The sequence below is a fragment of the Balaenoptera musculus genome, chromosome 9 (genome assembly GCF_009873245.2).
Source record: "Balaenoptera musculus isolate JJ_BM4_2016_0621 chromosome 9, mBalMus1.pri.v3, whole genome shotgun sequence".
NCBI lineage: Eukaryota > Metazoa > Chordata > Mammalia > Artiodactyla > Balaenopteridae > Balaenoptera > Balaenoptera musculus.
The window spans coordinates 105,446,031-105,590,209 of NC_045793.1; the positions used below are offsets into that span (position 1 = coordinate 105,446,031).

At 47.4% G+C, this 144,179-nt stretch overlaps 1 protein-coding gene across 5 annotated transcripts; it reads right to left on the reverse strand.

Moving 5' to 3' along the window:
• Window positions 1–20,577: 20,577 nt before the first annotated feature.
• Window positions 20,578–108,687, reverse strand: IKZF1 (IKAROS family zinc finger 1). 5 transcript variants are annotated; one of them, XM_036864568.1, is made up of 8 exons: window positions 108,531–108,687; window positions 95,334–95,387; window positions 87,008–87,127; window positions 41,879–42,139; window positions 36,150–36,317; window positions 31,821–31,946; window positions 28,942–29,046; window positions 20,578–21,857 (listed from the first exon to the last, which is right to left on the reverse strand). In XM_036864568.1, exons 2-8 carry the CDS (start codon window positions 95,371–95,373, stop codon window positions 21,148–21,150), a joined length of 1,530 nt encoding a protein of 509 aa, XP_036720463.1. In that variant the 5' UTR covers window positions 95,374–95,387; window positions 108,531–108,687; the 3' UTR covers window positions 20,578–21,147. The 5 variants fall into 5 exon arrangements, with proteins under 5 accessions (XP_036720463.1, XP_036720461.1, XP_036720462.1 ...); XM_036864566.1 differs by having other exon boundaries at window positions 28,912–29,046; XM_036864567.1 differs by lacking the exon at window positions 108,531–108,687 and adding an exon at window positions 107,709–107,749 and having other exon boundaries at window positions 28,912–29,046.
• Window positions 108,688–144,179: the final 35,492 nt, after the last annotated feature.

The following is a 144,179-nucleotide window of genomic DNA, read 5'->3' on the forward strand; positions in this document are numbered from 1 at the left end:
TTTGTGGCCTGAAATTCAAACATATTATAGTATGCATAATTTCACTGCTAACCATATATGTTTATCCCTAAAACGCTTGCAGTAAAAGGAAGACTTATGATTTGCTTTCATAGATTCTGTGGTGTCTTTCCCATAGCTACTATTTATTTAAAAACTCAGGGATCCCACTCCTTATTTGAAACTTGCTAGCTCACCCACTTTATTTTGTTCTGATTAAAACATCTCCTATTTTATTCATTTAAAAATACTTCCTATTTAAAAATTTCAGACTTACAAGAAGTTGCAAAAATAGTACAGGTTTTGTACCCTCTCCCAGTTTCCCCTGTGATAACATCATACATAGCTGTAATTCATCATAAACATCATCTGCTCTATTTTTTGAATAGAAGAATAAGTCTATCTGGCAGGTTTATAAGTAGGAGTTCACCCTCCATGAAAAGTCTCTCTGTCACTGGAGACTTCCCCCAAATGTGGCTTCGGATCGTCATTTTTCTCTTGTTTAACAGAAATTATTCCAAAGATTGATGGGAACCAATACCTCTGTGCAGGCCTTACACTAGGCTGAATCCCACAAAATTGCCCACCTTGGACCACTTTTTACCTAAACCGTGGAACTTCACAGGGTACAAGCTGATAGGAAGATGATTCTACTACTTCCCAGGCCTCGGGTCATCACTGGTCAGTGGTGCTAGATATGCCCTTCCTCAGCCTCCAACCCGCTCTCGGGTCTCCCCCGCCCCCGTGACCCTCACAACCAGGATGCTTCTTGGAGGAAACCGGGCATGGGTGGTGTTTCCAGCAGGTTCTCCATCTTGGGGTCTCTGGTTTATGCGCCCAGTGAAAGGAGCACTTCCTGGCACTGTGTCCTTCCAGGCTGAAGGGAGAACGACTTTGCTGCTCCAGGTCAGTGTTTATGCTGAGGCTCTAGAGCAGAGTTCTCGGGTTCTTCACAATTTTACTGACTTTCAGTCCTCTGTCAGCCTTGGCTTTCCAGCCGTAGATCCAGGCTCAGTGTGTCTCTTATTCGGCATCCTGATTGCTTTGGGTGCTTTTGTACAGGGAGCAGAGTTGTGTGAAGATTTTACATAGTTAAATGAGAGAGACAGAGACAGAGACAGGAGAGAGAGAGAGCTGGGGAGGAGGAGAGAGACAGAGACAGAGACAGGGAGAGACAGGAGAGACAGCTGGGGAGGGAGAGAGAGACAGAGATACAGAGACAGAGAGAGACAGGAGAGAGCTGGGGAGGGGGAGAGAGACAGAGAGACAGAGGCAGAGAGAGACAGGAGAGAGAGAGCTGGGGAGGGGGAGAGAGACAGAGAGACAGAGACAGGGAGATAGGAGAGAGCTGGGGAGGGGGTGAGGGACAAGAGACAGAGACAGGAGAGAGAGTTGGGGAAAGGGTGAGAGATAGACAGAGACAGAGAGAGACAAGACAGAGAGCTAGGGAGGGGGTGAGAGACAGAGAGAGACAGGAGAGAGAGCTGGGGAGGGGGTGAGAGACAGAGACAGAGAGACAGAGACAGGGAGACACAGAGAGAGACTCCTACGTGTCCACCTTACAAGGAAAACCTGTTCCCAGATGCCCAGCAAATGGGTCTCCTTGCCCTCTTCCTCTCCAGTCTTGGTTCCTATCTGTTTATTTACCAGACCGTGCAAACTTCGGTGTTTTAATGGACTTTTCTCTTGTTTCACTATATAACAACTCTTTCCTGTAAACTAAGGGTTAGACCTGCTGCTCTCAGATCACTCTGGCGCTCATGCACATGGAGGGAAATGACCTAGGAGTGAGTCTTTGCACCGGATTGCAAGTTCTGAAATTGCACAACCGAATTTCACCACCACATTTTGTGCGGCAAAATGTTGCACTTTGTTTGGGGAAGATCTGCATCTTAATGAACTAAAATTTTGCCTTTTTAAAGATAAAGTTTTAAAGTGGCAACTTGCATCTCAGTGGGGCTTTGGAATGAGTCTTGGGCTTTAACCCCGACTCAGTCCCAATGATGACTTTGGATGTGACCTAACTGCACTGAACCAAGTCTCCTTATCTGTAAAATGGGTCTGATTGTACCTACTGTGTGTGCCTCACTTGTAGCACTGTGATAAAAACAACTGAAATGACATATTTAAAAGTACACAGTACCAGTTACATGTGAAACACTAGAAAAAATTCTATAACTGAATTTCACTTATTAATATAAATTATAATGCAGTATATGAAATAGTATATTGTTGTTTAAACTTGATGAAGTAATATTTGTAATGGGCTGGTGAAAGGAAATGATTGTAAAGGTTTATAAAGTATTTTGCTATGGTGAAATGAAACGCTTTGCCATCAAGACAGATGATGGAGTAGAAGTATATTCACTGCTGTGGGGAGGGTCTCAGTATGGGCAGGGGCGGAGTGAGGGGGTCCTCAGGCTTCCTGGTTCCACCCAGAGGGACGTCACGGGGCAGGAGCAGGAAGAAACACTCTCTGTCCTCAGAGAGCAGGACGGAAAAGTGAAGACCATCTCATGCTTTTTATTTTATCTTGCTTTATCTTATCTTATTTTATCTTTATTCTATTCTATTCTGTTCTATTCTTGCTATACAGAGAGTGCTTCTTGTGAAGATAAGGACCCAAGCTCTCAGGGCCATGCTTTCCTAGGGCAGCTTTCCAAGTCCATCTTTTCTTCAAAGAAGAAAGGCGTTCCCATGGTGAATGGCCAAGAGTCCACTTGCCCAAAGTCCCCTGAGACTGGAAAAGGAGGAATTAGAAATATCAGTGGGGAAGAAATATTACTCAAAAATTTTGCAGAGATACTTGGTGAGTTATTTGGAAACATCCATCTAAATACTCTATGACATTTAACAGCATCAAAGGACCATGCTGCAGTTCACGTGCCACGTCATATCTGGTCTCACATCCCCTGTTCTCTTTCCTTCCAGATCCTTGCATTGTCTAGACCAGCTGTCCCAAAGAACTTTCTGTGATGCTGGAAATGTTCTGTGTCTACACTGTCCCAGACAAAATCCATTGGCCACATGTGCTACTGAGCACTTGAAATGTGTCCAGTGTAACTAAGGACCTGAATGTTTCATTTCATTTCATTTTAATTAATTTAAAGTTAAAGACACATGTGGATGGTGGCTACTGTTTGAGACAGCACAGGTCTACATGCCGCTGGAAAAACTGTTTATTATCCTATGTCTCCTGAGCAGATCATTTCCTAAATGGTCTCTACTTATTTAATGGCTTTGCCACATTAATGTTCTGAGTTTTTGCTGGGGATTGCACTGGGAGGTTGATTCCACACTTCCTCTTAAATGAAACACCTACAGCGGTGTTGTTTTTTTTTTTTTTTGGCACATATTTGACCCTTTATTTTATTTTTTATTTTTTTTAACATCTTTATTGCAGTATAATTGCTTTACAACGGTGTGTTAGTTTCTGCTTTATAACAAAGTGAATCAGTTATACATATACATATGTTCCCATATCTCTTCCCTCTTGCATCTCCCTCCCTCCCACCCTCCCTATCCCACCCCTCTAGGTGGTCACAAACCACCGAGCTGATCTCCCTGTGCTATGCGGCTGCTACCCACTAGCTATCTATTTTACGTTTGGTAGTGTATATATGTCCATGCCACTCTCTCACTTTGTCACATCAAAAAATCTAGAAACAATAAATGCTGGAGAGGGTGTGGAGAAAAGGGAACACTCTTGCACTGTTAGTGGGAATGTAAATTGATACAGCCACTATGGAGAACAGTATGGAGGTTCCTTAAAAAACTAAAAATAGAACTACCTTACAACCCAGCAATCCCACTACTGGGCATATACCCTGAGAAAACCATAATTCAAAAAGAGTCATGTACCAAAATGTTCACTGCACCTCTATTTACAATATCCAAGACATGGAAGCAACCTAAGCGTCCATCAACAGATGAATGGATAAAGAAGATGTGGCACATATATACAATGGAATATTACTCAGCCATAAAAAGAAACAAAATTGAGTTATTTGTAGTGAGGTGGATGGACCTAGAGTCTGTCCTACAGGGTTTTAAACTTGGAAATTGTTGACAAGAGCCCTTGCCTATACTGAGAGGTGTGAATCAAGAACATGTCTGTCATTTAGCTGAAAGGATCTTGTGAAGTCCCACGCTTAGGTGCCCAGAGCCACGATTGAAGTGATGCTTGCTCTTGCCTGAATCCAAATAGCAGTGCCCCCTTCCTCCTGGAATCTATTGTGTATATCACCATGCTGCTGCTGCTGTTATTTTGGTGGTGTGCCTCTCCCCTGAAGCCTAGGGCTGCTGGGCCCCTCTCAGGAGCTCTCCTGAGAGCCCAGCGCCTTCGGTGGGGCGGGTTCATCAGGGCTGCAATGGGTAGGCCAGGTTGATGCTGCTCTACCTTTGCTGGCGAGCACAGATCCCCACAGAGATGCTGTGGGGCTTGGGCTCTGCTCCCTGTACAAAGGTACCGAACGCAATCGGAGGCTGGACAAGATGCACAAGTGGACAAACAACTTCCCAGAAGCTGGGCGGAATCCACAGCAAGAGCATAAATAGTAAGTTACACACAGGTAGTCTCTCCTAGAGAATTAGGTGATCCCTGGTGGATCTGTGCGCCTGGGCCCCGGTGTGATCCTCGAAAGACACACCACCCTTTGCTTTTCCCCACGTTTTGGATCACTTTCCTGAATCGTCACTGTCACCGTCTTACACATGAGGAAGCACGCTTAGCGAGATGGGGTTGCCTCACTGCCGTGATCACACCAGCGACTCAGCCAGCAAATCCAAGCCCACTTCAAGGTGAGTCTGAATTTAGAGCCAGCGTCTTGGCTAAATACCTTCCTTCAGTCCTTCAGTTTTCAGACGTCTCACAATAGCGGTTTATTATTTATTGTTGCCTGTGCCATTAACAGAGTGAGGCAGAATGAATTAAATAAGTTGAAGGGCTATCATTTCCCTTTTACCTTTAGAATGACCACTAAATACAGGGAATGCGACCCTGTTTCCAGCAAATCCTACATATGGGGTTAAATATTTGTGATTTTGACAATTTGCAAGGGCCCCAGATGCCAGGACGGGCGGTGATGTTATCTGCACTGGATCCTAACGGATGCGTTGTGTACGGAGGCCGGTCTCCCGGCCCCAAGGTGAGCCTGGGGTGAAGGACACCACGGGCTTGTCAGTCTTCCCTCCTCATTCCTCACGCATGTTGGGAGGACCCTTGTGAAGCTGGGGACCCACGAGTCTCCTGAGGCAAAGTTGCTTGTGAACGCCAAGGATCCGATCTGCTCTAGGACACGGCTGCCCGCCAGGCATCAGAGGTCACTGGTTTGCTCCGACGTTCACACTTTCCCAAATAGACCATCCTAGCACAGACCAAGAATCCGTGAACGTCAGGGAGCCTCCCGGTTTCCAGGGCTCTGGGGATCCCCGATAGTCTCCAAGGACCAGAATGCAGTCAGTTCTCAGGCAATCCGGCACAACCCTCAGCAATGAATCTCCCACTGTTGGCAGGTTTTCTCCCACCCTTGGGTTCCCGTGCATTGTTGCAGCCTCCTGTCTGGCCTCAGCCCTTCTTCACAGACATTGATTCAATAAACACATAGGGACAATTGCTGGTGACAGTGGGGTTACAAGGATGAACGGGACGTGAGGCCTGACCTAAAGGAGCCCACCGTCTGGAGGCCAACAGACCTCATGTATGAGGGCTAGAGCTCCAGGGCCGGGATCTCCCGAGCACTTTCTCCCATCCCTCCTCACATGGTGGGATTGCCCTTTCTTAAGCACGTGGGCGCCTGCATAAAGACCCTGGACCCAGCTCCAACGTGTGTGGGGCGGGGGAATTCCCACAGCACCAGGCACTTCTTGGACACCAGCTGGGGGTCCTACGGTTTAACTCAGTTCTGACACTGTCTACCTGGAGGCAGGATCAGATGCCACAGGTGAAGGGCTCAGTCCCACAAGACCACCCTCCACTTGAGGGGCCAGTCCCAAGCCCAGACTATTACCTGCGCTTCTAACCAACTGGCTATAAATCAGAGGTGCCCACAACCCCTCCTTGGGCTTGATTCATTGGTTAGAAGAGCTCACAAAACTCAGAGACGTTTTACTGACTGAGTTACTGACTTATTATAAAAGGATATACGGGATACAGATGGACATCCAGATGGAGGAGATGCATAGGACAAGGTTGGGGAAAGGTTGTGAGGCTCCCATTCTTTTTCTGGGTGCTGCCATCCCCTCAGCCTCCACGTGGTCACCAACCCAGAAGCTCTCTGAACCCCGTTTTCTTGGGATTTTATGGAGGCTTCATGGCACAGGCAGAATGGAGTCAATCGTTGGCTATTGTGATAGATTCAACCTCCAGCCCCTCTTTCCTCCTGGGAAATCGGGGGGGAGAGGGGTGGGACTGAAAGTTCCAACTGTCTAATCACATGGTTGGTTCTCCTGGCAACCAGCCCCATCCTTAGGTGGGACCCCAAAAGTCACCTTCCCTGAAGGGTTTTCTGGAGCTGATCCCATTGCTTTTATCGCTCAGGACAGCCCAAGGGTTTCGGGATCTGTGAGCCAGGGATGGTGCATGAAGACCAATCATATATGAGAAACGTGCGTGGTCATTCAGGTGAATGAGCAAAAGTATATATGTGTTTCTTATGAATCACAATATCACAGTATCTGCACCAGCCTTACTAGCCAACCCTTATGTACCGTTGCCTTCCCACAAACTGCCAGCCCCGGACATTGACTCCCTTTCCTAGGTCTTGGCCCTTCTCATTAAATTGATCTTTCTTTGTCTGGATGGTTCAACAGCCCCCAAGCCTCACTGTTTCTTGGGAGGTGGGGTGGTTCTCTCCTTTCTATGAAGTCCCTTGTGCCACGTAAAACTTTTAACACCAAATAAAATTGTGTGCCTTTTCTCCTGTTGACCTATTGTTAGCTTATTTCACAGACTCAGCCACTGAACTTACGTGGGTAGAGGCCAATTTTTCCTTCCCTACAGACATCAGGCATCTTGGTTCCAGGGACCCGGAGGCCCTGGGTGAAGGGCCAGTGGAAAGATGAATCACTCCTGAGCAGGTGAGCTCCCGAGACCCCTTGCTCAGGCCAGGGGGAAGCTCCACAGAGGTCGAGGTGGGATCCCAGGTAGGGGTCGGATAGGAGCACCCATCAAGTTAGAAGAGTTTTGGGCTAGAGTGAGGACCCCCCTCTGGGTGGGGGAGGTCCCTGCACTTGGTGTTGACAGAGTTTATGCCAGAACTGATTTCAGGGAGCATAACCTCTGAATAACAGATTTTAAGGGTATTGAACATCAAACTATAAGCTAATGATACTTAGAGAACACATTTCCAGCCTTAACATGCTAAGTGACCAGTTCAGTCTTCACTGCCTCAGGGCTCTGTTTGTCCTTGTCGCAGTGGCCAGCTGGGCTCAGGGGGCAGAAACGCTCTCCCCTGGCAGGTGCTGTGAGACCCGGTCCTGCAAGCAGGGGGTTGGCGGCTGCACTCTCTGCCTTCACCACTAGGGGGCGCGCATCTCCCGCTTTCCCTGGGGCTCTGGGTGGGCTCTGGAGTTGGCTGTATCCAGCCCTTTGCCTGTTTTTTTTGTTTGTTTTAAATTTCATTTGTGAGCTCATTTTTGTTTTATTTTATTTTTAAATTTTTATTGGAGTATAGTTGATTTACAATGTTGTGTTAGTTTCAGGTGTACAGCATAGTACTTCAGTTATAGGTATACAACGTATCTATTCTTTTTCAGATTCTTTTCCCATATAAGTTGTTACAGAGTATTGAGCAGAGCTCCCTGTGCTCTACAGCAGGTCCTTATTAGGTATCTATTTTACACATAGCAGTGTGTGTACGTGTCAACCCCAGTCTCCTAAGTTATCACTTCCCCCCCCTCCTACGTTTCCCTTTTGGTAACCATCAATTTGATTTTGAGATCTGTGAGTCCATTTCTGTTTTGTAAATAAGTTCATTGGTATCATTTTTTAAATTAGATTCCACATATAAGCGATATCATATGGTATTTGTCTTTCCATTTGAAGTTTGATACAATTTTAAGGAATTCCAACTCAGATGTTAGAGAATGTTCAGCTAGTTTGCCACAAAACTCAAATATTGAGCTTCTTCCCTTTTGTATTTAAATTAAAAACAAACTATGCTTACTGAATTGGCTTTTAAAAATGCTCTGGCCTATAGTGTTACTGGGAGATTTCCAGCTGGATTGCTTTACTGATGCTGGCTTCTGTGTACACAGAAAGGGCCTCGAGTCCCTTCCAAGGGACCTGTTCTTTCCTAGGCCAAGCAGACGTGTGAACCGGTGGAGATGGGGGAAGGCGGGCAGTCGGTTCCTTCCGACCTTCCAGCCTCTGTGCTTTCCCAGCTCTGTCGCCTGCCAGAGTGTCCCCATGTCCTCAGCCCAGACACTGAACACACACACACACACATGGAATGGCTCCCTGGGAGGGCAGTGCACAGGTACTCTCTTGACATCTAGCGTCTCCCTGAACCCCTCCCTCTGCTCTCAGGACGAGTATTTTCAATCTTGATTGTTACAGAGGAGGCAGGCTAGAGTGGGTTGCTAACCAAGGGGTCCCCCCAGCCCCCCGGCACACACAGAGGCCTTGACTTTGTCCATCTGCAGCAGGGCCACAGAGAGGCCTGGGCCTTCGGGAGGTTGCTGCTGGCTGACGTGGCCGCGGTCCACCCTGGGAGGCCCCCAGTTCTCGGGTGAAACCTTCCAGAGCTCCCAGAGCTGCGTCCCGTCCCACCCTGGAGTCCAGCGGAGATGAGCACGCACCATCAAAGGAAGAGCTGGATGGTTCGAGCTGGCGTTTGTCTTCCAACAGAGATGCAAGGACTTTAGCCAAAGTCCAGGGACGGAGGAGCCAGGCCCGGGGAGGAAACTGCCATGCAAATCCCTCCTGGAGGCCTGGGTGGCACAGCGTGTGGATGTGTGGAAATCGCTTTCACGAGGAACATTTCTCTAACTGCAAAGGAAATGAGACAAGCAGTTTACTGAGGAGAAGCAGAAGCAAGAGGAAAGTGATTTGCCTTTTTTTCCTCTTTTTCTCCTGAGAGGAGAATGGTCCTGCAAGAATCTACCAGCAGGGCGTCAGAGTCCTTCCCTATTTGCTGGAAATCCCACCCTCCCGCGGCTGCTCAGCAGGTCGCCGCTGCCAGGAGGGGACTGGGGGTCACCGGAGGAGCCGCCGGGGCACAGACCCAGGGGAAGCAGGGCGAAAGTCTGGGAGATACCCGTGGGGCATCGGGGAAGAGCAGCCCTACCCCAGAGACACCTTGAAGGGCCTGGGAGCCTGCTTTATTAAAGGCACATGGTCTCGGGCAAATGCGGCGTCCCTGCCGGCAGAGTGGGAGGCCTGGTTCCCCAAGGGGAAGTGAAAGTTGCTGCATAATTTGGATATTGATGGCAGCCTTCAGGATTCGGTACCCCAGGGCAGGCTTCCTCAGGAACAAGCTGGGAGCCCATGGTTTTTTGGGGGGAGGGAGTTAAGGTGTCCCCCTCCAGGCGCTGGACGCTGAGGGGCTGCTCGGCACCCTGGGACAGAGGTGCCCCTGCGATGGAGAGCTTCCTATCTGCTCTGTCCAGCATGGCAGCCACAAGCCCCACGTGGCTTATGGAGCACTTAGGATGAGGCTATTGCAACGGACAGGCTGAATTTTCTAATTTATATAGTTCTGATGATTTTAAGTTTAAATCGCCGGGGGTGGCTGGCGGCTAACTTGTGGAACGGCGTCGTTCTGCGTAAAACCTCTCTTTGGGGAAGGATATCAATCCTCTGTTCTGGCATTTCCATGCTGCAGGTGTGGAAAAGGATGCCCTGCTTCTCGAAGCAAACAGGCAAGAAGCAGAATAGCTCTTTGTTTCTGCGCGCCTTTGTTTCCGTGCGCCTTTTCGGCTGCTCTGTGTTTAATCTCTCAGTACACAGCCTGCATGGGGCTGGGCGTGCACCACCCAGAGTGTGTGGCAGTGACCAAGTAATCCTCAGGGTAAGACACTGTTACCTGTGCTCCTTTCTGGTGGTTTAACACGATCCTGTTGTACACGAGTTCCAGCCCAGGTCACCAGGAGTCTGAGCTGCCCCACGGCCTCGTGGTGGGGTGACAGCTCCCCCCAGCCGGGGGACCCCAGGCCAGGTGGGGACCCTCTAAGCCTCTTGCACATCGTCTCTAGGGCACGGGGATAGCGACACCTTTGTTTCAGGATTACTATCCGCATTGCCCTGCAGTATTATTCTTTTTCCTCTGTGTCTGACCCGGAGAAATAGTCATTCAGGGACTGTGTGTTTGGGCGTAAGGGGCGTCGGGAAGTGTGGTTCAGGGGTGACTCTGTCACCTTGAAGAAGTCTCTCTGCTTCCCTGGCCTTAGTTGCACTACCTGAAGCTGCTGCCCATCCCCACTCCCGCCCTTCCTCCAAAGTCCCTTGACAGCTGGGCAGTTCCAGGACCAGGACGGGGGCTCGTTTCCTGCTTCTTTCCCCAAGCCTCTGCTTAGCATTGAGAAGACCCTTCTCAGGCTCAGTGTGGATGCCCCACTTCCTGCTGGACCCCCCAGTGGGCTGGCCCCTCAGCACCACGGAGGCTGCAGACCCCAAAAGGCATTCCGGGTCCCTCTGGCCAAACTCAATGGCATGGCCGTCCCCAAACACATGGCCATGTTCTGGCCTCTAGACCTGTGCTCACCTGTCCCTCTGCCCCAAGTTCCTTCACACCTTTCTTCACCCAAACACCTTCTGTCTTTCCGATCAGCCCCGGCCTTCTTGGTTTTCTGTCTGCTGGATCTATCTGTTTCCGACGGAGGGTGTTGACGTCTCCAACCGTGAGTGGATTTGTCTATTTCTCCTTGTGGTTCTACGGCATATTTGGATGCTCTGCTTTTAGGTGCGTACACGTTAAGAATTGTTATGTCCTCCCAGAGAACTGACCCCTTTATCATGACACAAGGCCCCTCTTTACCCCTGGTAATTTCCCTGGCCCTGAAGTCCACTGTGTCTGAACATAATATAGGCTGCTCCTGCTTTCTTCCGACCGGTGTTAGCAGGGTGTGTCCTTCTTCATCCCTTCACTTCAATCTATGTGTCTTATATTTAAAGTGAATTTCTCATGGATGACGTGTAGTTGGGTCTTGTCTGTGGATCCACCCTGACAGTCGCTGTGTTTTCACTGGTGCATTTAGATCAACGACATTTAAGACGAGGATTGATACAGTTGGATTAGTATCCACCACATTTGTTACTGTGCTCTGTTTGTTGCCCTTGTTCCTCTTCTTTTTTAAAACTTTAACTGTCTTCCACTCCTTCTGCCGTCTCTGGTTTTTATCGAGTGTTTCTGTTTCTTCTCTTTCTGCCTCTGTCTCTCCTGACTCAGCTGAGATGCACGTGGTCCGTGGAAACTGGCTGCCCTGCCTCCAGTCCTTCCTGCTCCCTGACAGCAGCGTCCCCCCAGGGCTGCTCAGCCTGCCCCCTGGACCAGACCCCCCTGCCAGGGCCTGAACACCAGCACCCACGAGAGAGGACCCTCCTGGAGACCCCAGGAGCTTGGGCCCTGCGTCCCATTGCCTCCTGCCTTTCTCTGGGGAGATGACGCTGGCCTTGAAGCAAGTGGAAAGATGGGAGGGGGCTTCAGAAGGAAGAGCCGTGGGCTGGGGTCCAGGCCATCATCGTGGGTGAGATAAGACTTCACAGACTTCCAGGAGCAGGGGAGGAGAGTCCATCCTACATGCCACACACCACTCCTGGGGCCACAGGGGCATGACCCCAGCTTGGATTGGAGGTTTGGGGGTGATGAGGTAAGACCCCCGACTCATAGTCCGACGGGGGAGGTTGGCACTTAACACGGCACCGTGAGGGCCCTGACACAGACTTAAACGTGCTGCTCCAGGAGCCCAGAGAACTGGCCTTGAGAAAACTCCAAAAGTTAGCCAGGGACAAGGGTTCAGCCTTGTCACACACCTAGTTCGGCAGCCGGCAAGGCTTGGGGGGCATCCCAGGGCCAGCGGGCCCGTGGTGAGAGGGAGCCTGGGTACCAGGCTGCCTTGAAGGTTGGAAGGAGCCTGGAGAGATGCCGGGGGTCAGGTCTTGATCAGGCTGGATGCCATTCTGGAGGGAGTGGACTTGAACCCCAGACCCGTCTCCCTGACCTCCAGGCCCTCGGCGATGGCAACAGACCCCTGAGCTCATACCCATGCCTATTTTATTTTTGTAGCAGTGGATATACACATATGATTGCTTTCTTGTAAGATGGTACAAAGGCAACTTAAAAAAGGAATTGTGATGCCTTAAGGGGTGGGGTCTGGGTGTGGGCAGGGGGAGCCACGGCGGGTTTTGTGGAGGGCAGTGCCCAAAAGGGAGGAGGGCCCTGAAAGGGGAATCGAACTGAGGGCCTGAAACCGCACGCCCGCCTTGCTGTGGGGCCTCGCCTGCCCTTGCCCACAGGAAGCGGGAGGGATGATGCAGCCGCAGGTGTGGGGATGGGGTGAGGTGTCCGGGAGGAGCTGCTGCCAGGAACCTGGGGCCCTGCCACGGGGTCCCTCTGAGAGGGAGCGAGGTTCTGGGTGGGCAGGGGGCACTGCTGGGTTGCCCGCGGGGGCCGTGGGCCAGCCGGGGAGGGGACCCTGGGGGAGTAAGCGGGGGAGAGGGAGGAGGCCTGACTCACGCAGGGAGAAAGAAGACATCTTTGGACAATTCACACACTGAATGTCGTATCTAGTTGGCTTGACAAAACATGGGAAAGAAGAAGTGAAATTTGTTAACTGTACCGAGATCCAGGCAGTTCACTTCAGGGGACAGCTTTGGTACCAAATTATCCTTATGCAAATGTCCTCCCCAAGCGGCTGGGTCCCAGTTGTGCACAGGGGACCACGGTGGCCGCATCTGCTTCCGGTCCTGCGATCCCCCGGGCACCCACAGCCCATCTGCTCTGCCGGGGCGGCACCCCGCTGCCAGGGAAGGGGGGCACGGGCTGCTTGAGTTGGGGAGGGATGTGGGGCCGGCTCCCCACGGGTGCCCAGGGCCCCAGAATAGGGTGGCCACAGGAGACATGGCACAGGGATGGTGCCTTGTTCCTGTCCTTGGCTTTGCCAGAAAGCAGAAAAAGTGAGGGGACTTCACACTGAGGTTTTCGCCTTCCTCCTTAGGAAAGTTCAGCCCAGTACTTGGCATTTTTGAAGCATCAGGTCCCAGCTGAGGCCTGAGGCCCGTGCTGCAGGGAGTCCCCATTTCCCCTCTGCCAGCATCTCGGGTCCCAGCCGTCCTCCGCCCATCCTTGCCTCTTGAACCCACCTGCCCGACCTGCCACACGTCACTGCCAGAGTCCTGGACACGCAGCCTCCTCCTCATCTCAGCTGCTTTATTGCACCTGCTTTTTGGCCTCTCCTTCATAGAGGAGACCCAGGTGCTGGACTCAGTGGGCTTTCCTTCTGTCTGGAACGATCGCCCTCTTCCCTCTGCAGTTCCAAAGCGTCTCCCACCCACCCACCTGGCTCTCCCCTCAGGCACCTTCCTGTGTCCGTCCCGCTTTCCTCGCTGTTGTCCACATGACTCTCAAACTCTGACCTGTCTTCACAGCTGACCTACTCTTGTCATCCAATGGCTTCAATTAAACAAAACCGAGCTTCCTTCCCCAATCCCTCTGCCCAGCCCCCCTACTAACTGTTCATATAGGACTGAAGACTTGGGGTCAATGCCTCATGATTCCTTCATGTGCAGTCGCTTTAATCATCTTCAGTAGATGATTATGCACACGTTTATTGACCTCCGTCTCAGTCTGTGAGCTGCTATAACAAAATGCCAAAGACTGAATGGTTTATAAACAACAGCAATTTATTTCCCCCAGTTCTGGAAGCTGGACGTCTGAGATCAGGGTCGGGTGAGGACCCCCTCCCGGGTGGCAGACTTCTCACTGTGTCCTCACATTCGAAAGGATGAGGGAGCTCCTTGAAGCCTCTTTATAAGGGTGCTAATCCCATCACAAGGGCATCACCCATATGACCTCATCACCCGCCAAAGGTCCACATTCAAATACCATCACCTTCGGGGGCATAGGATTTCTGCATCTGAATTCTGGGGGGACACAAACATTCAGACAATAGCAAGCACCTACTATGTGCCAGGTACTCTTCTTGACACCGAGGATATGACAGTAAATTACAAAAAATTGTCCCTGTTCCTGGAGATTGCATTCCAGTGGCAGAGATTCATGTCCTCCCCTCTCTGCTCTGCTCCAGCCCCGCTGCTGTACAGGTTACAGCCGTGTCTCTCCTGCCAGGACTGCTGCCTGGCCCTCCCATCGCTCTCCCTGGTTCCCACTACATCACTCTCATCTCTGTCTCCAGTGGCTCACCTGCACCTGCTTCTCTACCTTTCCACACTTGTCTGGCTGCAGGAACTGAGCTTGCTTTCTGCTGCTTTCCTGGGGTCTGCTGCCTGCAGGATGTGGGCTCTGGTCCCCCTCCCCTTTCTTGCAGGGTAGGGGCTGAGCCTCTTCAGGGTGTGCCAGAGTTTAAATCCTGCCTGCATCCAGAAGAGCAAGTCGGCCTGAGGTTTGCAAGCCCGCTGTGGTCCCTGCACTGAAGCCGTGTCCTCTAATCTAGGTTTTTATGGGTAGCACGGATAGGGTTTTGACTTCCTACTCTCTGACTCTCTTGTCTATATCTGAGTTGTTTCAAACATAAGAGGGGGAAGAGAGAGACATTATTAATTTTTAATAATTATTAATTTTTATTAATAATTATTAATTTTCTTCCTCTGTCAAAAAAGAGGGGGGTGGTTGAGCTGGAGGAGAGGGTTAAGGCTGTACCTGCCTTGAGCGGGGAGAGGGCTGGGGGGAGTCAGCTTATCCGGACTTGGGGAGCTGGTCCCACACCTGGTGGGTGGGCTCCACGCAGACCTCCAGCTCCAGAATGGTCAGGAGTGGGTCTCTGGAAACTGCATTTTAAAGAACCAGCCAGGTGATTCTGAGCTGCCTTTGAGAACCAGGGTCATGGGGGATTTTTGGAAGCCCTGGGGCCTGGGGAAGGTGGCGTGGTTTAGGGAGTCCAGAGGCAGCCTTGAGCCAGGAACTGGGAATTTGGGTTAATGATGGAAGAGGCCAATGGGAGGACGGCAGCCTGGCTGTGAGGCAGAATTGTTATTCCAGGAGCCAAGGGAATCCATTTCCCCCTCGTTCCTGGGTTCTCTGGGGAAAGGCAGAGAAGATCGATGCTACATAGGCAGCACTCGGGCTCCACCCCTGCTCAACAGCTGTGCCAGGGTTGCTGCTCTGGGTTCTGGTGGCAGAGAAAGGCCAGCGGGGTTCAGAGCGATGCCCTGGGATTTGGAGGAATATTGAACTCCTGTGTCAGTGGTCTGAGAACTTCTTCCGAATGTTCAACAGATTGCCCAGCTCCTAGATGTCTGTTTGGAGCTCTGCTCTGTGTTTGGAGTTGAGAGGTGGCCATATGAAAAAAACAAGACTTCTGGCAGTGTCCAAGGGATCCTGTTCCTTGAGAATGCACGTGCTTTTAATGAGAATGCACAACCTCACCAAGGAGTCACAGAACCACCAAGACGTTTTATTTTGATAGCAAATCGGACCAATTAATTGGAAATGGGATCAGAAATCTTTGGCATCTGAACCCCGAATTCTGAGGTTTAGCTCCCCAGATTTCACACTAATATTTAAAATATAGCACAGCACTCATCAGGGCTAGAACTGGACTGCAGACGAGCAGCTGTTTCCAGGGGGTGGGGGTGGGATGATAAACCGCGTGCAGGAGACCTCCAGGGCTGCCCCAGGGGGATCGTCAGAGAGGGAGCTGTCCAGCACGCGCCGGGCTGTTCCAGGTGCGCTGGGAACAGTGTCAGGTGTGAGAGCTGCGTCCATACCTTGCTTCCTCCACTCAGCTTCTTCCGGGCCCTCCGTGCCAGCCACCGGCTCTTCGAACCTTGCTGCGTCCACCTGGAATCAGGTGCGGTCCTCCTGGGGCCAAGCAGGCAGACCGAGGCTGACTCCGCTCCCTCCCAGGTGTGGAGGTGAAACGCTCTGGTCCTCACCGTCACCCCAAGAAGGGGACACCCTCCAGGTCAGGCTCCCCAGAGCGGGGCCCACCGGGTTGGGCGCATGGAGTGGATATACCACTGACTCATCACAAGTTCTCAGGGGCCCGGAGGAAGGTTAATGGGAACGATGGTTTAGAGCATCAGAAAGACATGCTGAGAATAATCATTCTTAGGAGGACTCAAATAGAATAAAAGGTAGTGAAAACCAAGAAATGAAGTCTCGTCTTGCTAGTGGCTCTTGAAGTGGGTGTTTGAAAGCTCACCCTCACTCGTCACCACGTCCCGGGATCCAGGACAGATGCCCCACCCCCACCCCCCATGCTCAGTTGACGGGCACCAGGGAGGCTGGAGAGAGGAGGGCAGGCATCTGCTCTCCTCAGATCCCTTCCGCACACACTCGTTAAGCTTTGTAAGATGTACACAAACTCGCCCAGGGTCCTCACTCTCACTGTCAAACCCCACACTTTTGAGTCACTTTTTCTCCTTAGGTTGAGCCTAGGTCACTTCTGAGTTAATGCAGGCATTCTTTATTTTTTGGACCTGTGATCACTGAGGAATGACAGGACATAGCTGTGAAACGGTGGGATGGATCTGGCAATGGGTGTGTCATCACGTCTCTGTAAGCCACACGCTCTTTCAGAACTCACGCGCTCTTTCAGTGCTGTAACCTAAGGAGGCATTCACCATGGGAGCTTCCTTTGAAGGATGCTGCCTCAGCCAACACCACTTATGAAAAGCCCCTGATGCCAGAGCCTGATGTGAAACAGTACAGTCTATGGATTTCATTAAAGTTTCGCCCCATTTGGGTCAAACGTTGGACCATGGAAACTTGGTCACTTCACCTTGTTTAGTAGATCTGAACCCATAGGATCTCTGGCTAGTTGTCCAAAAGGGCCAGAGGGTTTTCACCACCGAGAGTGTCTGCAGCAGTGCGGGTCTGCGGCAGAGCTGGAGCGCCCCTGCCCTAAGTGTGCAGCTCTGCAGGGAGAGTGCCACCGGGCGGTCACTGCGGTCGGTCACTGCCTCTGGGCTCCCCGGGCCACGGGCCTGCTGCTCGCGGCATTAAGCACTGCACTACGAAGAGCCAGGGATGTATGTCTTGTTGCTCACGACTTCTACCTACCCTCAGACCCACAAGTGCCCTAAGTCCAGCACAGCTGGGCCCGGGGGGCAGAGGGTGTCAGTCTGCTGAAGTGAACTGATGCACCGGCAGCAACGTCGTATGCAGATGCTCACATATGATCCCAACTGGTATTGAACCCGCCCCCAAGCCCACCTCTGTCTCCTCCGACCCGGAGCGGGTCTGCAGCCGGCGGCAGCTCTGCAGGACCTTCTCTCAGACTAGCGTGGGCTTCACAGGATAGGGCAGACAGAGTATTGGTTGCATTTATTTGTTCTATCACTACAGAGGAAGCATTTCAAAATGTGTACAAAAGGATACTCTATTCCTCCAGGGGTACACCCCTTGTTCACAGCAAAACAGAAATAATTTAACATCGTCATAGAGGCAGATTGGAAATACAACTGCATTTTCCCATTTACAATCCTGTACATGTAACTGCCAGAATGGCAGCCGAACACCTAAAGCTGCGTTAGATACAAACAAATTGAACCCTGAACAGTCATCACACACAACATTGTAAAAAAGTATATTAGAAAGTATTGGAAACAAGATTGCATATTCATATCTGGTTACATGGGTTCACAGTGAATGCTATGGCACCAACAGCCTGTGTGCTTTTTTTTTTCTTCTGATGTCTGTATATCTTAAATAACTCTAATTTTGGTTCATTTTAAAGTAAAACACACACACACACACACACACACACATACACACACACACACACTGAACTGAAGGAGCGGGATCTGGGTTTTGAGTAGTGGTGACCCTTCATTATTGCTGGAACTTAAGAAGTGCAAGAGAGAGAAATACATTTGCTTCATGACTTGTCTACAGCAGTTCATTCCATCTCGCTTTTGTTTCGGCAAGAAGATGACACTCTAAGAGTCACAATCAAAACAAAACAAGAAAAAAGCACAAAAATAGAAAAGAAAGAAAAAGAACTCACATCTCCATAACAGGTAGCTGTCTTTCTCAGTGAAGATTCTGAGATTTCATTCTGCGGTTGATTCTGAATTGGAAGTGAAACGTGCGGGTATCTGAAGCACTGGGTGCTGGGACATGCCCTTGGGCAATAAAGCAATGGTAACACAATTCTTTTTAGTGACACTTCAACTAGGACAAGCCCATGCTTTAAGGTACGTGATGCAGGAGGACCTGGGTAAGGAGCAGGCATCCAGGTGTTTCGCGTGGAGGGAAGCTGGGTGACAGGGAGGGGCAGGAACGCCAAACAGGGATTTCTCCTTGTGATCAACGAATCCTCCTGCTACTGGTGCCCCTCCTTTGGTTGATATTTATTTGCAATGCAACGAGAGTGCACGAAACCTAGTGCGTCCATGACGGTCCCCGAGACACACACTCACACCATCAAACAGCAGAACAAACCACAGAACAAAAGGGAGTGAGATCATGCAAAATCCTACTTTTACCAGCTAGGAGGAAAACGTTAACAGCTTTCGGTACAGAACATGGCCGCTTTTCAAACATAATTTAATTATTCGTTGACATTATATGAAACCTTACTTTAAATACAATAGTTTGAAAGAAAAATGGTGTTACAATAGAAAACCACAACAAAAGGTGTGTAAATAAACAGTTATATTGGCTATAAAAGGCAGAGAGAGGGAGGGGAAAGCCCTGGAGAAAAGAACTCCTGTAGCCACTATTTACAGTGGTGGGTCCAGCTCTGTTTGAAGTCACAGGGAAAAATAACTCCGTTCAGCCAATGGACCCTGTGGGGCTGGATGGGAAAGAACAGGGCAGGTGAACTTGGCCTACAAACTGGACATCTAAGCAGTCTCTCACCTTGAATACATATGTTCTTGGGGATGAGGTGGATCTGTCTCTGTATCTGCAGATGGAACTAACACTGCCCACAGCCCAGAGTCTCCCTCTGCCCCCTCACCCAGCGCATCAGTGTGTCACTGCCCAAATTATTACAGCTTTGTCTACGTTCAGGTTCAAGATGTCATGCGGTTCTGTAAGCAAAGAACCCCACGCCTCAAGGATGCTGGGACGCCATCCTCTCCAGAAAACTCAAATGCACCTGAGAGGGTATGTTTCTGAAGACTGAAGAGGGATAATTCGTTGATAGAATTTATCATGAATCCAAAGGAACAGGAGTCAGGCTCCAGACTGCTGACGGGGAACATTCTTGCAGGGCCTCCAGACCCTTGAAGGCCCTTCCAGACCCTTTGGAAGGCCTCCAGACCCTTGACTGGTTTAGAATTCGTTTAGAGCAGTGTTCTTCACTAGGGGCAACTCTTGTTCCCCAGGGAACATTTCTGGTAGTCAACTCGGGGTCTTACGGGCATCTATCGGGTAGTGACCAGGGATTCTGTTAGCCTATGATGCCCAGGGGAATCCCCTGCAACAGAGTATCCAGCCCCAAATGTCAAGAGAGCTGAGCCCAAGAACTCAGGATTTAGAGGAAATGCAGAGGTGCTTGTGCACAATTTTTCCTGTTTCTTCATGGTCACCTTGGACATTTTTGGCGATGACAAACACTGGAGACATTTGAAACTGTACGCCCTTCCTGCTAGATGGTTGAGATGGGTGTCCTTAATGATAGCATTACCTTCCTGGTTGGGATTAGAACCCATGGACACCTTCGTGGAGCTTCACAGAGCACCTCTGGGGCCACCTGCCTCTGTCCTGTTGGACCTCGAGTTCTGGTCACGAGATGGTCCCCAGTCAGACGGGTGCGTCCTGCCTACGTGGATGCAGGGTGCAGCTCTGTCCTTACAGGAGAGAGTTTCAGATGGTTGGAGAGTTTAGTTTCAAACAAATAGGTGTTGTGTGTAAGCAGCATCTCCCGGACTTCACCTGTCAAACTTCCTTGAACTAAAAATGAAGGGTCATTCTGAATCCTTCTTTTACGGATTTTAAAATGAGAATAATATACACAGCGAGCAGGGTAAGAAATGTACTGACGGTAAGAAATCCAGGCCTGGGGCTGCAAACAAAACATTAAATGAGGTCTAGGACGGGCCTTCTGCAGGGAAAATAGCCTTCTGGTCATTGGTAGAACCCAGCAGGGAAGGAGTACAGAACCAAAGAAATGAGTGTGGAATTTAGAATAAAATTTTGGTTTCTGGGGGATTTTATTATCTGAACGTTTCAAAAGGAATTAAGGTTCAAATTTCAGGACTGGTGTTAAAAATGTAGTGATAGATTTTGGGGGGGGGCCTTAAAAGTACCGGTATGAGGGAGCAGAGGACAGTAGTCCCAGGTGCCCCAGGGGAATAGGAGGACAGTAGTCCCAGGTGCCCCAGGGGAATAGGAGTTCATCCCATGTACCAACAGGCCTCGGAAGGCTTAGCTGTGGGCTGAGCAATCTCACGGTCTGGAAATCGAGAATGAATCCAAAGGCTCTCCCATCCCTCCCTCCCTCCGCCCAATGGTCACTTTTCCCCAACAACGTGCAGAACTTGACTTAGAATCATATCTTTGTTTAGAACCTGTGGCCTGTCTGCCCTGGATGCACGCAGCTTCCGGCCCTGCTGTAGCGGCACCTCACCCCCAGGGTCAGCTCACGACCGCAGCTCAGGGGCTGCGCCCACGGCTCCTGGCACCTCGGAAACCCCATCTGGGGCATGAATCCCGTGCTTAGCACGGAACCAGCTCATTCCTTCCGGGGCTTCTGCCTGTTTTTATAAAATTCTCTCCGAAAATGACCCATCATTTGGAGGACAGCAATTTCTAGGAAGCAACAGGGGAGGGGACTTCAGCCAGCGGTCTACAGAATTGTCTAGTAAGGGAGCATTTCGGGGGCTCCGAATGGAACCCAGCATCTAACAAGAAAAACTTCTTGTTTTCAAAAGCCAACCAACTCAGAACAAAACGAAACACGACCTAGAGGTCAAAGCACAGCAGTCGGTCCATCCCGGCTGCCCGCGCAGGGGCTGGCGCGGGTCCTGGAGGCTCTTCCTGGGGGCGGGGCGCGGTCCGCGGGCGGGGGTCGGGGGGTGCTTTAGCTCATGTGGAAGCGGTGCTCCCCCCGTGTGATGTGGGACGAGAACTCGTAGCGGTCCTGGCTGTGGTAGCCGCACATGTTACACTCGAAGGGATCTCGGAAGCCGTGGCAGCCCATGTGGATGGTGTACATGACGTGGTCCAGGAAGAGCACGCGACAGTGTTCGCACCTGTACACCTTGAGGGGCTCCCCGCTCGTGCCGATCACGCGCAGCGCGTCCGCGGGGCCCTCGGAGGCCGCGCGCAGCACGTCGTAGGCCGCGTGCTCCTCCTTGATGGACAGGCCGTTGCGCGCGTGAGGGTTGAAGTGGTTGGTCAGGTAGATGAGGCCGCCCCGCTGCTCCTCCGTGTTGCTTTCGGTGTCCGTGGAGTCTTGGCAGCTGTTGCTCGGCGACGCCTCGCGCTCGGAGGACGCGGACTTGGCCTTGGAGAGCAGCAGCAGGTTCTCCACGGCGCCGTCCTGGGCCGAGTGGTTGGAGCGCGCGGGGCCCTCGGCGTGGGGCTTGTGGAGGTGGTACATGGGGCTGAGCACCGGGACCACCTCGGAGCTGCCCGGGGGCGTCTGCACCAGGGGGCGCAGCGACTCGGCCCCCAGGTAGCTGATGGCGTTGTTGATGGCCTGGTCCATCACGTGCGTCTGCATCATCTCGTTCTCCTTCTCGTAGCCGGCGCTGCCGTCGTAGGGCAGGTCCGACAGGCACTTGTCCCCTGTGGGAAGCGGGGGACAGTCAGAGAGGCCCGGGTTCCCTCCGCACCCGGCGGCAAGAGCTGACATCTACACCTGCGGGGGCACCTCCAACATAGGGGAGAGCTGACACATCTCTGCCTGCGGGGCACCTGGCACGGGGCTCTGCCCCGGGTCGGCGTTTAAACCAACTTGTCTGGACAGATCAGTAAATGAGTAGGGCAACCAAGGATGGTGTGCCAATTTAAACAGCATATATTCAAACGGAGGAAACCAACACTTGTGTCTTTTACTCCGGATGTTATAAACGTTTTTATATTTAACATTAATATTTAAATGATGAATTTTCAATATACTGTTCTAAGAAATTTACCATGGCTGCTTAATTTATCAAATTTATTTAATTAAAACATAATTATATGATTACAACAATATGCAATGTACTTATTTAAAATAATATTCTCTCATATGTTTTAAATTCCTATCTTTAATACTCTAGAATAAGGCTTAATCAAAAATACGAAAACTGTATATTCTTTACAGTGAAATGGTATCAGTCTTGTCAGTAGCACAAAGCTGGCTCTGACTTGCGTGAGAGTGAAAAGCATCATCAGACGGCCGGCCTCCACATCCTGCCTGGCCTCCAATTCCACTCTCGCCTCTCAGCTCTTAACAGCACCGAGCCTGTGCTGCAGAGTCACGTGGTGGAGAGCCGGGAGCAAAGCGAGGAGGCCCCAGGGGTGACATTTACTTGTCCTTTCAAACAATTACTGAGCATGAACGATGCCCGAGGAATTGGTGTCAAGGACTTGTCAGCAAGCTTAGCCTCAAGAAACTTAAGATCTAATACCACGGTTTGTAGAAGGCGGCGAGCTCGCTTCCCCTGGAAAGGGGAAATTTGAGAAAAGATCTGACTTCTTGTAATTAACTTTCGAGTATAAATTTTCACAATGAAATAAAATGAATATACTTGAAGATACACCTTCTCGATATACTGGTTCTAAGCTCAGTAGGAAACCATGGCTTCATTAGCAAATTCATTAATGAACTGTCTGCCCTCATTGTCAGGGCTATTGATTCACTTGACTTTCAGCGGTGGTTAATTAGTTAATAAGTCACAGGACGAGAGGCCATCCACAGGCAGGTCTGAATTGTTTACGTTTCGCCCCTCGCTCTGTTTCCTTCCTTCTCGCAACACATTTCCACCAAGCGTCCACCCTGGAGCAGACAGGAGGGATGGAATGGCGAACAAGTAACAGTGGTCCCCATCCTCAGCAGCCCACGGGGGAGGCAGACGTTAACACGTGATCACATGCAGTGCATCCCTGTCCGAGAAGTTGCATGAAAGAAAAGGAAGGCTTGCTACGGGGACCTCATGACGCTTTCTAGTATGATGAGGCATATTCCTGACAGTTATCAATGGTCACAGATTTTTTTAAGGATTATTAATAAGTCTAGGAAGTACGGAGCAGTTTATCCTTCTGTTGCTAAGAGCTAGCTGCAGACCATGAAGTGTGTCCCACAGGGGGAGCAGCAAGAGGATACTGAGAGGAGAGGGAGACTGGAGCCTTGAAGGGATGGGTGAAGGTGGCCGGAGCCCTGGGCGGATCAGTAGGCTGGGTAAACCCCGCAGAGACTGTGTCTGAAGGAAGACAGAAAGGTCTGAAGGAAGGAAGCACCCTTCTCGGTCACTGGCAGGAGGCAAAGGTGAGGAGTGCCTTCCGGCTGCCCAAGGGTCCAGGTTACAGCTGATGGTGGCTGGTGAGGCTGGTGACAGCAAGGATCCCCACACCTCCCACACGGATACCTGACATCACGGTCTGCAGCTAGTTCTTAGCAACGAAAGGATAAACTGCTCCACAGTTCGTAGACTTATTAATAATCCTTAAAAAGGTCTGTAACCTTCGATAACTGTCCAGGAGTGTGCCCCATCATACTAGAAAACATCATTAGGTCCCACTTCTTGCTTTGTTAGGGATGTGTATCATACAGCAGTCTGGCTCTCATTCATTCAAATCTGCTGGTGGTCAGGAGTGACACATGCCCTGACAACAGTACAATGTGACCCTTGGATGACACAAAGAAACTTGTCAGTGGACTGCCACGCCCTCTGCAGAACTGGAACAGAATGGAATTTCTACGTAAGTTGGGTGGCAGGGATCACAGAAGTGGTGTTTCTCCCCATTTAAGGTTAGAAGTAATTGAGTAGCATTACAGAAACTACGTGATTTTTTTTTCCTGTTTTTTGTGTCGAGGTGCCAAGTGTCTGGTTACATTAACCTCAGAGGAGAAGGAGTCCCTTCTGGCTGGTATCTCAGTCTATCCCTCCACCAAACCCCAGCAGGGAGGGGAGGGGAGTGGACTTCACGGACAATTCTGATACATATAAAAGTGCTTACAGCTCCACCAAAAATGGTGCTTTCCCACCTAATCATCCTGTTTCTCCCAAAGTCATGGTTCTGTGGTTTCCTAAGCAACCATTGAAATCTGTTGTTTTTAAAACTGGGAATCAACAACAAAAGGATGTAGGAAAAAAAAACCCCAACATATATTTCAGACTCACGTGGCATATTGAAACCACCCACAGAATTTCTCTTCCCTAATATTCCACAAAGTGAGAAAATCCCACAACATTCACTTTGGCAATATGCTAAAGAAAGGTACATAGTCTAATGAAATACATGTTTATAAAAAATCAAGGACCAAGGAAAGAAAATTCTGGCATGAGATACATGGCAAAGCTTGGCTGTTGATCTCACTTACAAAAACCTTAAGTATGAATCAACAAAATCTTCAGCATTTTCCCTAATATCCTCATATCCATAGAGAATCAATTCAAATAGGTGTCTTTTTCCACTTCTGATCAAAAAGCAGTTAAAACCTCTGCTAATGAGACCAGGTGACCCTGGCCAAGTGAGCAGTGAGGCTGGTTCTCTGGAAGGGAGACAGGAGTTAAGTCCTCAATGCTGTACACTGGGAGGAAACAACCCAAAGGACCAGGGCAGCCCCCTGTGGGAAATACTCCCCAACCAGGTACAGTACAGTGATAACTGGTTTAGGGCATTTAACCAGGTCTCAGAATGAGGGAGAGAGGGCAGAGAGGAGCTCTTTTAACAAAGACTGCACTTTGCCTCACCTGAACTCCCCCAACCCCATCCTTGGCATTCTTTCAGGATTGAGAAAAGTCAATAGCTCTCACAGGAAAAAAAAAAAAAAAATCTCAGATACAATAGGAAGAATGTAGACATGTCAATCAAACTCTATCAGCCCAAGCTGAATAAGCAAGATGAAAAGAAAAGGTCATGGTTACTGTAAAGATATTTTCTAGCAAGACAAGGGAAGAAAGGAAGTAAAACACAGACCACTAAGCCCATCCTAGGGAAAAGCTTAATTCAAGGAAGAGAAGTAATGTCTCATAATTGCTTTGTGACACGGATTCAATTAAAAAAGATACTGAAACATGGCAGGCTAAAACAACAGAATAAGATGAAAACAGAGATTTTAGATCTCAGGAAACAAAATGAGGTCCAAATAGTATTATTACAGAATTAATACATGGATTAGAAACATCAAGTAATAGAACATAAACCACTAAAAATGGAATTACTGACACAGTGGAAAAACACAAGATAATAACAGTGAATAAATGTGAAAAAGCCAAAAAAATAAACTTAGAGAAATGCTAACAGATATGGAAGACAAACTCTCTAACATAAGGACACCTGGTATCTCTGAATAGAGATCACAGCAGATGAAACAAAATGTATATTTATAAAAAAGAGTATTTCCAAGAAATAAAAGAGAAAAGAAGGGAATCCCCAGATTAAAATGTCAGGAAATTTTTATTCAGAATGCAAAAACACCAAGACATATCCCAGCTAGGGTATTTAACTTTTAGGTTAAAGAAAAAACACTTCAGGCATTCAGAGAGAAAATGGAAATCTTGCCTTCAGTCATGATGGCAAGATCTAAAAAGTTCTCAGGGGAAAAAAATGAGCGACCAACATCACATACTCGTCAGCATGCTCTTCAAGTAGAAAGGCAGCAGGCAGACCTCCTCAAACACAAAACAATTATGAAAACAGAATACCTACAGAAGCTTCTTGAAAAGAGTGGCATGTAAAGTTCAATCAATTAAGAGATCACTCTAAATAAATAGAAATAGTAGTAGAAGGGCTGGGTCTGAGGCTCTCTTGAGTGCAAACTCGGAGCTCTTTCAACCCCACCAATACCCTGCCAGCTTGTACGGTAACAGCTGCATTCCTACACACTCTTTCTGAATTTATGTACAAGATAGACCACTTCTAGAGGTTAGAGGTCCATCTCCTTTTTAATTTTAGAGATGGAGAAACCACAAGTTAGGAGTGGTTGATGAAAACCCCATCAAGTTGACATGAGGGTAAGGTAGTCACCTGGGGGCCAGAAAAGGCATTATTTTAGAAATAAATTGCCAATCACCAAACTCTTGGGGAAACACCTGACAGAACACACAGCCAGTTCTGAGCCCTTTTTTCCAATCTCCACTCTGCCATCCTTGTCCTACTGTCTACTGTCGTTCCCCCCCGGACCCTGCCACTTCTCCTGTGCTGTCCACCTCTCCCCAGGGACTTCTTTTTACCTTAGCTTTGCTTGATCAGACAGAGGGGTTCTGGTTTTGTTTGTTTATTTATTTATTTATTTATTTTAATGCAAAAGCATCTAAATCTCAATACAACACCTAAATTGTGGTCTCACCTGCGATGGCTACTGCGGAGTTTCACAGATAGTTATTTGAAGTCTCCGTAAGCTGCAGGGGCTGAAACGCCCATTTATAAAGCCCTTGGCATCCCTCACTTTCCTCACCTGAAGGAGGAAGTGGTACCCAGCTCCCCAGGGCCCGTGACTGTCAACAGTTCTCGGGCACACTTGCTGCTCCATCTCTCCTGGTCACCGCCCCCAAGACCCCTCCACATGAGGCCTCCAGGGAGGAGCCGAGGGACCCCAGGCTCACCTCCACCCGGTGCTACCTGAAATCTCACCCCCAGCAGTCAGTCCTCCGCGTCACGTCACCCCCCCTCTGCTCAGGAAACATGAGGCCTCCCCCGCGCAACAGTCTAAAGGCTCAGGTTTGTGTGGGCGACTCCCCAGACCGCGTCTCCAGCGGGTGGTTTGCAAAAGTGTTTTTTAACTGAATCCTTCCTCCCCCCACCCCTCCCAACCCCCAGCCTATGACAAGCCTCTACTTAAAACCCGATCAAAATGGAGCCTGTTTTAAGTGTCAGAGAGAGGATGGAGCCCAAGAACTTGGCCTCCTGTTGGTCCTGCCCTCCTCCTGCAGGACAGCAGCTGCCCCAGGTCTCACTGACCACTAACCCCGTGCTGGACCCACGCCCTCTCCCAACACACGTTTCCCAGGCTCCCACGGGACGTCACTCAGAAAGTCCTTGAAAACGAGCAGATCAAACCCAGACTCTATCTTTTCCCAGAACCTGTCAATGGCACATGTGTCACCATGACTCATGATTTCCATCCCCCAGTCCAGGCACAGCCTCCATACCTCCCTCCTTCCACCACAGCCCCACCGTCCTCGCATTTCCAGTCAATCTTTGGCACTCGAGCTCTCTATTTTCCAAGATGTGGTTCCAATCAAAAACACGCCAATGCTTTCTTCTCCCTACTGCATTGAGGCTACATTTCTCACCTTGGCATTCCAAGGCCATTCACCTGTGGCCAGAGCTGACTCAGGCTTTACTGTTAAGGCTTCCCTGAGGGTCCGTGAGTCAACCCGGGATGCGCCCTGCTTGTCGGACGTGTCCACACGTCACCCTCCAGCCCCCAACCAGCATCACCATTTCTCTGTATTTGTATCCATCTGCCTAGAACCCTCCTCCATTCTTCCACTGTCAAAGATGTGTTGAAATCCTCTTCCTCCCTCTCAGTGACAGGTCACTGTCAGCTTCACAAGCTTTTACTGATCCTCTTCCCTGGATGTGACCCTCCCCCCTGGTAGTCCTCCCTGGACATGACCCTCCCTCCCTGGTCCTCTTCCCTGGACACGACCTTCCCTCCCTGGTCCTCTTCCCTGGACGTGACCCTCCCTCCCTGGTCCTCTTCCTTGGACGTGACCCTCCCTCCCTGGTCCTCTTCCCTGGACGTGACCCTCCCTCCCTGGTCCTCTTCCCTAGTCATGACCCTCCCCCCCATGATCCTCCTCCCTGGACGTGACCCTCCCCTCCCAATCCTCTTCCCTGGACATGACCCTCCCCCCCCAGTCCTCTTCCCTGGACGTGACCCTCTCCTCTATGTTCCTCTTTCTACATTATGTTCATGATATCATCTTCACATTGAGGGCTTCTAAATGTTCTCACTTCCTTGGTGTTAATCTATGTTCATAAAACCCTGTGAGATACGCAAAGAGTGGAACCAAGGCTGGAGAGTCTGACTAATTTTGCCAAGGTGACAGTGTGGCTGTGAACTGACACCCTGAGGCTGGGTCCCCAGCCCAGAGCCCTTCCTCCCTCCCGCCTGCCCAGGTGTCATCCTTCTTGAACTTCCAGTGTCTGGGCTGGATGATGGCTACACTGGACGACAACCTCCTAGGGAAAGGGCTGCCCCACCCTTAAAGCACCTGGCACAGGTAGAGAGTCAAAGGTATCTCCTTGCTGGGCACCTGGCAGGCCAGTTGCCCTGCAATTCTGCCCTTTTAGCCTTCAAAGTAGCCCATGTGGGGAGTATTATGAGCTTCCTCTGAAAAATGAGCACCTGAGGCTCAGAGAGGCTGCTCTCCGGGCCATGCGCCCCCTGCCCTGTGCTCACTGACAGGCCACCCCCAATGGACACAGAGCGTCCACAGGCAGATCTCACCGAGCGCCCCAGACGCTGCAGAACCACCTCTAAGGACAACTCCTGGGAGAAGATCTGTTATTTTTAAGAAGCCTATTGGAAAACCATTCTGAGATATCTGAGAAATGTTAAGCTTGCCAATGTTTGCTTTTTAAAAAATGAGCTATGTTTTCCTTTCTTCTACCCTCAACTAATCACCATCTAAAGCACCCGCGTGGTTGTTCTTTTAAGAGACAGGAAACATTTAACTCTTACCAACAAATTTCTGAGGCATAGAGCTCTTACGTTTGGCGACGTTACTTGCTAGTCTGTCCAGCACGAGCGAGCGCTCCGATCCCATCTTGCACAGGTCTTCTGCCATTTCACTGTGATTAGTTTCTTCTTTAATGACTAAAGTCAAAGACAGTTAGAAAGACCAGTTTAGAAATACTTACGGTGAAAGGATTCAGTCTCATCATCCAGTGTTAAATATGACATGTGTTAAGCGCCTACAAGAGCCAGGATCTTCACGGAGATTATTTCTAATCTTCCTAGCAACGCTGCCAGCCAGATGGACGCTGACCAGAGCCGCCTGCTAATGACACCTGCCTTATCCCCCAAGACCAGGGAATAAGCGCCACCACTGTCCCTAGAAGCTGAACTGTGATTAAGTAATTGTGTCCCTTTGACAAGTCCTCTTAACTTTTCAAATACACCCCAATCCACTAACTCAATCCTGACAGCAGCCCTCCTGAGAGTCAAAGAACTCTCAGCTAGAAATGATCTAAGGGTCGGACTCTGCCACAGTGAACAGAGGTGCAGGAGAAACCTGGCCACAAAGATGCTGCAGCCAATCCTGGCAACGTGGGAATGAACTCAGAGCTCCTGGACCCTGAACGCAGCAAACCAGAAAATCAAAAAACATGCACTGTAGGAAATCTAGAAATTGTGGAGGTGAATGTCGATCTAGGAAGTGTTTCTAGCCAACCTGTGCTTTTCTATGTCATCCCTTTCTTTCCATAATTGAAGACACAGCTTTGTATCCTGCATAACCATCCGTGTTCTAGTTTTTATGGTTGGATTTTTGGAAATATCGCTCTTTCATCCCCCTGCAATTTCTCCTAAGCTATAAGAAGCTAAAAATGCAAACTGATTGTCTTCCAAATGGCTCATCAATTCTTCCCACACCGATTCTGAAAAGTCCATTGAAATCCCACAGTTCTGTGCTTCTTCCTTTTTCAGATGGGACAGGCTGATTGATCACAGGGTCTCTGGAAGGTTTATCCATTTCTACTATTGATTTGTCTGTCTATTCTTCAAAGAGGTTCAGATGACAGCTATATTTGAATACAGCATTAGACATTACTCTTCTTTTTAAAAAATGCCGTTTCCCTCATTTACTTTTCCAGATACACTTTATGACATTCCAATAAGATTGACACACCAATTTCATGCTAAAACCATGCCGTGATCCCAGAGGACACACGTGCAGTGTCCAGGCCTCTCTCCCTGTGACTCCTCCATGTTTTCTGGCCCCAATATTGTTTGCTAGCTTTCTTCATCACGGACTGCACATGACCTACTAAGATTATTTCTAAGCATTTTATGCCTTCATTGTTTCATGATGAATGCCACTTTGAAAAAATATATTTCAAATTGGTTATTATTGCTGGTAAATGTAATTTTTTAGCCTTGGAAATGTGGGTTTCTTATTAAATGGGCAAACGTAACAGCCCACACCCTGATTTATAGGAGGGGTACCCATAAAATCCGTAGAATTCAATTGCACTGGTAGTATTTTTGATCTATCAAGCTAATATGCTTCCCAATGTGTCCATCCTTCTCTGTAAAGCTGGGCCCGTGGCCTGTCCAGGGTGCCTACAGCACCTCAAGCTGGGTTTCCTCTCTGCCAGGCCATGGGGCCTCCTGAGACCCTCAGAGACAGCACAGTGAGGGGCCATGAGCCCGGAGCTCCCAGACCACTGACTCTTCTGCCATTTGATGCATTTCTCTCTAAGCTTGTAACACAATCTGTGCACCTAAGGCTCAAGGGAACCTCATGTTTTCCACAAAGACATCAGGAAATTATGACAGATGACCAAAAAGCCTTTTCCTAAATAAAATCATATTCAGAAAAATTAAATCTTTGCTACATCTCATAAGCTAGGCTTTGTCTGTACCTAAGCCCAAAGAATGGCTCCAACCTAAGGGGATGGAGAGGGGAGAGCCTGCTTAAGGGTCCATCTGAGTGCTCATGGGGGCTGGTCCTGCGGGGCCCGGGAGGGACGGGTGATGAGAAATGCACAGAGGGTACAGGTCAACGAGCCCAGAACGGCGAGACCCCCACCCACTGCCTGCCCGAGACCCGGTGTAGCCTTGCAGGACTTGCACTGGCTTTTATGGACCCTCAACCAGCACTAACTCCTCACGAGAAGCCGTCTCATCTGAGTACAGGACAGAAAGCCATCATGAAGGATCCCAAACCACCTGATCACCAAAGGGAATCACTTTGCATCTTAGGACTAAATGGGTCCACACTCTCTCTGTTTACATCTTTCACTTTACATTATCTCAGATCAGAGCCAAATGTTATCTCGAGATGCCATACACAGCGAAGCATCAGAGCACATGAGGAAAAAAAGCAAGCTTCCCTTGAAACCTATGACAGCTGTAAGACTACAGACAGTCAGGGTCTTCCAATCATCCCACGTTCCAGGCAGGTGCTGACACTGATGAATGAAAACACTGCCTGAAAGCTCTTATTTGATCCACTTCATGAAAAAATCATTTTTAAAACCAGATTTCACATCTTATTTTGATGACTAAGCACAAAGAAGCAATCGATACTCCAGGTTAAAAAAAACAAAACAAAACACCAAAAACCAGAAAGAAAAAACCCCAGACTTTCAAGGGTCACTACGATCTTAGAAGCTTCCCCAGATTTCGAGAGGAAGGGGTTTCAAGGTCACGTGCTCCCTGGTAAGAGGAGGTCTTGGAAAGCTGGGAAGCACAGGGTACTCCTAGTGAGAGTTCAGCGGCCAAAAACGTCCCTCCATCCCAGCCGTGGTGGCTCCCGGGCCTGTGCTCTGGTCCAGCTGCATCCCAGCGGGCAGGGGGCCCTCCTTCCCCCCAGCTGGGGAAGGAGGGGGAGCCAAGGCCAGGCAGCCTGTGCCCTCGGCGCTTACCTGGGTACAGTGTGCCTGGAAGGCCCATGCTTTGCAAGTAGTTGTGGCAGCGCTCTTTGTGTTCCTCTAAAGAGCTTCGCTGTTTATAGCTTCGGCCACAATATCCACATTTGTGAGGTTTACCAACTGCAGGAGACACAATGGAGTTCAAGACCCCGATTAAATAGCGGCCATACGTGTCATGGGAAGGCATGCAATACACTCTTTACCGAAAAGGCAAAAAAACCCTCTGCTCTTGAGGGCTAAAAGCATTAAGGGCTCCGTCGAGTTGACTGAATTTAAAGACGTGAATGCCTAGGGGTTTCCTGATTGTATCAAGAACTCCTATCACCTTTTTTTCATTTTAACTTGTTCACTGCCTAACAAATTCTCTTCTACTTAAATCACAAAGTCTGAACTTTAACTGGAGGAAACCAGCCACTGCAGTGTTATAACAGGGATGCCTGACAACAGGGCAGAGATGTGAGGAAGGCCCGAGCTGGCTGGATAATATACAGACTCAGCTCCAAAGTTGGCCTCTTCTCCATGGCCACACCATGGGCCAGGTCCGGAGAGACAGTGGCGCCAGGTCTAATGCAACGAAAGTGAATTCAACTCCTAGACTAGTGTGAAACAAATACCTTGAGGTCTCTAAGACACCACAGTGGATAAATAGACTTTAATGAAATGAGCATTTTGTTTCCAAAGTGTATTTTCTTGTTCTAACCTGGAAAAGCTCTGTTTTCTCCCCAAAGACCTTTAGGGATGGCATGGCTTCTAGATCAGCCCTGTCCAACAGAATTTACTATGAAGAAGGAAATGTTCTCCACCTGTTCTGTCCAATATGGCAGCCACCAGCCACACGTGTCTACTGAGCATTCGAAGTATGGCTCGCGCCACTAAGAACAGAAGTTTGAATTCTGTTTAACTAATTAAAATTAAAATATGGCTCGTGGCTACTCTATTGAGCAGTGCACTTCTATACAGAGTTTAGTTCTTCCTGAATTTTATTGAGTGGTATTTTAGGAAAAGAAGACTAGCACAAGTTCATATCATGCCTAAGTTTAAAGATTTTAATAGCATTTTAGGAGATAAAATGGATAAAGGATCTTCTATTATTTATACACTACAAATTTCCATCCTAAAGCCAGAACATTTTAGTTCCTTCTCATATTGTTAGATTTCACATATTTGAGAGTATTATGTCAAAATCAACGCCATCCAAATAGGAAAGTTTGCTGAAACGGCTTAACCAAATCTTGTATTGGTTAAATCTCTTCCTTAGGTGAACAGAAGCTATGGTTTAAGAAGACTAAGATGAAAACCAAAATTTGACTTCTGGAACATTTACTAGAGGGAAAAAGGGATCTTTTTTTATCTGGAGAAAGTGTGGTATCCCTAACATCAGAGAAACAACATTGACATACACAATGTTGCCTAAAACTGCACGTTTTATTGAGTATGGCCTTTAGAAACTAATAGCATATAGATAACCCACTCAATGTCTTTTTCTGGAAAAGCTACAGCTTTAGCAAATTTCCATACATATAGCCTGGTGTCTGAATACCCATTTCTGTCTGAATATATGATTGATTTTAACTCTGGAACATAAGAAGTTCATGAAAGCAACTGAGCGAAAGTATATCTTGAAGTGTAGTCCACTATTCTGCAGGAAAGAAGGTCTCTAGCCAAGCTTGCAATTTCCAAAGAAAGCAGAGAAGAAGGGAGGGGGACCCTTCCTCACCCTTCCAGACTACCCAAGCCCCTCTTATCAGTATGGGACAAATCCTATAGCTGGAATCTCAGGCCACCACTGGTTGCCAGGGAAAGCTACCAGGTTGATGGTGGTTTTTAGCGGAATGGGGGTGTGGCCATTTCACAATGGACTAGAACGTGACCATATCTGGATTTGCAGACAAAGGCTGAAGTCCTCATTTCATTCTAGTGAAATCATCTTGTAGAACCTAAGTCACTGTTTTTTTTTTTTCTTTTTTTTGCAGGAGTTGTGTGTCTTTGGCCCTTTCCGATGGCAGAATCACCAGCAGCCCTGGATCAATGATGGTTTTCTCACTACAGTTTTGTCTACTCGCTCATCGGTGGATCCCTAATGGAAACAAACCGTGCAGTGAATCCCTAATAGAAATAAACTGTCCAAAGTCTACCACTGTTGTATATAATCAGCCATACTTGGAGCAGGATACCATCATGACTCAAATGAAAAAAGCAGGCGTGGAGCCAGAATAAGCTAAAATACTGCACTCGATATTTCTAACTTCACCATAGAACTGACACGCAGGAGAGACTTCTGTTGCCAATCACAGTGGCCCAGGGATGACCACAGTATGGTTGGTGTCAAGCAAAGGCTGAGCCTCTGTGTTTTCCACCAAAGGGGATATTGTGCACCCTACAACTCTAACGCAGCGTTACTGCTAACTGTGGTGATGTCACCTTGACTCCACATGAAGGCCACCTGTGAAGTGTCTCTGCCCTAGACCCCCTGGTAGGCTCTGCACACAGACGGTGTCACTGTCACATCTGAAGCCTGCAGAGACGCTGCAAACCTCCACCGCTGGGGGGACGACACACGTGCTTCTTATTATCCACACGTGTAAGCATCTGCGAATGCTCACTGTCACGGTGTCATTATCCCGCTTTGGGGGAGCTGCCTGTCTTCCTGGCCCCTGCAGCAAAGTCCGCCCCAGCCCTCAGCAGGGCCCAGGCCCCACAGTCACCCCCGCTGACCTCTCCTTGTGGAGAAGCCACTCCTTGGCTTCGTGTGGCTCCTCTCGGAAGATTTTGAGAAGCTTTCCCACACCATCCCAGTTTTCTAAGAGCATTTGGGAGCCTCCTCCAGGCTGACGGTCAGGAAGGAGGTCAGAACGAGGGGAGATGGGCGGGCCGAGCATCTGAGAACCAGAGCTGCCGGGACCCACCCCCCACTGTCCCTGTGGCCTTCCGCTGACTCCCTGCAGGCACCACCCACCAGAGGAGGACCGCCTCCCCACAACACTTGTAAATGCCCAGCACCTCCCTTTCCAGGGCCACACGTTCACTGGGAACTTTCCCGAAGGTGAGCCTAGAGACTCGCCCTGTGGCTGGACCCAAGCCCTGCCTCCTCCTGGATGGACACCTCCCACCCGAGGCTGACTGTCCCCTCCCTGCGCTCCCGCTGTCCCCTCAGAGGCTCGCACCACGGTACCCGGCACACGCTGGGGGTCCGCCATCTCCTCCCCAGGGTGATCGGTAAATGTGTGACGAGGAAGCGGCCCCAACCCTGGCACCAACTCCACCCGTCACATCTGGGGGAGAGTGGCCTGAGCACAAGCCAACCTTCCCCAAGGACACACAGCCCCTCCTCTGGTGGAGGCGCCTCGTGCTGCTGTCCTGGGGGCGTCGGGGGGAGCTGGTCTACAGCCTCTTCCTCTCCCACCGCAGGTCTGGACAGTCCGGACAGTGAGCTCCCTGAGGGCAGGGGTGAGGGCCCATCACCTCCTGCTCTCGGGGCTGGGAAGGGCGTGATGTCAGATGCCCCTGCGGGCTGGCGTGCTGGCACAGCACACAGGCCCCACCCCGTCTTCCTCTGACCTGGAAGATTACGGGGCCACTGGATCACGAAACACCAAGGCAGCTTCTCCGGGGGCAGAAGATCCAGTCTACTCAGAGGTGGATCTGTGCTCTCAGGCTGGAGCGCTTCGAATATTGTGGGACATTCTCGCTTACCATGACCTTGCTGAGACCCTGATTACTCAGGATGCATTTACTAAAATCTCGCAACAGCCCCAAACTGGCCTCTCCCACGGAGGCCTCAGCTGGCCTCTGGCGTGACCGTTGCACTTGGGACCAGTCGGGAGCGCGCCCCCAGGGAACAGGCAACACCAATCAGGACAGAATCACCTTATCTACCACCTTTTCAAAGAAAAGTGGCCCCATGATGACTCCCGAAACGCTCGGCGTGAAACAGTAGCGAGGGTGACTTAACAGTCAACACTGAGAGACGTATCTGGAAACCTGGGGTCGTTAGCAGCACACTCAGGACAAGCACGAGCTGGCAAAATCCTTTAAAAGAGAAACCCACTTACCTGACACCAGGGAACGAGGAGGCCTCTTTTGAAATACTCTACCTAAGATGACACGTGTGCATGCGTGTGTGTGTGTGCGCACACATGTGTGCGTTGTTTCCCCACCCATTTCCTCCGGTCCGTTGGGAAATCAGAGCACATGGGGGAGGGCACTGCTGTCTCCGTCAGGTGCAGCCGATGCCCGAGGGAGCGGTGTCCTGGGAGCAGGGCATCCCTGAGAGGATGCCAGGCAGTCCCCAAGCCAAGCCCCGCCTGCGCCCGGAGGACCTACCAGAGTGCGTCCTCAGGTGGCCGGTGAGGGCGTCCCGCCGGCGACATGCGTAGTTGCAGAGGTGGCACTTGAAGGGCTTCTCGCCCGAGTGAAGCTTGATGTGCCGGAGCAGGTTGCCCTTCTGCGTGAAGGAGGCCCCACACTGGTTGCACTGGAAAGGCCGCTCTCCTGCGGGGACGAGATGGGAGCCGGTGAGAGTGGGACTCAGCGCTGGGACGAGGCGAGGACGTGGCGAGAAAGTTGTTTCCCGCGGGCCCGGTGACTTCCACCGGCTGCAGGTTTGATAGAACATGAGGCTTTCAGACTCAACCTGCCAGTTCCTTAACGCTTCACTGCTTGGGTCAATTTGATCTGAAAATCTAATTTTTTTCCCCTAAATCAGAATGGCACATCACAATGCAAATTCAAACTCATTTAAATAAAGTGACTGCAACATTTTGTGATGAAGAGCCACTCTTCCTGATCAGCAGTTTTGGAATAAACCAATATCCAATTTTGCGTGTTGTGGCATTTGGTGGGGCTTTTAATGTGGCTTTTTTCAAAGGGTCTTTAAAATATGCCACTGAAGCAGCAAAATAAAAAGGAAACTCATTAAAAATGCATTTCAGGATCACAAGTTCATTTCAGCGTTACATTCTTATATTTAAATGAAAGGCACTTCATTATAACAGTTATAATAACTTCTTTTCATTTACATTTTCCCTGTATTTTCCCTTTCAATTTCTTCTCCATTACCTGTCTGTCCCTATGCAGGCAAATCAGGAAAGAGACAGACAGAGTGTGAGGGTGGGAGAGAGAGAGAGAGAGAAAGAGAAAGACTGAATAAAATGAGAAGTTGAGAAACTGGAGGGAAGGTCTGCACCGTCCAAAGAAAAGTCCCGAATCTCCCCGTGGTGCTGCCTCAAAATCTGACCTGCACTGAGGTTTCTGGCTTTTTACTTTCCTCACAATCCTACAACCTGGAAGCTAGTATTGATCTATCCATATTCATAGAAGACAGTTATATTTTCAGTACAAATATTCTAAGAGGTGCAATTTAGTTGTCATTAGGAATTCTTTCAGGGGTGGCACTGCTGGAGTGGTGACAAAAACAAAAACAACAAAAAAACCACTGGACCCTCTGCTGTGTGTCAGCTCATGTCCCCAAACTCTGAATCCAACAAAGGAATAAACAGGCATCTGTACTCAAGAAATATGCTATTGAGTAGTCATAGGTCTCAGAATCTAAAATCAGTGAACATTTTTATTTAACTCTCAATTAAAAGAGGGATATATTTGTCATGTTTAAGTAAGCATTAAAGCTCTTTTAAAAACAAATGCTTTTTTTCCCTTTTTTTTTAAAGAAGAGCTCTGTATGACCACAATATCTGGTGTTGAGATACCATGAAAATGCACTTCCTATTAACAATTTTTTCTTCAGAAAGAAGAATGTGTTAAAATGTACAGTCAATTTTCCCAATAGGCTCACATGATTTTGGTGAACAAGACAGCACTTAGCAAAAGCGATTAAGTAGAAGCATATCTGGTACTCTTAAAATCTACACCAGATTAAATTTAAAAGTCTATATTGGCCTCTGAATTTCATGATTATCATCATTCTTAATTTTAAGTGGGCAGGACAGATGTGCTACTGGAAACATTGAAACTAATTTACAGTGATATTCAATTATAGACCATTTGGAATCTTGACACTAACCAGAATATATTCAGAATCTTCCCAAATCTAGATCTAGATTGGACTTGGCTGAGCAGAGGAAGCCCAGCAGGTGGGAAGGTGATTATAAAAGTAACTAACTACCTAAATCTCTGAGTTAGGAGGCCACACTGGATGAGACTAAAATAGCTGATAGCCAGGGAGCCCCAAGGAGCGTCCAATAGAGATTGTTAATTACCTACTAGAAACACTTCTGAGCCTTCACACACACACACACACACACACACACACACACATGCACACACACACGTGTGTGGCTGCTGTCCTTAACTCTAAGCAGACAAAAGAAGGAAGAAGAGTCCAGGGCGACCTCGCAGAGGAAAAGCTTCCACCCACTAGCTCTGGCAGGGGGACCCTCAGGCTCTCTGTTCTGAAAATGCTCGTGACAAGGATGTGGGCCACTCTTGGTGACCAGCGTGCCTCAGTGTGACCCCACACATTGTGAAGCGTCCCCTCCGTGCTGATGAGGTGCTTGCGGGGCTCCTCCTGAGGTCGGACGGGCCGGAGGGAACACTGGCTTGGACCCCGCCGTCCAGCCAGCGTCTGTGCAGGGCAGCCAATCAGCAGAGCGAGAAAGGACAGATCCGCACAGCCATGCGTCCCTTCTGCAGAACAGGGCAGGCAGGAAAGACAGGGGCCGTGTCTTTGAGAGTGCAATCTGTCTTCTGATTTGAGTCATCGGCTCTCGTGTATCCTGCTGGGCCTGGTGTCTTAACCCTGCTGGCAAGCTTTCCTGGAAATCTATTTGTTTCTGATTGCTGTGCTGGCATGAATATGTATCACAGGGCCTGGGGCCTGGAAGACAGCGTTCCCTGAAGTGACAACACAGAGTTCAACTCAAGGTGGTTTCCCTTTGGAGGTGTTAGCAGGAAAGGGATCAGGGCCCCGGAGCTAGCCGACAGGAGACAGCCCACGATACCTGTGTACTTCTGCTGGTGAGCGCTTGGCCCCCGCACGTATACGGCTGATGATAGCCAACTTAGACCAAGTTCCTCCAAGGCTGTATTCCCTTTTATTTAATTGGGATGAGGGCTTTCATATCATTAATTCAAAATTTAGTTTTTAATCCCAGTAACTCTATAATCTGTCATTTCAGAGACTCCCTATAAGAAATGTCTGAGCTCCTTTTCATAACTTAGTTGGGCAAAAAAGAAAGTTTCCACGGGTGCCCACATCATGAAATTTCTGACCCTATATCAGAAGAAAGTGAATTAAAAAATACACTGAGCTACAAGGTTTCGCTTGGGCTTATTGCAGCTGTGCCTTGGAGCAGTACCCAGTGCGATGCCGTGTTTATAAAGCACGGTGACTCCGCCTTTTCGCCTTATAGCTGGGAACAGAGTGGGCACAGGGCCGGACAGATTAACCATAATTCAGACACTCTTCTTGACGCTTCCTGTTAAAAATCCCATCATTTAGAATCAGATTACTGCACGTCCCTCTACCACTACCCTCCCTCTGACTCTCCCGTGAGCCCTCAGAGGTTGGCGGGAAAGTGTTACTATGACGCTTGAGTTTAAAAAAATGAAACTGAGCAGCAAAACTGGGGAAGTGAAATGGTGGCATCAATGGACCACTCATACAAGGGCAGCCCTGGCCCCTCTCGGAGGTGGTGATGTGGGAGATTGCCCCGGACAGCTGCAGTCCTCCAGAAGGAAACCCCAGTCCTGGCTTCTGGGGGGACATTAGGTGGAGCCCAGGCTCCCCGACGAAGGGCCCCCTGAAATGGCACTGTTTCCGGCCCACTATCAACTGCACGTCCCACCACCTAAGGATGCTCTGGGTCCCTGCTCCAGCTCCCAGTGTCCTCTGGGTCTGGACCAGAGTCTGCGTTTTCACAGGACACCCCAGTGATTTACGGGGACTTGACGTGTTAGAGAATTCAGGACAGGGTCGGTGATTAGCAAAGCATGTCTTTCTGATACATTCCACTCCGATTCCAGGAAAGTGGAAACCTTCTAGCATGTCTCTTTATTCAAACCTAGTTTGGCCAAACTATTTCTATATTGACCTATGACTATATTTATGCAAAGTGGAAAAGCATTATGAAAGCAAATCAGGAGTTCCTTGTTTCATTTTTTTTTTTTTTTAAATAAAAGTCAAGGCAGGAACCATAAAACTGATGGTCTCTATGTCCCTCTTTCTGGAATGAACTTGTTCTGTAAGCGAAAGACTCCACCTGTTGGCACCTACTTGGCCCGTAGCCACTATTTGTGGGCAGCAAACAGCCAGTCTACTCTGCATATCCATACTTGGTGGGTTTATTCATTAAATGCAATTATTCTTTTTATCAAGGCAGGCAGTCATTATATTTTGGCCATTTAGTATGCCAGCATTTCATTCAGTTATCAAATATTTATTGAAGAGAACTTTCACCGTATAGTCAGGTTTTACATGAATTAGCAGGAAAGTAATTCATTTGCGAGGTCTATTCCTCCATCAGGAATGAATTCATATGGGTCCCGGTGTATCCTGTGAAGGGTCTCTCACCACGTAACCTACCTTCACGTTAATTTCCACCTCATTACAAAGCGGGGAGCCTGACTATTCGCCTGCGAGCTTCCCTTGGGGCTGGATGTGGCGGGGACATTTCACTGGATAATTGGAGGATTAAGAGGCACATTAGGAAACGCAACGTTTGCTAAATTGTAGAAGTTAAGTTTTTACCGAAAATGAATGTTGATTGAAAATAAACATATTTTACGGTTTTCCAGATGTATGACAAACAGAAATTATTTTGGGAACTGCCTGATTCAAATACAAAAATGACAACTCCACAAAGGTCCGCATTTCCTGACAACCCAGCTGTTTTGCTCCATGAATTTTCTGAGTTCCTGCTTCAGTTTTGATCATCAGATAAGAGTTGGGCCCCTGGGGAGAATCACAGGAGGCTGCGATCTTCTTCCTGACTTCCTTGAGCCAGCTTACAAAACCCACTCTACCTCCTCAGTCTGCTTTTGTCGGCTCGTTTTTCTCCTCTTGTGGAGAACAGGGGCAGACGCTGGCTTTATGATGACCTAAGATGCCACCTACCAGGGCAGGGTATGTTTTATGTCCAAACTTTCAGTGACCACTGGAGTTGGCACATTTATTGTGTTGTTTCCACCTTTCGGGCAGAAGGGTAAAGTTTCTGTTCAATTCAGAACACACCTTACGCATGCAGTTTAGGTAAGATGTGACCTGTTAACATTTTATTTTGAAGACTGTCTAGTGCCATTTGTGGTGACAGCCCTGGTGGGGACACCCGTGACTGGTCACCCACCAGGACTGTGCACCCTGGGGGATGTGGACGGGGCAGAACGGAGACCCTATTCCTCCAGCCCCCAATGTGAGAACATGTCAGGAGCCTGGGTGCAGCCGTCAGACACAAGATTGTCTGCATCCCTTCATTTCTGGACACAGAATACTGTTTTCTACTGCCAAAGCCTCCATTGCCCCATCCACTAGGACAGGGGTTTGGGTATTAAATTCTTTACCAGTTTGAGATAGAAACTAGTGGCAACCAAACCGTCTTGGTGGGAGTGTCACCTGCTGGAGGATAAGCCATCTGCAAACAGAACTCTTTCTGAAAGACTAAATTTTGCTGCTATTCTATCATTCAACGAATGTTTCTAAAAATCAAGCCTTGTCAGTTTGGATACCCCAACCTGCATAGTTGACTCATGGTTTCTCAGTGGAAAACTGGAGGAGTAGATTTCAGTGTATCAGTCTCCTCTTATCTTGCTTTGTCTCGTTTTTTTAAGGGTGAGCTACCTGAGAGCCCCACCGCCAATATTTAGAGAGTATGCTCTCAGGCCCTCGTCAGAACTTGCATACCTGTTTCCTTTCCCTTTTTGTTTATGGCTTTAATATATAGGATCGAATTGGTGCATGTTTGGAAGCCCTTTTCTGAATACTGTTCCCGAATGGGGAGGCTACGCCTCGCTCAGGACCCTCAGCCGGGAAGGGCCCTGTCCTCTGCAACACCCCGTGGGCCCCTCCGGGCCGCCGAAGGAGGAACTCCGCCAGGCCTTACCAGTGTGGCTTCTTTTGTGGACCATGAGCACATTGGGGCCGATGCAAATTATCCCACAGACATCACACTTTAGTTTGCCGTTAGGAAGTCGAATGCCCCCAGCTCCTGACAAAGCTTTGCTGCCTTGGACACCGTGGGAGCCATTCATTTTCTCTCCGGAGGCATCGAGCATCCGTAAGTCCTCCGCACACTCTTCCCCATTCACTTCACAGGCACGCCCATTCTCTTCATCACTCTGAGTCTCTACTTTAACATTACCAGCTGAAAGAGACAATACAACACAGGGGGCCGCTCAGTGTCATCGCAAAAACAGAACAGAAGAGCACAGCAGCAGAGACAACCCGGCGGGAGCGGCACCTTCTAAACACAGGTTCCGGGCGGCTGACACCAGGGGACAGTGGCCCGGGCTCTGGACCCACCGGCCCACAGGGGGCTGTGATACATGGCGGCAAGCATCACGGGTTTGGGACCCTTGTCTGCCCTCTCTGTAGGTCCGAAGGGCAGATGGTGAAAACGCATGGAATTTATAAATTCTCGCTTTAGACTGGGTGTGTGTGGGGGGACCTCTATGCAGGGTAAGGTCACCGGGTCCGCTGTGACAGCCTGGGCCCCTCTGGAGTGACCTGAGGCCAAGTCCGACACCCTGTGAGCCAGCAGACCCCTCACGCCAGAAGGTGAGTACTGATCACGTAGCGCCCCCAGGTGTGGGACCTTGTTTGGCAAAACACCCTAAGAAGCGCTTATCTAGCCTGAAAAAGTCCCCTTAAGCATAAGGATAAGCATAAGCTACCTTTCCTTCGTTCATGTATTAATAAACGTGCAGACAAAACTCAGCAAACACGTGCTCAGATTGCTGACCAAAGATTCCTGAAAGAGTTTTGTTTGTTTGTTTCTTCGGCACGTGATCACTCTAAACCCTTTTTATTCCATGATGAAAATAAAACCTGTGTCCTAAAGTAGTGCCATGATTTCTCAGGTTTCTTCCAGTTGCTGAAGGGTTGACCAGCCTGGATGGTGAACGTAACAGATCTGCACTAGCTTTTCAGAAAGTAAGACTCGTGTGTGCATGGGGGTGAAGGGCTCCTGGTAATAGTACAATAACGACTGTCCGCTCTGCATTTAGTCATTATTTCTGCCATTCATGTATTTTTCTTGGTAAAGAAAATAGTCATTTGGTTTGCATTCTTCTGAAACACCAACTGAAGATGGATGGCTGAATCCAATATTGTAATGACCGGGAGAAACTGCAGTTACACTGAAAGCCCTCACGTTCCTCACAGTCTCTAGAGATGAATAAGAGGAAGTAGGTAAATTCTGCCGAGTAAAATAATCAACGAGATCGACAGTAACCACGGCTACAAAATCTTTGATCGACGTTGTACATCAGTGGTTCTCCAAGTGTGGTCCCTGGGCCAGCAGCACCGGCATCTCCTGAGAACTTGCTGGAAGAGCAGACTCTTGGGTCCACCCGAACCCACTGAACCAGAAACTCTGGGGGGTGGGCCCTGCCCTGGGCATTCTTCACATGAGCCTCCAAGGGATTGCCACGTACACTCGAGTCTGAGAAAAACTGTGCTAGTAACACTCCAAGTTCCTTTGACTCAACACATTTTGGAAGTCCAGAGCTCAGACTCTGGAATCAAAATTCCTGGTCTGGAACCGCAGCTCCACTCTTTATAAACTCTGAGATCTTGGGCAATCCTCATCTGTAAAAACGGGAACTATCCACACTAGCCCAGCAGGGGCTTTGAGAGGATTTAGTGGGTAAAGAGATGTAAAGTGAACTTAGGCCAGTGACTGGCCTGGCAAATGAAAGCACATTCCCATAGAGCTGTCCCCTTGAGGGGGCTCCCTAGGAATGTTCACGGTACCTGGACCGTGTGCCAGGCACTTTAACTGCCCTGTAATGGGTAACCCTCACAACGGCCCTATAAGTGAGGTGCTGTTATCCTATTTTACAGTTGAAGACGCCCAGGCACAGAGAAGTTGAGCAACTTGCCTGAGGTCACACAGCTGGGAGATACTGCAGGCAGCCTGGCCCCAGCGCCCACGCTCCTAACCGCCACACCGCCCAGGTTGCCCATCAGATCTTTGGAGAGAAGACTTGCAGACAAATAAGCAGACGGAACAAATGAGCTGGGACGCGGGCCACGCCCCCACTGTGGACTTGGAGACCCCAGAAGTGAGGGGATATCTCTTGCCATCACATCCTTGCATCACAGAAGACTGTCCCGAGAGCAGGGATTTGGGACCATCCTGCATCTCAGTGGCCTCCTGCTGACCTCTCCCAGCCGCTGGAGACAGGGAACCAAGTCCTACCGACATGGCGAGCTCAGGAGACGAGACAGGTAAGGAGGGTAGCTGTGCCATCACGTGAAGGTGCTTCACCCCTGAGCCCTCTGGAATCACGTTCTCAAAGCTAACTCACTAGGGCCTCCCTGCCCACTGGGTTCTGCTGCGGAATGCTCAAAGCCCTCTGCACTCCTTCACCAGGGTTATTTTTAATCATCTGTCTCATGGCTTTTGAAAATGAGATGGGGCCAGTTCAGAGCACAGCGGGGCAAATGACTGTAGGTGTGGCAGGTTCTCCAGCGCCCGGAGCTGGGACCCAGGGCGCAGGCCAAGGACCCTGTGGACGGAGGAAGGGAACCATGCAGATGAACAAGCGTCGGCATAATTCCCTTCGCCGATCTTCCTGCACTCAGCTCCAGGTCATAAGTTTAGAGGCAACCCGCTCGATGGAACTGACTCTTGCTTTCTCCAAAACACACCTCAGTATAGGACTTATTAACACCTGCCCCAGACTCCCACCTGTTCTGCATTAAGAAGACAGGTGTTTGTGTGACCCTCTGGTGGCCCTGTGGCTTGTGCCGATGATGAAGTGCGGGCCCTTCCTGGCGAGGAGCAGGACAGCAGGGGAGCTTCGGGCGACCTGAGGTTTCCGCCATCAGGACACACGTCCCGGTCCCGCGGGCAGCCTGCTGGCAGAGCAGGTAAAGCGCGTCAGGAGTGAACGGGATGAGGACAGCGGGAGTGAAAACTGAGGGACGGATGTCACCTTAAATGTCACAGACGCCCTCGAGCCAGAAGCCTTGACACCAGTCACTCATCTGACAGCAGTTCATGAAGGAGGGACGGCTGCCATGTGACAGCTTCTCTGAGCATGCTGTTCACAGAGCCAAAAACCAGAGGCTGGAGAGAGCTTATTTTAAATCACCCTCCGATCACTGTGGGTCCCCTCGTACGATTTTAGGTAGATGCGTTTGGTGCCAGAAGAGACCAAACTTGAAGAAGAAAATTGAGTATCCTGTGATGTTCTGGTTTTCGGAAAAAAGGTAGGCAGACCCTCAGACTGGGGGTCCCTGGATCACAGTGGCAAGGTCAAGGCAGCGTAAACAATGGGAACTGGACAGAGCGCTCCAGGTAAGCAAGTGGTAGACGCACTGAGTCACAAGAGACGGAGGCCAGATGCCGGGGATGCAGAGCTGGAAGCGTGCCAGAGCTCTGGCGGTGAATTTGAGGCCAGACTGGGACAGGAAAGACCTGTGGCAAGTAAGAGGGGAGAAAGGGGGCCTGAGGGGGCTGGGAGTGGAGGCGAGAACCAGAGGGCAACACGTCAGCATGGGCTCAGCAGATTCAAGCACGTGTGTATTTTCTCTCAGTGCTGGGGGAAGGTTCCCATCTCTTTGTGGACAAATGCAGGCTGGGTGCTGGTTGCGTGGAAGAGGGGCAGAGATGCCCCCCACCCCTGCGTCTGTGAAAACGGGGCCTCTCATCTGACGGGGAGGCGAATACAGGCGACATGCGTATTATTGTCGTAGATGATGGAAATCAGGCCACGGAACTGTCTTAAGACATGGCAAACACAGACCAGATCTCAAAGGTCAAAATCTAACAGACATCCATCACTGAAGGTAGAATACACATTTCAGAAACACAAGCTCGGACAGGGCTGTCTTGGCTTCACCACTTCGGTAAATGTGAAAATGGCTGCGGGGGTTTTAGGCGATGATGAGCTTGATTAGTGACGTGGCCTGAGCAAAGGACAGCAGAGGCTGCGGTCTTGGGGGGTCTCTGTTATTGACATCTAGAGTCCCCTGAGCCAGCCAGGCCGGACGCCTCCTTTAAATGGGGGGAGTGTAGCCCAGAGAGGGTCAGAAGGAAGGAAGTCGGGGGACGCTGAAGCCCATTCCTAGGGGACATCGAGGGGCCTGGACATGCTCGGCTCAGAGACACAAGCCTCCGGCTGAGAGCAGAGATGCCGCCACCCACCCTGAGCTCCCGAACGAGGGGAAGCAGGAGGAGCGGCAAAGGGGGCGTCGGAGGTCCCTCCACGGGGGGCACCCGCCCTGGGAGGTCTCTGAGCAGCCCGAGGGCAGAGGGCAGTAGGCAGGCTCTGGCTGCCAGGCTCCCGGTCAAGGCGCCGGAGGGGCGGGCGCTGGTGCGGGAAGGCCCTCGGGTCTGAGTGCTGGCGGGCCCGTGATTGTGAACTCCACCCGCCGAGAGTCAGCGGCACCAGCCTTTGCTCCAACCAGTGAAGGAGGAGACTGGGAACAGGTGCTGGGAGTGTATTCAAGCTGTCCGTCTCCTGCAGGTTCACATGCAAACACCCCGGAGCCCACCCAAAGCGACAAGCAGGGTTCCTGCATCCGTTCTCTTGAGAACGCCACAGGACCAGCCCCGTCCTTTTCTTTCTTCAGACCCGCCTGTCATCAATTCCAGGAAATGGTCAGTCCTCCCTAACCTGCATTTAGTGTACTGGGGTCCACCCCCCAGAGGCTGTCTCTGTGTCCCTCCCCTCCTCTGAATTCCTAAACCACTTCATCGGCTCCGTTTCCTTGGACCCCAAACTGCTTAGCTGCAGTATTGCTTCTGTGAAATGTTATACTCTCCTTGAATACAGGGATTATACTTACAAATACCTTCTAACTCCATCCTCCCACCACTTAGAAAAATGTCAAACTCAGTAAGGTGCTGAATGGAAGTGATTAAATATAGAACATGAAATGGAGACTTCTGTGTTTCTTGACCCCAGAACACTCTGGCTCAGGCCTAACCTTGCAGCCTTTCCACTGACCCCCGGGAGCTAATGGATGGGACCCCAATGTCATTATTTAATAAATGTGGCTGCCTGAAGAGTGGATGCCTTCAAATCCTGAGCCAAAAGGCACTTTCCTTCCCACATGCAATTGAAAATTCGGGAAAATGAAAGTTTCGTTGTTATGTATTTCAGAGGCCTTCTATGTGTTTAGTAACAGGGCAGATCCAGTTGACCCTGGACCCCTGAACCTTAGCACTTAGACAAGTTTAGCAATGAGAGAATCCAGGGAACTCGGGGTCATCGGGGCCTGGGTCTCCTGCCAAGCATCGTACGGCCTCATGAATGATCAAATCCGTTTAACGCACAGGAATAATGCACACTGGCAGCCCCACCTCACAAAGGGGTTCTGTTTCCCCTTCATCTTCTTCTTCCTTTCGAATGTGTCTTTATATTTCCTGGTGACGTAAATGGTACTCAGACAGCATTTTTCCATTGAAAAGATATCCCCAAGCTGTCACTATGAGTTTAAGCCAGGTAAGCTCAAAATGCTCAATATTTTAAATGAAGAAACAGGAGACAGAAATATTCCTGCAACTGACGACTAGTAAAAATCAAATGGAATAAAAATATTTAAGAGATATCTTGAATGAGGGTAATTAAACGAAAATTTTAGATGCAGAGAAGATGTGTAGAAGTTTTTGCACTGCCTCTAAAGGATTTATGGAAACTCTCAAGCATTTTTAAGGTTATTGAAACCATTTATTATAACTGATATCATTTAAAATGCAGGGGGTTTTTTTCCCTTGCAAAGATGCATGATTAGGAATATGTTTATCCTTATTTGATGTTTAAGGTTTTAAATGGAATGAAATCAGGGAGAGACAAAAGAGGAAGATTATGAAAAAAAGAATGAGTTACAAGCATATTTACATTTTCCTCAGGTAACAAGGGACACAAACTGAGATAGAGGGTGTCAAACAGTTCATGTTTTTAATTTTCAAGAAGGAAAAAAAGAGATGAGTGAGGAGGACAATTTTCCACTATGACCACTAGGTGGTGATGTTGGCCCAGAACAGTTGGGTTGCTCTTTGGGTGGAGACTTCATCAAGGTCAACAGCCATTTAGTTACAACTTGGGTACGTGGGAGGGGGTGGGGAAGGAGGAGAGAAAGAGATACTAATACCCTGTGAACCCAACTGTATAAATATATAGACAGGCAGTGTATTGAAACATGTATCATCTATCTTACAGTATCTCCAAGTATTGTATAGGCAGCAATTTTTTACATACGGAAGTCTTCACCAAAGGATCTGCTCCAATATTACAATATGCTCGAGCCTAAACCTTCCTCAGATTTAATGAAAACACATCTTAGAATGCATTATCTTACTCTTAAGTGCTTTTAACTTCTTAATATTTCAACAATGGGATTGTTCATCTCGAAATTACATTAGTTATCTGTCCTAGTATAACATTTTATATAATCATACCAGCACACATACACATATATACGCACATATACACATTTATACATATATGCGTATAGATCTCACAGAAATAAATGTCAGGCTGTTAAAGTTAATTCAAAGGAACATTAGTAAGAGAAAGATCTCTATTACTTTTTTTAACATCTTTATAGGGGTATAATTGCGTTACAATGGTGTGTTAGTTTCTGCTGTATAACAAAGTGAATCAGCTATATGTATACATACATCCCCATATCTCTTCCCTCTTGCGTCTCCCTCCCACCCTCCTTATCCCACCCCCTAGGTGGTCACAAAGCACTGAGCTGATCTCCCTGTGCTACGTGGCTGCTTCCCACTAGCTATCTATTTTACATTTGGTAGTGTATATATGTCCATGCCACTCTCTCACTTTGTCCCAGCTTACCCTTCCCCCTCCCCGTGTCCTCAAGTCCGTTCTCTATACTGGAAAAGCAGTCAATGTAGGTTATGAGAAAAGGGATATCCTTAGGTTGCTACTGCTAAACCCTTTAGGTACCAAAGAGTTTTTGATAGCCAGGATGTCAGAAACCTATCTTTAACGGCTACTGACACCTTTTAGATTACAGCCTGTATTAATAATTGTTACAGTATTAACAAGCATGGCCTGTCTTCTGATGTTGCTTTAATATTAGATAATTTACTAATACAGGCTCTGAAGACTTAAGTCCTAAGGGGGCAACCAACTTGTACCACTTTGAATATTCAGCTCTCTGGACATTTTTAAAAAGCACTTTCCACTCCTTAAAATACTCCTTCAGGGATGTTGCCCCAATATATTTATCATTCATCATCTCTCAATACATAAAAAAGAAAAATGAAATTAACATCTGTGTTTGGTTTGACAGCTCAGATCAGGAGCGTCCCGCACGCAAAAGCACTCAGTGTGTCTGCTCAGGAAGCGAGGACCACGGACTAACGGCCTTGAAGCCCTGCAATTTTTCTCCTCTCGGTTCTGAAATTAATACTTCAGAGCAACAGAAGGACAGTATGTATCCTTCTCCATCCTACAAAACTGTAAAAAGTATCTTGAAAGTATGATGGGTTATTTAACGGTGACAGAAAGTCTGGCCTTTATCGTCATACTCAACAAAGAGGAGATAGTCGTAACATTCGTAACAAAGCCGTTTAACAGCATTAGTAGGGTAACAATTCTGTTGATACTATTGTTACTTCTACCCTTACTATTACTGCATTGCCACCACAAAAAGCATGCTCCATAGTATATCCAACAGTCTAAAACCAGGCATACATACCTCAGTGTGTAAGAGATGTTCTCGATGATAGATGTTTAATAAACAGCGTGATTGATATTTAGTTTATCTCATTTTTTCAAGTATGAAGGAAGGTGATGAAAAAAGATGCATTCACAACATTTACACTATGGAAACTGAGTATGAAATGAATACACGTTACCATTTTCTAGAAGCAAAGTGTATACTTACGAGAGAAAGAATTGGGAATTATTGCATGAAAATCCCTAAAGCCGTCAGCCCCATAAGCAACTGCAATAGAGAAGGCAAAAAGAAAGCTGGGCTGTAACACCATCTGAGAGACAGAGTAAGAGTTTAAAAGAAAGCATTATTTTTTAAAAGGAAAGTAATATTACTCAAAACCATTATTTAGTTACTAATCTGGTACTGTTAGCCCTCAGACAGAGGGCTGACACCGTAACACAGTGCTTACTCAGAAAGAGGACCCCACTTCCCAGAGGTCTGAGCTCATGGCACTATATCACACAGGCACTGCAGAGCAACGTCTGGTGTGTTGAACATCTTAGGGGCCACAACCTAGAACATTCTAGAACTTTCTCTGCTGAGAAACCCTTTTGGGGAGTTGGTATAAACAGGTCCAAGATCTCAGCATCACAGCAAAGCGTCTGACTGCATTGCAAATGTTCTTCCTTCAGCTTTTTCTTAGAAAGTGTTCACAGAAAATTAGAAAATGTTCATGCAACACACTGAGTGGGGAGAAATTCGTGTTTTCTACGTCAAAACGAGCTACCAATTTCTGTGGGTATTCCTTATCAGCTGCCCTCATGAATACTATCACCACCTCAAATCGCCAAGTTTGTTTGGTTTTGTAGGTCATAGCTTTTCAGTGTGTGCCTGTATCTTGAAACTTAATAGATACCGCACATCTCTCTCTCTCTCTCTCTCTCTCACACACACACACACACACACACACACACACACACAGAGTTTTCTCTGCTGGAGTGACCCCCAGTAACTGTCTGAGTTATGCATACAGAGTAGCTGCTAAATTAAACGTGTTGCTGAACTACTGAATTAGCAGAGTTTCCTGCAGGAAACAGACCTACTGAAGTTTGCTTAGACCAGTGTTTTCCAAACTTATCTGACCACAGACCCTCCCTTTCTTTTCCTCATGAAAAATTTAGTAAAATACTGGGATAATGGGGAAACAGTTTGGTAGACACTTCCAAAGCTATTCCTTGAAGTCACTACCTTAATTATTTCTTAACAAACCCTTAGTCTTCCTCTATTCCTTTTGTTCCTTCAGCATCCGAATCTAACAGTCACCACCTGTGTCCCACCCAGCAGAGCTGTCATCAGGTGGTCCACCTGGGTGCACCTGTGCTCCATGGTCTGCAGACAGTCAACCATGGGATGCTGACTTCACAGTGACCTTTGCAATTCTATCGTCTTCACTGAGTTCTAACCCTTTGTATCGACTTTTGGTACCTCAGTAGCTCTGTGTTATGGGGGTGCTACCATCTCAGATAAGGGAGAAAAGGTCAAGATGTTTTGAAAGGTAAGCATTACCTTTTAAAATCAGGAACATCACAACACATGACGTAATATAAAGTTCCCTGATTAAATGATGTCACTGCCCCAATTCCCTGAGATACGGCTGAGATTGCTGGTAGAGGGCTTGGGAGTGACGTGATTTGAAAGTGAACTTCCTGGTGCCCCTTCAGCTACAGGCCATGCGTGATGATGAATAGCATTCATCTAAAAGCTGCCTCGCCAGGAGAAGATGTACACTTGCACAGATCCTGGGTGATCAGAGCATAAGCCTTAAAGTATGGAATTCTGTCAGAATGCTTTCCATTTCGCCCATTACCTTTGAATATAAATAATATTACAGCACATCGTCGGACACTGAATGTTAATCATTTCTCAAGAGCATCAGTTCTTTGCTTAGTGTAATTCAAATGAAGTTGAAAGTTGTTGTCCTAAAGATTTGATTCCCTTCAAATTACAAAAAGTTTAAAAAACAGAACAGCTGTAGCTATAAAGTTGTGCTTTCCCCGAGGAAAGCTGAACTGATAAGAATTCACTCTTGCTCGGGTACCATACACGTTCCTGCAGGTACCTACTTCTGAGTTCAGGAAAAGGAGAGCTCCTCACTCCCTGTGGGGAAATGATGCACAGCAGGGAACCGTGAAAACTCACCTTATCCTGCCCCGTCCCGTCTTGTCCCATCTCGTCCCATTTTACTCTGGTCGGTCCAGTGCCTCAGGGAAGGCATTCACCAGGAGCTCTGTAAACACCAGGGACTTACAAGCTCTTTCCACAAGCTGCCTTTTGTCCCCACGAGATCCTTCAAGGCAGGAACTATCATTAGGTCACCAGGGAGGAGGCTGAGGCTTCCAGGAAGCTCTGGAGTTTATCCTCTTGGTGGTGAGCAGGGACACAGGTGAATCTGAGACCATATGTAATTGACGCATAGAGTCAGTACTCCAGACACACACTCTCCCTGCCGGAAGGGGCTCTGGGAGCTGTGCTCTCTCCCTTACAATGCTGGAGAGGCACTGGACCGCGTGAATGTTACCGCAGCTGCACACACGCTCACCACGCATGAGAGCTACAGCGCATTTACCTACAGAATCCCCTGCAAGATTAGCAGACACACACCACTGTGTATAAAATAGATAACCAACAAGGACCTAGTGTAGAGCACAGGGAACGCTGCTCAATATTCTGTAATGACCCGTGTGGGGAAAGAATCTGAAAAAGAATAGATGTATGTATCTGTAGAGCTGATTCACTACGCTGCACACCCGAAACTACCACAACGTTGTAAACCACCTCTACTCCAATATAAAAATAAAAATAAAACAAAATAGATGAGCAACAAGGATGTATTGTGTAGCGCAGGGAATTATAGCCATTATTTTGTCATAACTTTTAATGGAGTATAATCTGTAAAAAAAACCGAATCTCTGTGCTGTACACCTGAAACAAATACGATATCGTAAATCAACTGTACTTCACTTAAAAATGATAAGATAAAGAATACATATCTTTACTAAAAAAAAAAAAGAATTCCACACACAACAAAATGACGACCAGTGAGTGGTGTGGAAAGTGTGCCCCCCTCCCCTTGCTGCCGTCTGCACGGGCAGTGAACATGCACGGTGGGCATGGTGGCCCAGAGTCTCTTGCTCTCTCTGGACTGCTGACCCGAGGGCCCTGCACTCTGATGGTGTCCACGTGTCTGGTGAGTGTGAAAACTCAGGCACACCACCTTTCTCCCCAGGCACCTGGGGCGCTGTGTTACAGGTGCAGACCTGACGTGTCTCTGATCACAGTCCCGGCTGGTCCTAGAAGCCTCGCCATGGGGGCAGAAGTGATGCCTCCTGGACACTCAGCCTTGTCTTCGTTTCCCTAGTAGATTTCACCCCACATTTCAGGCTCTTGTTTCATAAAAAGGCGCAGATACAAACAGATTTAATGAACCTTGTTAAGTTTCCTAAATTTCAGGAAATACATTCTTGTAACCAAGAGCAAATTGAACTCGTTTGCTAGGAATTTTTATTCCCCAAGTTGTCACGAACATTTTTGTATAAAATGCTGGGAGTGCCTCAGATTCGGAACCCTATTCAGAGTGCCAATTGATGACCATTCTGGGAAAAAGGTGAAAGGCCCCAAAACCACACTCTTCAGTTTGCCTTTAGTTGTGTAAATCATAAAGAATATAATTATATACTTCTCACACTGCTGGAACCTTCAGGAGAGATGAAAACATACTTGGGATTTTCAAACTGGGAGAGAGGAAGGCTGTCCACTTCCAAGTCAAAAAAAGACTCTGACGATTTCAGTGTAAACTCATTCAGATTCGTATTTAGGAGAATTTAGAAATGTGCAGTCATGTGACTTTTTAATATATTCTTTAAATCATATTAGCCTGTCGGTCACAGCCAGATCATCAGTCTCTTATTAACTTGTGTAAGTATGGTTTGCAGTGACCTTTGCGATACCTGCAGATCTAGCATTTCAGGGAAGGGCATCCTCACCCTGTCCCCGTCCTAGCGACAGGGTCCCCGAGTGGGCCAGTGGGCAAAGGAGAGGACCAGGGACCTCCCCCCCAGAGCCAAAACCCCAAGGCCATGCTCCTGCTAGAGAGCTGGTTACATCCTACATAGGTACCAGATCCAGATTCTCTTGAGATTCTGCCACACCCAGACGTTTCTGGGGTGCATATTTGTCCTCAGACCATCCTCTATGTTAGGGGGCTCTGTGTCTTGCTGGGGAAGAGAATGATGACATTTCCTGACCACTCACGCCAGGAAGGGGGTGTCCTTCCAGACTGACAGAAGAGGAAGCTAGTCTGACCCTGCACACCGAGCCCACGAGCATTGGCTGAGGCCTCACACCTAAGCTGAGCGACTCCCAAGCGGCTCCTCTTGCTACACCCCGCTTCCCGCTCCAGATCCTTCCTCTAGCCTTCCGGCCCCAGCGTGTATTCAGCCCTGTGTCCTGCATGGACTCAGGAAGCAGCGATGTGTCAGAGCCCCCTGACTGCAGGATTCTCCTGGGCTCCGTCCCTAATCCAGCTCTCCTCCTCCCGTCCCACGTGCCAGTGGTCCTCTCATCTGGCCGCATGGCCTCACTCCCACCCCTGGCCTTCCACGGCCAATATCTCTCTGAGTTCTGTCTCTCCGACTCTTTTCCAGTCACATGGCAGCCAGCACACGCGTGAAGCCGCTGCCTTGCCCCTCAGGGCGCTCCACCCCCACCCCTGCCCCACATCCTGCCAGGGCTTCCTGCCCACTGCCTGGCACAGGGATGGGGATGACCTGCACCCTGGGGACCCCGCCTTCAGGCTCCGCTTCCAATCCACGCTGCCCATCACCCTGAGATCCTCATCCACAGGCTGCCTTTATCAGGGCACCTACGTCCAGAGTTTCCACTGGGCTGCACTGTTGTGATGAGACAAAACTCCCAAGTCCTGGGCCAAATCCCTCTAGGACTGGTCAGCAATGACCATGACCCTCCCAGCTGGTAACGCTACTCAGACAACCTAACGGATGAACCTGCAGGAAAAATGCAAGAAAAACCAAACCACCGGCTGCACTCATTTGCAAACGCCTTGCAGCCAGTATGGAGACGTCCTCCTCGTCCGAGCAGATCTGTGTCCTGTGCAGATGTCAGGGCCACCCGCCTCAGGTCTCGTCCCCCCGACCTGCTCAGCTAGCAATGCCTCTCCGCCCCCCGAGGGGCCCCTCTGCTCTCCCACCCTTTCGACAACCGGTCAGAACCCACCCTCTCTCTCGGTACGACAGCCTGCGCCATCTCCACTCCAGAACTCTTGGGATTCGCGCCCAGTTCTGGAAGCTGGTGTGTCTGGAGCCCAATTCCGTGATCAGATAAAAGGCTACGGGCACTTTGCTCCCTTCTCTCATTTCCTCTCCTCCTGCACAAGACCTAGAACATGAGGGGTTCATCACAGGGTCATTGAATCAACAAACTCCTTATTTTTGGAGACAACCATCTGACCTGGACATTTTCAGAAACCCATACACATTCCAGGAGGAACTGCAAAGTATGAGGCAGAAAGCACTGCACTTCTTAGGTCTGAGTGTGGCTCCCAAGGAAGTGGGTGCATTTAGGTCGAGTGAGTCTCAGGGAAAGTGCTGGACTTGACTACAGTTTAGAGAACCGAGCACATGGGCCCAGTCTTTCTGTTCAAATGGCTCCTCTGGCTTCTCCTGCCTGTGTCACATCACGTCCCAGACGTCCCCGAACCTGGAGCTGTGTCAACTTCTGGGAAGGAGGGGCGCTGTCGGAGAGCGGGGTGCAGGGGCTGCAGGGCTGGACGCTTGGCTTTGTCCCCCCAGGTGACGCGGACTCGGTCAGGCAGCAGCTGCCCTGAGCCCCGGTTTCCTCACCCACAGAACGGGAATCATCGTGTCTATTCTGTCGGGTCCACGTGCAGATGCACGGTAACGCTTATAAGGCCCTGCTCCTCAGCCGGCCCTCTTCTCAGTGGAAAACCCTGGGCAGATAACCAGGACCAATGATAACACCTATCTTCTCGTCAACAAAGACTCCAGGCTGAAGGGATTAGCTACAGCCGACTAGCACTGACCAAGTTTTTAATACACGAGATAAACAACAGGGCTGGTGCTTTGCAAGACCATGACGGGGCCCAGGAAAGACAGACACCCTCAGGGACCATGTCCTTGGCACCCAGAAACCCAAGTCTAGGCAGGCTTCCCTCCCACCCCGAACACCCTGGCAGGTCCTCACCTCCACGTGGGAATGGGGCTGGGGTGACCTTTTAAGGCCTTCACTCACCCTTACAGGGTTTCCAGCTGATGGCCAGGTCGTGGGACAGTTTTGGTTGTTTCAAGTGGAAAGCAACAAAATGGTCAAAGTCAACTTGGCGTTCCTTCCCACGACAACTGTTGGGTCTGCCGTCCAGAGAAGACAACACACGGAACTAACCAACAGCCTGATGAGTTGCTGGGGACAAACCAACTTCTGATCCTCTCCGTGGAGGAGACCCGCTGGGGACTAGCCCTATTTCTGTTTACATTCCATTAGTAAAATTTTAAGTGTTCACAGTGAACTAAATAGCACGGGAAAGCTCTGATTGCTAAACCTATAATTTAGAAAGGGAAACGTGGATAAGCAAAGACTCTTCTTCTGAAGAGCACACCTGAGCAAACAGGTTCAAAAATGATGATTCTGTTTATGGGACTGTCTTTGAAATCATTGCTTTGGTGTCCTTTGGAATCGCCCCCTACCCACCCTCTTAGATAGAGTTTACTGCAATTTAGGGTGAAACATTCAACAGGTTAAAGAATAGATTTAGGGATATTTTCAGAATGTTATGTCCTTCTTGCTTTTTCTTTTTTTTTTAAAGAAAAAATACCTTTTTATTGGTAAAAATAGTATTTGCCTATTCAAAGATAGCAAGTATACAGAAATACCAAGACGAAATTTCTAAAATTCACCTCCAACGCCTATAATCTAAAGAAACCCATGAAAAGGAAAACACAGAAACATAATAAAAACAGAGTGAGAGAGCTTAGCTCAAGCTTTAAAACGAGAGAAGGAAAGGGACGTTTTCAGGCAGTAAATAGGGGCTGAAGGAAATTCAGACGGCTGGAGAAACAATGAGAAGCCATAAACGTCTCACCATGGACCTGGGGGGGGTTGAAATAGTGTGAGGGCCTGGACGTAGGTGAAACCTTGAATTTTATTTTGTTTTTCTTTTCCATTCCAAATCTTGTTCCGGTGAGGGGAATTTATACCGGATCAGACAGGCCGAAACAGTAAGGGAGGGAGAGTTTGCTCAGGCCGCACGCGGGCGAGTGGGCGGGGCGAGTGGGCGGGGCCAGCACAGGTGCGCGGGGCCACCTCTCAGCGTCAAGGCCCCGTGAGGACGGGAGGAGGCCGGGCGATGGGTGACTGGATCCCTGGCCACATGGCCAGGAGGGGTGGGGATGGACAGCTCTTGGCCGTTGGGGCGTCTGCAGGGGGGACCCGCAGGCGCTTTAGCTGATGTGACTGTAAACACTGTGCGTGTTTCAGTTGTGGTTTTCCCGGGGCGCATTCTTACTACAGCAGAGGGCTGGATGTCGCTGCCAGCGCGAAATGAAGCAGTGAAGGCTGAAGGCGATGTTTCGTCGGTTAGATGTGCCTGGCCCCTGAAGCACGGTTGCTGTGTGCACCTCTGCCACACGGAGGAGGTACAGGACGGGCTGCTCTGCCGGAAGAGGGGTGAAGGGAGGGCCCCCTCCGGCTCTGCAGACCCGCCAGGCCATTCCCTCCCATCCCCGCAGTTGGCACCGTGTCAAGCCCCACAGATCCCAGGAGCCCAGGCCGTGCTTCGGGGAGGCCGGAGATAAAGTAATCTCCCCCGGGACACACGGAGGGCGGGTCCCCTGCCGTCCCTCCCTTCCAGAAGCTCAGAGGGGTCCCTGCCAGAATTCCAAGCAAGAGGTGACTCAGCAGGGGGAGGTGGGTCCCGAAGAACAGCTCTGCCCGCTGCCCGGCTGTCCCGAGCCTGGGGGAGCAGCAACGCGCTGTCTTCAAGGGCGCGGGTCTGTAAGGAGAGGCTGCTCAGGCGGCTCGTGCCCTGCGGCCCAGGGTGGAGACAAGCCCTCGGCCTGCCTTTCCCATCTCTTCCTGTGCTCCGCCCAAAAGCATGCTGTCGGGCAGCAGCTGGGGGTGAGGTGAGGCCAGGCGAGGGGCCAGGATGGAGGAGGGAAGGGCAGAAAGTAGGAGGCACCTCGGGTCTGCAAGCACGTGGGCATCTGCAGGGGAACAAGGCCGAGGCTGGGCAAGCGGCCGGGACTGACACGCGGTGGGGTGGGCGCCCCTGGCCTGTGCACCAGGCTCACACGTGTGTGTGTGTGTGTGCACGTGCGTGTCTATGCACGTGTGTGTGCGCGTCAGTGGCAAAGACCGCCCTTCCTGCTCATGTATTTACAAAGGCAGCTCAGAGAAACAGCCTCGAAGGTAGACAGCCAGTCTGCCATGCTGACCCTCACACTCGAAGGACAGTGTCCCAGGGCACAGACGGGCCCCCTCCCTCCCACTCCCGCCCACCCCGTGGTCAGAGGCATCTCCACCGTACCCAGAAGTCACGGTGAGGGTCCTTCTCCCTCCGTTTCTTAGCTGGGAACCATCCTGGAGAGATTCCTGGGTGAGGAACCCTACATCTTGACAGTAAATTCACACAGGCCAGAGATGCGGCCGCCACAAGCTCTTCAGCGTCTAGTGTGGACTTACTGCGAACCTGGATAAAATAAGCCTGCACACTCTGCATTGTATAGGTCTTCTCTTACAGAACTCTAAAGCTTTCCCGCTCTTCCTCTCTCTTCTCTCAGCCCTCTCATTATTTACGTGCCTAACAAATGCGATGTCAGTATATCCACCCTCTCTGTAAAGCTCTGGGATGTAGTCCAGGAAGGGCGCTGGAGATGGATTTGGGGAAAGAAGTCTTGCTGTGCTCCCTCCACCTTCGAGAAGCTCCGGGACGCAGAGCGTCACCCGGCCTCAGGCTGGGTCCCCTCAGATGTGACACCAGCACACAAGGCTGGCTCAGGGGTGCAGACCCTCGGAGGGCGAGGGCCCAGCAGTCACAGGGCACAGACACCCCACACCCTGTGAAAGGACTCACTCATTACTCAGCAGCCCCGCATCCCGGCACTTCAGCCAACATCTCACATCTCTCGGCAAGAACCTGAAACATCACACTTTTCCCAGTAGGTTTCAGCCGTTTCTTAGGACTAGGGTCTCTCAAAAAGTCCTGGCCTTCCCTCGGGCAACATTTCTTTGAAATGAGGAAGGTTCCTCCTCCCTTTCCCCCCCCCCCCCCCCACCCCGCCAGCTCTATGATTGAAAACCATTTACTGAGAAACGTGTGAAAAGGACCAGTTTAGGTCATGTGTTCTTCCCGTTTAAAATCCAAGCTGCACCAAGCGTGCACCACCTAGGGCAGGGCTGCCGGCCTGAACTGTCCCCTCCCGTCTGGGTGTGCTACCAGCTACTGTGCAAAACGCTTTCTTGGGCACCCGATTCTTTCCTTTTTGAAGCTGCCCCATGAGGAAACCACGACCCCACTTTACAAATGGAGAAATAGGCTCAGACAGGCCGCCTGACCTACCCAGGGCTGCCGGTGGGGACTGGGACCCAGTTCCCCGCCCCCCCCCCCCATCCCCCAGGGACGTCTGCTACCTGCAGCTCACCTGATCAGCCCACGCCCGACTGACGGGAAAGCAGACTGAGCCCCGGCGCCTGAGTTCAGGGGGTTATCACTCGGGAAACAATTCACCGTCTTCCTCTGGGTCCCACCAGGGCTGCTCTGGCCTCTGAAGACCCCCGGGGCCGGCAGTGAAGGAGTTTATGAGGAAGGCCCTGAACGCGCCCGGGCACCTAGCATTCGGGGGCGGTTTGCACTGAGGCCTTGCAGAGTGTGGTGGGAAGCCCCGAGGGAGGGCAGGAGGGTCTCTGACGGCAGGAAGGAGAAGTCTAAGAGGGGCAGCGGGAGAGAGGCCCCCCGCCTCAGGGGGGCCCAGCACCAGGGAGCCCCCTGCTTGGAGCCGGCCGAGTGGCACGGGGCCTGGTCTCCCAGAAGGATCACGTTCAGAGCGAGAAGCGGGAACAAGGCGTCCCCAGCGGACGCACAGGGCAGCCGCGTGCGTGGCGGAGGCCCTCCAGACCACGGGGTGCAGCGGGGAAGGGCTGGGCTCTGGAGGCTCCCGGAAGCTGAGGTGAGGCCCCTGCTCAGGGGGCCGCGCTGGGGGGCCTGGGTTAGGCGTCGGGATGGAGGGGCTGCGGTGGGGGGCTGGGCAGAGGGGACGCGGAGGAGACAGCCCACAGACAGACAGTCAGACAGACAGGCAAGCTGGGAGCCGGCGGTGGCCGGGGGCAAGGAGGCTCTGACTCGGGAAGGGGCTCCGGGGTGCCCCCGGCTCCCTGAGCAGAAATGGCAGCCGCAGGCTTCCGCAGCCTCGGCGGAGGGGAAACTCCAGGCTTTAGAGGAAAAGCATGCGGGCGCCGCCAGCACTTCTGCATTCTGTCTTCTCCCCTCTCCATGCCTCCTCCTCCCGCCTCATCCCGAAGCCTCCAGGAGGCAGGCCCAGGAGCTCGATTGTGACACCGCAGCCCGCGTGTCATATTGTAACTGCGTTTCCACATCCTCCTGGCTGTGTTGTACAAGCCCTAGAAGAGGAACAAGGGCGAGTAATGAAATACAGGAATGCGGGGAAAGAGGAAGCCCGGGACAGCAGCCCAACCGAAACGCAGAGAATTATGGAGAAGTGACAGAAAGGGAAGCAGCGCAGGAATTGCATTTGGGGCGGCTGAGCAGAGTGTGTGCGCACACACATTCACACTGTCACACACAGACACCCCTACCTGCACACACACCCCCATACACACACAGACACACACACTCACACACCTACAGACAGGCACATGCATACACACACTGCCACATACACACACAGAGATACACACAGACACACAGACTCACACACACACACACACGCACCCATACACACACAGACACACACACTCACACACCTACAGACAGGCACACGCATACACACACTGTCACATACACACACAGAGATACACACAGACACAGACACACACACACACACGCACCCATACACACACAGACACACTCGTATACCTACAGACAGGCAAACGCATACACACACTGTCACATACACACACAGACACACACTCTCACACACACACACCCCCATACACACATAGACACACACACTCACATACAGACACAGACACACATATGCACACACTCACACACACACAGACTCACATACAGACACGTACACACACATGTACACACATACATACATACACACCCCCATACACACACACAGACACACAGATACACACACACACACATACCTACAGAAAGGCACACGCATACACACACTCTCACATACACACACAGATACAGTCACACAGACTCACACACACACACCCATACACACAGTCACACACACTCACATACCCAGAGACACACATATACACACACTCTCACGTACACACACAGATACACACAGACACACGGACTCACACACACACACATACACACCCCCATACATACGCACACATACATACAAACACACATATACACACACACACAGACTCACATACAGACACGTATACACACACATACACACACATACATACATACACACCCCCCATATACACACACAGACACACAGATACACCGACACACCCATACCCCCATACACATAGACACACATATACACACACTTACATACACACACACTCTCACACACATACAGATACACTCCCATACACACAAAGACACACACTCACATACACACAGACACATATACACTCATACTTACATACACACACATACACAGACACACACACTCACATACACACAGACACACCCCCATATGCACACAGACACACATATACTCACACACATTCTCATATACACAGAGACACACATACACACCCACATACCCAGACACTCATATACACACAAACATACACACAGTCACACACACATACACACCCCCAGACAGATACTGACACTCACACACCCTGTCTTGCATCTCAGTCAAACTTCTACAAGAGGATGATCTCCTAGTTCATAGCCCGGGAGGGAGAGGGACACATCTGCCCTGTGGTCCAGTGGGCTGGGGGATATGGTCCAAGGGTCACCTGCATGTCTGCACTAAACCACACTAGATCCAGAAATTCCCAATAATTCTTGGAGGCCAATCTGTTATTTTTCTCTTGTATTTAAAAAGCCAGAGTTAAAAACATGGTAACATTGCCTTGTGTCATCAAACACACAATTTGAGAGCCGAGACCAAAACAATGGACTAAAGGTACAGAAAGCATAAGTATATGCAGGTAGCTCCTCTTTGGGATCTCCAAATATCATTTTTAAAAATGAGAACAGGCCACGAGAGTAAAGCATGGAATCAAGGGAAAAATGAGAAAGAAACTGAATTAACTCATTTGCGGCGTTTTCTGTGTGTGGAGATAACCAGCAGCAGTTCTCTGTGTTAGGCATTCCCACTGGAGGAGGCTGGAGGGGGCTCAGAAAAACGCCTTATCTAGCATTTCCATGGCGTGTGTCTGAGGGGCGGGGGCCCACCAGCCTGCCTTTGAGGTCTCTGAATTCAGATGGAAAGTTCCCTCCCAGGCGCGGGTTTTTAAATGAATGCACTATCTTCCCCCTTCCTTATTTTCCAAGAACTACTATTGTTCTTATAGAAAACTACTGATTATCTCTTGAGACTACATTTCAGGAGCACCTTCCCAGGAGTGGTCCTTTCCGGTTATTCTTCACAGGCTCACATGTTGAATTGCATGAATATGAACCGAGAGAGGCCATGTCCCGAGGAGACGGTGGCCAACCTTCAGCCTGTGGGTATCACCTCACCCCTGTGCACGCCACCTGGGGTGCAGGGGGGTCGGGAGGGGCTGCGGGCCCGGAGAGGGCTGTCCTGGGTCGAGGCCCTTGTCTCCATCTCCACCCAAGACCCCAGGACTCCACCTCCGGGCCTCCTGGGTGAACGTTCTAGATGACGGTGCATCACCCATCATTCCTACCCCTCACGTGATGCTTTGATCCTGACGTGGTCCAAGGGTCCACGTCAAACCGAGACTCTGAGCGTTTTCCTTCCTGGGCAAACTTCAGTTTACTCAACCAGCTCATGCTGAATACCTGTGGTGCCAACTCTCTGCACCACCAAGGATGCCACATCCACCCCCGGGGCCACAGCCCGTCACCAAGGGCACTGTTTACCATTTTTACTTTTTACGTTGTCCCTTCCGATTCTGGGACAAAGAGCAGAAATGCAAGAGGGTCACCGAAGGCCCGTGACTCCTAACTGTCTGGGTCCTTTTTCTCCCTTGGGCTTTGGTAAGTTGGTGTCTCATCTCAGAAAGCGGATGCTCACCCTCCGTGGGGCGGCCCTCGGCCAGCGGGGGCGGGGCATGCATGCCCCTCCTGCACCCAGCCTGGCACTCAGAGCGCCCTGGAGAGATGGTGGTCACCTGCGCGCTGGTTTTCCCTTTTGCTTTCCGCCCACTGCCTTCCTCTGCTCCCCCTTCCACAAGCTCATCTTTTAAATGAAATAAGTGGTCTGCTCACAGCACTCACGTCCAGCTGCCCTGGAGGGAACCCGGGCTGGGAGAACCACTGAGCTCTTCCAAGTGAGGGGATGTTGATCAAGAAGAAGCTCATCTGCACAGAAGGCAGCCCTGGGGTTTTAAGGCCTGAGTTACAGATAAACGCGGGTAGAACCCACCAACCAGCGCCATCTGTTCCGGAGGGAATCCCGCCTTCCCTGGACCCTTTGTCATTCAGAGTTTTAATACACTTCCTGCACCCTGGCTCTGGGACCGGCTGGGTCCCTGGCGTGAACGGGTCTCCCTCCTTGTAACAGAGGTCCCAGGAGAAACAGACAAAAGGCTTGTGGACACTTTTCAATAAATGCAGCAGATTTAGAGACTCACTAATGGATCTCGTAGAGCAGAGATGCAGCCCCTGGGCCCTTGGCAATGAGGCTTCCAAAGCCTCTGGGGCCAGAGAGACCCCATGTCCCCACCAGAGGACTGGCTTCGACGGTAAGTCACTGCACCTGGTGACATCAGAGAGTCCCCAGCGTTGTGGCTGGAGGGGGATGGGAGGGAGGATGGCAAACTTCTTTTCTCCCTCATAAGCATCAGTGCAAACGCTGCAGGGTTCACAGGGTTCACAGGCCAAGGGAAAAGGAAAGAGCAGCAGACTTCTGCACCGTGGGTGCGTGGCCGACATCAGGAGCCCCACCCTCCCCGGGGTGGGGCGGTGGTGGTCAAGGGCCTGAAGGCTAAGACAGCACATTCTGGCCAGAGCTGTGGCCGGCACGCCTGAGGGTACAGAAAAGCAGGTTCCCCTCTCTGTCAAGTGCCCTGGAAGTCTGGGAAAAGTGGAGCTGCAACTTCCATGGGAGGCGGGGAAGAGGATGGCCCCAGGCATGTCCCATGGGGAAGCATCGCTGCCAACCAGTCCTGAAGCCCCTCCAGACCCCGGCTCTCCAGCTTGACTTCTATGATGACATTCTGCCATCGAAGCAAGGAAGGGAGATTTGGGAAGCCATAACCTTGCTGAGAAGCAATTTTATTTTATTTTCAGAAAACCAAGTATTTAATAAGCCTAACGGTATGTAAGATGGAAAGATACACACCACACGTGGAATTCACAGAAAGTTTTACCCCCTGCAATGACAAAATATTCCTATTTAGGTTGCCAATTATTCCAAGATATGTCATGGTTGAGCGCCAAGTAAAATAACATTTCTAATAAAGAAATAAGGAGATCTATTTGCCCACTAGATAAAGCCTTTCATTTGCCCACTATGAGCCTTTCATTTTGATTTGGAGGCTGCCGGTTTAAGTGACAGAGAGAAGCACAACAAAAACTTAAATTGGAAGGATCTGAATAAAGATCAAAGAGATTGAAAAACTTAGAAATATAAACTCGGGGAACTCTAGCTGACCTCATGCCCATGACATTTCCCTTACTCAGCAGCCATGCGGCCACCTACAACGACCCACAGCAACAGGTCAGGAAGGAGAAAAAAAGTAAAACTGACCTCTGAGACAACCAATAAAAGAGAAGTAGGAAAACTTTCAGCCAAAATTCACTGGTTTACTCATGGGTGAGTCCCTCCACACTCGGCAGGGGCATCTGTCTTCCACATCGTGGACAGCCGTGGAAACGATTAAGTGGTTCTTTCTTAACACTCAGCAAATTAAAAGTTGCAAATTAGAAAGTCAAGGAAGAGACTGAAAATACTATCCAAACACATAAGAGAATTCAAGGCCAGGGTCACTTAGGCAACAGTGAGTGATAAGCTCCATACACACAATGACTATTTCTGAAGCCACGTTCAGGACCTGAGGGTTGGACACATGCAAGTAAGTTTTCTGGCCACAAGAAGACTGCACAGTTGTCCTCTGTACGTTACGTTGCAGGTGTGAGAAATGTCTGCTGAAGGAATGAATAAATGAATGAGCAAGTGAACGCCCTGATCATACAAACCTCCCTGCTGGCAGGGCTCACAGTTTGCCAAGCGTGTGCATGCAATGCTCTCTCCAACATGCTGGGTCTAAGTGTTTACAACAGTGAGCGGGACTTAAGAAGAAAAGGTTAGAGCATATTCAAGATATTCTTAAAAGGATCTCGGGGGGTCTAGCAGGTTCTAGCAAAGATTCCTTATCCAGAAGGGTTAAAACACAATGAAAGTAAAATGGAGTAGGCTTGAGTAACTTAGAACATTTAGTTGTGAAGAAATGCTCCCTCCCCTGCAAATGCTACGTGACCGAGATGTTGGATGAGGTGGCCTGTGGATGAGAACCGTGACCATGAGGTCAGACCCGGTACCAGACCCTGCACCAGGCCCAGCATCACAGGGGCTCACGGACCAGCTGGATGGACGATTTTGTGCACAGTAGGGACAGCGAATTTGCCTCACGCCTCCATTTCTGTGCAGAGATCTTGTAGATCTGATGGCAACCATGTGCCAAGTGCAAACATCTGAGGTAAAAGAGTTTGCTGTCAATTGCTTCCAGGGTCCTGCTGCCAGGAAAGCAGATATATGGAGGAAATACAGAACATTCTGAGATTAAAAACAGGAAATGGGTGAATTCAGTGCCCCTTCTGGGAAATGATGAAATGAAATATGTGTTTCAACCTTAAGGTGTAATCATGAAAAACTTAGCTTATCAAGGTTATTAAGGCATACGATTTCTCTTCATGAGAAATGACTTTTTTAAACTTTGATAAAACTAGTATAATGGTTAAATCCACCCCTTCCCAGATCATAAAACTACAAGGCGCTAGATGCTTGGGTATTTTCTATTAATAGACAATAAAAAAGGAGAGTATCTAATGGACTATGGTGATATGGTGAGTATTTCAATGACCTCGAATCAGAACTTGCAGCGGTTATAATCGGTTGGTTTTGCTCAGAGGTGACATCCACAAGTTGAATTAAACAACTAGAGTCATTGTGTGAAGACACCAGAGCTTTCTGCTAAAAAGCACAGCTAAGATGTTGAAAAGCAGCTCTTCAATAGTAAGTGAGTGAACCAGAAGCCCACTGTCCTCTGTTTGCCGGTGGTCAGCAGCCCAGGCCGGGCCCACTGTGATCCCACTTCAAACTGACCACAGGCACCCGGCACATGGGGACCAAGTGACCCCGGCAGCTCGGCTGGCCCCAAGATTTCTTTTCACAGACTGACACACAGAGCGGTTGTACAAATCGCACTGAAGATCTACATTTATGAGTAACCAATGCAAATGAGAGGAAATGAAAGAACAGAAAATGATGGGAAATCTAACAGCATAAATATTTTTACACTTCAGCGACACACTTCCAATGGCTCAGACCGAGGCGGTTATCTGTGCGTGACGTAGGGCCGCGGGCAGAGTCTACTGGGGGACACGCTCTCAGAATTATCCTCCCATCTACCTGTCTCCAAGTCCTGGAGGGGTCTCTCTGCAGCTGCAGAATCACCTGCATGCTGTCTCAAGGTCGCGGGAAGCACCGCGGCCTGGGCTACAATGGGTTCAGAGACTTTACCTGTCTCACCTGCTCAATTCACTCCATTCCCAGATGGGCCCTGAGAGTTGAACTGGCCTCTGCACCAGGAAAACCCATGGAGGTGGCAACAGAGGGGAGGAGGGGAGGTCTGTACTGCCTTCTTGAGAAACAGAGCATGGCCGTGACCCCTGGGACCCCCAGAAGGGGCTTCCGTGTCCCAGGATTTCCCACCACGGCCTCTGGAGCTGAGGGCAGCAGCACTGGGTGCTCGGGAAGGGGTGGGGGGAGGCGCCTCAAAGCCACGTGGTCACGAAGGTGATGCTGAGTGACACCCAGGCCTGCATGTCCGCAGGGCCCACCCAGGGCCACCCCCCTCACTGCCACTGCATCCGCGTAAGATCTGCTCCGACACCTCTGTCTGACTTGGGGATCATTTCAATTGTTTCTCACATGGGTTCTCATCCCTACTTTTGGAGTTTTCAAACCGACAGCTTTCTGGATGAATTTGTAAAATAAATACGACAAGCTGTCTGGTTTCCAAAGCTTGGACTCAAACTTTGCACAGAGGATTCCCATCTGCCCCGAACTCCTTTCTCACAGCTCCTAGAACACGACTTCACCTAGAAGAATGAATGCCCTGAATGTGATAGGGTTTCAATTAGGGTGATCCAGGTAACGAGATTTCTTGTTGAAAGGCAACGGAATAAAGGGTTCAACTTGCAATCATCTGGGGGGAAAGCTAAGCCAGCAACTCCCCGCCCCATCTCCATCACCCATGGCTGTGACTGCCCAGGGAATACGTTTCCGGAGCACCTCCTCTGAGGTCAGACCAGGGTCCGCCTCGGCCCACGCACACACCGAAGCTGCAGTGATGCTTCCTCGGCCCACGGATATGTCCCCCACCTGATCCCTCTCCCATCAAGCTCTTACAATCCTACCCATTCTTGAGGGAACAGACTATATGTCATGTCTTCTAAAAAGCCTACACTCTTCTCATCAAAGCTGATTGCGCTCCTGGCCTGTTTTGTGGGGTTTTCTAGCTCCGGCAGCATTTCGTGTATTCTGTCCCCTCAGGAAGGCTGGTCTTGCCTTCCTCATCCTCTTCCCCCTTCCCTCTGTGCTCTGCGAACACTGCACGATGACGCTAGCTGGACTGCAGCGATCGAGACCACATTCTCCCACCACTTTCCCAGTCCCATTGAGAATACAAGACAGTACTGGCCAACGTCACTCAGCTAATACTTGTGTTTTCAACGGTGACAAAGATCATAAACGCACACACTTAAAATAAAAATGGTAAAACTAACAGTCAAAAGAATGAAAGATTTAAGATCAGAAAAGTTGGGTTCACACAGGTTGTGTGATTTGAAGATCAGGTAATTAACCTCATTAACTGTAGAACCACCACCTGCCCAAGGAGGCCGGGCGACTCTAAGCACCAACTGCCCTTGTAGGCCTTGTTAGGGTCGGGGCAGATGCTGGGGATGCTCTCATCTGTAAAACAGAGAGAGTGATGCCCACCTATCCACCTGTCCACACTCTGTCTCCCTCCAGCTGACTGTGCGTCACTTAAGGGCAGGGTGTTGGTGTCTGTAGGGCATGATTCTGGTGCATTTTATTAAACGAGTGGGTACTATTATGCATAAAATAATAATTGTTCTGTACTATCTCAAGTTGTGTTTTCTTTACCTTTTCCCTTGTCTACCTTCAGAAGAGCTGCCTGCTTTGATCACACCTGCCATGGGATCCATCTGGGCTCCATCTGTTTATTCCTGAATCAACATGGCGGCCGGCCTCCTTCCACAAGTGGGCGGAGCTTCTGTAGCTGCTCTGATTGACGCCCATGGTTTCAGAACCACCGCACTCTTGTTCTGACCTTGGTGCCATAGTAATGAGGAAGCAGCATCTCACAGAGGTATCTGACCTCAAAGAATGTGCCAAAAATAACTGTTTCTCAATGTACATACCCTACTCTTATTTTTTTTTGAGGTGAGAATGTTTGCTAACAGCCAATTTGTAGGGCATCTCCTGAAATCACTCATCAGTCATGCTACCTCTTCGTTTTCTGTTTCCTGTGGGAATCACATGCTCTTTCCATGGACTCCGAAAAGTCGGGCCTGTCACTCCCAGTGGCAGCAGCTGAAGATTTCAAATTTAAAATTTTCTGACAAACTTAAAAATTGAATTCCTTTCCCTGTTTGACTATTTGGAAGGTACAGCCGACTAATGGGCATCTACAGATGTGTCTCTCTGAAAGGGGAATTCTCCTGGAAATGCCTCTGGCATCTCATAGGGAAATCTTGGCATTTTCTTTATTCTTCCTAAATGAAGAAAAGGACATACTTCATCCTTCGATGACAGTAAAGCATCCCTCCCTCCAGGCTCCCCCTGTTTCTCTGTGCATCTTGGAATGTGAGCCTTCCTGACCCAAAGAGTTGGGAATCCAGTCACAGCAGCAAAACCATGATGACTACACAAAGCATCCCAAAGAAGACCATCCATGTACCTAATATTTTAAAGCACACTTTCTACCTGATTTCCCTTTCACTTAAAACTTTCTAAGAAATCTTTCTGTCTCTATGGTGTACCACCTGCATGTGAATGGTTCACGAAATTACGCGACACGACACCTGACGTTTCAACTGAGCTGTGGAAATTCTGGACTGAAGGAGTGGACCAATTTGTTTAAAGATAACGTTTCTATTTACAAAAGTAAAACTTAAACTCAGTGAAAGATCTTATAGACACAGCTGTTTGCAAGACTAGCTTTACCTAGAATAAAATAGGATGGAGGAAGAGTTCCAGTGGGAACAATGGCATATTTTTCTGCTTTTTGCTTTGATGCACGGTGTGAGCTTTGCTCCTTTTAAGAAACTTTTAAAAACTTAGGTTTAAAAGCAAGACTTTGACCTTAGGCCTGGTTTGCTGACAAACTACCATGAACTGCTTCCTTTTTACATCTGCTTGTCCTGATAGCAGGGCAAAGATCCTAAGGGAATCAGGGATCAGACAGAGTGGAGTCACTAGCAGCACAGGTATGCTAACTTCATCTTTTTTAAAAAACTAGATTATCTGAATGTTTTTTAAAAAGGCTACATTTTCATCAGGCAAAGTTGCTGAGGTACCAACATGTCAAGGGAGGCCCCCTCTTATTCACCACTGTACCTGCACGAGGAACCCACAGTCCTTCCAGAAGGACCCTAACAGGCTGAAGAGAAACACACTGTACCCAACAGCACGTGAGACTCCGAACACCAAAGGCACAGGTGCAAGAGGAGGGAGACAGTCTTCAGAGCTGTTCTGAGAAATGGACGCTGAGTTCTTATTTGGCAGTGAACCCAAGTCTCGGCTGCACACGTCTGACCCCACTGTGCATCTAGGAGAAACTGCATCCAAGCAAGGCAGGCTCTATTCCTACGTGGCCTCTGCTCTTCAGAACTAGAACATTAAAGTTCAAAAGGACAGAAGAGGTGTTCTATACCCACGTGTTTATAAATTAACAGCAGAGAGTCCTGCACGGTAACAAAATTGGCTTTGACATGCGGTCTTCCCTCGCACCCTGGGGACAGAGGTAGATCTGGACCAAGGGGAGCTCATCTTCGGGGCAGAGACTGGGCTTTCTCTCTCACCTGAGTCCCCAGCCAAGGCCAGCGAGGCCCTTTGGTGCCGGGTTTCAGGAGACTTGGGCACACCGTGCAACGCCCAGGTACCGTGAGAACAGTGAGGCGATGCGGAGCAAATATACGATCCTGTTCATTTCATCACACTCGGTGGGAACCAGAACACATTGGCTGGGAGAAGGAGGTGCCTCGAGGGCCTGGTCTACTGTCTCCAATGATTGGTGGGGCTCCCACACTTCGGAGAAAGTGTTGCTATAGCAGGGATGGCTCTGGACAGAAGCAGATTCCTTCAAGGCTTTTCTAACATTCAGTGTCTCTCGAAACTTCAAGCAGGCTGTCTCATGAGGTGCCCACACAGGCCGGCCATACCTTATCAAGGATGCCAAGCCCTGGGCTCAGGACCACTCAGGGACCTTGGTCTGGAATGCTTTATGGGACTGGGAATCCATCCCTACCGCAGACACAGAGCAGAGAGCAAGCAAGCTGTGTGCACGGCTGGTTCCGTGAGTGCTGGGGAGGCGGAAGCAGTCAGCCTCAGAAGCTTTCCTAAATTGGCCTGGTTTCAAGCACGTGCAGACAGATGCGCCGATTCACCTTTTCCCGAGGGGAACGGTCATATCGCAGTCAGTGCAGTCGTGAACTTCAAAGCATCAAGCTAAACGTTTTCATCACTATGAAGCAGACGTTTATAACCCGGCAGAACTGTCTGCCGGACGAGAAGAAATATTTTATTTCTATATTTCCCCTTCTTACTATTTCTCTCTCTCTCTGCTCAGCTGCATCCTTCCTCTCTCCCACCAGCAGGTAAACTCTTTGAGCCCCGGAATCTTACCTTTCTTAGTCGCCCCTGTGCCTAGCAGGGTGCTTGGGATGGAGCAGGTAATTAACAAGCATTTCTCTCACTAATCAATCCTCCAAGGCTGGCTCAATCCCCACCTCCAGCTTGCTCCCCTGCAATCTGGAACGCTGACACTGCTTAGCACCTGGGCTAGCCATTTAGCCACAAACCTACCAGGGACCCTTTAGGTCCCTCTGTCCATTTAACCCCTGTGGATGCCGCTTCTCACACGGCTTTGACTCCCCATGACGGCTGGTCTAGCAGCTTGGGATGGAGTCAGTGATAGCACTTTGAAGACAATACAGCTTTCAATACCATGTCCATGAGCAATCGGATTTCTTTTCAATTTTCAAGACTGAAGAGGATCAAACAAACCCATAGTCTAGGCCTATAAACATTGAAAAAGATGGCACTTCTGTGTAGGGCATGCTAATAATTTCTGGGATCCCAGGATGCTGTTAATTTGGATTATTTGTCCCCTTAAGGGTTGGGAGAAGCCCAGAGGGGGGGCCCTTCACAGACTCTGGACCGCAAAGCAAATCCTAATTACACAGCAAAACTGAAAATATTCATTTCCCTTTTACTTCCCATATATATTGATTTAAAGTTTTAGATGACATTTTATTTTCCCCTCAACTTTGTTATGTATTGCCTCCTTCCCATTTGTGTTAACTATTTTCCTTCCATGGTTAAAATATTGTTTCCAGACTTCCAACTGAAATGATTTTCTGTTTCTACAGCCAGTCTCATGAACAGACACGATAAAGAGGATTTTCACCATACACTGGATTTGGTATTTCTGAGTGTCACGATGTTCATTACGTTCTGCTTTTCCCCTCGTTGTGTTACAAGCTGGAGAAGCAGCAGGAGAAGTGCTGCCTGCAGGGACCCTGACATCTAGCTGGACGCGACGCGCGGGCACTGGGCATCCGGTGCCCTCAGGGCGGGTCACATCCAAAGGCGGTGCATGTGCCTCACGGCATCTTTAGGCTGGTTTTGCATTTTCAGCACTGATGGAGTGCAGGAAGGCCAGGTGTGCTCAGGTGAATTTAGGTACACAGCTTGGAAGTTGTGAAATATATTTCCCAGGGTACAATGGATACAGAGGTGAGATGTGGATGACAGGTCTTTATGGTACCAACCTGTAAAGAGAACGGGGGAGACAGGCGCCGAAGGGCTTCATCAAGGACTCCCCGGGAGGGACAAAGAAACGAATCAGGAGTTGCAAAGGATGTGGCCTGTCCATCCCCCACGCACGAGGAGACGCACACGGCAAATACACAGCAAGATGGTCATCCTTTCCAAGCCAGTTTTAAATACTACCTTACACAGAATGCACTTAGGGAAAATGTCTGATGCATTCAATGTACCTGCAGGTGCAGGCAGTGCACGCAGGGAGCTCTGCTTCCAATCCTACCACGAGCTGGACTCATCACCTACCGGGGGTGATTTTTTAGGGTGAACTTATGTCAACCCAGAAAACAATTCTCACTACTTTACAATTAAACCTTGTTTTTGAACCAAACAATAGCATTCCCCAGACTAAGTCAACACTTTCGTGCAAAGGTCTAAGGTTCCAAATGGACTTTTAACTATTCCTAAAAGAAAAAGAAAGCCTTGCCTAAAATATTCAAAAGTGCTTGGGGCTCAGCAGGGAATGACAGTGCGGAAGCTACAAAGTGAGTGTGAGTGATGGAAAAATCTGGGCCCCTGAGGACAAGTGCTGGGCATACGCACTCAGGTGCACCAGCCTGCAACCCAGCCTGGCTACACAGCATTCCTCCACGTGCGCTCAGCTGGGGAAGGTGTGCTCTTCAGCTCCAGAAGGCAACCCTTCCCCACCATGGTTTTTCCTGGTACAGCCCTTTTGTACAAAGACGTAGTTCTTGTCAACAAATCATGAACCAGGTCGTCCCTGTCTACTCCATTTAACAAGCAGCAAAAGGCAGGAGCCAGTGACCTTGAACTTGGGAGGCTGTGAGTCTTCCCGTCACTGCCGACTGTACCGCTACATTAGGTTACTTATCGCACAGGTATGCGGTACCTGAGGGCACTGGAGCAGCCTCTCCTTGAGGCCTCCTAAGATAGTTTGTTCCTGAGCTAAAGGTTTCCATTATTGGTCCTTGGACCCAAGTTAGAGAACCCTGATGAAACTGTTTCCAAGATCAATATTAAAAAAAAAAAAGGGAAGGAAACACTGGAAGGAAAGGAAAGAAGAAAGAAAGAAAGAAGGGGAGAGGGAGAAGAAAAGGAAGGAGGGGAGAGGGAGAAAAGGAAGGAGGGGAGAGGGAGAAGAAAAGGAAGGAGGGGAGAGGGAGAAGAAGAGGAAGGAGGAGAGAGGGAGAAGAAAAGGAAGGAGGGGAGAGGGAGAAGAAAAGAAAGAAGGCGAGAGGGAGAAAAGGAAGGAAGGGAGGGAGGGAAAAAAGGAAAGAAAGAAAAGATGGAAGGAAGGAAGGAAAGAAAGAAAGAGAGAGAGAGAAGGAAGGAAGGAAAGAAAGACAGGAAGAAAGGAAAGAAAGAAGGAAAGAAAGAAAGAAAGGAAGAAAGAAAGAAAGGAAGAAAGTAAGGAAGGAAGGAAGAAAGGGAGAGAGAAGGAAAGAAAGAAAGAGAGAGACAAGGAAAGAAAGACAGGAGGAAAGAAAAAAGCCTCAGAGAGTGACAGCACAATCAAAGCCACAGTGCTGCCTCTGTGGCTCTTTGGATCTGCTGTGCTCAGGAAACCTAGCAGCCACACAAGCACACGCTGTCTCCTGAGATGCAAGAAGCGAGCCAGTAAGTAAGCATGAGGCGTCCTTGCACAGGAAGGTTGGGGTCTGGCTTGCACACAGCTCAGCCTGGCTGCGTGCCAGGGTGCCCCATGCACGGGCATCAGGACCTGGTGCCAAGATGAAACCCCAGGCTTGTTTTCTCAGGGTGCAGTACAGGCACCGGCTGCTTCCCTTTCCCACATTACAATAAAAGAAAAAAGCCTCTCCTTTACCACCTCTGCCCCATTGCTTCATCAGGTTGCAGTAGCATCTTTTAGGAAGTTATCAAGAAGCTTCATTCTCCACAGTTTTTGCAAACAAGTTCACCAATACGATGGTGCCCGGTTTTGGAGCTCAGTTCACGTGGTGCCTGTCCTAATGGCACTCATGGAAATGTGCTTTACGTCTATAAAACAGTTGCCTTGCTTCAAAACATTCAAAAGGATTTCCCACCACCCAAAATGACCATAGAGAGTGCATGAGAATAAAATGAATGGCTGAAAACTAAAACAAGAAAAAAAATAGTAGATTTCTGTATTTCATTCAGCTACTATGCTTTGGAAAACTATTTTATTTTACATGTTTACATGTTGCTTTATTCTTATTACTTTGTACTTAATCAAATGCCTACAAAACCTATGGCTGAAACAGAGCTACGTTAAGTAAATCCAAATGATGTAAAAAATAATTGAACTGGACCTAGGTTTTCTCTAAATCAAATGTGGCCAAAACCAGAAGAACTAAAATGAAAAATTTCCAATTCCTTTGTGATGACAATTGAGAAAATGTTTTGAAGATAAAACTGATTTAAAAACTACTTTAGAGAGTGGATGATTAACTAGTTTGGGGCTTAATCTCAGCAAGAATTAATTGTAAAAGGTTTTCTACGATATAATGACACATACTTCCATAGAATCCCAGATCTGCTCCATCCCGTAGGTAGCCCCTGGACACAGGAGGCTTCTGAGCCTTGAAACACGGGCAATCCAAACCGAGATGTGCTGTAAGCCTCAAATACACACTGGGTTTCAAAGACTCAGTAGAAAAAAGGGGTAAAATGGTGATTAATGATTGTCTATACTGAGAGCACGTTTAAATAATAAAATTTGGGGCATACGGTGTTAAATAAAATATATGTAAAAATTTGTCCCACCTGTGCCATTTTTCTTTTATAATGTGACTCCTAGAAAATTGAGAATTACCTATGTGAGTCTCCTTATATTCCATGCACAGTGCTACCCTGGAACAGGTGATTCCCAGATTTCACAAATACGTTCCAGAAATGCTGGCTGTCCTTCATCCGTGAAACCTTTCCCCAAACAAGGGCTGTTCAAGGTCACCGTGTCTCACAAGGCTTGGAGTCCAGCTGTCTGCGAGGACCTGGCTGGAAGGACCCCACACCTACCCTGCAGAGAGTGTGCATGTGTGTGCATGCACAGGGCAGGCTGATTTTAAGGATGCCTTGTTAGGAGATACTCCATCAGTAAGAAAAAAAATAAAAAAAGCTATTGAAATGGGAAAAACAAACAAATGAACCCTTAACTGTTAACACCTATAGCTCCGGCTTCAAGTCTAAAAATCAGCAGTGAGTTCCCATATTTGTGATAACAGCACTTCTTTAAAATTGTAAGTGTTGATCATGACAAAATAATTTCTCTTCTCTTCTCTTCTCTTTTCTCTTCTCGCTTAAAACCACAGCATTGTCTACTGAACATGAATTTCGTCAAAGGCCGCTTGAACCGTAATGCTAAGATTACCTAAGCGCTCTCTATACCGGATAATAGTTAATCGTCATCGTTTAACATTACGGGGGAGGGGGACAGAGGCCATCAGAAGTGCTGGGGGGAGTACAGGCGAAGTCATATTTTTATTGTTACCGCGTTTAACTGGAGAGAGTAGAGATATTGCGACAGGAGCAAAATTCTGCCAGATTCCAAGAATAACAATAAAAATAATCACAGAGCTGCCTGCAGGGCTGTCATAAAAGTCCTTTTCTCATTTCAGCAGGATTTCACCTCTAGTGTGGCAGTCCTTCACTCTGAAAAGGAAAGTGGCCGCCTTTGCCACGCGCTCTGTCGGCACAGCAAGGCCCCGGGGTTGCAGGCCTTCCGTCCATCACACCCCGCCCTGCGGGGAAGACACCGGATGTTCAGGGCTTCACCGGAATCAGGCCCGGGCGATTTCAGTGGAAATCAACAGCCTGCAGCCACATCCCCTGCAGGGGAAGTGCTCTCCTGGCAGGCAGCCTCGCAAGACACGCCCTAGACCTGCTGAAAGATCCTTTCAGCTAAACTCACTCCTCAAAGTAGGGCACAAAGACTCTTCCGTTAATCCAGCTGCTGCCAGGGTCAGGCGCTTCGAGCCGGAATGTTGGGAAGAGCCTCTCTGGTCCTCCAATGGTGATTAGCTTTCCAATCGCTCCCCAGGCCGCTCACACATTCCTGAGCCCTTGTTGAGAAAATGTCCCAGTGAAGCCACCACCTACTTAGGGACCACCACAGAGGTCACCTCCCAGATCTGCACCCACATCTCAGGGTTGTGTTTCATCCAAGGAGCTCAATACCAAAACATTTTTTGAGAAGACCAAGTTCAATCCCATGTGTTTTGAAGAACAGCGTGAAGCCAGTGCTTTCCTGGAAAAATCACTGTAATTTAGCAACATATTGATGGAATGCAGACAAGTCTCGCTTTGTATTTAAAGTTCTTCAAACCAAAATAAGAGCAATAATAATAATAATAATACTATCTCATAAATAAGACACAGAATCCTTTCTAATCACACTCCCCCAGCAGCAAAACTAAACTGCTGAAGCAGCATTCTACTTATTAATACAGAGAATCTAGTTGCTGTGACATTTCCAGTTTGTGACATCAACAGCAAAGCGTCACTTGGAATCAACTCGTGTTGGACAAGCTGCATTTACCCCTCACCGCCCCCGGTCTCCCCAACAGGCTGAGTCTTCCCTAACACCCCCTCCAAAAAACCCCCACCCCACACAGCCATCAGCAAGATAATTCCTGCTTTCCACTGGAGCTGTCAAGACATTACAACTATAGTTAAGCCACTGTATGCAGGTACACCAGCTCTCAAAAAAAAAAAAAAAAAAAAAAGAAAAAATTCCTAATTTGTAGCATTTGCCCATTTCTTTGGTGTAAACCCTTCCAATCACGGTAGTCCTCCGGCTACCAATAGATAACGAGAGCCTGGAAGCTTTGACTCCAGCCCGAGAACCTGAAGACAGTCTCCTAGTTGCCTGTAAGCTCCTGTCCCCCGCCAAGTCCCAACAGGCGAAGGGTTTACAATTTTGAGCGGCTCTGTGGTAACGTGTGAACTGTAGTTCCTGCTAAGACCTTGCAGGGTGCTGGGCTTATCTGGCGGCTACAGTGGGCTCGGCTTCAACCCCGCCCCACGGCTGTGGGACCAGGAAGGCGGCTTCCTGGGGCCTGGCTCAACCGAGCAAGTGTTTTCATCTCATCGAACTGGTACTGTGGAAACTTTACAGGGCAATGGTTAGGGCTCGGCTCTGCTTAGGCTTCTACTTTTGCATAAAAGGAGGGGAAGCTTTTTTTTTTCTGGGTTATATTTACACTTCCCAAATCAGAAATGTCCTAACCAGATAGGACAGGTGGCAACTGGCAACCACAGCTCAAAAGCTTTTTTTTTTTTTTTTTCCATTTCTTTCTGAAACCCCATGTAGAAGGAAAGTTAACGAAATGTCGGTTGGTTGTTTTATCCCCAGAGCTAAGTATGCTTTCAACACAGATGGAACAAAGCAGAGAATAAAATGGGGACCAAAACCCTAGAACAGAACATACTGTTTATCTCTCTACTCTGATAGGTAAGAATCTATCTTTACTTCCCTCAGGAAACCAACTAGGTACAGTGTGATCCTGAATTTAGGTTGTCAGAAGAAGATGGACAGAAGCCGATCACCGGTTTCTCTTTGTAAAAATAACCAGCGTTTCCGAGTTCACACACTCCTTTGGAGACATGAAATGAAACTACTGTATATTAATGCATACATGTGGAATCTAGAAAAATGGTACAGATGAACCAGTTCGCAACGCAGACATAAAAGACACAGATGTAGAGAACAAACGTATGGACACCAAGGAGGGAAAGCAGGGGCGGGGGCGGGGTGGTGGTAGTGGGATGAACTGGGAGATTGGGATTGCCATATATACACTAATATGTATAAAATAGAGAACTAATAAGAACTTGCTGTATAAAAAATAAATAAATAAAATAAAACAAATAAACAAACAAAAAAAGAAAACTGGAAGTGTGGTTGGAAATGCCAGGCTCGGGGTATTCCAACCTCTCCGGGCCCCGTTTTTCTATAGATTATTCCCTTTTTAAAAAAGTCATACTTGCGGTTCTGGCACACTACTGACTGTAGTAAAAAAATCTTAAACAGTCAACAAAACGCCTTTCTGCAGTGTGAAGCTCGTGTGAGTGGACACACGGAACCACGTGAGGATGACGGTGATCTGGTTAGATGGTTCTCAGCTGGGAAACGTGGTGACCCCTGGGCATCACGATGAGCGGGCTGAGGTGGGACACAGGTGGCTAAACAGCCCCTGGGGGGGAGGGACAGTCAGCCCAGGAAGGCCTCTCTGGCCCAAATACCGATGGCGCCCGTTGAGAAAAGGGGCCTAAAAAATCCATGTGATGAACCTTAAATTCGGGTGCAGCCTTAAATTCCTCCCCCTCAACTGAAAAGCTCTCTCTGCTGTCCTGCCAGCTCTCTGCCTGAGAAAGCCGGGCCACCATCCCGTGCATTCGGTGCGCGCATCCTGGGTGCCCACCGGATGCTGGGATGCAGTGAGCAAAGCCCAGGGGCGCGCTCTCCCTGCAAGTGGGGACAGGTGAACAGCGAGAGGTTGGCGCTGCCACTTTAGGTCAGGGAGGGCCCCTCTGACGTGGCATTTCCGAATGCAGACTGAATGCAGGAGGGGAGAGGGTCACAGGGGCCTGGTGGGGGGCAGCACAAGGCAGAGAGCCCGGCCCAGCCCCTGGATGGCCGGTCCTGCCTGCGCTGGGGCTCCACTGCGCTGTCATGCGTTAGTCCTTTCTCTCCAGTCACTCCCTCCTCTCTGCCTTCCAACAGGTTTAACTGTCCTCCTCTGACACAGGCCACCCTGAGCTCCCTCCCCGGCTGCATCCTCTCAGCCTGCTCCCGGCTCCCCCCTGCGTCCCTACTGTCTGCCGGCTGCCTGAGCTCCGCGGCCCCTCCTGCTCCCCTACATTTCGATCTGGGCCTCCACCCCTGCCGAGCCCTCTGGGAAGCTACCACCCATCTCCCGAAGGCCCCTCCCCAGCCCCTCCGTCCACCCTTTCATGCTTCGCATCTTCCCTAAAATCTCTACCCCGGTAACTTCTACACCATGTTTCTTTCCAGAAAATTGTACCCGAATCAAGCAACTCGTTCTCTGCTTCCTCCCTTGCTTTCTCTTCCAGACAATCACACGCATGTATTCCCAAGGCCCTGGCGCTCAGCCTCCCTCCTGGCATAGCCGGACCAGCTCTGTCCACCCCTCCCGTGTCCTGCCTTCCAGACAGTTCCTTGGCTACAAACTGTCAACGGACTTCCAGTCAATGCCAACTCTGTGTCCATCTCCCGTTCTGTTAAGAGAACTGCTGCAGTCCCTTCGCTCGCGTGCCCACACCACGTGGTCACACACGCCGTGGCCGCTGCTGGGAATCACCTCCCCACCCGGCCCCTCCCGGCTCAGGCACAGGACATCTCTCCCTGTTTGCTGTCACCAGATGATCTTGCCAGCACTCAGGTCTGGAGGAAACACTTTGTGGGGTCCCCTCCAAACCCCACCGCTCGCTCCCAGAGCTGGCCTCGGGGGCCCTTGCTGTGACTTTGCCCACCCCCTTCTGCTCCTCCCACCCACCACCCGTTTCCTAAGGTCAAACATGACTCACCTTCTCGCCTCTGTGAGAACTTCAGCTCCCTGAGTCTCCCCATCGCCCCACTCCCCAGCCCAGCAGGGAACAAGCCCTTCTGTCCACTTTCTTTAGAGAAAACTTGATGTCCCTGTGAGCGCTCTGCCATGCCTTACGGCGCTGCGCTATTAGTCTGCAAGCTGTCACTGCTAAGGTCTGCAAGGCAGCGGCTGCATCAGTCAGCCAGGGAGAAGGGCTCAGTCAATATTACTGTTATTGAATGGAAGGTGCTCATGTCCTAAGAGTCACAGAACACACGTTCAAACAAAGCACAAAGCCAACCTAAACGGTGCGGTCCCAAATCCTAAAGTGAACCCAGTGGGGAGGTGACAGGAGGGGCGGGGCCCAGAGCAGCCTGGCCTCCAGCAGGGGCCCTGCTGTCGGTCGCACACACCTTGACAGCTTCCAACCGTGTGGTCGCTGACCTCCGAGTACAAGCAGGACACACTGGCCCTCAGATGACCTGACAGCTCAGCGCCGCGAGCCCCTCGTCCCCACGCACCTCCTCCCGGTGGGCCGGCCCTCGCCACGGCGGGGTTGGTGGGGGGACCTTCACGAGCCCTCCACCCTCCAGCCAGGCCTTTCCTCGTATCCCGCTCTCTCCAGCCGCTGGGAAGGACCCGGAGTTTGCTGAGACCCTCGGGCCTTGCCACACCGATCACGTGCTGCTTCCTGTGTGCCTTCTTTCTTGGGAATTTTCGGCGTCTTGTGAGGTCACCGCCTTGGTGCTTCTCCCCGAAGTCACCTGCCACGAGGTGACCTGAGCACGTGCTCATCTGGTGTCCAGATCCCGCAGAGATCTCACAGCGAGCACGCCTGACGGATGATGATGACCCCCACGGCTGCCGCTGCACGGATGCCGCTACCTCGCGGCCCCGCCGCCCCCCTGGCGCTCGCCCTAGGTTACAGCGATGGGCAAGGCGATGCCCTCACCCCGCAGGGAGGTGACCTGCCAGGGCCAGCAGGACGGAATCCCTGCAGCAGGGTCCCAGGAGCAGAGATGCTCCTCCAGGCGACCCACTGTGGTGTCTTGTTGACTACCACTCAGGACACACACACACACACACACACCCGACACACACACACCCCACAGACACTGCACACACTACACACAGAAGCTTCTGCTGCCTGGTCCCACCTTATATACCAAAACCCAGTACAGGATGGTACCCCATGCAGCACACAATCACTTATTTTAATTTCGTGTACCAACGTGTCATGATGTTCCACAAAGATCATGATTTCCAAGTGTTTTGCACTGACCCACAAAACAGAGGTCAGAAAAAACTTAACATTTACTTTTAAATGGGAAGCAATGAACCTGCTACGTAATAGTCCCTCTTCAAAACTTGAAAGACTTAGTAGGCAAAATATATATATATATTTTTGATGCTGTGTCTCACATTCTGGGAAATTCAGGAAAATGAGAATCTTTCCAACTGGCCTCCTCTTGGTTTGGTGATGTATGGTCACCTCTGTGGTCTTCACCAGGCACCCCGGGCAGAGACAGCAAATCAGAAGATGAAGAGGACAGAATCTTTAAAAGGTGCTCCATCAAAAGCACTGCACAGTGCGTCAACTACGAAAAGGAGTAAGGAACTAAATAAAACAGAGACGTGAACACGAATCTAAATGACATGCTTTGAGCTGCTCCTCAGAAGAAAACTGGAAACCAAGATACCCGAGCCCTGGATGGAGTTCAGCCCTGGACGGTTTTCTCTGTGCGACTGCTTCACAGCGCACATCCCATCCCGACAAGCTCGAGCCCAGCTGCAGCTAATGCTCAGATGCTGTGAGATAATAGTTCTCCCGAGCTCAAATGGGGTTTCTCGGTTCAGAGGAGATGCATGGCACAGATAAAAACGACTTCCTCTAACTGCTGATTAGATAAGCGGGCGCAGCATCCGTACTCAAACGCCAGCGCCCCAGCTCCAATTAGACCAAAGCCCACTGTTTTCCACTGTGAAAAACGCTCTCCAGCATCTCCCATCCACCCAGGCTGTGGAGAGGTGTTACAGCCCTCACCCACCGTCCTGCCACCGTCTTGGTGCCCTGCCTAGAGCTTTAAAACAAAAGTGAGATCTGGTACCAGAATCACCAGTGAAAAATATATGAATCCTCTTACGATTCACACTCCAGGTCTGGAACTCATGATGGAATAAAGCAATGTTTATTTCAAGTGAATGGACCAAAAAAGAGAATTTATGTGTAGACACAATCATTTTCCTGGATTCCAGGGGGAAGAATGCCAGACTTTTTCTTTTCCTACTTTTTTTTTGCTTTCCATTTTTGCCAGGGTGAATCAAACCCTGGTCAAAGTCTTCCAAGGGAAGGACCCAAGGACCCAAGCTGACACAAGAATTCAGCTTCAAGAATGCTCCAAACACCACTCTGGGGGGGGTGTGACCTGCAGAAATTAGGTCCTACAATAAACTACCCAGGAAACAATGGCTGTCGCCGCCCTACTCTGGGCGTAGGTCCTGTTAAGTGAGCAAGGGAAGAACATTCTAGAATGTGGCAGGGTACGCACAAACACACGTCATCACCCCGTATTCAAAGGCACCCAACCTCACACCTCCCTCTGCATTCGAGTGACTACTACACAAGGTCATCCTGATTGTCTGTCCACGGAGCCGAGCCGTTTGGAAAGCCTCCTTCAACCTCAAACCAGCCTCGAGTCTTTGGCCGTCGGCTAATTCAACCACCCCCTGGGCAATACTGGGCTTCTGCCCCTGGGTCTTCCCTTTGATTCTACTCTAAATCCTAACCTTGCCAGGCATCTCTCTTAGGGTACCATCTGGTTTTCTGGCCTCAAATCTCTCTTCTCCACCTCTGGCCTCTCCCTGTCTCCTCTGCTCCAGCCCAGCAAGCCTCCTTCCCTGCCAGCCATCTACACTCAAAGGGGAAGGGGTTTCCGACTTTATTCACAGTCTCTCTTGGGGCTGGAACCAGCCAGCCTGCTATTCTCACTCTTCCTCTCCAGGCCTGTGCACTTACTGATAGCATTCGGGAGCTGGAGGACCCCTGCCCAATTTTAGGACGGAAACCCACACAAGCAAAGGGAGAGCAAGGCAGTAATGGGTAAAAATCCATGCCCGAAGGAAGAAAGCAACGTATGGGTTATTGAATAAAGGAGGAAAAGAACTAAGTTTTTCGTTCCTTTACTCACAATGCTTATCTGTCCTGTTAGACGCCTGTCCTGACATCATTTCTGCACGAGACACTTTTAATCACCCCTGGTCAACAGCTGTCAGAAGAACTCTCGACCCATTTTCCACTTCTCTAGGGCACCAGCCATGAGTGATTGAGTAAATTTGGGGGTTGCCTTAGGAGGTCACTGAGTGCATCCTCCGTTTTACCAGTTTCATACACAACCACTTCAGAGAGGCGAGATTTCTCTCATTTTTAAAGAGACCACTTCAGAAGAACGAGCTAGCATCTCATTAAGTAGACTGTCCTGATGACTAAATCCCTCATGGCCAGGAAGTTCTCTCCTGTGTCTATCTTACATTCTTCATGCTGCACTTCAGACCCTTGCTTCCTCTTATTCAGATCCAGAAGAAAATGGAGCCAGATGAGAGCAACAGCCTTGGCCTGGCCTTATTCCTCTGACCACCTTTCCACACAGTCCTACAGGACTTCCCTCAAGACTGGGGGAAGGCTTGCGGTGCAAAATCATTACTTTTCTCATGCTGGGAATGACCTGCCACCAGTGAGATGCTACCTCCCCATCTTAGGGGGCTGGTTTCTACCTTTCCCAACAACTTGTTCATTACTCAGGTCTGTTCTCCTGGTTGGGATTAGATTTGTCTAAAACTGGTAACGAGGGCTCAGAGCTTTTCAAAAGCATCCCTTGGCTCTTTCTAAAACAGACACCCAGTGATCTATTATCACCTAAGACTCTCCCATCTTTTCCCATCTTTTGGCCTCTCGCCATTTCTCCTTGACATTTCCACCGGAGGAGCCAGCACCCTTGACTGGACCTTGGGTCTGGGGGTAGCTAGCACCTCAGTCTCTCTCTTGGTCTTGCCCTCTCCTAACTGATCCCTCCCCCGTCTTCTTGGCTGTGTTTTCAGTTTGCTTGTTCTCTGGATCACATTTTTTTAATTAATAAATTCCCCTTCTATTCCTGGGGTTGCAAATCTTATCCATTCTCTTTCCCTTCTCTCAGGGGAAGCTACAACAGGCTCCTTTACTCTGCTCATATAAACCTTTAAAAGATCTTTTTCTGCCTTTTACTGTCTGTTTTACTTTTTGACTTTGTTATTCTGTCTTCAGCAAAGCGTGTTTGCATGTTTTCAGTTAACCCTGGAGACCATTCTGTGAGCTGAGTTCTGATGCTGCCGCCAGTTTGAAATGAGGGCACCAAGGCTCAGAGGTCTGCCTGGGAGGGGTCCAGGCTCCACCCTTCCCCTCCCAGGTGCAGCTTCTCCTGGGCCAGCCTCCGCCCTCCCCACCATCCTCCCCACCCTTTACAGCCCCGGTGCCTTCTCCCTGGCGCTTGCTTCCTTTTTGTGCTGTGCTGCTCCTGCTTCTGTGAAGGGAGGGGCCCCCCGAGCAGGGAGGGGCCCCCAAGCAGGGAGGGGCTCCTGCTTCCTGTTGTCTGTCCCCTGACCCTCCTTCCTTTGCTTTCTTCCCAGGGAGCTGACGCAACATGCCTTTGAGTGCCTTTCCTTCTCCTTCCAGCTTCTAATTCCCCATCTTTTAAAGTGGTCTCCTAATGCTATTGACATATTTCATTTGTTCAGTGCTACCTAGGATGCATTACTTTAATAAACAACTTACCACCGCCTACTCAAGCCAGCTGATTTCCGTCAAAAACCATAAAGGATGGTTTCTAAAGCTCAGTGGCCGAGCATGAACAGTAGTCGATTTCCTTGATGCTTCTCTCTACTCCTTGGTCTTCTGGGATTCTCTCCCACTCACCTGTCTCCTTAAACCTGCCCGCTGTCTGCTCCTGTAGTCTGGGCTTCTGTCCTTTCTAGCTTCCTGGCAGTGACCCATCACTCCTCTGTCCCTGGCCCCCACTTCCAACCACTTTCCCTGCCTGTCCACACGGCAGCCGCTATTTACAAACCAAGGAAAGAGGATTCTTGGGTGTTTGAAGTTTTACAACTCTGAAATTCAGTTTTTAGAAACCTTATGCTGAAAGGAGAAGTGGGTGAGCATCGTGTCGCATGGCGAGGAAGCACAGGGAAGAGCCTGTGGGAGATCACACCCCCAGCTGTACCAGCCACACCTGCACGGGCTCTGTCAGGACCCAGCCCGAATCTCACCACCAGAACGCAGTCTTGGAACCAGGGCCTTGATGACCTCTGACCAAGGCAGATCACCCACGACCTGAAGTTCTTAAGGGGTGGTATATTTAGAACACGAAGGCATTTATAATGAAGGCTTGTTTACCTACACCGAGTGGACTCTTCTTCACTCTCCAGGAACCAGCCCGACTTTCAGTTCTCTACAGGTTGCCCAAGGTGCCTATGGCTGTCAGCCTGCACAGCAGCTGCAGGGATTTCAGTGCGCAGGGGTGGGTGGGGGGGGCTCCCCAGGTTCTCCATAATGACCCCGGAGTCCTAACTCTGATGTCTGGGTTCTCGGTTCATTTAAATGGCTAGTGGGTACGTATCCACATAATTTCTTCTGGCTTTTGCTCCCTGAGCCTTTGCAAATTTTTATCATGTATACACACCCTCATTGTCCTAATGTTTTTACTGAAATTTGATCTTTTAATTTATGTAAATGTGTCTTGAAAGGAAACTTTGCAGCAGTACAGGGTGTATGACAAACCAGTACCTCTGGTAATAAACAGAAGACAATCTTAAACATAAATGCATCAATTACAACAAGGCATGCCCTTTTGTGTCTCAGCTTTGGGAGACCCTGAAAGGATGTGTGTGGAACAAAGGGCAAGATCCACAAACCTTCTTCTCTCCCCTTACTCGCCCACATATACATTTTCTAACAGGGAAAAGGAATTCAGAAATGTACTTGTTTTCTTGGTTCATCTACATCAAAGGGCTTTAGCCACTATCTTTGTCTGTTTGTACAGCTAATTGTATAGCTAAATTGAAACAGAAGAACCATAATACCCAGAGTCTATTTGGTTTCCAAGACACATGAAGACATACAAACTATGTTTTTTAGTTATCACATTAGGATGTCCTACAGGAAAATAACTGGCGATTTTCAGAACCCCGCGAACTTTACACATGTGCCCTCCTTGGCTGTGGCTCTTATGAGCTGACCCACATGAGATCTACCTGTCCTACCTTATTTCCACCTGTGTACCCTTCCTGATACTCTTTTGCGCAGATGAGTGGCTCTCAACATCACAGTTTTTTCTTTATAAAAAGAAAAAAGATAGGTATTCCAAGGAACTGTTGACTCTTTAGCTGATGAGAATAGGGTATAATGGAGTGAAAACCAGTCTTTGAGTCAGAAATTGAGTCTCCTTCTGACTCTGCTATGTGACCTTGGCTAATTCACTGAATTTCTCTGGGCCTCCGTTTTCTTAAAGAGGGTGGATTAAGATTTCTCACCATGAACTGTAGCCTGGGTAGGTTAACCAGGGGAGAGATTGCAGATACTTCCATATACATTCTTTTATGGAGAAGGCATGTAAATGTCTGCTAGTCAAGATTATCTAGATTTATTTTTAACATTAAAAATTTTCTATTTGTCAAATTTTCTACTTTCAGTTAAATTGGACATTCAAGAAATAAGGATAACTTAAAATGGCCAGATTTGGCTCCTTCTAAACCAAAGCTATGAAAATGAACAGCCCTATTGCCATTACACATAAAATGGATAATTTTCCCTATCTACAATCCATAAAATTGGATATTGCTGCAGTGCGCTGAGGACAGAAGGCCAGTGACATGACTGCTTTGGGGGAAGCTCCTCAGCTTGGCCACATTGCTCCCCACATAGGGCTCAACGCCACACTGAGCTGGGTCTCCCGTCCTTCATACAATAGGGCCCCATCCGGCATCTTGTGTTTCCTTGACATGGGGGTTGAGGGGAAACCACAGGTGAAATGACTATAAAGAGACAAAGGTTCAGGAGGACTAGAGCACGTGACAGTCTGTGGACAGGAGGCCACTTACCCAGTCCTCTGTCACCCTTGGAGCTCTGCTGGCCTCCAGACGTGGTGGAAAGGTCTTCAGGGACAGGCATGGGTTCGTCACCATCGTCGGGGGTGTCACTCACCGGGGGGCTTTCCTTCCCTGAGGAGACAATTAGGAGCTTGAGCTTCTGGGGACATGGTCACCCCGGGGGTGGTGGTCACTGCGATGGGCCAGCAGGGACAGCCTGGGCCTCACCGTGGCTTGGCTTCATTCGAGTTACTGGATTGAGTTCACGTTTCTCTCTGGGGATTAGAACCTGCTTTCCTTTCTATAAAATAATATCATTGCCACACCCAAAACTGAGAGGACACAGATGTGAAAAATACATGTCACCTAGAGATCACCACTATTAAAACTGTGGTGTGTGTGCGTGTGTGTACACATACATGGATACTTATATATTATGCATAAGGCGTGGTGACATATTTTCTTGATCAAAATAAACTGTACTTTTTAGACATTCTCATAACCAGTGGCCCTACTTCCATAACTTTGTGGTGTCTGTGTAACACTTCATTGCATGGGCACACTAGGATTTATTTAAATCCTTTTTCTACTTTTGAACTTAGATTGTGTTCAATCTTTTTTTTTTTTTTTTATGAAACAACATTGTGGTAAACCTCCAAACAGACAGCTTCTGCCCACGTTTTTAAGAACCACCATAGTATAAACCCCGGGAGTTTTATGCCTGGGTCAAAAGGCATTTTTAAGCCTCTTCACGTGTTAGGGCCAAATTTTCCCCTGTAAGTTTGTTCCACTTTACCCTCCGACAAGCCTGCTCACCACACCCTCATATTATTTCGTTTTTAAGGTCACCAGATTGAGTATCTTGCTCAGAGCTACACATTCTGGGTCTGTTCACTCTCTTTTCAAGAGCCAGGGGGTAGGTATTTTGCCGGCCTCCCGATTTGATTAACTTGATGGGGCCGGGAAGCCTGGAAGGAGGGTGAACAGGGAATCAACACGACTCTGCCCCACCTGCACAGAGAGTCTGACACCAGGAATTTTTATCCTCAAAATATGAAAACAAAACAGAATCCACACAACTCCAGAAGTTGCTTCACAAAGTAGGATTTACCAAATGAGACAGGGTTTTACAGGATGCCCGAATCTATTTTTGACGATATTATAATGTTTCATTGGAAGCTCTAGAAATGGGGAGATCATTCCCACTCCCAGGAACTCAATACTGGGAAGCCTAGATGTGTAGAAAATGCTCCTTCTCCTTTGAAATGGAAACCCCTGTACCTTCTAACATAGATGTTACCTAAAATTGAGTTAGGAGACAATAGACCCAGGCAAGGAAAGAGCTGGTGAGGCCCCCAGTGGATGCAGAATAGCCCATGAGCACTGCTGTGGAAGACAAGCAGGGATGAGGAGCCTCAAGGAAGGTTCGTGGAAAAGGGATGGGCTGGGATTGCGGGTTGCGGCTGGGCTGGCAACCTGGCGTCCCAGACAAAGGATATTCCTGCACAGAAGCCCAGACCTGCAGGAGAGTGCACAGATGATGATGAGGGCGAGCCTGGAAGACGGGGCGAGGCAGAGTGTGAAACTGTCCTGTTTGTTTGAATAAACCACCTGCAAAAGCGACACAACCCTTCAGGGGATGGGCAGGACCAGTGCAAGCATCCCCAGCATAGGAGACGACCCTTCCAGGAATAATTTAAAATAGAAGCTGCAAGGCACCAAGGCGATGCTTTGGGGAACAGTATCGCATTCTCTAGCAAACAGACATCACAGTTTAATATTCCAGCTTAGCTGTAATTATCTCAATTGGCATATTTTCAGAAAGAGCATTATTGGGTATATTTGGATAGCCAGTACAAGATGGATAGTTAAAGGTGGGGCAGGATGATAAGAATTTCCCAAGGAAAAGCCAAAGGCCAGAGAGAAATTGATTGAAGTGCTCGTGTTACACTAAATGTGCATTACATCAGTAATATTTTCATCGCCCTAAAAGGAAGACTTTAAAAGTAGCAACAGCTAAAGACGCAGTGTTACTACTGTTCACCTACTTCATAAATGGGCCAAAGCTCTGAACAGGAGCCCGCAGGAAGCATATGACCAACTGAGAACTCTTTTTTCCTTCTGATTTCCTAGAGTTATGGTCTTCAAACCTCGAGGACTTCAGGGAGGTGGTCAGAGGACTCTTTTTCAATTTTTTTTTTGGTAAGAATAATATTTTTTTTTAATTATTGAAGTAAAGTTGATTTACAATATTGTGTTAGTTTCAGGTATACAGCAAAGTGATTCAGTTATACATATACACACACACACATATTCTTTTACAGATTCTTTTCCATTATAGGTTATTAGAAGATATTGAATATAGTTCCCTGTGCTATATAGTAGGACCCTGTTGTTCATCTATTTTATGTATAGTAGTGTGTATCTGTTAATTCCAAACTTCTAATTTATCTCTCCCCCCCTTTCCCCTTTGATAACCATAAGTTTGTTTTCTACGTCTGTGAGTTTGTTTCTGTTTCATAGGTATGCTGATTTGCGTCATATTTTAGATTTCGCATATAAGCGATATCATATGATATTCGTCTTTCTCTGTCTGACTTACTTCACTTCGGGTGAAAATCTCTAGTTCTTACACACAACTTCAATATACGAAACCCGTCTTCTGAGTAAAGTGGGGACACTGCAGGGTAGGGAGGCTGAAGGACCAGAGGCCCAGGCCACTTGCTTCTGCGAGGACCCCCAAGGAGCCTCCACAGAACTGACCATGGGAACCCTGGCCCAACAAACTGACCGGATCCTTAAAGGTGCAGAGTGTGGGGTGTGCACGTTTGCACACGTTTCTGATTAACCAGCTGTCATGGTTACGGGCTGGGAGCGGGACACTGAGAAACTAGACTGTATTCATGTTTTGTTTTGTTTTTTATTCTGAGCTTCCTTAACATTGGAGAACTCTGGGATCAATTTAGATACCCGGGCACGAGGAAACCAAGGGAGCATCATAAAGAATCGGGATTTATCCAGTGAAGGGATGTGGTCTCTCTCCTCCATTCATGTGAAAAATGCATCCACATAATCTTTTTTCAAATGTAGCTGATTCGTTTCTTGGGAACAAGACCAACTAGAACTTGGTGAGATCCTAGGCGTGCTTCCGTCTGGCTGGGCTCCTGTGCTGAGCTACAGCCCAGCCGTCCTGCAGCATCTCAGCACTTTCATTGTTTCCTACACGGGGGAGAAAAAGGAATAATGGAAACAGTAGGGACCATGATTCTAAATACCCTGGGTCGGGTCGATCAATAGGAGCTCCCCATGCAGAAGAAGTGAGAAAAAAACATCAGTCTCGGCGTGTGCAGGGGCATCTGGTAAAAAGTCAGTACTGGAAGAGAGCGAGGTGAGACAGCCGCGTGCCTGTCACGAGCCCTGCTGGAATTCAGCCTCACCTCGCCTGCACTCTGTGATGGTTTTTAAGAGCTCATCTGATTTGCCTAAAAGCCCCCAAGTTTGAGCAGCGGCTACTGAGGCATTAATCACTGGCTTGAGCCTTGGTACTCAGTGACCCTGGGATCCTTTCCCTGCTGGAGATTTCCACGATGAACCTCCACCACTTCATCAAAACCTTCATGGGGAGCAAACATATTTTTATGCGTTGATTTTAAACCAATTTACCCAGTTAACCACTTAAAATACAACACCAGGTATAAAATACAACACCATGATAAAAGATAAGAAAATGAAGTTATTAAATCAAGTCAATGCATAGCAGATAGTAACACACTGTGACCAGAAGTTAGTTGACACGGGGTACAGCTCAGATGTGACCAATTATAAGACAGATTCCATAATAAGTCACCTCTTTAAGACTCTTTCCTCAAGAGTAAAATGAGGCTAAAAAACATGATTTTGGCTTAGCTCACAAGGTTGCTGTGAGGATAAAATAATAAAGTGTATGGATGCTAATATGCTAAATAAGCTTATGGTATTATTTTGTAAATGTAACATCCTATAGAAAGAGGTATGCACAGCACCAAGTGCCCATATGTCCCCCAAGTGCATGTACAATGTCACACAGACACGCACAACTGTAGACAGTGAGAAATCAAGTATTGAAATGGAAGAATTTAGGAGGTGAGAGGTCATTTTACTTATTTAGAAAAATGAAAGAAACTTCTTACTAATTTCTATGTAAGTTACCTACTACCCATGTTTCAAATAAAGCTTTACCTATGAGAAGCATTTTGGGCAAATTAGATGAGAAAATTGTATAATTAGCTTATCAACAGCAAGCAAATATTCCTCAAGTAGATTATAATTCACCCAACAAAGTTCTGTGATTCCCTTTCTCCCTAGTGGATGAGTTTTTACTATGCACAATTACCCAGGAGAACATAATTCCTGGGGGTAAATAAAAACTCAGAAAATAGACTCTACAGAATAGTGGGGAAGCTCCTATTCAGTGCCATGTCTGGCTCCCGTAGGACTTCTGATCGGTTATTGAAACTTTAAGTCTCAGCTCCCTGTGAATTGAAGATGGTCCCTGTATCTTCTTCACGGGGGTCTTGTAAAGTTGAAAGGAGAAAAATGCTGAGGGCGGTGTTTGGTAAATCTCAAGCACTCAATCAATGTGATTTACTCTGATTAAAATTTGCACTGACACTTCAACATAGATGAGCCTCATTCCCCAGGCAGGCGATGGATGTCTACAGAGCACAGTTCTTGTTTCCTTGTTCCAACGAACATTACAAACAACCACTAAGAAAACATCCCATAGGGCCCCGGGAACCTGAGCATCCTCTAAGCTCAACTGGCTCCAGTCCCTCATTTTGCAGAGGACACACAGTGGTCCAGGAGGCATGGAGAACGGTGTCAGGTCTCAGAGCTGGAGGTACAGATGAGGTGCTGATACAGGCCTCACAATTCCCGTCCTCCCACAGGCTGCCTCTTCCCTCAGAACCCAAAGCAAACCATAAACCACATGCATAACCAATTATTTGGAAAGTGTGCCAAAGAAAAAAGAGACAGAGAAAGGAATAGAAAACTTACCCAAAGAATGAAGGAGATGTGCCCTAAAGGAAAGGATGGCTTTGCTTTAGACACACTCTCCTTCAAGCCTATTCAACAGCATTTCCCGACTCTGGCGGATGCAAGTGGGTAAATATTTATTGAGTGTCTACTATATGCAAGACCCTGTAAACCAGGGCTTAGTCCACGTTTAGGATAAATCCCAGGGAAGAAAGAAACAGGTAGTTTGAAAAAAAAGTTGGGTATTAAGTACTTCTCTATTTTTCAAGGGAGCAGTGCATATAGATTAGGTGGACTCCTATGAAATTGCTGATGTGGGAACTTTTTTTACCTATGATAGTGGCAATTTCATAGGGTTCAACTTAGAAAAAAATCAGTTTTTCTTTCTTGGGAGCAGCATATGACAAGGAATAATTTTGTGGGAAAAGGGGATGATTCAGAACACATTCCTCATATAAATCAAGAATTCAACTTCTGTTTGGCTAAATGTACATCCTTATTCTACAACTAACTGCCACCTTCCTCCATTTTAGAAATCAAAAAGGAAAATTGATCATTATAAGGATTGTATTGGAGAAGCAGCAACAAGTAGAGAAAGTATGCTTCAAATCTTTAGTAAAAATGGCACAATTTGGGCTTCCCTGGTGGCGCAGTGCTTAAGAATCCGCCTGCCAACGCAGGGGACACGGGTTCGAGTCCTGGTCCGGGAAGACCCCACGTGCCGCAGAGCAACTAAGCCCGTGCGCCACAACTACTGAGCCTGTGCTCTAGAGCCCGTGCTCCGCAACAAGAGAAGCCACCACAACAAGAGAAGTCACTGCAATGAGAAGCCCACGCACCACAATGAAGAGTAGCCCCCGCTCGCCGCAACTAGAGAAAGCCCGTGTGCAGCAATGAAGACCCAACGCAGCCAAAAAAAAAACGAATAAATGAAATAAATAAATTTTAAAAAAGGGCACAACTCTTTAAATGCTCTAATCTCTGTTTAGAATGCTCCAAGCTTAACACAATCCAAAGGACTATTTGTGTAAAGTGCTAGAAGTAGCATTTCCTTTGCTAGGAGTATACAAAACTAAATTTCAGACCAAATCTTGAATCTTTTTTAAACCAGAGAAGAGTTGGCTTTTTCAGGCCAACTTCATTCTTGACTCCACCCCCTGCCAGCCTTCTCTTTAGCCACTTCCAAACAAATTGGGTGTTTAGCATGATGTTAAGGGCAAGAAAAATAGGAGAAGAAAATGAGGGTTTTGTTATGTTTGTTACCAATCGAGGGGATCAGAATATTGACTGGCCATTCTCCTACCAAACTTTCTAGAGATGCCAGCCCAGGCTCGGGCTTTCGGCTTTGCCTTTGGGACAGCAGAGTCTGCATGGATCCAAGGGGTCTCCTCCTCAATGCATCATGTAAGATGCCAATCTGGAAGCCCCGCAAGAAGAAGGTGACAAGGGAACACAGAGGATCAGAAACCACGAAGAGGTCTCTTTGCACCTTTGGGATGCTGAACATCCCGTGTTTCTGACCCTCTCATCACCTCTAGCCATGGTCTGCAATTCCAGGGAATGGGACTCACCTCTCCTTCAGCTCAGACTGCATCTACCAGCAGCTATCAGATCCCGGCCAAGCCAAAGGAGAGGCTCCAAAGAGCAAAAATTGTTGTTTTTTTAAATAGTTTTATGGTTGTTGCTGTTCCACTTACATTTAAGAAACAAAATATGTGTTTAAGGGAAATAAATCCAAATAATGCTGAAAGGCAGAAGATGAAAAACCAAAGTCTCCGTCCCCTTCTGCTCTAACCCATTCCTTCCTTCCATCCTCAGTCTTCCAAGAGGAAGTGCACGTTTAATAAGTATCACTCCAGAATTTTCCTAAACGTATATACAGGCATGTGGAAAGTGTGTGTGTGTGTGTATGTGTGTGTGTGATATGTTTTCATTTCAAAGGATGGGATCATACTCTGCATATCATCCTGAAACACGCTTTTCGCACCTTCACATGCATCTTGGATGTCTTTCCACATGACTGTGTTCAGATGGCCCTCACTGTTCAGAGCTGAACAGACAAGGGCATGGAGGGACCAAAGTTTTCCACTGTCAGCACCAACGCTGCAGCAAGCATCGGCAGAAACGCCCCGTGCCTGTGTGCGAGCAAGTCTCCTGGGCTGATTCCTCCAACACAACTTTCGTTTCTACAGATAAGGCCAAACGTGTTGACCAGTGTTCACGTCCACCAACTGTCCATCAACTGCCTACACGCCGCAGCTGAAAAGCCAGGCGTCTGCTGGTACTTCACAGCCGGGAGAGTTCAATCCAGACTTTCTAAATGACAGGAGTGGCAGGGACAGAGCAGGGGGGACCGTGGGCTGCAGCAGGCCGTCTCCAGGTTGAGGGAACTTGAGTCTCCCCTCCTGCCCATCTCCCAGGAGCAGCGGGCAGGCAGAGTGGCAGCCAGCCCTGATCTCCATCACCAGGACGGACCGAGGCCCAGACGCAGAATTCAGTCACAACTTGGAAACCAGTGGGGGCAGGTTGGCCATGCCCAGAGGACCACATGGGCCATTCTAGCAGAGAGGCTTACCTGGGATTGACCATGGGCCTGAGACTGGAGAATATAAAATACTGAAAACCCGACTGCCGCTGACACACCCAGGTTCAGGGCGAGCCAGACAGTGGGCTTACTGGGCCCATGAATACGGAGCTGGGCAGGCTTGGCTAGACCGGCTGGGGGTCCACCGCATGGGCGTCACCCAGCAGGACAGCGTGATCCAACCTTGGGCCTCATCTCCCAGGCCTGCCCCAGGCCCTGGGTCTCCCGGGATGGGAGGAGCTATGTCCAATAGGGCTTGAAATAAACCTATGTTGACTGGGGCAATGTTGTTGCCACGTTTAGCAAATATCCTGAATTGTGCCCCAAACTCTGTTTTCCAATCTACTTTCTCCTTGTCTCCCTTCCCCCTCCTCCGTCCATCTTTCTCTCTCTCTTTCAAGCACCTTCATTGGCCTGTGTTTGGACTCTAGGGAAGATCATCCGTCCTTTTTCCTCCCCAAGAGTATCAACATAGATTGAATCCTTTCCAAGTTGCTCGCAGATGTAACAGGAAAACCAGTTTTATCTGGGATGGAGATTTTTCTGTCTAGGTTGCCACACTGGGATAATCTCTAAGAGCTGAGGTGAAACATGGATACCAATTCCATCTTGGCCTTTCCTCTGGCAGAACAGCCCTCTTCCTCCCTACCCCCCCCCCCCCAGCAAGCACCTTGGCTTTGGGTGCCCACTGGAGCGGTCTTCCTGTACTCCCCATATGGGCATCTCACCAGCTCTCACCTGAAACTTGGGACATGTCTTGACCCTCATCAGCATCCATGGTCCTCGGGTTATCTGAGAAAGAGAGGAAGGGATTTTAGTTGAAAGCAAATTACTCCTAAGATACGAGAGAGAGAAAGAGAGATAAGGGCTGAGCTCTTTAACAACGAGGCTATCTACCAAGAATAATGCATTTTCCTCCTCACACACTCGCTGGAGTATCAGACTGGCACAGACCTTGATCCTTTTAAAAACAGCATTACAAAGATTTATAAAAATATCATTACAAGGACAGGAGGACCAAATTTGTTATTTATTGTTAATTTCCTACTGCATAATAACCCAAAATGCAAACTGACTGCAACAAAATTAAGCAGAAAATTAAATGGCCCTGGGTCATTGTAGGCACAGAATTCATTCTCTTGGCTGATCCATAGTTATGTTCTTTCTAATTTACTGAGCATGCATCGATGAACCTTGAGTCAGCTTGGTGACACGCGTACAATCAGCAATCAAAAAACGAAGCAATTTGCTGAAGAATGTCTCATTTACCCAGGCAGGGCTGCATATCTGAGCAGCCGCCGTGCTCCGTCCATCAATAATAAATACACCTCCAGCCTGGCAGATGGGCCTCGCGCCGCTGGCTTTGTCCCCCGCTCTTTCAGGGCCCCTGCCTGAGACTGCCAGGCTCTGACGCGGGGAGAAGGAAAGCCCACGACGGCTGCCAAACCAGGCCCGGAGAGCGCCCAGACCTTCCTGTTCTGCTGACACGTGGCTGGCTCCTCGGGCGGGTGGAAAGAGAGAAAGCGAGCCCGGAGGAGCTGCCCTTGGGTGGCGATGGGGACCATTCTGCTCGCGGCCACCACAGACACCGGGGAGAGGCCACATCAGCCGAGCAGGAGGGAGAGGGGGGCTGCGTTCTGCACTCAGGGTCCTGGCCTGCACCTCACAGGTCTCAGGTACCCCTGGTAGGTGACATCTGGAGGCTCCGTGGATAGGAAAGCTGGGGCCCAGCAGCAGATGACCTCCACAAAGTCTGCTTGTTTATGCTCTGCTGGACAACCTTCAGAAGAGCGCCTTCTCCAACCAGCCAACGGAGCCTGTTTTGACTCGAAATCAGGTCACTTCTTTCTGGGGGACCACCTCTGTCTCTCCCGTTCAGATGCGTGTGTCTGCGCCTTCAGGCCTGTTCTCAGCAGATGCCTGCACAACGATGGAAGGTTCAGGGGGCCTGACCCTCTCAGGGGAGGCTACAGTTCTGAGCAGACACAGGCCATGTGTGTGTGTATGTAACAGCCGTCATGGTGCATTCGCAATACAGATTTTCAGTTTCAGTCCTGGCGGTACCAGTCACGAAGAGGACACGGATGACCAGCACTCGTTCTGGATGGGGAAGGGTTTGCCTCTATTCCTGAAAGCCACTGCACTAGTCTGAGCTGTGACTCGAATTTCCAAGGCAAGTGTGGGCCTTAGGGGTACAGCCCGTGACCCCAGAAGGGAAAAAGGCCCCATGGCCCACTTGTGTTTCAGCCCCAAGACTGAGGGTCCACCAAAAGCAAAGCCAGACAAACTAGCCCCAGAAGCAAACACGAAACCTGTCCAGTGTCACCAAAAAGCAATGTGCCCAAAGTCTCACATCTTTTTAACAGTAAAAAAGGTAAAAAAACCTATGATCCTTCTGCAACCTGTTGAAACAATTCTAAAGAAACAAGACAGACTCAAATGAGAAAAACCTTTGTGTTTACTGTGCGGCATTAATACAAGATTCAGCTTCCTGAAGACAAGTATAGTATTTTACAGTGAAATATCACAAACCAGTTCTAAAGTGTCCCCGTATTGACAGGGCGACGTATAGTAGATAGAACTCAAATCTTGTAGCAACAAACGATACTCTAACTCCCAATTTTTATTTTGTTGACTTTGAACTTTTTTTCTGCTATACGAGTGATACATATTTTACAACTGTTTTAAAACAGAGGCAAGTAAATGCCCATAATTTCCACTACTTAGGACGACTACATTTTTTCTGTGTGTGTATGTGTGTGTGTGTGTGTGTGTGTGTACACAGAACTTTTTAGAAGAACAGGACACTAAACATATTCCAAATAAACTGTTGTAAAACATTTTTTTTCATTTAATGCTACACGTATCTTTTTAATTGACAAATATGCAACGACATTCTTGTTTTAAGGACTATGCACTGCTCCGTGGCAGGGACTGATTTCCTCAATACCCTACTGTATATTCAAGTAATTGCCGAGTAAAAAGAGAAAATGTTTCGTAAGGCCCAGCTGATGGCCCCCCACCCCAGCCCTGCCGGAGAAGGTGCCTTCCAGCCCACCGGACCCTACGGACCCTCTGGGTTCACTGTCAGGGCAAAATCTACCCACTCCCAGCTCCCCTTTGTTCATCGGTCTCTTCAGGTGGGGAGACGTGAGAACATGTCATAAAGCAGCAAAAGGATGCTCTGGGCCCATGGCTAAGGCCCAGGCGTGGCTCTGCTGGGCGGGCACGTGCGCCTGCGTGTTCCGAGGGGGCAGGGCGAGGGCACCTTCCTGGATCCAGCCCCGCCTCAGTGTCCACTGGTGCTCTGGACATTGGAGGTATTAGGGAGCCGACCCCAGCAATCAGGGGATGCAGGATCCCTGTCACAGGCCGGTTTCCATTTTCACTGAATGTCTGCAACCCCCATGTGGAACTGTTAGGTCCTCAGCCTCGCTTAGACTTTCAAACGCACTCTCTACCAACCCTACACGGACCCACTATGTGTGGGCCTGCAGCCACTGCAGCTCTGGGGCTGTGCTTATGGGCCGCCCCCCTTGATTGGACGAATGTTTTGTTGGCACCATCGTTTTGAGATTCGTAAGAATTAGGGCACAGCCCACACCGGCCCTGTGATTCCGCGACCTGTCTTGTCTGACATCACACGGTGGTTCGGTGACAAGCTCCCTCAAACTTCCCCAAAGTCGAAATTTGCATCTCTTGGGACTAAAAAGGAGTGAGTTTTTTGTAAAAGTGACTTTGCCTTTAGGCAAAGACCAAGGAATAATCCGACAATGGAAAACTGTCTGCGGGAGAGGAAACGCCACCCCCTCCAAGACCAAGAAGCTGCCAAGGGGCAGCCTGGAAGGGTCTCGAAGGGGACAGTGAAATAACCCCATCCCCGGGAACACAGGCACGGCCCAGGCTCTGTGTTTCTTTTTAGACTCGTGGAAGCAGTGCCCAGTGTCAAATGGTAAATGGGACTCAGGCTTGATCTGATCTCAGTACAAAAGAGCTTGCAGTCAGGAAGAGGAGTTTATCGCAAAAGTGACTTAACACCTTATTTTCACAAACCTTCACCTAAACCCAAACCAAGACCAGCAGGCCTGTAAAGGGAGATGCCAGAGGGAACACTTATTTCACGGGAACATTGCCATATTCTGCTCTGCACAGGGAGCCCCAGTGATTTGAGGCCAGAGCCAACATATTGATGGGAGAAAACACAGCAATCTCAGGAAATAACCGTCACCGGGCAGCTCTTACAGACGTGAATGTTTTTATTGTCTCTTGGGGGTGAGCACACGGGGAAACAGATGCAGCGATAAGGGACAGCCAGCGGGGACTGTCCTTTCAGGAGGCACAGCCTGCGGTCAGGCCCGTCATTCCCCTGCTGCTGCGCGGGACTTGCCCATCTCTCCCTCCCCGCCGGCTCTCTGGAGCCTAGAGAACAGGGGGACACTGAGGACCCAGCACAAGATGGAGGCAGGCCCACAGCATCCTGCTTCCACGGTGGCCGGGCCAGGGGGACAGCAAGACCTTCTGGAAGCCCCTCCCTGACCTCGCCTTCTTTTCCTCCTCCCACACCCACGGGGGCTGGAACCTGGATGCCTCCCTGGGGACGAGCATCCAACAGCCCTGGGCAGTCGTGGCTTCCGAGTGAGGAGCCCAGGCACATCTCCAGGACGAGTGGCCCCATTTCTACCCGCCGGAGAGCAAGCAGCTCGAAGAGCGGCTCGGCGGGAGCCTGAGAGGACCACTCAGGTGGGAAGGGCCGGGGAGAGCGGGGGTCCCCAGACCCTCCTCAGCCGCCTCCCCTCACAGCACTTTCCCTGAGGTGCCAGGGCTTTTCCACAATCCAAAAAGGTGAGTCTGGATTAATGAAGTCAAGATTAAAAGCCAGATGCTTGTCACGAACCACAATTTGATGACTCTCCAAGCCACCCTGATTAATGGCGATTAAATAATTAAGTACACAGCACAACAAATGTGCTATGATGAACCACATGGGTGAGTTTCTGCCCAGAAATATTTCATAGCCTTTCTTGAGTGCCTTATATATGCCAGAAAAAGAGGGAAAGGAAACGATACTGGGGTTAGTTCGCTTTCTTGAAGCAACTACCACGCGCCTGGCATTTCGCTGCTAATCCCCACAGGCCTGGACACCACCCACCTTGTCCTCTGTCTTATCTGAGTGCCCAGCAGAGTGTCCACGGTAGATGTAGTATTCAATCCCCATTTGCTAAGTGTGCATCTTTAACCCTTACAATTAACCTGTATTCTTCTTATTATACATAATCCATATTATTTTTTCCATTTTGTAGATGAGAAAACCGAGGCTAAGATAGAAGCATTCTGCCCAAGGCCACACATCTAAACAGACAACAGAGCTGAGATCTGAACCCAGGACCACTTGGGCAGCGGTCCCAAATTTTAAACGTATAAACGGACAAGGAATGGGTGTTACCTGTATCTTCACAGAAAATAAGCATGTTCTTTGTAACACTCTGCAATTAAGGCAAACTTCATCACAAAACTTCTACAATTAAATTCTGGTTATTTGGTCAAATGGATGCTATTGGTTATTTTCCTCCCTGATGAGTGAGGTTGCACTAGAGTTACGTTTGGGGTTATTTCCTTATAATCTCAATGACGCTTATTTTGAAGGGGGAACATGGGCCAAGCCTATAATCTATTTAAAATGTTTTAGGTCACAGAGCTCTTTAATAAAACCCATTATTCCTGCTGAGAGAAAGTCTTTTGATCTTCAGACTGGTAGATTTTATTTTTGCAAATCTACCCTATCACTGTGAATTACACTGTATCTTAAAAAAGGAAACTTTCCAAGAGAAAGCAAAGGCAATATGCAGGGTCTTTGTGTCTGGTTCTGGGGACCATAGAGGTTTTCCTAACAACTTGACAAAACAGGTCGGGTGAACGTAACAACTTCGGAGCCCAGTTATTCCATTTCTGAGTCTTTTCATTTTTCAAAAATTAGCTGCCAATCTACACATTTTCATGATTATTCCACAGAGATTAGGGCTGGTGCAAATAACAATGAAAAACAAGATTTAAACAGGATGGCAGGGAATCCAATTTGGCTTTCACACCCCCCCTCCCCCATATTTAACTGAGCCATTCACACACACACACACAAACACACACACACACACACACCCTTTTTTTAAACTGAGCTACAGAGAACTCTTCCTCCAGAGGTTTGTTCTGCTGTGAACCTGCTTTTTGAGGGCAAATTAGCTCCCATGTGCAATTCTGTCCTCACATTTTTTTTCTAGGGGCAGGAACTGATATGCAAAAGAGGAAGGGTCAAGGGGAACTCGGGAAGCCTCTTCAAAAAACAGCTGAAAACCCTGCTGTCTGAAAACATTCTTAGTGAGGAGGGATTTAATACAGAATGAAAAGGACCATGAGACTATTTGTAAAAGCCATCATGGAGCTACCTGTCTCGAAGTGAGGCAGGAAAAAAGATGTGAAATATTAGAAATCAGAAAATAATACAGAAAATGGAGCTGGAGAGAGCTTGCGCTTTCAAAACAGGTCCAGAGCTGGGTTTCAAGTGCCCCAGGAAGGTCCAGCACTGCACAACTATTGTGTGTCTGGACCCGCTCATGTGTGCACCCCTGTACACTGGCTCTCAAACTACTAACAGTAACTGCTGTTTATTCAGCAACCCTGGGAGAGGCAGACACACTCGGAATTTACATACTCTTTCAGAGGACTTTTCCTGATTCTGGCCGTCATCAGAGGCCATTTCCTAAGTCGCTTCCTCAAATATAAATGGCCTTTTACACTTCATCACTTAAGTAAAAAGTCTAAGTTTAGATCATTTTCTTCTACCTTCTTCCCGATTTTAGAAGACTTCATGCTTGCCCAGCAACTGTGCAACAAAAGTGACATCTCCATCTTTAAAGAAAAACGTAGGAACTGGACCAAAATAATGATTTACACGGATATTCTCATAAGTGTTGATCTCTTGTCATTATAAAGTGAAGAGACAGGAACCCAGAAATAGTTTTTGTGTTCCTATTATTTTTCAAAGATTTTTTTTCATTTTTTATAAAATAGATAAATACAAAGTTACAATATGAACTCAGCTTTTTACTCAGCAAGGCAAGATGCTGTCACGAAGAATACAGTATCTCCTCTTGCCTTCTTAGCAGTGAAGTTTTATGTGGACATGAAAAATTCAAAATTAAAACTGTATATGGTAGGAAAATCCACGTGTATACCCATAACACTCCGAAAAACATACCTGTCATCCTGAGGTTTCTACAAAGGCCACTGGACTTTTCTTTTTAAAGCTATATTTATGTTATTTAGACCCAAGGGAGTAAAATTATGCTAATCCCCACAGGAACACCCAGTGTTTGCAATCCATACATATCTATTTATCAACAACAACTGAAAAGCTATTGTTGATTTTCCCACTGAGGACACCATCCAGTTTACCATATAACCTTTTTTTTTTTTTTTTTTTTTTTTTTTTTTAATTTAGAAAAGTCTCTCCTGCCTAGCTGGTGGGAAAACAAGAGCTACAAATCTAGATGCAAACAGAGAGAGAAAATGTGTTTCAGAGCATCATAGGATGCTGGCTCCAGAGAGAAATGGGTGCCGACATCCTGATGGCTGACTCCTCATGTTAAGGCCATGTGGTTTCCAGGTTAATGGGAAATTCTCCCTAAAGGACTTACATTCTGAGATCAGTTCTGTTTACAACACCCCCAAATTATCAGCTGTAATGAATTAAATTGTCAGCTGTGATGAATTACAATGAAGTAACTTCTTATAAAAATTCTTAAAAAATCATCTCTATTCACTTTTCAAAACCAAGTTCATAGTACACAGAATGTAAATTCAAAAATCAGGCTCCTTAAATCCTAGCTTAATCTCTTAGCAGCTTCAGTACTTTGGGAATTTACTTTGGTCACCCCAGCTTCAAATGGGTCAGCTGAAGTCAAGTTCAGTTGTGTCTGAGAAGGGTAAAGGAAGTACAAATGTATCAATGATTTGGTAACAGTGATTGCTACTGACAGTAACTAAAATAATCACAGAGAAGAATACCACTTGATATTCTGAATGGGTTCTTTAGTTGGACCAAATTAGCAAGAAAAGTTCTAGATTTCCATTGTATTCGGTGACGGACAGAGAGCTGAGCTATCCTGTAACCCGAACCTTGTAGGATCCCGAGGACAAAATGCCCAACATAATAGAACACGTAACAGGGTCCATATGGATATGCTCTCCCAGTGGGTATCAGGCCCAACAAGGACTGCTTGGAGCCCGGTCTGTCATCCACAACCTTTAGCCCACAATGTCCTCATGCAAACCCAGGGGGAGGGGGGGGGGTGTCGTCAGTAGAACCTCACAGAGGCTTACAACTTCCTCGTTTTCAGGCCTACAAAATCAGCACATCTTTATGTATAATCAGGCAGAAAATGGTCACATCCATCAGGGAGCAAAATATAGGAAAACTCATTTTAAAAACTACAGTCAGATTTTTCTGCAGCCCTTAAATAAGTTTAAATTATTTATTTTCAATGTTTTACTTTTTTTTTTTTCCAGCAAATTACATTTCTTTTACAAAAGGCTATCTGCTCTAAATTAAACTGAAAATTCTTGAAATTCAGGTTAAACAAACACAACTCCAGACAGAAGCAAGAAAACGCAGGTAGAAATGCACTAGAAATTTCTAAACCATTTTTAAATGGTAATTAATTGCCTTATCTCTAACAACCTGAGATAATTAGCAGTATGATTTTTAATTTAATGAAGTAGGATACACAATTTATCAATATGTTTTCACTGTGGATCTCTTTGAATATCACTGCCCTACACAAAACCCAGCACAAAGGAGGAAGAAAAGGTCACTTTTTCAGGCTCAAAGTGGGGCTCACACCAGGGGGTCGCCGGCTCTTTCTAGTTTCCATTAAAAGCACTGGAGTTCATTTCAGAGTGCCTCCAAAGTCAGCTTATAAGAGATCAATCCCTCATTTTCATTTCTCCTAAAGATTCTAAATTAAACATTTTTCCCATTTGGTCTAAGGAGGTGTCTTATGTGCTATTTCATTTGCTCCAAGTGTGCCAGTGAAAGTCTGATGTAACAACAAAAATTTACCAAAAACTGATGAATAAATATTCACCGTGGAACCCCTAGCTTTAGAAAAGGACTCTAATCCAAACCATCTTGTTCAATTTTAGACCGTTTCAAACTGCCCGAAAAGCTTTAGAGTGTCAATTTTAGCATGTGAACTCAACAGTGGAGCCCAGAAGTCTATTTCAGTATGTGTAAGGTCATTTACAAATTCTTTATGTAGTTCTTAGTTTTCTCTGCAAAAACCCCACACATGAGAGACAGAAGGAAGATGGAGAGACAGAGGCAGAGACAGAGAGGAAGGAGGGAGGGAAGGGATTAAATAACAAAGCTGGGACCCTCGCACACTGCACCTGCCCTCAACACACCCCAGAAGCCCTGCACCAACTGCACGTCCGTGAGAGCTCACTTTTGGCGCGAACATGGCAGGAAGAGAGTCAGATTTCTTTTAGCAGTGAGCTGACTGCTGAAGAAAAACGAATCATTGCACACTTGAATGAGAAAAGATGAAGGAGGAGCTTTCCCACTCATTAGGGCCCATCTTCAGCAATTCGTTAAGCCGTGGCCCTGCGCCGTAAGCCATCAGGAGGTGGAGCGGGGACCCCCGAAAGCAGAGAGAGCACATGGAAGGTAATGAGGCTCTCCATCACCCAGGACAGACAACGGGAGGGGTGCCGGGCAGGGGTTGGGTCGTAGGCTGCCCTGGGAAGGAGGAGAGTGCACGCTGGGAACATCCCATCTGTGGAAAAGCCGCAAAGAAATGGGCGATCTCACCCAGGAGCCTGTGGCCCCTGGAGACCCAGGGGGGCTGCACCCCAGTCCTACCTTGGAGACCTGGGGCCTTCGGACCCTGAGCTGCGCAGAAGCCCCTGGACTCAGCCACCTGGAAGGGACCCTGCTGTCTCCTTCGCCTCGTCACTGCCCTTCTCGCCTTCCACTGGGGCGGAGAGGAAGGTGGGCCCATTTGCCAAATATGCAAAAAAGGAGGGAAGGTAGTTTTCTCTCAGGAAAACACGGGCAGGAAGGGAGCCCGTGCTTCCTGTCCTGACCAAAACGGGTTCACAGATTAGGACGTCTGACTTGGCGGGCTTGCGGTGGGTGGGAGAGGGATCTCTTTTAGTCAACAGGCATTCTGAGCGCCCCAAAGGCAGAAACAAACGGCCCTGGGAGAAGGGAGACAGAGCCAGGCCTGTGGCGGGGAAGGCAGGTGGCCCCCAGGCCTGGAACTCGGGGTTTTCACCATTTTTCACAGTTCATCCCCAGGTGGATCATGGGAGGCACCCAAGGCATCCACCACCTGTTCATTGCAGCAAAACAGGAGAAGGCAAAAAAGACGGACTCAAGGGATGAGGCCATTTCCTGCAGAGGAGGCCTGGGCTTCCTCCCCACCAGGCCCTTCTCAGGAGTGGCTCCCGGCCTCTAACCAGACACACGCCAAAGCAGGGTGGGCCCTGCCCACCTCTCCACCCTGCGGCTCTCTGCAAAGCTTCTTTTGTTTGCTCTGTTTCACTTGTAATAATGCAGCATTTCACTTTTAATGTTTCATAACATCTTACAAATGTTTGTTAGAATATCATCAAACGTTTCAAAGTGATGTCAAACACAAGCTATTAAAGCAACGACACTGAAAATGGAAGGACGTGAACATATATAACAGGAGATGCAGAAAGATAACCTGCAGTGCAGAGTCATTTATTACACTGCAAAGAACAACAACATGCCAGGTCTCCGTGGAGAAAACACGGTGGGCATCTGGTCGACCCCATAACACCAGTTTTGTTGGTGTGGCTCAAGTCTGCTTTGGGAGGCCCACGTCCCTGATGAACCCTATTCCTGTCTCCCTCCTCATCTGGATTTTAAATGTGTGTGTGTGTGTGTGTGTGTGTGTGTGTGTAATGCCTACGCTCTGAAACGCAACCTGCCCAAGGTCTGGATCACACGTGTACATGTGCCTGTTCTGAGCAAAACCAGAATGATCCGTCTCAAGGTGTCAACTGGATCAACGGTTCTCCCCTTGTCAGCCTCAAAGGATGGGTCACCTGTCGCTTTTACATCTTGTGTTTTCTCCAGTGACATGGAATGATGCCACACGCACGCCTGAGGGCTCTGCAGGTAAACGGACTGACACCAGACAGGGACTAACGGTAACCATCAGGGCAGGAGGGGCAGCGTCTTATGGCCACAAGTGGGAGTCACAGCACCCAAAAATGTGTGTAGAAATAGCAGAAATTAACACAACACTGTAAATCCACTATGCTTCAATGAATTTTTAAAAATAATAATTAAAAAAAAGAGAAATAGCAAGGGCTGCCAGTCAACCCTAAAGGGTTGCTCTCTGTGCGCTGGATCCACTGATATAAATCTCCATTCAAATAAGGCAACAAAACCAAGAGTTATTTCATAGTGAAATTATTTCATAATGACAAATATTAGAGGAGGGAAAAAGAAACAAAAATGCCTCTGAACGCTGCTACCCTTGATGAATTCTGGGTTAACTGCAAATACGTGAGGCAGACACCCAGAGTACTAACGTCACTTATGCTTAAATTCACCATTCCAAGCAGGAAAATCTGTCTTGTTTTAGTAAAAGGTAAAAATCAAACAGACCAACCAACAAACCCAAAAAGGAGGTGCTTTAGTACTCAGGTCAGGTGTGTTTGATGTTATAACCCTCTCCCACTCTGCCCCCTGCGTCTCTCCCCAGGCTGTGTGTACTCCCTGTGTGTGTCTGTGTGCATATGGTCACATAATGTCTTTATTTCCTGTATTTATTAATACACATGTAACCGTGAAGGATACACACGACACGTGGACAGGTGGGGTGGAGGTGTTTCACAGCATGGCACGTAGTAGACTGTATATATACTCCGGGTCCTCTCAAACTTCAAGAGTTTGACGTTTATATTGACGATATGCTACTACACATGACCCAACGTGAGACACACAAATCCAAGCCAAGGGGAAAAGATCCCCAAACCAAAGAACCACGATCCTCAGACTCTAGGCCTCCAGTGAGGAAGACACAGTGGTCCATTCCAGCACTACTGGCTGCAGCCTCTTGGCCAGGAAATTGGCTGTGATCTTAATTTTCAACAAGGGAAATGGCTGCAAGGAAACCACTGGTTACCTTCTCTCAGGAGACTTCAGACACACTTCTCAAAAGACCCAAATGCAACATACTTTGATTCACGGACCTGTGGGCTCATCCCATGAGGCCCTGATGATGGGCTTTTATTGTTACGATGGTACTGAATTTCCGAGGATATGTAGTTTCCCAAGATGTAGCACTTTGATTAAAATATTGATGAATTAAAGAAGCACGGAGGAGTTTCTAAAACTCCTGCTTTCAACTATCACCAAGAAACAGGACGGGAAGAAAACCTGACCATTTAACTCAGTGACATGTTTTGGTCTTCAGCTCTGGTGGACTTTGAGGCCAGGAAACACATTTTTTTCCCCATGTAAAAAAGGTATAAACATGTATGACCATGGGAAGTTTTGAAATCGGATACACTATATCAAACCCAAGTTGTATAGGATTTTTAAATGCAACATCATTATTTATATCTCCGCACACAAATTATTTTTTAACACGTTCTGTATAATCTGGAATGTAAGCAAGTAATCTTCCGGTTAGAGATATCTGTGACTGCTTAAATTTTAAGCCACATATCAAATAATCTAATTTGTCACTGAAAAAATTGCAACACATATAATATACATAATACTTGAATTATTACTTTAAAAATCCCACATAAAAGATGAATCCAAATAACCTCATCAAATAAACATCTTCAAACAAAGCAGTGAATTCAAGAGGCTCAGACCGTTTCCTGCAGGTTCCACTCTCCCCTCAACTCATAACCAAAGTGAACCAATCCTTAAAATCACTGAAATTTCCATGAAAGTTTAAATATTATGCATAATAATTTTCAGCTTCCTTTTTTTTTTTTTAACTTTTAACAGACGGTTAAGGAGATATTTCTTCAATACCAGTTTGTCTTTCCAAGTTTAAAATAAGGTACCTCAAAGCTGAAATACCCCGTGGGGAGCCGGGTGGGGAATTTTGAGTGTTGAAATTGAGGGAAGCACAGGGCCTTGACATTCACTCCGGGAGCTGCTGTCCAGAGAGAATGGAAACTGCATTTGAAAGCTGCATTTGGAAGTGCCGGATCAGACCCTGCGAATCGAATCGTAACCCTTTTTGCTTCTCCAGATGCTACATTCCGTGCCTCCAACTTAGAAGAAAAAACAATCACACCTTCAGGAGATTCCTTAGGAATCACCAAGGATCCTTGACGAATTTTTCAAACACGTTTCAAATACAGTCGCAAGTAACCCGACGCCTTTTGACCGAGGGGTTTCGTAACCTGACAGCCAAAACGGCACTCGGCAAAAGTACTACCAACTTTTCAAACCGGGATAATTCCAATTTTGCGGAAAGCAAGCTCAGACTCGATCTATTTATTTTACAGTATAAACAAAAAGCTCTCACGTCAAAAATGAGAAAAGAAAGCGCGTTATGAATGACTTTACAAAGGCTGACTTCCGTGATCTCACTATATAAGCGTAGATCGATTTAAACATGACCGGGACCACGGCGTCCTCCCCACGGGGACAGCGGGGCGGCTCAAAGGTGTCCCACGGCCGGCCTGCTCTGCACCTGCAGTCACAGCACCAAGTGGCCCAGGCTTTGACAAAAGTCAGCGCTCCCACTGTCCCCAGAGAGGAGAGGCGGACCCGAGCGAAACCAGGACTTACACATCTAACCGCCTCGTCTTTTCTTTCTTTCTCTCTCTTTTTTTAATCCAAGTTTTCCTACGGAAATTCTACCTGGAAACACTCACGTGGATGTGTGCGTCGCACTCTGGGGTTCCAAGACCGATCCTCGGGCGCCAAGAGCAACCTCGGAGCCGGGCTCGCCGGCTCGGCCCCCTCGCCGCGGCCAAGCGTCCCGCCCGGGCTCGGCTGCGCTCCGCGGGGACCCAGGACCGTCGCCGCAGACGCCGCCCCGGGCGCGGGCCGCGCAGGCACTTGTCAGAGCGCCCGGCTCGCTCGGCCGCCCAGCTCTTCCCAGCTTTCTTTCACAATGACTTCCTGAAGTTGCTCACTCGCATTGTTCCCCATTTCTCCTCTGCGCTCCCCACCCCCCGCCGGCCGCCACCCGGCTTTCGCGCTCCCGGCCGGTCGGCCCGTCCCGCGCGCACAGCGCCGCCCACGGGCCGCGCACCTGGGCTCCGCGCCGCGCCCCCGCGGGCCAGCGCTCCGCCACCTGCGGCCGCCCGGCCCGAGCGCGCGCCCGCAGCCCGCGCTCCACAAACTTTGGGGCAGCGCGCCAAGCCGGTCCCGGCGCGCCCTGCCCCGCCACCGCCTCGGCCCCCGCGCACGCTCCGGCACCGAGCGGGACAGGAGCGGGGAGCGGGGCGGGACGCGGAGCGGGGCTCGGAGAGGGACGGGGACGGGGCGCGGGGCGGGACTCGGAGCGGGGCTCGCAGAGGGACGCGGAGCGGGGCGTGCCGCCCCTGCCGCCGGTCGCCCGCTCGCGCTGCGCCGTCCCGACCGCAACTCCGGGGCAGCGCGCGCAAACTTTGCCGGCGCGCTGGGCTGGACCCCGGCCCCCCCAGGCCAGGCTCTCGGGGCGGCGGCGGGCACGGGCCGTACCTGCTGGCGCCGCCGCCGGCTGCAGCCCGCTCGCCCGCGCCGGGCCCGCTGGGCGCGCCGCCGCCACCCCCGCGCGCCGCGCGCCCCAGCCCTCCCCGCGCCGCCGCGCTTCCTCATTCCAGCGCCGCATCCCGCCGCGGCCCCGCGCGGCCGGCGGTGACCGCCTTTCCGCGTCCCGGGCTGGCTGGCGTGTCTGCCAACGCGCCGCGGGGCCCGCGCTTAACCCTTGGGGGCCCGGCGCGGACGATGCGTGCGGGGCCGCTGGAGCCGGGGCGCCCTCCCGGGGACCCGCAACCCTGAGCCCCGGGCCGCTCCTCGGGGCACCCGCGTGCTCGCGCGCCCGGGGCACTCGGGGTCCCGTGAAGCACTTTCCCCGACGTCTAGGGCAGCCCACTGCCCGCCCGGCTTCGCTTCCCTCCAGCTCGGGCCACTTGGCTCCCCGGTTCTGGCTGCGACCCCAGGTTATGAGTGCCCACCCGAGGGGGTGGGAAAAGTTGATCCTCCGCAAGTGAGGGGAAGGTGCAATTCATTTTCCCAGACAACCAATGGAATACCTCTCGTCTCTCTTCCCTCCCACCCGCTCGAGGCACAAGTTAGGATCGCGCCTTCCGGCTCGGCCTGTGTGCACACGCGAGTGTGAAAGGGCGGCGGCGGCGGGGCGCGCGGGCGGCTCGGAAGGCGAACCTGTAACCCCTCCTCGGCTCTCTGCGCCTCAGCCTCTCCCTCCGCGAGCCCCGAAGCGCGAGTGTAAGGCGCTGAGGATCGATTCAAACGGGAATGCCGGCTCTGATGGCGCACCTCTTCGTCCTCCGCGAGGAATCCGTCGTTCTGATCAGGCAGGCCTCACCCGACGGGAGCCCGGCGAGAGCGCTCAATCTGAGCAGACGAGCAGGAGTCATGAATTCAACAGATTTGTGCTGGGCATCGCCCCCAGCCCCCGCCCAGGCGCCAGGGGAGGGTCTGTTACACGAGCCAAGACCCCGGCCCTTCAAGACTTGCAGGGACGCATCAGTAAGGGTCAGATAAACGCCGGCGCATCCCCGTGAGCGCGACAAACAAACGGGACCGCGTCTTTCCATGGGAAGAGCGAGGAAGGGCTCTGTGGCCTCGAAGCGGGAGGCTGGGCAGGCCTTCCAAGTGGAGAGAAGTGCCTCCGGGCAAAGGGGACGGGCAGCTGAGTGAGGCTAGGGGAGGCTGTGGCCCGTCTAAGGAGGCTGCTCGTGGCGGGGCCGGGGGCCCTGCTGACCACCTTCGCCTCTGCCATCCCTGGGAGAAGTCTCTCCTACCATCCTTGAGCTACAAACAGCATGTGCCAAGTTCTTGCTGGACCACTTCAGCGACACTACTACTCGATTCGTCCTGAAATTCTGCTGTGCTGAGCCCGAGCCAGTTAACTCCATGCTTAAAAGCCCAGAGGAGGCGGGACTTGTAAAAGGTTCATTGACTTAATTCCTAGTCCTTCCCTTACCTATGTGACCTTGGGAAAGTTGTTGAACCTCTCTGAGCCTCTTCTTCTTTATCTGCAAAAGAAATAAACGCTACTTCATCCTAAAGAGTCCTTGTCAAGATTCAATGAGGCAATAAACCTAGGGTGCAGGGCCCCAAGGGAGGCAGATGACATGGTGGAGGGGTCATGACCTTGGAAGAGTGCGGCACTCTTAGCTCCGCCCCCCAGGCTCCTCTCTTTAAATGTGTGCCATGGTCCCCAGGAGTGTGTGTCAAGGACTCAGATGTGTTCATCCCACCAAGGCAAAGCCTCCTGAGGCAGAAGAGCATGAGGCTAGGAGCCCAGACTGTTTGGCTGTGTGACCTTGACCGAGGTCATTAACCTCTCTGAGCTTCAGTTTCCCCATCTATACATTGATGGTAACAATATAAGCTACCTCCCGGGATTGTTGGTGAATAAAGTAGATCACATACAAAACTCCTTGCCATATGCTTCTTGCCATAGCAGAGGAGGACTCTGTGAGCAGTAATTATTATTTATTATGAACTCTACTATTATTGGCCAGTCTCAGGTACCACTGCAAAGATGTGGAACAGAAGGAACTCGGCTTGTAGCCTGGGTCTGTGGATAAGACTCCGTGGGGCCAGAGATGACCCTTCCATCAGAAGTTAAAGCTACTGAAGACAACAGTCAAAGCATATTGGAGGATCTATATAGGGGTAGGGGATTAAAAAAAGGGTTATTATGGGATTATGTGAAACCACGTGTGTGAAACTTTTTAAACTGTAAAGCACTATATAATTTAAAGAATCTTTCATTCGATAAAAAATAAATTAAAAACGATAAACATTAAAAAACACACTAGAGGAGAAAATGTATCAGTGGAAATTGAAACAGGTGTGATCCTCTAAAAATTTATAGGTGTCATTTTGTTTCTTTAGAAATATATATATATATGTGTGTGTGTATAGATAGATAGATATAGATAGATAGCTGTTTCCATAATGTTAGAGTGTTAAAAATAGCTTAGTTCATTCAGACAATAATTGCTAAATTACCATTTTTTTCTTTCGAGATAATCTTCTCAAAAGAATAAAAACACCTATAGAATTAATCAAAGTCTACTTATTCAGAACTTACTGTAATAATGGAGTTAGTTACTGGCGCTTTTGTTCTGGCGGAGCCTGGATTGCATTTTAAAGGAGAGTGAATTTTGTAGAGGAAAAGGATAGTTGAGGTGATAAGTGTGGTTATTAGTTTTGTTTCTTACTAGCTGTGTAAGTCTTGGTAAGTTACTTAACCTCTCTGAGTTTCAGTTTGTCATCTGCAGAGCATACCTACTTTCCAATGGTGTTGCTAGAATTCAGTGAAATTAAATGAGATAATGTATGTAAGTAATTACGATGATGATGGTGTTTTTTTCTTTAAGAAAATCTATTAAACAGCGATAAAATGAGCATCCCTTTGCCTCCAGCAGTTCAGAAATAGTAAGTATCTTGTTAAATAATAGGTAAAGTTTTCTGTAAAAATGAAATTCTATTATCTTTCTGTAGTGTGAAACTCATACAGAACGCTTGTGGTTCTGTATAGTGTAAAGGATCATGAACTTGAGGAAAAAGACCGAGGACTGGGATGAAACTTCTGCAACAAGGGCTCTGCTGCTCTGGTTTCTTTTTCCCAGTTTTTATGATCTCCAGCTTCTGCTTCTTCTGTTTTTGAAAACCAAAGCTTTCCAGCCTGGGGCAAGGCCTCGACCCTTTTTCTTGGGACTCACTCCTTGGGTTTGGAAGTGAAGAACCAGGACTCAGGGGTGGGGAAATGTGGGGGGCGGCTCATGTAGAGCCAAGACTGTCCAGCTGGCAGAGCCTGGGTGGGAAATGCCTGGGGACCCAGATGGAGACCCCTCAGGGTGCACCATGTCCTCTCCAGAGGCTCCGTGGCTCCTGGTTTTGAAACTCAGAGAAATGCAGCAGTGCAGCTGGGTTTTGAATCAAGGATGTGATGCAGCTGACAGCCAAATCCTTCCCACTTTATGATAATTCTTTCATTTTATTCCCTTTGGTATTTGTAAGAAGAATACACTTAGACTCTCAAAAACAGTGACTTTTTATCAATATCATTTGGTTAGAAGCAACTGAAAAACAAACTGAGTCAGATATAGTGATTTGGAGAAGATAGATTCACCCAAAATCTTTCCAGTGAAAAGGTTTAAAGATGTTTTGTGTGAGTAAAAGAAAAGCAGATATTGAAGTGATCTGAACAGATCAGAATAAAGAAAACCGAGAGCTGAGTGTCACCCTCCCCCCACTGATTGGGGTAAGATTGGGATTGGAACACTATTTCTGGTGGTGTCACACCTTCCGGTGGGATGCATTTATTCGTTTATGCAAAGAGCAAGTATCCATTGAACGTCTACCTTTGCGGGTGGTATTTGAGAGACAGGTAGTCCCGATAAAGCATCAGATGTGGTCTTATCCCTGAAGGGCCTCCAACTGCTAATCCAGAAAAGCGGAAACAACTGCATTTTGACGTGCAACGTGCTGTGGTAAATTTAGACACAAAGCCTGCGGGCACACAGAGGGTGAAGCTGCTCAGTGGTACTCGAGCTGGTGTAGGAAGTGCTGGTCTTCTCTACCTGCGGGGGCTTTAGAAGAGTTTCCTCAAAAGAGACAATTAACCAAAGGCGAACAGTCACATTCAGGTAACAGCCCTATTGAGCCCAGCTCTGTGGAGGACATTGCCAGACTATTATTGCCAGATTATTTTCCGTCTAACAACGCAACGAGGATACTCAAGTTCAGAGAGTGTGGCTTGCCTGGGGTTGAAGGTTAAGGGCCAGACTCTGGAGCCAAACTGTTTGCGTTTGGGAGCTTGGCAAGCTCCTAGGCTTCCCCAGGCCTCAGTTTCCTCTTCCGTAAAATGGGAATATAACACCACCACCAACGGTCAAATCTTCATTAGTAACGTCCACAGTCTGAATGAGTTAATGTGCGCTAAGCAACCTTGCATGGACACTTAGCACTGAATCAGTGTTCGATACTTTTGAAGTATTCAGCTTCTAAGTGGTTGGGCTGGAATACAAATCTCGGTCACTTCTTTCGGCTACGCCCCCTGCCTATGCCCTGTTTCCCAGCAGAGAGCTGAGATCCCTCCAAGGACTCATTAAGGACCTTTAAGACATCCTCCTCCCACTGGTGGAAAGTCTTTCTTTCCAGGTCACTTTCAGTGTTTTATTTCCCCTGAGGCCAGGTTGCCAATCTTGGCAGCACCAGTCTTGGTAGAGGGATCAGATCGACACGTCCAGGAAAGATGAAGCTTTGTGACTGGGCTTTCCAATCCGTAAAGTACATAGACATGGAGTCTAGCTATTTTTGTATTGTTAGAGCAACTTTCTCTTTTCAGTGTTAATACATCGTAAATCTTTCCTGTCCCATCTGTAGAGGAATTGGGATGGTTTTGGAGAAGGGGTTGAGCTTTGGGGCTCTATAGTGGAAACTGTCCTGAAGATCTTGGTGTCTCTCCCAGCTCCAGGTAAGGCCACGGTAGGAACTTAGTTGAATTCCATCACCTCTCTGAGCATCACGTTCTTGTCTGTATCTACAACAGGAGAAGTCAATCCTGCTTCACGGAGTTGGCTTAAAGATTGATTGAGAGCCTGGAGGTAAATCATCAATCCTGATGCCCGGTAATCCATGTTAGTCCCCTCTCTTTCCTTTCCCCTGATTAGGGAGGTCCTTGAGGATTCTTGGGAGGTGACATCCAGCAGAAAGCAGGTGAGGAAGAAGACCAAGTGCCTGAAAGGGGTTTGCAGGCTCGCAGTTGGAACTCACCTTGACCAAGTTGCAAATTGATTGTTCCTTTATCTGAGAAGGGCTGGGAAGAATTAATTCAAAGTGATTGGTGCAAAGTCCAGCTGGTTCCAGGAGTAGTAAGTGAACATTGATCTAGGGCTTTAAAGTTTACCTAAAACACCCATAAACATTTCTTCTGAACCTGATGACATCAGGGAGGTAGATGTTCATGAGGCCACATTTGACAGGTTTTTCCCTGTGTCATGGGCTACTCAGTCTCCTTCCTGAAATGCTGGAGCTCTCCAGACAAGGCCCCAGACATAGTTTTCAATGTCACGTGTATCCTGACATCCGCAGTTCAGACCTCACTCTGAAATCAGGATTCGTACACCTTACCTGGAGATCTAATTGGCATCGCATATTTACCATGGCCTCAAACCAAATCCCTGATATTTCCCCTCAAACCTGCTTCATCTTACCTAATAGCAACTGGAAATGGCTGAGGCCAAAAAACCTTGAAGGTATCCTGGATGCCTCCTTCTCTTCCCATCCCATCTGCCAAGACCTCGTGCCAGCTCTTCTTCCAACAGGTATCCAGAACCCAACCTCCTCTCATCTCCATGGCAACCATATTGGTCCAAACTACGGTCGCCTTCCATCTGCAAACTGTGGGCCCTCCTAGTCACTCTCTGCTTCTGTCTTCACCCCTCACAGCACCCAGGGAGAGCCTGAGAAAAATGAAGTCAGATTGTGTGCTTCTTTGCTGGACAATGTGCCGGCACTCTCTGACTAAAGCCGAAGTCCTGAGGATGTGTGATTTTTCTCTCCTTCCTCATGTCTCTGCCATGTCTCATGTCCAGCTTTTGTGCCCCTTGCTCACTTGTCTCCAGCCGCTTTACTCTGCTTTGCTACTTTTCAAGCATCTGGACGAGCTCACTGTCCTTCGGGTACCTTCCTGCCTGCCCTCCTGCTGGCTTCAAATCTTTGCTCCGATGTCATCTTGGCTCAGAGACTGTCACTTCTATCCTCTGTAAGGCACGACAACCCTCCCCCCACCCCCACCCAAGCATCTCCTGTTCTCCTTCTTTCTTTACTTTTTTTCCCTGCAGCCCTTACCATCTGTACCATGTTGTAGAGTTAACACTTATTTTGTTTACTCTCTAGGAAGATAGAATATTTTTCCTTTGTTTCCTCAGTGCCTGGAACAGTGACTGGAAGAGTTAACTGATATTTCCATTTATGGGTACTGATTTTGAAGGGTTAATCTGACTTTTCTAACTCAGGAAAAACAATTTTGTTTAAGTCAAACAACAAAGAGTTGTCATCTTTGTTTTCAAATTTGCATAGGAACTGCTTTTTCCTGGCCTTAGAGCTGGAAGGACCTACCTCCTCTTTGTTCCTCCGTCCACCTGGGGCACATCGTAGGGTTTCGCCTTCACCTATTTAGTGCTTCCTTAGCAACAGCAACTTCAGCACAGCAAGGTCCACATTTCTTTCCTCCTTAGGTCTATAGAGAATTTGACAATTTAGTTCATACTATCCTTATACATACATTATTCTGTTCATTTTCAAGCTATTTTTCAAAAAGGAGACAAAGACTAATTTAAAAATGCAACACTTCAGATTCATAATAAACTTTTCCTGTTCTGGTTGTGTGGGGCGATGATCCTTTTCATTTCTATAGGATAAGAACACAGATTATAATTTACCAAGGCCAGGACTCAGTATTTCTCTAAGTCAGTGATTTAGAAATTATTCAAAGATATAATGTATTCTGTAGCTACTCACAGCCCAATGGCTATGTATTCTTTTAGTATTTACTCATAATATTCTTATTACTTGCAGATATGTTTTTTTCTAATGAAGAAAAAGAACTCATTTTCTATGATATGCATTTCAGAAACTGGCAACTTTATTTCCACTTCAGAGCTCAAATACACTATTTCCTTTAGCTTAAACAGTCTTTTGCAATTAAACTGAAGGGTTGACTTCTCATTATAATATCCCTTTATTTTCTATGATTATATCTCATAAACATTCTCTGCCAAGCAGCACGTTTCCAATAGGTTGTAGTAAATGACCCTGCATTTGGGGAGAAAGGATAATGTATTGATTGATAGATGATAGCAAAGGCTATTGCTAGTACTTGGTGCAAGTTGAGATGGGGGATTTATATATATGTTTGTAAGATGATTAACTGTAGTTGGGGTCACATTCCACGATCACCAAAAGGTGACAAGCCAAGTAACTAACCTGAGGATGCAACTGAGAGATTTGGCTCCATTTACTAAGTTGTAGAGTGCAGATGTGCATTTATTGATCATTCAATCACTATTATAGATCGATAGAACCTGCGTGTTGGTTTAATTCCTTTATTATTAGATTATTTGTGAAGCAAAAGTCAGGTCCATCTTCCTCTCACTCCTCCAGCCTGTGAGCAGCCCTTTGTTCACTTCCAAGGGCAGCTTCTGGCCCTTCAGATTCCAGTACCATTAAGCCCATAAGACACAGTGTTGCACCAAATGATTGATGCCCTTTGAGCTGGACGGCCTGATGGAGCAGGCTTCTCAGAGCAAGTTCAAGTTCAGCGGTCGATAACCATAAACTTAGCAGCTGCCCCTCCACTACAACAGCGTTTCAGTCATCACCACCAAAAGACGCTGGACCTGGCTCTCCCAGCACATATATCTTGTAGGTTCCTGGAGCTCTCGCAGGCTTCAGTGACAGCTCCAGGCACCTACAGCAGCAGCAAGGCAGCGTGTGCAGTACTCAGTGATTTATATTTGCGTGGCTTTTGAGCTATTCAGCAAAAAGCACTTATCTATCTTCTCCTCCCCAGGAGGTTGGACCACGCTATTATTCATATTTTGTGGATGAGGAAACTGAGGTGATGGACCCTCCCAAAGTGAGGAGATTGCAAAAAAAGAGACAAAGCTCTTTCTTGATGATCCAAAAGTAATATTTGACATCTGATCTTCTAACAGGTGGTATTGCGCATTTTGATGACTTAGCAGAGATGGTATTTGATGGAGACGTTCACACCAGTGGAAAACACTGCTGCTCCACTGTGATGATTCCATTTTACTTTCTGAATATATTGTTTAGCTGGGGCTTGTCAAGCTGGTAGATGAAGAAAGGCCAAAGGGACCTCTTTCTTGCTCTGCCTCCCCTTGATCAAGTTTAGACCGAGAAGCGCCCAAGGTCCCTGCCCATGGAGTTGCCAAGACTCAGCCCACAGCCTTGTAGTAATAACAGACAATACATTCGGAAGAGCGGGCTGCATGCCTTGCTTCTTTGCTTCCTCCAGGATAGGCTTGCACCAGAATTATTTCCTAGATGTAATAAATTTAGGAGCCTCCCACAGTGGAACTGACAGCAAAGGCAAAAACTGTCAACCCACCTCCCCCCGTGATGGAAAACTTCACAAGGTTTTCCCAGCAGTGCATTAGGGCAGCTCCGTAAGAACCCACGGTTGTGCGCGCTTTGAGACTTCACGTCTTCCATTAACCAATTCTAAGACAGAAGACCAGTGTCTTTATTTCCCATGTTGTTGAAGTACTTTACATAGGTTTTAACCCAGTTGCTAAATTGCTTGAATTTGTTAAATGTACAAAAGGGCCTCCTCCCCGTTGATGGAGTAAAAGTAGATGTTTGATTAAGTAGATAGCTAGATGTGCTTTTTTTCTCCCCATCTGGATGTGCTAAGGGGGTATGTTTGAAACTTAGCACTCAGTTCATGCCTTTCATAAGGGGAGGGAGGAGGGTATTTAACAAGGTTCATAATGACAGATAGAGGAATTGACACCACAAAAGAAAAAGAATCATTCTAGCATTTCGTGACAGTTCACAGACAGATGTCGTTGGCTAAGTGAGACTCTCGTAGACGTGGGGGTAATATACACCTTATATGCATATGGATTAGCGAAAGCAGACTGTCAAGTCGGTGAGTGTGAGATTGTCAAATATGAGACATAGCTGCGGAAAACCTGGAGAACTACTTACTATTTATTTCTTCTCTTAAACACCCAATCCTGTTGTCTTTTCACAGACAAAAGACCGAGTACTTTAAGGACGGAGGCAGGCCAAGGGTAGGAGGGAATTGATGTGTTGGATTGGGGCCTCCAGAGGACAGCAGGTGTAGTAGCCTATTCCCTTTGAAGTGTATTTTTCATCTTATCCTAGGCCAACCATTCTCTTTTGTTTCAGTAGACCTTACCTCATCCAACAGGCCAATATCTAATCCCATCTTCCTGATGTCCGTGATGAGGGATTCCAGAATGGCAATTGATGGGATCCCAGATGGAGCAAGTTATCTTTGAAGTCCCTTGGAATTAGTTTGACCATGGTGGTCAACCTCATTGAGGTGATTTTAGGCTCTGGACAAGATGAGATGCTTTAGAGAAGCATCACTGGCCTTCTGAGCTTTGGTAGAGGTTGGGTAGGTGGAGAGTGTCACCAGCCAGAGACAGTTTGGTTTGGTTGGGTAGATGGACAGTGTCCGTCGTTAGAGTCAGGTGACCTGGTTTTGGTCATGCTTCTCTCTCCAGCCTTGGGCAAGTCCTTCAGGTCACCTTGCTGAGCATCAGTTCCTTTGTTCATAAGTTTGGAATGGTTGACAAGATGGTCTCTGTGGTCTCCCCAGAATGATCCTCCATGACTTGATTTTGGCTTTGGCAGTGTTTTTCTGTGGGCTTGCATAGACCTGAGAACAGCCTTGGCAAAAAGCTCTGCAGGCTCTTGGCCCATTATCTGTAAGTCCACCCTCCCTCTCTCCTTTAGTGCCGTGCTTCCCAGAAGTCCCCAAACACTGAGGGCTAACTCTTCCAAAAGCAGTCAGAACTTATAACACCCTGAAACATGCACCAACACAACCAGTAACTCCATCACCTACTAACCTATACTGACTAAACCTCTTTGGCCAAACCTGGATGGTTTGACTTCAGGACTGTGTGAGAAGGAGTGAAGAAGTGGACAATTCTCCTACCTGAAACGTAAGTAAAATAGATACGTGCTAGAGAGAAAGATCCACCTGCCTTTGATCTGTGCAGTGCCCTCACAGAGAAGCTTGATGTTTCTTGCTTGCAGCAGGATTTTCCTGGGAAAGTCCTCCTGAGTAAAAGGAGAGAGACAGCTGGTGAAGATCAGAACTCTTGGAAAAGGCTGCCTCCTGCATCAGCAAGGGGAGATTTAAGGAAGATGAGTTAATATCAGACTAAAGTAAGTGTATCGATCTGAGGGAAATTCTGAACTCTGCTGTGAGCTAGGCTGTTGGTAAGTAGGAAATGCTTTGGGGAAAACCCATGACTTCCCCAAATGCCTATGTAAATGCCTACAACGTGGAAAATTGGCAGGGAGACCCTGAGATCTCAGCAAACACTGTCACTTCAACTGGAAATGTTGAGCTGAAACCGAAGAGAGGCCGTGAAGGTCAGAATTACAACAGTGTGTAGGTTCAAAGGCCTACAATCATCTGATGCTCAGAAAAGAGAATGTGATGAAAGTGTAGAGAACATCTGAGTGGAGTAAAAATTCTTTGTAGGGAAAGAGCATATGATAAGAATTATAGAAATGTGTATAAGAAATTATGCAAAGTAAATAGATGAAATTGCCTCTGGTTAAAAAGGCAAAACAGCCTAAGCAAAATGACCTTGGGGGGGTGGTATTTTGAAATGGATATATATCATCCAAAAAAGTTTCACATGGTAGGTGAAATTTTCTTAGTATTAAAGATGGATAGGTTGGGAAAATGTCTTGTAGATATATGTCAAAATGTCCTTATCAATTAGAGATGCCTACTGATCTATTTATGGGTAAAGTGAGCTGTGCTTTAAAATACTCCAGCAAAACAACAACAACAACAACAATTATAAATAAAAAAAGCAGTTGAGGGATGGAACCAGGTTAGTAATATCTTTGATAATTGTTGATGGGGGTGATGGCTATATGGGGATTCATTATATGATTATCTGTTTTTGTATATACTTGAAAATTTCTGTGATAGCATTTTTTAAGAAAGAAAAAGAAGGCAAGAAGACCACTATTTAAATACAAATGATAGCTTGAGATAATATTTGCAATGCATATGAAAGAAAGTCCATATATACATATATTTGCTCATAAACAAAGAGCTCTTACAAATTAATAAAAAAAAAGAAAAAGAAGTAACTCAATAAGCAATGGGCAAATCACTTCATTATACAACTTACAAAAGAAACAAAAAGGCCACTGAATACAAGAAAAAGATTCAGTTTTAGTAGCGGTTAAAAAATGAAAACTAAAATATGTTGCAAGATATGACTTTTTATTTATCACACCTCAAAGATTGCTGTTAAGGGAGTGGAGAAAGTGGGGCTCCTTGGTGGCATTCATAGGGGGGATTAGTGCACCACTGAGCATTGCATGTCAATATGAATCAAAACGTAAAATGTATAAGTGTACTTTGTAACTTCAAGGAATGCATGCTCAAGAACTAAGGGTGTGTGTGTGTGTGTGTGTGTGTGTGTGTGTGTGTGTGTGTGTATGATTTGTTGGTCCTTTTTTTCTTCTTTCCATTGTACTCTGAGTCTTCTTTTTTTTTTAAATTAATTTTTATTGGAGTATAGTTGCTTTACAAAGTTGTATTAGTTTCTGCTCTACAGCAAAGTGAATCAGCTATATGTATACATATATCTGCTTTTTTTTGGATTTCCTTCCCATTTAGGTCACCACAGAGCACTGAGTAGAGTTCCCTGTGCTATACAGTAGGTTCTCATTAGTTATCTATTTTATACATAGTAGTTGGTTCTTCGGAATGAGGTTTTTAGAAACAGAAATTGAAAACAAACTGAATATTCATCACAAGATAAGATAAAATTTGATATGTTCCTATAAATATATGTTCCTATAAATGAGTAGTTTTTATAGTAGTTCCTGTAAAAGTAGATGATGTAGATGAATTTTTGAGATGAAAAGATACCCACTATGAGTAGTTGAGTGAAAATTCAAGTTACAAAATGATTTTAAGCATTTCACAGGTTTTTCATATATATATCTACAAGGCTCCCACTAAAATGTTAACATTACCTGTGGGTGAGAGGTTCTTGAGTGACATACTTTCTTCTTAATAATTTTCTATATTCTTTGTCTGTATTACAGTATTATTACTAATATCTAATATTATCGGTAAAGCTATGTAATGTAAAAAATTGTAGTTGAGATACCTCATTTGATTTGCTTCATAGAATTAAAAAAGTGTTAACAAGAACCTAAGTTGGGGCAAAATTATGTCGGAAACCATCATGATAACTGATTAATTCATAAGGAAAAAGAAAAATATATAATAAGCAAAGACTGCTTTGAAAATGAATTTAATTCTAAGATATCCATGAGTTCAAGAGTGTTAGATGCAAATATTTTGATAGCTTAATTATCAACTTTATTGGAAAAGTGAAAGCCAGTTTATTGCACACTGGTAAATAAAACCCAGATATACAAAATTTAGAAAGACCCATAAATATGTCTCCAACATCATTTTTTCTTTTCTTTTTTTAAAAATTGAAGTATAGTTGATTTACAATGTTGTGTTAATTTCTGCTGTACAGCAAAGTGATTCAGTTATACATATACATATATTTTAAAATATTCTTTTCCATTATGGTTTACCACAGGATATTGAATATAGTTCCCTGTGCTATATAGGAGGACATTGTTGTTTATCCATCCTATATATAATAGCTCACGTCTGCTAAACCCAACCTCCCATTCCATCCTCCCCCAACCCCCTCCCCCATTGGCAACCACAAGGCTGTTCTCTAAGTCTGTGAGTCTGTTTCTGTTTCATTGATAAGTTCATTTGTGCCATATTTTAGATTCCACATATAAGTGATATCATATGATATTTGTCTTTATCCTTCTGACTTACTTCACTTAGTATGACAATCTCTAGATCCATCCATGTTGCTGCAAATGGCATTATTTCATTCTTTTTTATGGCTGAGTAGTATTCCATTGTCTATATGTACCACATCTTCTTCATCCATTCAGCTGTCGATGGACATTTAGGTTGCTTCCATGTCTTGGCTGTTGTGAATAGTGCTGCTGTGAACATAGGGGTGCATGTATCTTTTTGAATTATAGTTTTGTCTGGATATATGCCCAGGAGTGGGATTGCAGGATCATATGATAGTTCTATTTTTAGTTTTTTAAGGAACCTCCATATTGTTTTGCATAGTGGCTGCACCAACTTACATTCCCACCAACAGTGTAGGAGGGTTCCCTTTTCTCCACACTCTCTCTAGCATTTATTGTTTGTATCCAACAGCATGTATGATGAATCTATCACACATCTTGAACCCCAAGATTTAGCACACACCTGTGGAAGCCATATTAACTAAAAAAAGTAGACATACTTTTCAAACCAGTATAACAAACAAAATGCTCTTTTAGAACATGAGATGAAGGTGGGAAACGTTACAACTGTCACATAGAAAATAAGCTTTAAACACAGAGAATTTCTATTTTTACATAGTGAAAGCACTAGTTTCTGAAATAAAATTGGCTAATGAAACAAATTTAGATGATGCTTTTGAAGCATTTGACTGTTTTTACTGTGGTAAAATACACATCAAATAACATTTACATCCTAACCTATTTAAAGTGTACAGTTCAGGGATGTTAAGTACATCCACAGTGTTGTAAACCATCACCACTATCATCTCTAGAATTTTCTCATCACCCCAAGGAAACCCCATACCCATTAAACAGTTGCTGTCATTCACCCCTCCCCAGCCCCTGACAACTATTAATCTGCTTTTATCTCCATTAATTTGTCTATTATGGATATTTTTTATAAATGGAATCATACAACATGTGGCCTTTTGTGTCTGGTTTCTTTCACTTAGAAGGTTGTTGAGAATAATGTTCATCCATGTTGTAGCATGTATTTGTTTTTCACTCCTTTTTATGGCTGAACAACATCCCACTGTGTGATATTTTGTTTATCCATTCATCTGTTGATGAACATTTGGGTTGTTTGTACCTTTTGGCTAATGTGAACAGAGCTGCTATGAACATTTGTGTACAAGATTTTGTTTGAATACTGTACCTGTTTTGAATTCTTTTGGGTATAGAGTTAGGAGTGGAATTGCTGGGTTATGTGGTAGTTCTATGTGTAACTTATTGAGGAATTACTAAATTTTTTTCCACAGCAGCTGCACCATTTTAGATTCCTACCAGCAATGTATAAGTGTTCCAGTTTCTCCACATCCTCACTGATACCCATGAATTTCCATTTTTTAGATTATATCTATTTTAATGGTTGTGAAGTGGTATCTCATTGTGGTTTTAATTTGCATTTACCTGATGACTAATGACATTGAGCACCTTTTCATATATTTGGTGGCCATTTGTATATCTTCTTTGGAGGAAGGTCTATCCAAGTCCTTTACTCATTTTTTAATTGGATTGTGTGTGTTTTTGTTGTTGAATTGTAAGTGTTCTTTATATATTCTGAACACTTCAGATATTCTGGCTATATACTAGACTTTATATATTCTAGTATCTAGAATCATATTGGATGCATGATTTGCAAATATTTTGGTCCATTCTATGGGTTGTCTTTTCACTCTCTGGATAGTGTTCTTGATTTACTGATGCACAAAATTTTAAAATTTTGATGAAGTCCAACTTATCTGTTTTTTCTTTCATTGACTGCATTAATGACAATCTTAATGTCATATCTTAATGTCAATTTTCATTGCATTTTGGGATATTTGAATTTATCTGTAAGAGGAACTCTGGTGTGTTTTTATCACCCATGATTATTTACTTAAATGTATTTTCTTTCCCTGAAATAATTTTGTATTAAAATGTCTGTTTCCTTTGTTGTTGTTGTTCCTTAAAAAGTGCATGGTCTTCATCTAGTTGGTGAAAATAAAACTTTAGTGTAAAATTAAGAAGTTGGAAGCTTTTCATGGGTTTTACTTGTTTTCGTAAAAAAAACTGTGACCTAAAAGCTAAAGCTTTCTATGTTAGAGAGATGAGATGTATGCTATAATTGGAAAGAAAGCAACTAAATAGTACATTTGAAAGTAAAAAGTGATTTTAGTCAGTACAATTGGATCCAACGGTTTGTATTTTCTGATACTTAAGAAATTACAAGTCATTATATACAGAACCATTACTTATTCATTGAGGAAAAAATATAGTCACCAACTTTAAAAAAAGATTCAGGATGATTGTAAAAATGATAATGCGGTTAACAATATCAATTCATGGGCTATAAGAGTAGTGACCAGCTATATTACTAGTGACAAATCAAATACTTGAGCTCATTTTGTTGTTAGTTTTATAAAATGGGGATGCAACTTTAGTTTTGGAGAAAATTGATCCAAAATAAAAAGTTGCAAGGCAGCATTACAATAATTCCATGCAGAAACATCCTTATAGGGTTTGCTGTCAGACATCTCATTAGAATAAAAAGCATGGAAGTACAGACACGGCACCAAAAAAAGAGATACAGATGGCAAATAAACATATGAAAAGATACCTAACATCATGTCATTAGGGATTTGCAAATTAAAACAACAATAAGATACACCTACACACCTATTTAAATGACCAAAATCTCTAGCACTGATAACACCTAGTGCTGACGAGAATGTGTAGCAACAGGAACTCTCATCCATTGATTGTGGGAATGCAAAATGGTGCAGCCACTTTGTAAAACAGTTTGGAAGTTTCTTACAAAACTAAACATTCTCTTACCATATGATCCAGCAGTGTGTTCCTTTGTATTTACCCAAGTGAGTTGAAGACTTAGGTCCACACAAAAACCTGCATGTGGGTATGTATAGCAGTTTTATTCATATTTGGCAAAACTTGTAAGTAACCAAAATGTCCTTCGATAGGTGAGTGTTTAAATAAACTGTGTAATATCCAGACATGGACGTTACTTAGCACTAGAAATAAACAAGTTATCAAGCCATATAAAGACACTGAGGAATCTTAAGTATATGTTACAAAGTAAAAGAAGCCAATCTGAAAAGTGTACATACTGTATGCTTCCAACTAAATGACATTCTGGAAAAGGCAAAAATATGGAGAGAGTAAAAAAAACAATGGTTACCAAGGGTTAGGGGGCAGGGAGAGATGAATAGGCAGAGTTACAGGGGATTTTAGGGCAGTGAAACTACTCTGTATGACACTCTAATAGTGGATACATGTCATAATACATATGTCAAAATCCATAGAATATACAACACTGAGTGAACCCTAATATAACTATGGACTTTGGGTGATATTGACGTGTCAGTATAGGTTCATGGATTATAAAAAATGTACCATCTGTTGGGGGTGTTGATAGTGGGGAGGGTATGAATGTGTGGAGACAGGAGGTATAAAGGGCATCTCTGTACTTTCTGCTCAATTTTTCTTTAAAAAATAAGGTCCAGGCTGGGGTGGGGAGAGGGATAAATTAGCAGTTTGGGACTAACAGATACACACTTCTATAAATAAAGTAGATAAGCAACAAGGACCTACTGTATAGCACAGGAACTATATTCAACATCCTGTAATAATCTATAATGGAAAAGAATCTGAGAAAGAATATATATATATATGACTGAATCATTTTGCTGTATACCTGAAACTAACAAAACATTGTAAATCAACTATACTTCAATAAAAAAAAAAGGGCTATTTAAAAGAAGCCTGTAAGTGATTGGTCTATTTAGAATGCCACGGGTAGATTGCTCTAGAAAATTAGGTCTCGAGGCTTATAGGGTTAGAATTCTCAGGGTAGGTGACAAAATGGTGTATCAACAGTTTTGGCTCCCTACCCTCAAATTAAACCTGATAAAACCACAGGAATTAAGGGGGAATTAACAAAAAGATTTAAACAATAAGCATGAGAATCCCTTCAGGAACTGAGGGCCATCCCAGACTTGTGTGGAAGCGGGAGATGGTGGTTGGGGAAGAGGAGGGTCAGAAGTTGCACAGAGATGACAGATTGGCAGAAAGATTTTTGGCTTCTCCTCTTGCCTTTTGCTCACAAGTCTTGGGACACTTTCTGCTTCTTTTCTTGACTTCATAAATCTTCAACGAGGGTCCAGACCACTGATGCCAGCACCTGTTGGGTGATATCAGGGTTGAGGAAAACCTGTCTGGTGTGAGATGTTGAAAAAAAAAAACTGGTGGTAGGTGTTCAACTCCCCACTCCTCTGGTTCTAAACCCCCAAAGCTAGAAAATTATACCTACAAGGACAACCCCTCTAGGACTGCCACCTCCTCGGGGAGTGACTCTCCAGTTTGAGCCCATGTTCTCACCCTGAGAGATTGTTGGAACAGATTTCTGGTGCCCAGTCAGAATTCATGCTGCAGTGGGTCTAGGGTGAGACCCCTCATTTGCTTGTCTCACAAGTTCCCAGGTAATACTGATGCTGATGGTTTTTGAGAGCCACTCCTTAAGGGCTTAAATGTGGCATCCTGACTGGAAGAGTCTCCTAGGGTGTCTGCAAAGAGGCGTTTGGCGGTGTTGTTCTGGACTCCCTCCCTCCCCTTAAATTCCTGGGCTCCTGCAGTCTAGGACCCACCTCCCCTAAATACACATGGCTAGAGTGGCTGCTGCCCCCTGGAAAATGAGCTACACAGATCAGACATCTGATGATGTAGTACAGCTACTTCAAACAACAGAAACAAGCTGGCTAGCAAATGCCATCTGAGAAACATGGTTAAGTGCTAACTGAAACAATGTATAGTTTTCAACTAAAACAATTATACACTTTGATATGGACTGAATATCCGTATCCTCCACAAATTCCTTTGTTGAAGCCCTAACCTCCCACTGTGATGGTATTTAGTGGTGGAGCCTTTGGGAAGTAGTAAGGTTTAAAGGAGGTCACACGGATGGGACCCTCAGGATGAGATTAGTGCCCTTAGGAGAAAAAGAGGAGTGACCCCCTGTCTGTTTCCCCTCTGTGTGAGCACACAGTGAGGAGGGCTATCGACAAGCCAGGAAGAGGGTTCTCACCAAGGACAGAATCTATGAGCACCTTGATCTCGGATGTTCAGCCTGCAGAACTGTGAGAAGTAGGGTCTGCTGTGTAAGCCCCCCACCCTGGGGGCACTCCGTCAGGGTGGCCTCATGAGACCCACCACATTTCCTGTCAGGGCCACACCCTCAGGTGCCTGGAGGTGAGCTCTCCACACCCTCTGTTCCTCTACTTCCCAGGCACAGCCGCACCCTCACCTGCTTCCTGCTCCTCTCTTCCAGGAGGCCAGATACTGAACCTGATGGTGAAATCTGTTGACCATCTTATAAAGCCCTCTCAGAATCGTATCTGATTGTTCAAAGTTCTGGCCACCACCTGTGTCAGGTTGTGTTCATTCAGACTCTGAAACAAGGGTTGACATGCAGGTAGTTTCTCTGGAGCTGATCCCAGGAGGCCCTGGTGGTGGAGCTGGAAGGTGAGTTGGGGAGGGAAGGAGACCAACACGGGTGCATGAGTGCACAGGTGACACTGTGGGCAGCTGCACCTGCACCCCATGGGGCCTCTGGGAGACAAGGGAGCATGCCCAGGTGTTCCACCTGAAGGAAGCTGAGCGGCTGATCCATTGATTCATATCAATCGTCCATGGGGGCTGCTCCCTAGAGGTGATAGTCTTCTGGCACTTTTGTCCAATGGCCAGTGTTTGTGTGTGTGTGTGTGTGTGCGTGTGTGTGTGTGTGTGTGTGTGTGTGTGTGTGTGTGTGCAGGACAGGTGGGAGCCGAGGGGTTGGGAGAAGGGCATCTCCATCCTTGGTACCTTTTCTTCTCCCAATTACCAGGAAGACCAACAAGGCTTTCCTTCCTGCACCTTGAGGTCTGATTCAGATCAACGAAGCATCTTTCTCCCCATCTGGTTATTGGTGCCTGAATGTCCTCTAAGTTAGGTACTTTACCAATGAGACAGCAGAAGTTTAACATTAAAAAATATCCTGAGCCAAATAACACGGAGTCCAGTAGCCCTGGACCACAGATCTCAAGGCTGTGAGCCCCAGAAGCTTCCTGGAATGGTGTCGGAGTTTCTGCATTTGAGGGGCAGTAAGGGTGTGTTTTCCTAGAAGGCGAGTGGTAGCTTTTATCGGGACATCGATAGGCCTGTGAGGCATCCACCCAGGAAGGTTAAGTACCACTGGACTAAAACTGCTGGAGCATGTTTACACTGAAACCTAGTCCCTCGCAAAAGCAAATGGCCATAGCATTGTCCTCTCTGTCTGATGTGGGGAAAACACTGTTGGAGTAGAGGAAAGGGGTACACAGGAGGGGCAGAGAAATCCCCAAAGCAGTGTGCCTGAGTAGAGGAAAGGGGTACACAGGAGAGGCAGAGAAATCCCCAAAGCAACGTGACACTTGGAACTTTTAGCCTGGGGGTCAAGCTTGTTAGCTCCTTGGGTGAAGCCAAGTAGCAGCACTGTGTTGATGTTTTGTTTGGTCCAGGAGGTTGCTCACACCTGCTTGCCAAGCTGATCCACAGGATAGATGACACCAAGGCTTACTCTGGTGTCATGTTTGCTATGGAACTCCCTCCCTCCCTCCTTCTCTCCTTCCTTCCTTCCTTTCCTTTCAGTCCATTCCTTCCTTTCTTTCAGCCTTCAACTCCTAAGTCTTTTCCTCCATACATCATTTATCTATCCATCTACTGTCAACTGTTTATTGCTACATACCAGGTCTTGGGCCAGGCTCTAAGCCTATGACATGGTAAGTTATGGTGTCTTCAGTCAAGAGCCCCAGTGTTTAGTGAGGAAGGCGAACATGAAATCTAATGCCGTTCTGGATGATCAGTGCTATGAAGAGGAGATAAATAGACTGAAAGCCCCAAGGACATCAGAGGCTTCTTTATAAGTGTTTGTGTCCCCCCAAAATTCATATGTGAATTCCTAATGCCCAATGTGATAGTATTAGGAGGCGGGGCTTTTGGGAGGTGCTTAAGCCATGAGGGTGGATCCCACACCCTCTAATGAGGATTAGTGTCCTCATAAAAGAAGCTCCAGAGAGATCCTCAGCCCCTTCCACCATGTGAGGACACAGCGAGAAGTCTGCAACCAGGAGGAAAGCCCTCACCTAACCGTGCTGGCACCCTGATCTCGAACTTCCAGTCCCCAGAAGTATGATAAGTAAATTTCTATTGTTTATTAGCTACCCGGTCACTGGCATTTTGTTTTAGCAGTTCCAAAAGACTGAAACAATGCACTGGGTGATTTAAGATGTTATTGAAACTTGGACATAATTACGGTTTGATATTCTGTTGGTCATCCACCTTCTAAGTCTTAATGCACGTTTTAATTTCACCTTTTACAAACAAAGATGATCCAGAGTACTGGGGCTTTGTGATTTCTTCCAAGCAATGGGGGGGGAGGGGGGCTGTCCTACTGTCCTGCATACACATTTTTGGTGACAGCAGCACACGCTGGGTATGGGCTTGCTATTGGGACTAAACCTGCGCCCAGGGACTGTGTGACTAATAACTGATCCGTCGGTGACCTAACCCATGGTCTGTTACCACTGCATCTGCCCAGCTGATGGATGTGGGCTCCCGTTGGTCATACCCAGAGAGCGCTCAGGCCCACTCGATATTTTCTCTCCCCTGAGGTGTAGTTCTAACAAAGTAAAGAATGTATGGGAAGAATGCAAGTGCATCTCTCCTCCAAGGTTCCAGAGAGGCCATTTTCTTAGACACAGTGGCCTGGACAAAGCTTATTAATTACTTTAAGCCTATGAAAGTCATTTGCTAGTCTCATAGCAGATGGGTAGTGGGAGCCCACATGGGTCTCACCCATACAAGGTGGGAATATGTCTTTATCTCAACCATAAGTCCCCCTTCTTTCTGGGCACAATTTATTGGACTAGGGTTTGTCTCCTAAACTAAAACGGGCCAGTTAGATTTTCTTCCCCAGGAATTTGGAATTGTTACTTGACATGCTGATTCATATCCAAGGAAGGTCATGAGCCTGAGGTTGAGGTAGTTCTATTTGGTTGTGCACGTAGATGCCTCAACAAGGAAATGCATTTTGCAGACTCATAGGAATAAGAGGCACTCAGGGAGGAAGAGGGAAGACACGGTGAGACCTGCTGCTGTGGAGGGAGCTGCCGAGGTTCCTGGCTCAGTTGGGGCTTACCTGCTCCTGGTTCTAACTTCTGATAAGCCCTGGGGGACCTCTCTGACTTTGGGTACCACAGACACCCCTTATTCCTTATGAGGAAAGAAACAAAGAAAGAAAAGATCATGAGAACACTCTTTTTAATTAAGGCAGGTTGAGTGGGTCTCTGTTACTTGCAACCTAAGGAACTTGACTTCTTGTCCTAAAAGAGAATCTCAGCGTGTGGGTTATTCTCATGCTTGCTGACCTTGGGCAGTTGAATTTCTTTAGATAGTCCTTTAAAAGCAGATTATTATGACCCGAATGACAGGTACATGGAATCTTTAAGTTATGACCCTAGAATATAAAAAGAGCATCAGGAGAGAAGGAGGAACTGGGTGAGAACAGGCTGGATCATCCTGAGGGAAATGAACGTAAGTGTTGGACAGAGAGGAGGTAGCCATCGGGGAGAGCAGGGATGTCTCCATCCTGGAGGTTTCCAGAAATAAGAGAGCAATTGCTCATCGGGGACAGCTGGGAGCATCCGGTGATGAAGTGACCCTTGGTCGTTCCTTCTCTTTGGCCTCTTGAGTCTCCCTCAAGGCTTGTTTGTGGCCATATTTTGTGCTGAGGGGTGAGGTCCTGCATCATAGGAATTGGTCTGGCCAGCTCTGTGGCAGAGGGTCCACATCCAGGATCCATCTTTACCACAGATTTGATGAGCAGACCTGTGAAAATTCCCCACTCTGCAATCCCCTGGATTCTGGTATCCTAGTTGGCACATCAGAAATGCCATGAAGGCGGTGGGAGAAATGACTGATTCAGAGAAAAACAGTGAAACCAAACAGGAAGTTGGAAAAAAGTGAAATTTTACTATGCATTTTCTTGCCCTTCACTTGTCTCTATTTTCCTGGCCAGGATTCATCCTGAGAGACTATTTTTACTCTGTTCCTGACCCAGCGAAACCTCGAGGTTCTGCAAATCTTGCCAGATTTAGATTCCATTTGTGTTTTCTCTGTAACCTCTTATTTCTGGGAAAGAGAGAAAATCTGAAGGCAAAACTTCACCTTGCTGCGTGGCCTTGGTCTCTTTTAGGAGGAGGGTGTGTAGGGCCTCAAGCTGCCCCACCGTGGAGGAAACCAAGGGAAAACTAATCTCTTCTCCAGAGTTTCTCTGCTCTTTGAAGCCCTGCCTTTGGGATTTCAGACCTGGGTGAGAGGCAAGTCAGAAGTGTGCCTTCTCCCTGTGGTTTCCTAAAGTTGTCTTGACGCCGTTTCAGAGCCGTCCCTCATGCCAGTGTACTCAGGAGTGAAAGGCCGGCGGTGGCACACGCCCCAAGGGTTCAAGACAAAGTCTCCCACACAGAATTTTCTCACACTCAGCACGCAGGGCAAGGAGAAACCAAGAGGCACAGGCTGAGCGCTGCGGAAATCACAAGACGAAGACGTGGTCGCAGCTGTGGGGGACGGCAGCTGCCGTGCTTACCATTCAGGACTTCTTGTAGCTGGAATATTCCTAATAGTGACACCAGTCAGCAGAGGAGTTTCAGATGGGCTTGAGTAGAAGGGGAGAAGAAAGAACTGTTCTTAAGTGGATTATTCTCTTGTATCAACTTCACAAATATGGTGTCTGTTGGTCTCTCTCTCTCTCTCTCTGGTAGCATCAAAGCGAACATGCTGTCTTGTCTGAACTGAGTGAGACCTGAAGTCTATTTCTGGTCCTACCAACTGACTCCCGGGTGACCTCAGTCACTTCCTCTAAGAGCCTCAGAGTTCCCCTCTTTTCAAAGGACTTTAGATTATTCTTACAACTACATAGAGCCCCCAAACCTAGAAGATGCTAACAGACACAGCCTTTTACTGAGGCACTCTGAGCCCAGGTGGATTGGATTTAGCCAGGGGCAGGTAAGGTATGAGGAGAATATTCCCTGGTCATTTTCATCCTGGTAAAGATGCATCCAAGTGCACTCTGTTCCTCCTGTCACTTTCTCTGGTTTCACAAAAGCCTGTGGATGAGCTCTCTGATTCCATCCAAAGCTGGTGATGGAAGAACCTGGGAGAACAGAAAATCTTGGAAATGAACTTCAGCTTCAGGAAAAAATCGCCCAGACAAACTCTAAGGCATTGGCCCCAGGCTCTGTTGGGCTCCAGCTACAACAATAGCGTGTAAGCCAGAAGGAAGAGGACTGGAGTTGAGGAGCCTCAGGTCCTAACATTTTGTGAATCGAGGTAAAAATATTTATTAACTTTATGTGTTAAGTGTGCATATTAAAACTTCTATGGTGACCACTAAAAACAAAAAAACAGGAATAAGGTATGTAACTGTCAAACTATTAGTAAAGAAAAAACACAATTCAAAAGGAAACAAGAAAATAGTAAAAAAGAAAAAAAAGGGCAGAATACACAGAAAATGCAAAATGATAGAAATAAATCAGAATATTTCATTACTTAAAATAAATTTGAATAGGCCAAATTCTCTAGTTGAGATTAAACTAGATTTTGAGGGTGGATTTTAAAAATAAACAAAGCTATAGGCTTTTAATAATAGATATAAGATAGAGATTTCAGAAGGATTGAAAATGAAACTATCAGAAAAGATACAGTAGCCAAATAGAGATCAAAACAAACAAACAAAGAAGTGTAGCTATATTCCCATCACACAAAAGAGACTCTAAGGTAAAGGGAATTATGAGAGAATAAGAGTTATTACATCATTGTCAGAAAAATATAATAATTCTTGTAATAAACTTGTAAACTGAGAAATAGCCTCATAATATAGAAATACAATTGCACACACAGGACTAAAATAGATAAATAGATAAATTTACCATCATAGTTTTAAATAAATAGAGAGATGTACTATGTTCATGGATTGAATAACTCAATATTTTTAAAAAATGTCAATTTTCCAGATTGATTGAGGAGTTCAATTCAATCTCAGTTAAATCTCTACCTTTTTAAGGAATTCAAAAAGATAATTCTAGGATTTATGTGGAAAGGATCCACAAGTTAAGAGTAGCTAAAAAAATACTGATTCAAAATGCGGGACCATTTTCCTGATCAGCTAACAAGAATTATTGTGAATAACATAGTGACTATTATGGTCTGGTCTTAGTCCAGAAATAGACAAGTGGATCAGTGGAACAGCACAGAGAGCCTAGAAATAGACTCATACATACATGGAAACAATTTATAATGGAGCTAAAATTGCAAATGATGGAGAAGGAAAATTTTTTCAGTAAGTCATAATTAGAGGATAATTTGTTACCTACAGAAGGAAAAAAATGAAAGTTAACCCTTTCCTCAATCCATTCCTTTAAAATGAAGACATTAAAGACCAAACTGTGAAGTAATAAACTTTTATTTCAGAAGAAAATATAGAAAAAACTCTTCATGATCTTGAGGTAAGGAAAGTTTTGACACAAAAAGCACATTTTAAAAAAGAAAATGTTAAAAACTTCTATAAAGAAAATGAAAAGACAAGCTCCAAACTGAGGGATTCTCTCACAAATACCTACATATCATAGTCATTTCCAGAATCTATAAAGAACGTATACTACTCATTTTCAGAATATGTAAATAACTCCTACAAATTAGATTTAAAAAGTCGATTATAAAACAATATCAAAATGACAAAAGGCTTGAACAGGCACTTACAAAAGAGAACATAAATGACTGAACACATGAAAAGATGTTCAGCCTCACTAGTAATTAGGTAAATGCAAGTTAAAATCATATTGTCATATCACCAGATTGGAAAAACTAAAATATTCAAGAATATAAAGTAGCACTCTTTGTAAAAACAAAACTGTAAGAAACCAGAAAGTCCACTGGCAAGTGAATATTTTTAAAAACTGGGGGTACTACATAGCAGTTAAAATGAACTAACTGTTCATCACACATCAATATGAATGAATGTCATGAACTTCTTCTTGAATGGGAAAAGCAAGTCACCAAGAATATAAAAGGTAAATTTCTATTCCTGTAAAGTCCAAAGACATAAAAACCAAATATATTATTTATAGATGGTGAGAAATAAGAATAATTTTCTAAAGAACATAGGACAGAAGGAGATGCAATTAGGAAGGGGGACTTCAAAGTAACGATATAGTTGGTTTTCCTAATGCACCAAGTGGATTCATGGCTGTTAGTTGGCTATTCATTGTACTTTATGTATATTAATAATTTTGTGTCTACTCAATACTTAAAAATTGAACATGTCGTGAATAATTTTCCAACTTCTAACATTCAGTTGTACTTCATTCTTTTTTAAAATGCGTATTAGTCTGTAATGCAGACACGTCATTTTTGATCTATTCGTTTCCCTGCTGATGTACATTTAAGGATTTTGTTTCCCAAGTTTTGACGTTTCTCATATAACAGAATCTAAAAAGGGCTTTTTAAAATTGGTATTTTTTTTTTTCAGAAAAGGATGTGTCTTTGTTTAACGAAACAAACACACCCATGCTTTCTAGATCCTCCGCGTCGAAGACTTGATGCCTTGGACCTTGGAGAATAAGGAAGAGAGATTCCAGAGGGGTGGAGGGTGAAGGGAGTGAGTCACCCCTGAGGCTGGGGTGACCCTAGCTGTGAGCCTGAATCACGCTCTGTAATCCTGGTCTATTATCAAGACACCAGAGAATTTCTGTCTCCTTTTGATCTGCAGGAGTGAGCTGGACCCTTCATTTTACTGAAACGTCTTCAACCCCTTTGCTACCTCAATGCAGGTTTTTCTTACGTGGAATTCTCTTATCTGTAAATTTAGTAGGTTTTCTTTCTCTCCGAAAGCTTCAGGAATGGCATTTTCAGTATGAGTGTCGGGGATAATTAGAAAATGCAGGAACCAGGAGTTGGATCTATAAAGAAATGAACAGGAGAAGGCACAGGAGGTGTAAATTCTCTTCCCATCAGTGTTTGCAAGGAAGCCCAGGGCCAGCCAATGCGAGGCACACAATGGTCCTCCTGCCTCTACAATGATACAGGAACATTTGTTGATTATTTAATTTGTTGACCATCTAAAAGGGAAAGAAGAATTTATTCAGTTTAGAACTGTTAGTAATAAATGAGTTCCTTTATTATAGATAACTCAGTTATTTTTTTAATAGGTTGTTGAAAATATGACCTGAGATGCCATTTAAATAAAGATGTTATAGTATGTAATGGGTCACAGAAACCAAAAACACAATATCCAAGTAATTAACTAACAGTTAGGAATCAGATTTCCATTAGCCATGCCTGGAGTTGGAGCATACTACTTTACTGCTTTCTATCAAGAAGACCTCTAAATTCCCAATTTAAAACGGATACATTTCAAGCTTGTGAATTAGCGTGGGTATCTGTGTAAGAGAATAAATTGGGCCAGAGACTTAGCCATTGTGCTCCTGTGCAAACCCGATTGCTCCTGCGAGGTTATTAGAAATTCTGGGCTAATGTTCTGGAAAGAATGAATTTGCTATTATAGCAATCTTCCCGCATCATGGTACCTCTGCTATTAAAGCACAATCTCTAGATTTAGCGTGTCCTCTAGGAAAGAGATTAATTGAATTAAGAAGTATTTATTAGAAAAGAAATAAATAGCTCTTGCCAATTAATGAGATCGATCAGCCCAGCCATTAAAGAGGATGAAGGAGGTCTGCCCCGTGGTGCTGGGTTTTAAGGTATAGAGGTTGATAGGCGATATTCCAGGGGGTGTGGATCACATTCATGAGCTGTATACATTTAGAGGCACAGAGGAAATGAAGTGTAAAAGAGAGTAATTGAGCCACTGTAAAATCAGATTAGAAAAATGTATCACCTTTGCCTCACCTTTCTTTTTTCCCCTTTCCCAAACATCTCACTTATACAATCCTCTGTATTGACTGCTACAGCATCTATCGACAATATTAAGGAGCTGCTTGCTATTGTCATTTAATGCTATTTGTTGCTATTTGGACATCAGCAACGTATGGATAGTTATTTTCTAATTTTCTGTCTACAAAAGAAAAACGATTCCATTTGGAAGATCTGAAAATGTGTCAAATCTTCTACTTAATTTTATGAAAATTTCAATTAAACAAAGAGAATTCCCCTTTCCTCTAATGTCACTATAACTTTTTTCCAAAAGTGTTATTTCCAAACTTATTAGAATTGAGGAATAGGGGCTTCCCTGGTGGCACAGTGGCTAAGAATCCGCCTGCCAATGCAGGGGACACGGGTTTGAGCCCTGGTCCAGGAAGATCCCACATGCTGCGGAGGAACTAAGCCAGTGTGCCACAACTACTGAGCCTGCGCCCTAGAGCCCGTGAACCACAACTATTGAACCCACGTGCCACAACTACTTAAGCCCGGGTGCCTAGAGCCCGTGCTCCACAACAATACAAGCCCCCGCAATGAGAAGCCCGCTCACCGTAAAGAAGAGTAGCCCCCGGCTCGCCACAGCTAAAAAAAGCCCGCACGCAGCAACGAAGACCCCATGCAGCCAAAAATAAATAAATAAAATAAATAAATTTTAAAAAGAAGAACTGAGGAATAATTGATTTCTACTTGTATTTAAATATCTATGTATCACATGCAATATATTCACTTCCTGCTAATGGGGTGTATGTAAGGCAAAGAAAGTTTGCCCAAGGATAGTCTTCATTTAATTTCCCAATGTAAATGTGATTTTTCTTCCATAAGTATTGATCCGTGTGTTGGCAACGACCATGCAACGACCATAATTATGGTAATCTTGACTCCCAGCACATCAAGTGTTTGAACCAGAAGGGACTTCGAGGGTTACCTGGTTACATCACTGTATGAATGGCCTGTATGTTTGTGTCTTGTTAGAACCCATTAGCAGCATCTCTGCAGGCACTGCAGATGCTCTGCGAGCAGTTTAAAGTCCTGTCTGGCTCCACAGTAAATCTTCATTCATGAGGGAGGGACCTGGGTTATGATAAGTGACTAACATTTTTTGCTCACTACCTCTGTGTGAACAGGTTTTATGCATCACTGAATTCCCATCACACCTCTGGGAGGCAGACATTATTATCCCCATTTTGCAGATGAGTAAAACTGAGGTTCAGAGCAGCTGGTCAGTTGGTGAAGTTAGACTTGAACTCACATATGTTTTGTATGAACTTATTTTTCCTTTTCTCACTCTCTTCTCTCCCATCGTCCACACAGCCCAGCTGAAGGTGCTACCATGGTCTCCCTGCTTATATACTGGGTAACGGGGACAGGCTCTCACTGAAGCAGACACCCCACTTCTGCCTCCTCCTGCTTCTGTGCCTGACACTTGCTCCCCCACCTGGGATGAGGCATCATAGTTAAGAGCGTGGAGTCCACAGCGAGTCTGCCTGAATTCCAGTCCTGGCTCTTCCTCTTCTTTTCTGTGTGTCCCTGAGCAAATTACTTCACCTTTTTGGGTCTCAGTGTCCTCTGTAAAATGGGGATAATAATAGTACCTCTCCATAGGGTGGCTTTGAGGGGTAAACGAATTAGTGTTTCTAAAGCACGTAAAAGCATGCCTGGCACACAGTCTGGCCTCAATCAGTGTGGTCGTGTTGATTAAATAGGCACATAAAGGGATTAGAAGGGTACCTGGCACATGGCATGCGCTTAATTAAGCATGTCATTCTTTAAGAACATAATGTGTTGACTTCTGCACAGCTGTTCTTGTGTTTTCTCCATCTTCAGAGACAACTGTTTAAACTCTGATCTTCATGATGGGAAGAGTACATTTCAGAAAGCCCCCTTTGTGACACCCTGGATTCTTCCAGGATGGAGCCATTTGCATACGCACCCTCCCACCGCCGACCTTGGTTTAATCAAGTCAGTTTTGATCACTGCTATGCTACCAGTGTTCGAGGACAGGATCCCGAAGCTTTCCTCTTTTATATGCACGCAGGTGCTCAATAAATGTTTATTGGATGAATAAATCAAGGTTGGGTCCTTCATTCAAGATGGAGGCTAATTCCAGTTCTTGGGCTCCTCTGTGTGTATGTGGGCAGGAGGATCCAGCCGTCTGGAGGGCTGCCATCCCAAACGCCCACAGGGTTTGTGCTGGAAGAGAACTCATGCTCTGCTCCAGAGAAAATGGCTGGAGAGTGATGGACTAACCCCTCCCGCTTCCTCCTGAGCACATAACACGGCCCACCCTTGAAAATGACCCGTCTCTGCCCTAACCAACAGGGTTAACCTCTTGGGAGAGAGGTAGGCCTAATGCCCCTTTGGCTCTTACCTAAGGGAGAAGGGCTGGGTTGGATACAATGAAATGACCTAAGTATACTGAAGTAGCAGAAAACAACACAGCAGTAATTCTGTGGCTTTACCTTTTTTAAAATTTGGAAATCCTGGACGCTATAGGAAATAGCACAAACAGTGCTGGTCAAGTAAACTTCTGTGAAGAATGCTGTGTTCCTGGTCTCCCTACTATTGTTAAAGTAAGTTTTCTTTATGATTTCTGTGGCTTGAAAGTTATCATTAAGTATTGCAATGTGGCGTTTGCATACGGAGTGAATGCTGGTTGGGGGTCTACCCAGTGGGGATCGCTATAGATGCCAATCACGTGTATAAAATACTGTAGCTAGTTTGCAGAGTGTCTGATACTACCCACTGCTCCCACTTTGTTAGGGGATGGGGGGAGGCTCTCAGCTGGGAGCAATGGAATATTTGGGTCCTGTTTTTGGTCGGTGTCTTGAATCATTGGCCCACTTCCTTCATGGATGTTCCTCAGGGTGCCCCCTGCTCCCAGCTCATTCTTGACCCACATGAGGCCATCTTTCTGGTGTAGCGTCTTTTACCCTGACTGAAAAAGATGCTCAGTTTCTCTCTCTGCAAGTGATGGATATTCACATTTTAAGTGCAGTTACCCACTCCAAATGGCTTTGGTTGTTGCTAAATCTTTGGGAGAGACTTTCCTCCCATTCTGCAATGTTCTGGCAGCTTTCCTGTTACTTGGGCATGAGTAGAGTGAACTGTGAACAGCTATGACTCCTCTGGATTAAGTGTGAGGAGAACAAATCCTTCCCCACTGTGAATGTGGTCCAGTGGGCAGACCCCTCACCCCCATCTCCCATAGCTGCAGACCTGTGAGCTTTCACTGTTTAACCATTTCACATCCACAAGCGGCCCTGGAATGGCTTAGTCCAGGCCCAGCGAAATGCGTGAGATCAGAAAATGTGGAGGAGCACAGAGCCCTGTCACATGGCGCGTGATCCGGAACGCGGCTAAGGATCTCTCGTGATGAAAATAACTGATGGAGAAGCAGAGTTTCTGACACAACACAGGATTTGCAGGCGCTGGGGCTGGCCGTGGACACACACCCCTCGCTCCTTCTGAGAAGTGGGGTCTGAGCAGCTCCATGGCCAGGGAGGTTCCCAGAGAGCAGAGGCAGGACAATGGAAACGCCTCTCTTACTTAACTCAGAGTTCATTTTTAGCGCATGCAAGGTGGCCTGGCTTGTTATACATTTATTACCCTGCGATGCACTTGGCAACTCACACCAGATGCCCTTAGCCGCCCACACAGGGCGCTCACACCACCTGGACCTCCTTCATCCCCTCGACAGCACCATTAAGTCCAAGAGTAAATTATTAATGGTGCTGACTGAAACCAAAGCCCCAAATGATGCAAATAAAGTTAACTAACGTGCAGTGGGAAAACAGAAGTTTTCACCAAGTTGAGAAAAGCTTGCTCTTCCAAAAAATGTGGCTTAAAATTTATCATTACGCATTGCAATGTGGCACCCTATGATGCTGGGGCCAACTTGTTCAGGAAGAACGGAGCCTAGGGAAATTGTGTGGTAAACAGTATAAACAGACAGAGATATTCAAGCAAAGCTGTGTAAAGAATGTTGTTTTCCTGGTCTCCCTACTCTTGATCATAATAATGAGAAAAGCTTGATCCAAAACGTTTAGATTTGGTCAAATGAAACCTGTACTCTAGCCCACTTACCAAGGAGCCCAGATTTAAGGATCCAGATCTCTTTCTGAGAATAAATGGCAGATGTGGGAATTCTCTAGAAGCAGTGGTCAGGGGAATCCCCTCTCTCCACCTGTGGCAGGTGACCATGGTCATTTGTGGAGAACGTGGGATATGGCCGGGGGTTGTCACGAAGCCCCCAGGGCTGCTCAGGGATGGAACCTCTGCTTTCAGCTTTGAGGTCAGTCTGAGGTCTGGTTCATGTTCAGGAGGCTTGGATCATGGAGGGCTCAGCTTTACAATGGTGAATTTAAAGTCTTCTCAGTATCGACAGTCAAGAAATCTCTTCATGCAGAAAGACTCACCGACTGTAATTTGATTCTGTGAGGCTGCGCCAGTAGGGCCTTCCCTGGACTTTCCTGCACGCTGCTGCGTGCACAGACTTTCCACGCCCTGGGTGATGGGCTGGAAGGTGTCTGGTCATGGTCCTGTGTCCTCGTCAGCACAGAGAGAGGTCAGCCACTGGGAAAAAACAGGTACCAAGATCCGGGAGTTAAGAGAAAAAGAGACAGAGGGTGGCAGAGAGCACCCCCTGCCCAAGGCTTCTTCACCTGCAGTCATCCTGCTCCGCAGTCCAGCTCCTCCTTCAGAGCTGTAGACCACTCAGGCATCTTTATTTCTTCCCTTCGGCTGCACCGAGCAGCTTGCAGGATCTTAGTTCCCCGACCAGGGATTGAACCTAGACCCTCAGCAGTGAGAGCACAGAGTCCTAACTGCTGGACTGCCAGGGAATTCCCTCACTCAAGCATCTTTTAATTTCTTTACTTATTTATTTATTTTTCAAGCATCTTTTTAATGAGAATCTAGGGTGGTTCATGCCAGTTCAAATTGGGTTTCTGTCACAGGCAACTGAGAGGCTCCTGAGAAATAGGATAAAAGGAGAAAAAATGCACCAAAGCAAAATGAATAAATAAATCTAAGTTATTTTTGAAAAACTAAAAGCAGAGAAAAGTCCCAGAAATGCATACAGAGGTAAAGTATGTATCAGAAAGTTGGCATAATTCCAAAAATTTGATATTCAATATAAGAAATTATAAAGAGAGCAAATAACAGTATAGAACAAAAAAATAGGAAATTTCTATCAAGCAAGTACACAATAGAAATAAAATGAAAAGGAAAACAAACTGGGCAATATTTTCAATAAGTATGATAAGAGATTTAATATGGATTCTCATAAAAATTGGTAAGAAAAAATTAGGACTCCAGTAGAAAGTTGGGCAAACTTAATGAACAGACAATTCACAGAAGTTGATCATACATTATCCAATTTGAAAGTTGAAAAAAAACCCCAGAGACACAAATTAATATCCTATGGTCACCATATAACATCATATGACATAAAAGGGTCAATAATGATAAACATTATTATGCTGACGTTGGCATATTTATGGCTTTTTAATGACAGGATATATTAACACACTCTTTTTAGGAAACAATTAAAAATTCTCATCAAGGTTTCTAAAACTGTCAATACTCCTTGTCCAGGTCATCTTATTCCTTGAAATGTATCATAAGATAAGAAATTAAATGAACTTAAGGGCTATAGTAGGGCTTTGGTCACCAACAATGAAAATCCAGCTTCAATAAACTTAAATAAATAAAAGACTCTATTTTCCCTGGTAACTGTAAAGTTCAGGTACAAACAGCTTTGTAGGCCCCTGGATGGAAGCTTAGAAAGAAGGGCCTTGGGTCTGGCTACCTGTATCACTTTTCTATTGCTGTATAACAAAGTACCATACAATTTGAGTCTTAAAACTATTCCCTTTTTCTTTTTTTTTGGCACACAGTTTAATGGGTCAGAAGCCCGGTCACAGTGGGCCTGGTTTCTCTGCTCAGCATCTTCTGAGGCTGAAATCAAGGTGTCGGCTGGACTGAGTTCTTATCTGGGGTGTCTGGGGAAGGACGTGCTTCAGCTCGTCCAGGTTGTTGGCAGGTTCACTGCTTATGATTGGAAGACTGAGGTCCCCCTTTCCTCCCCGCTGTCAGCAGGTGACAGCTGCCAGCATCTTTCAGCTGCCCATGGTGCTTGCAACCTGGTCCCCACCCTTCTCAAAGCCAACAGTGGAGAATGTCCCTAATGTCAAATCTCTTTCACACTCTGAGTCGCTCACTTCCTGTCTCTGGCCTCTAGAGCCAAATCGAAAGGGACCGTGTCCAACCAGACAATGTCTCTTGATTAACTCAAAGCCAACTGGTGGTTAATCTTAATAACATCTGCAAAAACTATCTTGCCATATAACATGACATAATTATGATAATGGGTATCTCATCATACTCACAAATTCCACCCACACTCAAGGGAAGGAAGTTAGATAAGGGAAAGGGCCTTTGGGGATCATCTTAGAATTCCCCCTACTACATACATCCTCCATCTCCCACTTGGCCTCATAGTTTAGATTGACTGTCTATCCAGGGGATGCGTGTGATGCAGGTGCCAGGCTCATGTCATCCCAGGTGTGCAACCACACTCAAGACAGGGTCTTCTCTTCCCAGAGAGGCTGGGTCCATCCCATGGTCCATAGACTTATCCATCTAAGGACTTTGAGATGCTCTCCTTCATCATGGGGTCAAGAAGAGATGAAACTAATAGTTAACTCATGACTTAATTGAAATATAAGTTGAACAACCCTGAGATACAACTGAATACCTATCAAGTCAATAACATTTTTTAAAAAATATTTATTTATTTATTTATTTATTTGGTGTACCAGGTCTTAGTTTTGGCAGGCGGGCTCCTTAGCTGTGGCATGCGAACTCTTAGTTGCGGCATGCATGTGGGAACTAGTTCCCTGACCAGGGATTGAACCTGGGGCCCCTGCATTGGGAGCGTGAAGTCTTAACCACTGTGCCACCAGGGAAGTCCCTCAATAACATTTAAAAAAAAAAAAAACAAAAAACCTGAAACTTATATCTAAACAATATAGGAAATGTATCAGCTCAAATAAGAAGTCAACAGGTGACACAGAAAGAAGAAGACCCAGCAGATCCGCAAGAGCATCAGAGATCCTCCCTGCCCATGGTCAGCCTTCTATGGCATCATCCTTGGAATCCACAGGGTGGCTCCTGCTCGGGTGAGCTCCGCCCTCACATCCAGACCCGGGGGCTCCGTCGTACCATCCAGAGGAAGGGAGGATGTGGGCCCTTGAAGCTCTTGCAGATGACAAAGTTCTTCTGTCCAGAGGCCCCAGGAAGCATCCTTGGCTCTGATTGGATCACATCCCTGTCCTGTAACTGATGACTGTGGTCGGTGGTGTCAGCCGTTCAGGGCCCCTTCCCGCAGTGACCATGGAATCCAGGTCATTCACAGGTCAGCGCAGAAGAGGCTGCTCCCTGCGAGGAACTGAAGCAGCCCACGAGGCAGGCTCTGTACAGGAAACCAGCATGGGCATGACGGACAGAAAGGCGTTCCCCAAAGTGACTTTGAGCCTAACAGAGCCCAGGACACCTCAAGAAGGTCCCGTACGGGCAGGATTGCCAGCAACAGGTTGCCTTGGAGGGCACGAGCCGCGGGTGACAGTCCCTGCGTGGGCGCAGGCCTTCTGCAGGCCCGCATCGTC

Excerpts from the sequence above, each read along its gene's own strand:
- IKZF1 (XM_036864566.1), bottom strand. The coding sequence starts at position 95,373 with ATGGATGCTGATGAGGGTCAAGACATGTCCCAAGTTTCAG. Across the intron at positions 36,318-41,878 it reads CCACAAAAGAAGCCACACTG|GAGAGCGGCCTTTCCAGTGC; the intron begins GTAAGGCCTGGC and ends TCGTCCCCGCAG. Across the intron at positions 31,947-36,149 it reads CCACCTGAGGACGCACTCTG|TTGGTAAACCTCACAAATGT; the intron begins GTAGGTCCTCCG and ends TGTCTCCTGCAG.